Genomic DNA, 128,524 nt, shown 5'->3' on the forward strand with positions numbered 1-128,524 from the left:
GGTATTCTTGAAAAACCTTTAGGGAACGTTCCCAGAAGATTATTCTTGTAAAACCTTGAAGGTTCTGACAAGGTTATTCTTGAAAACCCTTTACAGAACCTTTCGAAAAAGTTCCCAGACAGTTAGTCCTGAAAACCCTTTACAGAACCTTTCGAAAAAGTTCCCAGACAGAGTTTGTTTATTGGATTAAATCAAACTGGAGGAGATGAAAATTATTGTTAGTTGTTGCCTTAATGAATGCATGTAAGCCTACCAAATGTTAGAATAATGATCCAGTCCTCTCCGAATTATAATTGCACCTTTATGTTAGACATTATAACAAATACACAAAAATAAATGGAACATTTGTACCTGGAGACCTGAGTATTTTGTCCTCAAAAATGATACAATGTAAAACTTGTTAAGTGAAGTTAAGGTGAACCCAACGTGATAAAGATCAAACATTCCTGACCGGTGAATCATACCGTCATGGACAATAAAAACAAAGGTAGCCTTTGTGAGTAATTGAACACTCTGATGTTTTTAATCTGATAAATGTATGTTTTCCGTCCAGGAGCACTGCTACTATCACGGTCACATTAAAGGCGTGGAGGACTCATCGGTCAGTGTTGGGATTTGTTCAGGCATTAGGTAAGAAACAACGGATATTTATACAACTTCAAACTTCTTCTTTGTAATTTGCTTCTTACATTATCTCCAGTAAGCCTTTCTCAGGTATTTGTGAAATGTGTTGCTTCATATATTTAGTAATCAGTTAGTTTTTGAAGTTTTTGTATGTGAATGCAGCTTTAATACGATTGAATTTGAGGCATGTTCTCATATTCCTGCACTGTTCCTGCACAATAACTGTATTTCTAGTGTTTAATTTTCCTTTTTATTGAGTCTTTAAATGTAGTTCTGATGCTTTTATTTGAGAACTGAGCAATTTCCGAGGTCGGATCTTATTTATTCCATTTTAATTCAGGACTTCAACAAATGATCCGTTCTTCCTCTTCTTGTTTTCTGTGTTTGCAGTGGCTTTGTGAGAAGCCGACAGCAGCTTTACTTGATCGAGCCTCTGGGACAGACGGAGGACGGTGATCATGCAGTTTACAGACAGGAGGACATGAAGCCCGGCGGCAGGCCCGGCTGTGGAACCTCGTCTGACGACACCCCGCTGTACGACCAGGACCAGGACCAGGACCAGGATCCTCGGCTCGCTGGGCTCTTCAGGTCCAGATCGTGGGTATGTGACATGGGTACAGTTAACATTTTTTTCAGTTTATCCAGTTAGGAATATCAATGTGACGGTTGTATTTCTGTTTCCTTTGTTTCCTTCAGAAAACCGAACCCACTCCACAGAAGTTTGTCGAGCTGGTTGTGGTGGTGGACAATACTGAGGTAAATATTTGAATTCCTTTACAACTGTAATTTCCATCATTAAATTAATCCAGTCGGGCAGCAAGTAAAGGCAAGAACCTGGGAGTGGCGACTCATGATCATCACAGACTGGTTCTCCTCTCTGTCTGAGATGGAAACAATGATCAAGGTCACGTCCATAAATGGTACTTCAAGTTGATAACATAAAAATAATCGGGGTCATGTCCACATTACGTGCAAAAAGAAAACGTGTCAATGATCGAGGTCATGTCCACAGCGAAGCTGGTGCAAGAGGCGGAGGGATACCAACTCTACATAGTTGGACTCTCTACGCTCTGGAAACAAAATCCTGGAGAGAGGACTTGATTCTTGTCTTAGTTGCCCAGGCTGAGAGGCATCGGGTTGGTTCTCAGGAGCCCCCGGATGAGCACCGCTGAGTTTTCCACAGAGAACGAGATGATCGCCTCTATGAGACTACAAGATGCTGAGAGGAAGCTTCAGTCTGTTCTTTGTGCCAGTGCACCAAACAGTAGTTTGTACTACTGTTTGGTATCCGGCCTTCGTGGTGTATCCGGCCTTCGTGGTGTCTCTGGTTGGTGATAAAAATAATCGGGGTCATGTCCACATTACGTGCAAAAAGAAAACGTGTCAATGATCGAGGTCATGTCCACAGCACCTATAGGGGATCTATAAAGGTTCCGACAAGGTTATTCTTGAAAACCCTTTACAGAACCTATAGGGAACGTTCCTTGAAGGTTCTGATAAGGTTATTTTGAAAAACCTTTACAGAACCTATAGGGAACGTTCCTTGAAGGTTCTGATAAGGTTATTTTGAAAAACCTTTACAGAACCTATAGGGAACGTAACTTTAAGTTCCGAGAAGGTTATTTTGAATACCACGTACAGAACCTTTAGGGAAAAGTTCCCAGGCAATTATTCTTAAAAAAAAACCTGTACAGGACCTTCCTAAACATATTTGGAAACTAAAATGTGCAGTATAGTTTAAATTAAAAGTGGCAAATTTACAAATTGTATTTCACGGTATAGTACAGTAGGCCTGGCCCTACATAGTACATCAGCCTATACTAAATGTTTTATACACAGTAGAGCAGCATCAGTAAAACACTGAAATATTAACCCCAAAACATGGTAACATTACTGATTTATCATTTTGAATATTTATCATTATATTTAAAAAAAAAAAAAAAAAAAAAAAAAAAAAGGTTGATTCATGAACAGTTATTTGAGTTTGTGTGACTGACAGTGAAGAGTACTGCTTCTGGTCTGTAGAAAAGCTTTTATTTTGAAATGTTATATTTACCGGCGGTCTGTCTAACCACAGCTCACTTGACCGCAAGGGGGAGGAGCTTCCATGGAAGAGCCGCTGCCGATGAGTCACGGTGGTGGGTAACGGGAAGATGAGCGGCGGTGTCCGGGCAGAGCGCACCACCATGGGAGCGCACATGGTCTCACTGTGGCTGATCTGGGGTAAGTGTGCAATTAAATAATATAGACTTTTATTATGAAATTGGCATTGGAAAAGGTTGTATGAGAATATGTTATTGTGTTTATTATAATGTTATTACCTATGTTGTTTGGGGAAACTGCATACATATTTGTACACATAGATTATGAGTTCTGAGTAAATAAATTGTATTTGTTGTTGTTACCTCAATGTTTTTTTTTTATTTTTTTTATCATAAACAACAATGGAATTTAAAAAGTGGACAGCTACAAATTCATGGGAGTGACAATGTCCTCCAGCTTGAGATGGGCGGAAATCAACTTTCCTATTCTCAAGAAAGCTATTTAAAGAAATATGCATTAGTAGTTTGGTGCATTTTCACAAGCAATTATAATAATGGTTTGTCATAATGTCAGCCGAGGACAGACTACAGCTGGATAAAGTTGTGCACTACTGCATTATATACATATTATTGGAGTTTTAAAGTACCCCTCTCGCCTTTTTTTTAACTTCCTTCCTTTTCTAAAACCTTTTCTAAATCCATGTTTTAGAAAAGCTCATATCCTGCAGGCCATACATAGCCTACATTTACATAGTAGGTTGTGTGATGTTGTTGTTAATTTCTCTACAGGTGTTAGTGTTTTTATTTATTTATATGGTGTTCTTATGATTTTATTTCACCCATTTGTCTTATGCTTTTTTGATTCTTTGGATACTTTTTGTTTTATGTGTCACGTCCTCTATGACTGAGTGTCTTTACTAATTTCCTCTTCCTCTGTCTTTGTTAAAGTGAGCACACTAAGACAAGTGTACTTAATAATGAGAGTTATTTAAAGTAATACTTTTTATATATTATTGGTGTTATTCAACTTTTCAATGACATTCATATAAAGTGAACCCTTTCCAGTTTTTCCAACGTTTACCACTACTTCACTTTCTTACACATTTAAGCATTTAGGTGTGGTGTCGGCTTTTCAGCATTCACACTGCATATTTCTTCAGGAAATTGCTTTTCAAGTTGTGTTTGTATCAGCACAGACATTCAGTTTGCAATACTGAAATAAATAAATACATTGGATATACTTAAGTAAAGTAAAACTACCTCAAAATTGTGCTTTAATACAGTACTTTAGTAAAGGTACTTTCTCACACGCTGTGAAGAGGAACTATAACTAGGACGTGTTGATGGATTCATTGAAGTCTGTCAAACAGATTCAAACACAGTTTAAAGTTACTTCAGATATTCAGTTTAAATGTTAAATAACGGTGTTGTTTGTTGGGTGTAGTTTTTCTGGTGCAGACCTCGGGGATGTTGTCTCACGTGGAGAAGTATGAGGTGGTCAGACCTCAGAGACTTCAGGGGAGACAGAAGAGGAGCCTGGAGGACCAACAGGTGACTAAACCTCACCTGAGATACCAGACAGTCCTCTCTGCGATATATGATCATCTTATGGAATATGATCAGTATTTAAATGTTACTTTAGTGCAGGTACAGAAGTGTTGACAGCAAAATGTCCTTAAAGATTATTCCTGTCAATGAATTATTATTATTATCATTATTATTATTATTACTGATTAACTACCGTGCATACAGGATTTCACTGCTATTGCTAGAAGTAGTTAGTTAATTTAAGTTCTTAATATTCTGTTGGGTCGTTGATTCTAAAGGGGTGTTTCATATTTTATAACCTGATCATTCTTTTTTATATATATATATGTATAAAAATATATATTCAAAGTTGGTACAATATTTCCCTCTGAAATGTGATGCACAAAAAGTAGTATTAAAGTTAAAAGATTAATATACTATATCAGTGCATTAATCTATATAACATTAAAATATTACTTTCACACATATGCAGTAGCAATAGTAACAATAATTAAATAATATAATATAAAAGAAGTCAACATTCTGAAATGTGAAAATGTAATTTAAGCACATTTTGCTGATAATTATTCTTTGTACTTTTACTAACACTTAAATGCAGAACTTTACCCTCAGCCAAGTATTTATATTATATAAGTATTGCTATTTTTTCTTTTACCCAAATAGAGGATGTGAGTATTTTTTCCAGAACTGCAAAATGGTCTAATTTCTAAAGTTATCAATAGTTGTTGTGTGACTGAACAACTTTTTTCAACAGCTTTACCCTGATGCGGTTCAGTACGAGTTGACCATTGAAGGGAGGAACCACACAGTTCATCTGGAAAAAAACAGGTTAACATTTGTTTTTTAATTGAATTTCTTTATAAAAAAAAAAAAACAATAAATGATTTTGTGACAATATATTGTCCCAGAAATATATAAATATTTAAATGTTAAAAATGAAAGCTTCTTTTATAATGTTTCCACTTTTATTTCATAGGAATCTTATCGGGAGAGGCTACACTGAGACACGTTATTCAGAAGATGGAAAACGGTTGACGACAACTCCAACTGAGGTGAGACTTTGATTTAATTTACCTCTGAAGCATTAATTTAAGACAAATTAGCACAAAGTTGTTGCTGTAGAAAAATGACATTTTAATAGAGTTGTTGAAAGTGAAAATATAGTGTTTTTTCTTTATATTTTGACATTTAATGTACATCAAATGTTTGGATTCATTATAAAAATAATTAGGAGATTAAAGGTGCAGTGTGTTAGATCTGGCCACATGCTCAAAACTATTAACTAGCAGCAAACAAAAATATTGAGTTTGTTTATTGGATTAAATCAAACTGGAGGAGATGAAAATTATTGTTAGTTGTTGCCTTAATGAATGCATGTAAGCCTACCAAATGTTAGAATAATGATCCAGTCCTCTCCGAATTATAATTGCACCTTTATGTTAGACATTATAACAAATACACAAAAATAAATGGAACATTTGTACCTGGAGACCTGAGTATTTTGTCCTCAAAAATGATACAATGTAAAACTTGTTAAGTGAAGTTAAGGTGAACCCAACGTGATAAAGATCAAACATTCCTGACCGGTGAATCATACCGTCATGGACAATAAAAACAAAGGTAGCCTTTGTGAGTAATTGAACACTCTGATGTTTTTAATCTGATAAATGTATGTTTTCCGTCCAGGAGCACTGCTACTATCACGGTCACATTAAAGGCGTGGAGGACTCATCGGTCAGTGTTGGGATTTGTTCAGGCATTAGGTAAGAAACAACGGATATTTATACAACTTCAAACTTCTTCTTTGTAATTTGCTTCTTACATTATCTCCAGTAAGCCTTTCTCAGGTATTTGTGAAATGTGTTGCTTCATATATTTAGTAATCAGTTAGTTTTTGAAGTTTTTGTATGTGAATGCAGCTTTAATACGATTGAATTTGAGGCATGTTCTCATATTCCTGCACTGTTCCTGCACAATAACTGTATTTCTAGTGTTTAATTTTCCTTTTTATTGAGTCTTTAAATGTAGTTCTGATGCTTTTATTTGAGAACTGAGCAATTTCCGAGGTCGGATCTTATTTATTCCATTTTAATTCAGGACTTCAACAAATGATCCGTTCTTCCTCTTCTTGTTTTCTGTGTTTGCAGTGGCTTTGTGAGAAGCCGACAGCAGCTTTACTTGATCGAGCCTCTGGGACAGACGGAGGACGGTGATCATGCAGTTTACAGACAGGAGGACATGAAGCCCGGCGGCAGGCCCGGCTGTGGAACCTCGTCTGACGACACCCCGCTGTACGACCAGGACCAGGACCAGGACCAGGATCCTCGGCTCGCTGGGCTCTTCAGGTCCAGATCGTGGGTATGTGACATGGGTACAGTTAACATTTTTTTCAGTTTATCCAGTTAGGAATATCAATGTGACGGTTGTATTTCTGTTTCCTTTGTTTCCTTCAGAAAACCGAACCCACTCCACAGAAGTTTGTCGAGCTGGTTGTGGTGGTGGACAATACTGAGGTAAATATTTGAATTCCTTTACAACTATAATTTCCATCATTAAATTAATCCAGTCAGGCAGCAAGTAAAGGCAAGAACCTGGGAGTGGCGACTCATGATCATCACAGACTGGTTCTCCTCTCTGTCTGAGATGGAAACAATGATCAAGGTCACGTCCATAAATGGTACTTCAAGTTGATAACATAAAAATAATCGGGGTCATGTCCACATTACGTGCAAAAAGAAAACGTGTCAATGATCGAGGTCATGTCCACAGCGAAGCTGGTGCAAGAGGCGGAGGGATACCAACTCTACATAGTTGGACTCTCTACGCTCTGGAAACAAAATCCTGGAGAGAGGACTTGATTCTTGTCTTAGTTGCCCAGGCTGAGAGGCATCGGGTTGGTTCTCAGGAGCCCCCGGATGAGCACCGCTGAGTTTTCCACAGAGAACGAGATGATCGCCTCTATGAGACTACAAGATGCTGAGAGGAAGCTTCAGTCTGTTCTTTGTGCCAGTGCACCAAACAGTAGTTCAGAGTATCCGGCCTTCGTGGTGTCTCTGGTTGGTGATACCACTGCAGGACTTTTCAGAAGTTCTGCTGGAGGACTTCAATGCTTGTATCTCGCATTGTCAATGATTTAGAAACCTAGAGGGCAGTGATTGAAAGATTGGTAAAGAACTTATCATGGATACAAGCTGCCAAAAAGAGTTTCCTTCGTAGGGGGGATGGTCTAAAAGCTGCTGCTCTTTCGCTTCAAGAGAACCTAGTTATGGTGGTTCTGGGAATCAGATCAGAATTCCTCCTGGACGTCTCCCTTTAGAGGTTTTCAGTGCACTTCCAACTGTTAAGAGGTCCTAGGGTTGATCCAAAACATGCTGGAGAGATTAAATATCTGGCCTCAAGGGTCCCCAGGAGGAACTGGATAACACTGCCGAGGAGATGGATGACTGGAATACCTTACTTAAGCAGAAAACGGATAAATGAATCTGATCATGTTGTGTCTTCTCTTCCTCTAGTATAAGCAGTATGGAAGCCAGACTAAATCCCGTGTTCTTGGAGCTATAAATCACATTGACAAGGTAATCTTTGTTTTGGAAGCTGTTTGTCTGGCGTTGTGCCGACAACTCTCAGTGCTTTCACTCATGAATAACGCCTCCTCATCCGCCTGCAGCTATATCGACCTCTGAACATACGCGTCATGCTGGTGGGTTTGGAGATCTGGACGTACAGAGACTTCATCAACGTTGACCTTAACTCAGAGACGGCCCTTGATAACTTCCTCCTGTGGCGGCAGGCCGATCTCCTGCAGAGGACGAAGCACGACAACGCCCAGTTTGTGACGTGAGGACCTAATGTCTTAGATGTCTGTGCAGATGTTGAAGAAAGTGATGCTGCCAGTTTGATCTGATGTTTGACTTTTCCCCCCCTCAACAGTGGCAAAGATTTTGACGGAGACACAGTGGGACTGGCGAATAAGTTTGCCATGTGTACCAAAAACTCAGGTGGAGTCAATCAGGTATGAAGAACAACATAACCTTCATGAATCCTTCAACAACTTGAGATGAAGGGAGTTTATGGTAGTTTTTTAAGAAACATCCTGCTAAATTTTAAAGCATCTCTCTTCCAGGATCACCATGACAACCCGATAGGCCTCGCCTCCACCATCGCTCATGAGATGGGTCATAATTTCGGATTGTCCCACGACGCTGCTGGTTGTCTATGCGGTCCATATCAGAGCAGTGGGAACTGTGTGATGGCAGAGAAGCTCAGGTGAGGATATCACTGCAAAAGCCGACCTTTAGATCTGTCTGTCTGCAGCTTATATTTGTTTTTGGTACAAAATGTTGTTTATATATTTTAGCCAGAACATCATGAACCTTCAGCTTGCACTTACAAAATATGTTGCAAAAGTCCAGTATGTACACAACCCCCTGTCCTTGGTTTGAGCAATTTCTTCTCAAATTTAGGGAAATCACCAGGCAATAGAGACAATAGAGTTCCTCCAGCAGTTTGTGTTTTCATTTTCCCGTTTCAACATTAAAATCCACGGTCCAAAAAGCCAGCTTCACATAGAAATAGTTTCCAAGTTTGGTGTAGAAGAACTTGATTGGTCCTGACCTTAACCATCCAACACCTTCAGGATGAACTGGACTGTGAGCCGGACCTGATCACCAACACCAGTGTTGGACTTTAAAAAAGCTTTGGTTTTACTTTCTGCAAGAACAGATGACCGAACGTGAGCTGACGTAGAATCGTGACAAGGAAACGTTTGGATCTTTTATACTCCGAGCTGGTTTTTCCTTGAAGCCAACTGACAATCTCAAAGCTCCTCCATGTTCTCCATTTTCTCTGTCCTTCCACGTAGTTGGAAAATGTTGAATATAGACATACAAAGACAACGTGAAGGGCCCTGAATCATGGTGTGACGTCACTTTGGCCACACAAACATGAATCACGCTTAATGCTCTTCTGTCTGGCTGGTAGCAAATCCCTGTTTCAGGTTGCACATCTGGTGGAAAGACTGAAACCAGGAGAGTTGAGGCTGTTACAGCTGCAAATGAATGCCCATAGTTGTGGCCAATTATGGTTAAAATGCTTTTGGCCTTGAAGTGTATATACTAGTTTTAGCTCTATCTTAAATAGAATCACAATATGAACAAATGCTCTTTGAATCTTTTGCAAAGCTGAAGTTTCTTTGTTCTTCTTCAGGACAGGGAATCAAGCGTTCCCAGAGTTTTTCAGCGACTGCAGTGTGGAGCAGCTCGCTGAGTTCATGGAGCGAGCTAAGCCCACCTGCTTGTTCAAACCCGGCTCCGTCAGAATTATCGCTGCCGGCCCGAGCTGTGGCAACGCCCTGCTGGACCCCGGGGAGGAGTGTGACTGTGGCACTGTGGAGGTAAAACTTTCAGTAGAGGCTAATGCTGCTGATTCATCTTTTTTTTTGGGACCTTGGAAAGTTTAACTATATCCTTTGGTGAGGAAAGATACCATTTGGGTTCTCTGTTCTAGCGGACTGGTGTGGTTTCCTGTGAGCTAATAAAAGGGAAGGCAGTTATGATTCAGAGCAACCCGAGCTGGAGTTTGGCCTTAAACAGTAAAATAGTTTTCCTGTGTGCTCACAGCAGAGATACAACATTCTTGGCAGAGATACTGCCTGTGTGGGAGATTTAAATCTAATCAGTGCCTGACTAAACTTTCATTACTGCAATTCCTGTTACTGGATACACAAAGAACTGAAAATATGTATTTTTTCTCTCTAGGAATGCAAGAACCGTTGTTGTGACGCCTCAACATGTCGTCTGACTGAAGGATCCCAGTGTGCTCATGGACAATGCTGTGACAACTGCCAGGTACTTTAGCAACCATTAATCTAGCTTTAAAGTGGATTCCTTTTATCAACAATCTTTTTCACCCGAGGTCCCAAACCTGTTATTTTACAAGACTAATGATGCAACAGCTCTGTGATGCTGCACAGCTGGGGTTTTGAGCTAAATACAAACATAAGCATGCTAACATTCTCATGTGTTGGCACGCTTATATTTGATAAATACACAGCAGAGGCTGATGGGACGTCATTGATTTTGCAGGTATTTGGTCATAAACCAAAGTGTTAGTCGAATAAAACCTTTGAAAAGGTCTGGGGATTAGTTATAAGTTATGACAATTCATCAAGAAGAGGGACATGAATATTTTACGTCGATCCATCCAATATTGGTTCACTCAGAAACACAAATGTGAACCTCATGGTGAAAGCTCTAGACTTAGTAAAGACGTCCTGATCAGCTATACTGTCAGTGGACAGACATGTCTTCAGAAAGTACAATCATAGAGAAACGTCCTCGTTTGGTTATTAGACATTTTTGTTTTGTTGTGTAGTATGTGTATTTATTGTCTGTGTAGTTGTATAGTATGTGTATTTATTGTCTGTGTCTGTGTAGTTGAGCTGCTGCAACACTCGAATTTCCCCCATGGGGATCAATAAAGGAATATAATCAAACGACCATGAAACTGCAGCAGTTCAATAATAACAGGAAACAGAGTGTGATATCCTTCTGCTTCCATGTATGCACCTCACCACATCCTTCCTCAAATGATAGTTTCAAAGATGTCATGCAACATGACATGAGAACAAAACAAATTATAAACACTGTTTTATCCACTAAATCACCTGAAATGGGCTTTTATTTCAACCCACAGTTCAAACCGGCCGGGAGTGTCTGCAGGGAGTCAGCCGGTGAGTGCGACCTGTCTGAATATTGCACCGGAGCGTCGGGGGATTGTCCCGAGGACAGCTTCGAGATGAACGGAAAGCCCTGCTACAACCAGGCGCAGGGCTACTGCTACAACGGACAATGCCCCACACATCAGCAGCACTGCTGGAGGTTGTTTGGAACAGGTACCCTCCACACAAACACAGGGGATTCACTGTTTCTCCCTTTGCTGTTCAAAAACACAAGCCGAGCCTCCTGGAGTCTGTTTCTAGTAGTCTCATTAAATTTCAACCGTCACATGGTTGAAATGTCTCTTTCTAAGAAAGACTGCGTCAATAGTGTGTATTTGTATTATATAAAAGGACTACAGAGAGTTTAATGAATAGCACTCTCACAGAGAATATGTCTCTGCATCTACAGAAGAACAACTTTAATCCATCTCTTCTACTTGAACCCCCAAAATCTTCTTGTTCCACACTGTCTGTCGGTATCATATATGGAGATGTCCTCCAGTTTTGGTATCCGGACACATTTTCTTGGTTCGGTTAAAATATTGCTGATAAAAGTCTGATCATTTCTTCATTGAACTCTACTCTATTTTGTCACCCCCGCCTGCTAGAGTTGCAGCGCTGCTCTGCTGTATCAAAATCATCTCTACACAGAGCGCTGTTCGCATGTTTATTAATATTGAAGGTGTTGCATGTCCCAACTGCACCAAATTCAACAAAGCACTCCCCAGAGTTCAAAGTTAAACACCCGCCAAGTGTGAAGTGGATTGGACGAACGGTTCTCGAGATATGCGAAGAACACACAGATTCTTTGCTTTATAGTTCGATTCTGTATCCGCTCAGCAAAACTTAAAGAAACGGCTTGTGCATCATTTTATTCACATTTCCCCTAAAAATTCACTGACTAAAAGTATCATTTGTCGATGTTGACTTTGTATATTTCGTCTGGATTTTCACAAACCTCCACTGACCAATCATCAGATTACAAAGTCATGCTGTGCACCCAAAAAATGTCCGTCCTTTCCATTCTTGTAAAGGTTATGTCTCAGGAACGTCCGGAGGAAAGGATGATTTGATTCGAATTTGGTGGTCAAAGGTCACTGTGACCTCACGAAACGCTTTTTGGCCATAACTCAAGAATTCAACTGCTAATTATGACAATTTCACACAAATGTCTAAAAGGATAATATTATGAAGTGATGACATTTTGAACAGACATGGATGTAAACTGTAACTTTACTGGTTGGTGGAGGAAAACAACTTTATCTTCTCTAACTTTTCATCTATTTTCCTCTCCTGGCATGAATACGCTTCCATAATTCAAGAGGTTAACTATGAATATCTTTTCTCCTCAGGGGCCAGAATTGGATCAGAAGTGTGTTTCAACCTGAACAAACGGGGTGAAGAAGGTGCTAACTGTGGGAAGAAAGGATCCCGCTACCTCCCCTGTGCTGCACAGTACGTATCATCATGAGCTGGCTCGCTTTATATCTAAAAGTTAATCACAAAAATGCCTCTGAGGGGGAAATCTGGCACACAGAATGAGCATGAAATGTTGTATGTTTGAAGCTAGTTTGTGCAACGTCTTTAATGTGGCAACAAGTTCTTGATCAATTTCTCCTTCTTTTTTGTAGGAATCTCATGTGTGGATCTATATTTTGTGGTGGAGGGGGCGAGTCCATCACCGGTAAAAGGGCAGGGTACACCGTTTACAACATCGAATGTAAACTGCCCGTGGATGACGATAAGACAAGAAACATGGAGATGGTGCCAAAAGGAACCAGATGTGGACCGAATAAGGTAAAAGTGTGGAGACGCGTTACGTGTTCGTTATGTTTCTCATGTTGGTCGTTTTTTGCTCAGAATCCAAAAAATTGTTTTCCAGGTTTGCCTTGACAACCAATGTGTGGATTTGTCGGTTTACGGGAAAAAGGAGGATTGTGCAAAGAAATGCAATAACAACGGGGTGAGTGGTTTTTTTCAGGCTTTGAAAATAACTTTCAGCTGTTTTGAATTAAAAGTCTGCTGGACTCGATGTTTAAATGATTGTTACTGCGCTTGATCCCTCAGGTGTGTAATCACAAGCAAGAGTGCCACTGTAAACCCGGCTGGGCTCCTCCGCACTGCGACATCCAGTACGCAGATTTACCTCAAGGTACAGGACGCCTCGCTTTATGACAGTACATGTATCTGTGTGGTCGCTAAATACAAAAAACATTCTATCGGTTTAAAACAGTGAGCAGCACACACACAAAAACAGGTCACACCTGCTTCATGAATCACTCTTCCAGTAAGAAACATGAATGATTCATTATGAGTGGTCTCCTATTTCTGCCAGCAACGACTTAATCAAGTTTTCCTGATACTGTAGATCTAAAAACTGACCTCTGTTAAACGCCTTGAGGAGTTTTTTTTATCCAAATTCCCAGATTTCAACTTATAAAACGATAGAATAGAAGTAGCTTTCTTTCCCATGTGGTATTTTTTGCAGCTGATTGCTACAATAGAAGGTTTGTTCACAGTAAACGGCTTAAAAAAACACAAATAAAAGAAGGAAGAAGAGACGTTTTGAAATACTTTGGTTCAGGGTGAACAACACTTTCATCACCAGATCAAATAGAAAAACTCCTTTAACATGTAATTTCAGTAAACTGCTCAATTGTGTTTTTCCCCAAATTATGAAGTCATATGATGAACAAAATTATAATATGACGGCGACTATTTGGAAATTACACAACTCTTTTTTTAAGCAGAAGCTTTCTTCTTCTTGTTTTTTTGCTAAAGCATTGTGTAATTTTGTCCTTCTCATTGTTTGTCAAATTTCTGCCACCATGACGTTTACATTATTACAAAATAATTTTTCAGGTTATTACTATACACCAAATTATTCTGTTTTAATGAAAAACATTTCTATCAGTATATCTTCTTCAATAACTAAAAATCAGGTATTCGCTCAAATGCACTAAATATGACAAATTTAATTATTTTCACGAGATGATGACGCTTAATGCAAAGTCAGGATGTTATTACAATTCATCCTCTGAGGAACATGAATGTCTGAGCTACATTTCTAGACAATCAATCCGATAGCTTTACGAGCTAAATACTGTATGATGTTAATAAAAGGATGAAAAGAGGTCGTGTGTATTACAATGAGCCGCTCTAACGGTGTGATTTCACCGCCTGTAGGTCAGATTGGGATAATAGGTGGTGTGTGTGCGGCCATCCTCATCCTCCTGATGATCGCTGCAGTGGCTGCAGGGCTGATCTGCTGCAAGTCGGACAACAGGGACAACTACACCTCCAAAAGGTAGCTTAAATCAGTCCCTCAAACTCGTCTCTGTGTCTTTGTGTTCGTCTTCAAACTCCCGATCTGAATACGTTTCCTCTTCACAGGAAAGTGCATTCAGCTCCAGACAGGTTGAACCCGATGTTTCAGGAGCAAAGCATGAAAGACAGACCTCAGATCAGTCTGCCCACGTTCATGGAGTCGACAGCAACACAAGCCTGCTCTCCTCTGATTGTCACCGTGAGTCCCAGCAGAGCTGCTCCACAGGTACAGACAGCACCGACACACAACTTATTGATCAGTTAATCGATTAGTGAAGTAAAAATGCAACATATTGTGATTCTCATTAACTGTTTTTTTCTTCCAGCCACCAAAGAAACTCTCCTCAGCGCCGCCTACCTCACAAACTGAGCCGGTAAGCTTTAGAAGACAAAAAACAACTTTGCAATGTGATCTAATCTCTGCATTATGCAAACTAAGGATCACATTCAGAGTCTGCAACTTAAGTCGGCTGCTAAAGTTCAAAGAACTTGATAAAACTTGCAGATAGCTCTCTGTATTCAGGCGTGCAGTGAGAAACTGCTAAGAAAGGAAATGTCAACAAATCCCGTGAAACGACCAAAACCAACAATGTGTCTGTTTAAACCTTTATTCTTTTATCATAACATATCACACTGTAGTTTTTACCAAACAAACAGGAGGAAATAGTGCATTTGTTGGGGACTATTTTCAGCGGCGGATGAATCCACATTTGGTGCTTTTAGTGAGTATTTCTGGCAGCAGCACGGTGTGTGTGTTACTGAGCCAGAATAAACTACAGTGTGTGTGTTCATGGTGATGAAGGAACAACACTGATGTGTTTTAAATGGACATCAATGGAGCTCACTGTACGGACAAAAAACAACCAGATACAGAAAACAGTTTCTTCCCTCAGGCCGTAACTCTGATATCAATAACCCTCCGACACCAGTTTAGCCACCACCACCATTAAAGATTATAATGTTACAGCTTTTAGTTCGCAATTTGTTTTCATTGTTATTCAGTTTTTGGAAATGTCTGGAGGGAATTTATTCAAATTTGGCACAAAAGCTCCACCTTGAGTCTTAAAGGATGAACTGATTGGAATTTGGTGGTCAACCCAATAATTCATATGCTAATTATGACAATTTCACACAAATGTCTAAAAGGATAAAATGATGAAATGAAGAGATTTTGGACAAACATGGATGTAAACTGTTACTTGAGTGGTTGGTGGAGGGATACATTATTATAGTTTAATATGTACATATCACCTATCAATGTCATTATAAATCCCACACACTTTATTTACAGTACAGAGGCATATTTACATGGACAAACTGTACATACATTTAGTATTTATATGCACTATTTATTTTGTTTAAAACTTAAAAATGTGATTTATTTTATTGTTGGTAGTTGGAGCTTTATATATATATTTATATATATTTACACCCATTTTTTTGACTTCTTGTGTTCATAACTGTCCTGTCTATTATTTAACTTTATCTGTGTGGCTTTGTCATCATTGTTCTTAAACATCTTTAACATTAAGAGCGATGGAGTGAAATTCCTTGTATGTGCACATATACTCAACCAATACATATGATTCTGAGGCTCAGAGGAAGAAGAGATATCAGGGTTTGATACACACACACAGTGCATCTATACATTCTTTGTGGTTTTGGTCTTTTCATGGAATTTGTAACCAATAAGTAATTCATAGAATATCATCAGACTTATGCTTTAACTCTGAATACGACTCTGAACATGTTTAAAGTAAAAAAAACAAATACAAATATCTTCTTCTTCTTCTTCCACAGACAAAACCTCTACCTCCATCTAAACCTTTACCTCCTCTGAGTAAACCACAGGTGAGTCACTTTCTACAGCTGCTCTCAGCAGTCAAGCTGAACAACCAACAGTTTTTTATAATCGATTAATAATCTAAATCAAAGTTATGAAGCAAAAAATGCCAAACATTTGTTGCTTCTATCGTCTTTTTCAGTTTAGACAGTTTCTTGTGGTGCTACATGTTTTCTGTTATTACTTAGACGGCTTCCAAATGAATTCACAAGAAGCAACGTCATATTTATAAATGTGTCCTAAATGCATCTTGTTTTGTTTTTTCAGAGTAAGGCAGCCAAACCTCCCCCCTCCCGTCCCTCCAGTCAAACCCAGCCCTCCTCTGCTCAAAGCGAAGCCACAACTTCACAGACTCACATGAACATCTCACTGAAATAATCAGGTTTCACATCCAGCATGTAGTTATAAACATAGAAAGAGAGGGATCAAACGTATGAGAGACCAAAGAGTTCTGGAAAAGATGACTCTTTGTTTTAAAGATGGCCGACTTTCCAACAGCTTCAAAGCAGCTGTGGAAAAACTCTCCATTTTATGTTCCAGCTGTTTGTGACTCCTTTAACTTAATTTAACGTTTCAGTCGTCTCATGACAGCGTGAGCAGAACGGTGCTCACATGGAAATGTACTTTTTTAAATATTTATTTAATGTCTGTGCAAAGGACCCTATGAAAATGATTATCTGTTTGCTCAAGGAATGTCTGAAGTATTTTCTAATCTCAGATAAATAATTTACGTCAGCCTTCTCTCTAAAGCCCAGTTTATTTAGTCATGAAAGTGGTGGAAACAGAGAGGCAGGAATGTTTGGGGTGCACTATTTTATGTTTGCGATAATTATTAATGTGGCGTTTGGTTTGTTGCTCTGTTTTTGGTCTCCACCACCAAAAAGTTTTTTTAGCTGCTAAATGCTCCACTATGTTCGCCAGCTTGTCTCTAACTGAGTCTGTCTGCTGTTTGCTGCTGAGCAGGTAGAGATCAGTGGGGTTTTACAGCTTTTATGATGAAAACGAGGCTATGACAGCACTAAAGTTATGGCCGGACGGATAAACAATGAGCTGAAAATCACTATAAAGCTCCATAAAGATAAGTTCATCACTTCCAGAAACACCTTTTTAAATGTCTTTTCATACATTGATAATATAAAAATACTGATGAAAGCTAGGCCCGGGTATCTGTACTCTGGAATAACCCAGTACCAAGTAGTATAAACATTTCTCCAGTCAAACTATACCCACAATTTAGTGCCAATATCTAAAAAATAAAAAGACTATTTGTATGATTTAGCTTGAAGCCATCACCGCAAGTGAACTTTAATTTAATGCGACATGTAGTCGGCTACATTACTGCAGCAGCTACAACACATACAGCCTGGATTGACTGCCTGCACACGGCTCTGAACAAAGACATGTCTGAGATGGCGGATAGAAGCTAACAGTGCTAATAGCGCAAACAATGGCAACAGTGCAGCGACCGCTATGTGAGCGCTGTGACACGCACAACTTCTATTCACACCATGAGTATCAAATGAAGTACTCTAGTAGTATCAGTATCACTTTAAAGGGACTGACATTTAAGTTTTTATTAAATGAGTTTTACCATTTTAACACTATTATATTATTTTGAAATATTATAGGGGAGGGTTTTGCAGAGCCTCAGTTTTCCTCCTCACCTTAATCATTTTCATACAGTCCTTAAACTGTGTCCAAAGCCAGTCTGTGCCTTCTACAGGGTTCATTTTGTACCACTTTTTGTATCACTGTACTTGAAAACCTACGAATGGTACTCACAGTATTCGGATGTGTGAGTCACTGTGGTTCAGCTGTAAACATTTACATGCTCCTTTGTTTCCTGTCCCGAGGGGAGGTGTGTGACGGAGCCTCGAGGAACAAGTAGTAGTTGTTGTTTTTTTACTGCACTTTTATGTTTCTAAGGCAGCAGACACTGGGTTCATACCTTGTTGGTTAAATTAGTAGTATACATCTGTCTTAAAGTTTAAGTTTGGAGCAAAAACAATCTTCCTTTTTAATCCGTCGCGATATATTGAATGTAAAAACTGAATTAGTTCTCATTAGAGGCCTTTGTGTGCACCAAATAAAGTGCACTTTATTTTACAAAAGTATGTCGCATCAGCAGATTTTACATTTTATCTGCTGTGGTTTTGTGGACGTATATTTATGTGAATTACAAAATGATTAAAAGTTTCATTTTTCTCAATGAGGTCTTGTTTGTTTACTTCTCAGAGCTGTTTTTGGTGTAACATATTTATTATCCTACTGAGAAATCTTTTGTTCTTCCCAGAAAACACATAATTTAACAGCTCATCTATAATAACTGGTCTCTTGCCTGCAAATTTCCCCGCTGCGGGACTAATAAAGGATTATCTTATCTTATCTTATCTCTGCTGGGACGCTAAAGGAAGCGGGTCAGACTGAGTCAGACGTTGACCTCGTCATCTAGGTTTCCTGCTCCGGCTTCAGTCGGACACAAAGAATGAGGAGTTTTTGGTTGTTTCCGCTTTTACTCAGACTCAAGAGTTCTTGTGGGAAACAAACCAAGACATTTCTAAAGAAAACTATTAATAAGAGCTTTAAATCTTGTACCAACATTCATGTTCCCCAGAGGATAAATCCATCTGACTTTGGTGATCCTCTGATTTTTCCTAATTTTTCCACCACGAGGTTCACATTTTGTAGTTTTCTTGGTAAAATGTCTACACAACGATTCGATGAATTGCCATGAAATGTTGGTTCAGACATCCATGTTCCTCTCCGGATGAACTGTAATAACGTTTCTGACTTTCATCTAGCGCCATCAGCAGGTCAAATCTTTCCAATCAAATACCTCCAGAACTAATGAGATTCCCATCAGCATCAGCTAGTCAAAGCTATCTGCACAGACAGTGACTGCACTCTGAATTATGTTCACACTAAGAGCAACAAAAGCATCAAAACAGCCAAGCGTAGCTACATTTTCACTGAGTCCCGGTTGAAGTGTTGCTCAATTCCTCGTTGACGTAGCCATGTCATTAAAAAACATTTTATTAGACTGAACGGAACAGAGTGAAAAAAACAAATGATTGGCTGGATGCCTGTTTTATTGGAGCGTTTTAAAAAGTTGATACCAGCTCAACTCTAAAGGCAGGGTTGGTTCTTCAAAAATATATATTTTTGTTGAAATTCTCTTTACATTCTGACAGCAATAAATCAATCAATCAATGAAATGCTCTGACAAAAAAATATTTTAAAAAATCTGGTAGATTTAGCAACTTTTTTAGCTATTTTTATTGGAAAAGAGTTGGCAACATGAACTGGATTTATCGGTCCGATCATTATTAGAATCTTGCGTACTCTTGCTGGTTTTTCTCAAGATTATCAACCCTGCCTTTTTTTGTGAAGATGTCTCTTATTTGTGAGAACTTCTAAAAAAATAAAAAAAACCTGCTCGTAAATCCTTCCTCACACTAATTCAGATGTCTACATCTAACTGTAAATGTTGAAGGGGGGGGGGAGGAGGGAGTTGAGGAATGCATGGCCGGTTTCTCACTGATTCACTCCATGATTCACTCTGATTTACAGCTCATAAAACAACAGTGTTTACAAAGAGTGTGGCTCGTCTCTGCTTGTTGCTCACTCAGATCAGCGGATTAACTGGACTCCTTCCGGAGGTGATATTAGAGTATTAGTCAAACAAGCAGCCGTCTGTGTTTGCTCGGGTTTAAACTCAAGTTTTCAGAGTAATCAACAAGACGACGTTCCAACTACACGGTAAAAAACCACGACAGATCTTTGTGTGGTTTTTATGTTTAACTAATGTTCTACTCCGGAAGATTTACGATCAATGTTTCAAAGAATTTGGCTGCACATTTGGTGATTAATAACCTTTAAATGTCAGAACAACACATAAATCACTGATGAGCTTATTCATATTTCTGCACCAAAGTCATCAAACACAGCTGGTAAATCATTCCCACATGTTGTAGAACAGACAAGGCTGAAAGTGAGTCCTCAGCTGAACCAGAAAACACTTAAAAAGAGACGGAAGGAAGGAAGGAAGGAAGGAAGTTAATCTGTGTGACTCACAGTTAGTCATCAGCTTGAAGAAGAAGGTGACAAAGCGGAGTCAGTTTATCTCAGATTGTATCAAACTTCTCCTTTTTCATACTGGTACAAACTCAAACTGTACTTTTACAAAAAAAAATCACAACTTGAGAAGTCAGTTAAACAGATGTGACAGCAGGTGTGAAATCACATCATCCGCTTTAAACTCATTTGTCTTTTTTGGAAGAAAAATGAAGGAAATCATTAAAATAATTCAACCCCATAAAGCTGCTGCTCTCATTGTATTTCGCAGTATTCAGTGATTTTACTCAATTAAAAGTAACAATAACACAGTGTAGAAGTACTCTGTTACAAGAAAGAAAAGCCAAACATTTTGTATTTGACTCGTCTTCACATACTTACATACAGAGGTTCTTTTAGCTCAATGCTAACATGCTTCTGTTTTACAGGTGTGATGTTCAGCCTCTTAGGTTAGCGTGTTAGCATGCTAACATTTTCTAATTGGCACTAAACAGAGATCAAATGTTCAGAAGAAAACTTAAAGGATCACCAAAAGTATTCATTCTGAGGCGAACATCAATGATATTACTATTGTTATTAAATGGTCTGGTAGAATAAAGAGTGAATGCAGAGTCATGCCAAAGTCATTTTATTTTATTACCAGGCAAACATTTGATCTTTATACAATGACATTTCTAAAAATTAAACATTCAGACACAAATTTAAACCATCAGATGGAAACAAATACTTAAATGGAAAGAAAAGAAAAACGAACAAATTGAGTTACTTAAATACAAAACAAAACAAAAACAACAACTTTTTCCATTGCACTTCAACTTCATAAATACAAACTCCGAGGGTCCAAAGTTCCGACCTGAACCTGCAGTACATTCAACCGTTTACGACGCTGGTTTCCAATCACTCTCATTGATTTCACTGTGGATCAACTGAAGACGCAGACTGTGCTCTGATGACACGTTCATGTCAAAGATCAATAAATTATTTTTTTTAAAAAGAAGGGGGAAAAAAGTTTTTACGACCAGAGCTGAAATGATCAGTTGATTAATCGATTGATTGAATATACAGCGACTGTTTTAACTGTTGATTGTTTCTGAGATTTTTCAACCCAAAAAAAAAAAAAGAGCTCAAATGTGACTTCCTCCCTGTTTTATATGATTTTAATTTGTTCATCTTTGGGTTTCAGACTGTTGTTTCGATTAGTAAAGTTATATAAATATATGGGAACTATTAAACAAGCAGTTTCACTATATATCTCCTAATATTCACGTCACAGCAGTGGATGAAAACTCTCCATCCTTTGCAGTTTCAACACTTTTATGACATGAACGCAGCATGAAGCATCCAGTGAAATAATGTGTGAATATAAATGAGACAACAGAACCCCTTTGTATCCGATAGACAATAAAAAAAAAAAAAAAATGAGATGTACACTGTAGACATTATATAAACATGATGGCCAGCCACGACTGTCACTATGACAAAAGACTTCTGCCTATGATACAGAACACTTTAATAAAAAAACTAAACATTTACATAGAATCTAAACCCCCAGACTGTGTAAAGTGAAATATATCAAACTGATTATGACTGATAATAACATATCAACTGCATTTGTAAATCTGGATATTCTGCAACCGTTTTTTTTTTTTGCAGCCTGGAAAATGTCTCCCGTCTTCACAGAGAGGACACATGGGAGTATCAAAGTGCTGTTTGCTTGATTGTAATTTCCTCCTCGACCCCTCCCCTCACCCCCCACCACTTCCTGTGTTTTCCTCATATGTCTCACGGTTGAACTCGTTCACATGTTTCTGTCCCTCTTCCTCAGATCTGATGCTACAGTTTGCCCTTTTCTTTTTTTGCAATTACAGTAATAATAATGATAATCATCAGATGTTTTGAATTATTATGGTGTATATTGTGCAGCAACAGGAAGAAAAAAATGTAAGTAGAGTGACACAGCTTCATTGTTTTCCTCATGTAAAAACAAGAAGATCCATCAAAGACGACAGGAGTGGACGGATGGACGAAGCTGAGCGAAACGCCGTGAACTCCGTCTGGAGAGTCGTTTTTTTTTTTAAGAGAATATCCAGAGTCCGTGTTTGACTGTACAGAGTTTTTAACGCCGCTCTGCTCGTGTTGGCGGCTCACAGTCTTTAGTGTTACTCGGAGCGAGGCGGGGAAGGAAGGACACGACCGAAACGCTTACGCTTACGCATTCCTCTTTTTTAACTTTGTTGTTAAGGTCTCGTATTTGATCCAGCTCCAGTCCTGGTCCTTGAGAGAGGAAAACCACCAGGTGTTAAGAGTTGAAATGAACAAAAACAAAAACAGAATAAAACTAAAATATCTTTAAATTGTTTTGATTATAAACAAAAACAAATCCTTTCACAAAGGAAGCAAAGTCTGTGAAAATAATATTTATATTCCTCAAAGCTATGCTACTTTTAAGAATGTTGTGTGCACAAATTGCTGCTTTTCTCTTTTTAGTAGGATTTAAAAATATATATATACTGTGCACATTTTTATATACAGTTTGTTTGTAGATATATATATATATTTTTTTAATTTAAGGGATTATTTTCATCACGCAATCCTTTTTTTTTTTTTTTTTAGTTATTTGGTGCACCGTCTCATCCCTACACCATCCTTTAATAACCGTTCCAAAAATATCTTTCTGCTTCCTTCTCTGGTGATCTTAACTGTATAATTGATACTAATTTAAAATAAGTGCAGAGAATTGAATTGTAACGTGTGAACTCACCACTATGCTCTTGGCCTGCTCATCAGTAGCTTCCTGCATCAGGCTGGTCAGCTGACTGAGGTATTTCTCGTTCTCCTGTAGCAGACGTGGCGCTGCGTCACTGACACACACACACACACACACACACACACACACACACACACACACACACACACACACACACACACACACACACACACACACACACACACACACACACACACACACACACACACACACACACACACACACACACACAAGCCTGTTAGCCACCACTTCACATCACATGAGACCTCCATCAGACGTACAATGGCTTCAGTATTTCACCGCTACAGCAGAGCGCCGCCGGAGGAGAAGATGCTCTGACCTACAAAAACCCTCTGCAGCAGGACGGAGCTGTAGCATCGACACCTCGGAACCAGTGACACGGTTCTACTTTGTTATGGTCGTAAAAAAAAAATGTCAAAAGGTCATAATATTCATGATTCATGGAGTATTTTGACCACCTGTTGTTTACATGTTTTATGAACTACAAAACAAAACAAAAAGAAACTGAATGGATGTGATCGTTGATCAGCAGAATATAAGACTAAAGAAAAAAATCTGTGTATATTAATTAAAATACAAATCAAGAAACAACAGGAGGAGGGGAGGTCATGTGACTAGAGACACCTGGTCAAGTTGCTCAACATCAACCCATATATGTTTAAATAATACAATCTATCATCCTGATTGTCTACATTTCTGTACACACAACATCTAGTGCCCGTCATGGGCGTTTCTTTTTTCAGGGAGTTGTTTCTCAATCAAGAATCTTCCTTCCCTTTAAGGATTGTAAAGCCCCTTGAGGCCAATTTATGATTTGATCTTGAGCTAAAATAAATAAACATGACTTGAAAATATAACTGAAACACATTTACAGACCCAGTAAGAAAGAAAAACACCCTTTCCCAGTTTTAATCCAGTGTCGCTGTGTTAATTGTTTATCAAACATGTTGTGCCAAATATTTGTCAAACAATCAATATCAGAGTGTTTTAACATCTTTTCTCTTCTCTGTCGTTTGAGTTCTCTCTACTTATAGCCATGATTGTTCTGTTTCCATAGAGGTGCAGGACTTTTACATTGCAGTGAAAATCAAAACCACAGAGAGAAAAATGTGATAGAAGCAAAAAACGCCTTAAAACTATTTGGGGTTTAGAGTGTGAAGGCGATAAAATGTCAGTGTTGCGAGTTTGCAGCGGATTTCTGCCGACCCTGTGTGGCCAAAGGTCGTTATTACTGCATGAAGGTGCATCCACTAAATATTGACGTGAAGGGGGTCAACATTTATGCAATCAACTATTTTGTGTTCTCCGTTTATACTGCGATCAGATCAATTTGTTTTCACACAGTTAATCATGAAAAACCATAAGTCACGTGATGAATCAGAATGGATCAATGAATGGATCAGGTACCTGTCATTGGGCCCGGGTAGGGAGGTGAGGGGATGTGGGGAGCTGACTGGTTGGGCCGACTGGGACCACTGAGAAACCTGCAGCAGGTTGGACGACTCAGGACTCGTTGCTATCGAGTTTCGTGTCAGGTTTTGAGCCTGTAAGAGGAGACAGAGTGAGAGAGTGAGAGAGAGAGAGAGCGAGAAAGAGAGTACTGTTACATGAAGGAACAACAAACATTATGTCCGTCTCCTTCTAGAAGGAATGCAGGCAGCTCTTCCTCCCGCTGTTTATGTTTGTTCTCATTCAGAGCAACAAAACAAAAGAAGTGAAGACGTCATTTTAGGCTTTGAGAAATCTGGATTGACATTTAGTTTATTATATCATGATATTTTGTAGACCAAACATTTATCAGTTAATAGTGAGAATAATCCGCAGAGAAGCTGATAATGAAAATAATCACTTATTTGCAGCCTGAAGACAAAGAGATGTGGTTTAATATAATTATAGCAGATTATGAATATTAGAGCCCTCAATGACAGACACACAGACCCTAAAAAGTGTGATTCTATCTATACAACTGAACTCTAAACTAAAAACTGATAAAACAAATAATGCAGAGTCACTTACGCAGGCGATCTTCAGTAAATGCCAGAACTCTCTTTGTCTCTTGATCTGCATCTGCATCACGGTGTTGTCGGCGTCTTTGATGCTCTCCAGGGTTTTCTCGATCCGCGGAAACAAGTCGATGATCTTCTGTTTGCTGATCAGGATCTTACTGTTAGGAGGAGTCGAGAGAGGGCAGACGTTAACTTACAGAATTCACGTTGTGGCTCTATTCATGTTGGAGAAGACAGTAGTTATGTTTACTAATGAGACAAAACATTAAAAGTGAATTCAGAGCCGTTATTCTCAGAGTAAACCCACAGGTGTGAAGGTCTGATTGTCTCTTACCTGAGGTGGGTGTACAGGTCTTTGAGGACCTTGTCCTGGTTCTGGACGGTCTGAATGATGGCCTTCACCATCTCAGAGCTGTCGCTGCTCACATCTGGCTCGGGTACTAAGAGATAACAGTCAGATTAACTACTGAACACACCTTTAAACTCATTTGATTAACTAAATCATTAAATTATTTCATAACATTTTGAATGACAATAAATTAGATTAAGACGTTTCTTACTTTTGCATTTCATCTTCATTTGCTTGTAGAGCTCGATCGCCTTTTCTTCTCTGCGATAAAACAAATGAGATAAAACAGATTAGTTCTGGTTGCTTTACTAAATGAACATCATGCTGTATTGAAGAAGACTTGAAACTAGAGATTGAGACCATAAACTCATGTTTACAATGTTTACTGAGGGAATAAATCAAGAGAGAAGTAGAGTCATTTTCTCATAGACTTCTATACAACCAGAGGAGTCGCCCCCTGATGGACAGTAGAGAGAATGCAGCTTTGAGACATGAAGCTTTGGCTTCACTTTTCAGAACCGGAGGTTGCCGCCCGTTTTTTGAGAAAAAAGGTTGTTTGGAGACGTCATCGGGGATTCCTCCCTGTGAAGGATCTTATAGAGGTGTGTGACCACCTGTTGCCTCAGCCACGACGACTTCAAGACTTTGATTACAAGACAGCAAGTCGTGTAGTGTGAACTGTACGGCCATCTGACGACTTTAAAAGTTGTGTACTGTGAATTCGACATCAGAGCCATCGGTGGTTTATTTTGTGTTTTTTTAAAAACAGCAGATAATTTAATGTTTATCACATGTTTAAAATGCCGTTGGACATCCCATATCTCTTGTCTGTTTGCACCATGAAACTGACACCAGTCACACATCCACACAAAGGAGGGTTTCATCCATTCAGTAAATTCCCAGAAATAAAAAAAAAGTGACACATAATGACTTGAGAGAACTTTCCATGAAGGCCTTGGGGGATGTGCATTACATAATTTAACATGACTAACTAAACTTCCATAAAGATAAAATGTGGTTCTTTGCTCCATTTCATGCCAATCTGCATATTAGATTTTATATCTGGTCACTTATCGCAAAGTTCTTACACACTTTAAAGTCTTACTGGTAGATCAAAAAACCTGTGACCAAAAGAAGGTGTTCCTCTGGACTAATCGCATGTTTACAAACCAACACAACAAGAGAGAGAGAGACTATTGATAACTATTCAGATGACATATTAGTAGTGTGGCGTCTCCTCGGGTCGGACCACATAAACACTCACAGCTGCTCCATCTTGTCTCCTTGGCGTCGAGCGTACGGGCTCCTCTGAAGTTCAACTATCTCCGAGTGCAGAGCCATGATCTCATCATCCAGATGGCTCACCTCTGCCACCTGCAGGACAAACCAGGAATCACACCACCAAAATAAAGACATATACTGAGAAACATTACAGGCCTTTAGAAAAAGATTTTTAAATATGCATTACCTGTGCAAAAGCAGCAGCTCGTTCCTCGTTCTCCTGCCAGGCTTTCAGCATCTTTTCAGAGGCTTTAAACAAACACACACAAAGCTCATCAAACAAACATCTGGCTCAGTGCTGTTAAAATATCCCCAAATGTAAATGTTCTCCATCAGAGGGTCAACTATCAAATCGAAACAACCAGCTGCCAGTAAACACTCACATATGCCGTAGTGCATCTGGTCGCTGTATTTCTCCAGGTCGTACTGGATGCTGCTCTTGAAGAAGTCCAGTTTGGCCTTCAGCTGCTGAGAGAAGCCAAACATGCTGTTCTTACAACGGGTCAGGTTGGTGTTGTAGCGCAGGAGACTCAACCTGGAGGGGGAGGAGGGAGACAGTTAAGGGTGAGAGAAGTTTGAAAGGAAGAGAAAGCTCCAACACAGCAGAGGCTCGGGTTCAATCCTTCCGGTGTGGCCTGTTGCCCCATCCAGCTGAAGTACTAGAAGTTATGTTGGGAACACCTGAAGCAGCTGGCGACACTGTGCCCAAGATAACAGGAGAAGACACTGACAAGGACCACAGTGTGAGGGGACATGGACATTTAAAAAACCCTCAAAGCATCCACAGAACAAGATAGTCCATGCTTTCTCCTTTGTGATTACATTTGCAGATAAAGTAGGGATGCAAATAGCTTCTTTTTTTTATTTTTATTACATTTTCGATTAATCAGATAATTGTTTTGTGTATAAAATGTCAAAAAATGGTGAAAACTATCGATGATGTCCTCAAATGGTTTGTCAACAACTCAAAAATATTCAGTTAACTGTCACAGAGGAGAAAAACCCCAGAAAATATGAACATTCAAGAAGCTAGAATCAAGTAAAAACAATTACTCAAACCAAATTAATTGCCTATAAAAATAGTTTGGGATTAATTTAATAGTTGACAACTAATCAATGAATCATTGCAGCTCTAAAATAAAAAACCTTATCTGGATTAGATGAGCATTATGAAAAAAAAAAAAAAGGTTCTACTGTAATTAATAAACAACTTATCTATTTAAATCTGCTCTCAACCTGTGCTTCTAGTTATGCAAATGCTAGTGTATTTTGTGGTTTGATGCTCGTTGTGTTTCTGATGTTAAAACAATAACCGGTTTCAGACTCACATAGCAGCCCTCTGTCCTTGGAAAAGCCGGCTGTAGTCGTCCTTCAGCCCACAGATGTAGCTCACCGCTTCACCCCAAACCTTCTTCAGCGCCACCAGGGGCAGCTGCGTCTTCGCCTCTTGCACTGAAAAGTTAAAACAAGACTCATGAGAGAGAATATATGGTGTGTTAAAGTGGAGAACTCAATCCTGTCACTAGGGATGGTGTTAATCACAGCTAGAAATATAAATAATGATGTTATAGCTTTTATTCCTGACAAAATAAGAGAGAAAGAGAGAGAGACAGGAAGAACAGTGATGGATAACCTGTGATGTGTGAAATGTATTCAAATGAATCGGCACCAGACAGACCTTAAAATAGACCCACCTATAGTGTTGACTTTATCAGGCAGTTGTCTGGCACTGAGTGGCCCGGAGTACTTGGTGATGCTCTTGTCAAACAGGTAGACGATGTAGCTGTCCCAGCCTCTCTACACAGGGGAGAAGAGGAGCACCACTTACACAGCCTGCACATACCTGTTCCTGTCCTTTAAAACAGCATTAATGATTGATTCTAAGTCCCTGAACGCACATACAGCGAGTGTGAACCGTGATAACCGCTGACGCAGCTCTTTCCTGCAGCATTTTTTGTTTTAACTTGCATTTTGTAAAGGTTCCAATGGGAGAAACTAACATAACAAAGTTTGTTTTTGTTGCTTTATTAGCAGTAGGAAACAGTAAAGAAATGACAGGACATGAAGAGAGAGAGAAAATACAAGAAAGACACCATGCAAGACTCCATTTGTGGACGTTGCCAGCACATGTTTGTTGTCTTTAAACCCTAAAACCTACAGTAGACTCTGGGGAGAAGGTTTAAATTGCAACAGGAATGTTTTTAACAACAAGAAAATTTAAGGTTAGAATATTTGCACTAGTAAAATATAACCCAATTTAAGATTTCCTTCTATGTGCAACTTGACCAGCAGTCCAAAATATTCACCATAAAAGGATATTTTAAGAGGTGAAAAGAAAAATGAAGATAGATTGATTTCAGCTGCATTTAGAGTCTTCTTACCACTCCATCCAGGACACACTGTGCAGCGGGCTTCCTGGGGTCCAGAGACACTCCCGTCTCCTGCAGCAGCTCCTGGTTCACCACCTCGATCTTGGTCTCGGCCTCGATGCGCTTCTGCAGACTGTGGAGGCTTTCCTCCGGAGTCAGCTGGAAGGAGTGGACCTGAGCTGTGGTCATGTTCAGGATGTGGACGATCTGAAGAGACACGAAAGAAAAGGCCCCGGTCATTGTTTACAGAAATGTTTGTTATACTGAAGAACACAACCGCTTAAAAGAGAACTCATGATGGACGGTTTAAAAGGATCAGAATCGATACAGCAGAAGGAGAAATGTCATCATTTTTTATAAAGATGTACCAAAAAGTTTGAAGCTTCCATTGTTTTCTTTTTTGTAGTATCCATTCTGTTTACAGCCAGTATTTATGCACAGTGTCATATAAAGTTCAGGCTTCACTAATATCTTTAATATCATATTATTGGTAGAATTAGATTCCAGTTTTTTGTGATCTAAAAATGTACAATAATTCCAGAGCTTTGTCCGGTCCAAAAGTCAACAATTATTGAAAAAAGATTTATGCAATAATTTCCAAAATTCACATCATGTTTTTTTCTAGCAAAATATGCTGCTTCAATCCATATTTGTTGCCTTTTAAAAACAACATTTTCACTGGAGTCAAAAAACAGTTTTCTCTCCCGCTTGCAGCACACAAAGTGAGGACGCAGCTGTATTAACGTGGTGATCTAGCAGCAATCTAACAGCACCATAAACTACATCTTTACAACCACAAAACAAACAGACACAGACATACAAAGCAAAATTCTAAAAACTAAATTGAAGCTCAGAATGAGCTACTTTTTTATGCAACACATTCCTCTCATAAAATCACCTCCAATTATTGTAGAAAACATGTTGTGTATGTATGTTAATTGCACCACATATAAAAAAAAATGTACTAAAAGCATTTAACGATTGGTCAGATTACTGATCTTGTTCACTCGTTTTCTGATCAGATAGTGAATTAATTAAAAAAAAGGTAAATTTCACACTATTTTAATCAAGACTAGTGCAGTCCCTGTTTAAAATGTGCCGACTGATTGGCCTCTGATATTGCTGTCTTTTCTCTTTCTGGAGAACCGCTCATCCAAGCATCTTCTCACTATTCACTGCTTTTACTTGGCTCCTGAGCAATACACCTGCCATGATATATTTGCATTCCATAGCAATACTAATGTGTACACCTACTTTGGATACAAATCCTCTCAATACACTACACAGTGTGCACACAACGCACTACTAATTAGTTAGATCTCAAGAGCTGCACCTCCCTGGGTCCTCAGCAATACACCCGCCAAGTGTGAAGTCAATCAGATGAACGGTTGTTAAAAAGTTGAAGAACAGACAGAGATTTGAGATGAGAAAACATCATAACAGAAACTCAAGTATCGTATCATCACTGGTGTAAATGAAATTCATACGAAACCCTGATGACAACATAACCATCGTCATTTTCAGAATGAAGGTTACAAAAGAAATAAGTGAATGCAGGTTGACCCGGATAACTTTACTCTACGCTGCTGTAAGCCTGCAAATTTCCCCGCTGCGGGACTAATAAAGGATTATCTTATCTTATCTTATCTCTCTTATAACACACAGATCAAAGACTGAATCTGAAGATAAGAGTCTGCCACTAACTCACCTTCATACTCAGTATATCCTCCAGTTTATCAAAGCACATGGGTTTCCTGGTGTCGCTGTCGACTATGCCTCCTCTTTGGACAGGATCCCACTTTAACATCAGCTGAAGAAGACCTTCCATTGGCTCCAACATTGTCCTAAATAACAGCAATTAAAACAAGTGTTTAAGGAGAGAAATCGGCAGTGAACAATGTCCAAACACCTGGAACACACAGCGACTCGAGTCTATTATCCATTTCATTAGAGTGCCTAATGAACAAACCCCGTATGATTAGTGATTGATGTGATATATTTCTAGAGGTCAGAGGGTTCTAACCTGCTGAGACTGTTGGGGTAGGGGAGTTTTGTGGAGAACTTCACATCTCCGTTCTGTTCCTCGACAGCCATGATGTCTCTTTGACCTTTATTCCTCACTTTGCTGGCCCTGTGGATGAGAAGACAAAGACAAGGATGATTCCTGTTTGATTTCTATTCAAAGCACAAAAGCATTCCAGTAGATTTATGGAAAATAAAACATAGGAAATGTGGAAACACTTTTAAACAGGCTTGTTAGTAAGGGAAGATTTTGTTTTCAGTGAACACTTGAACCTTGTGAATGAGCAACTGCCTATTTTTATATAAACTGTATTTTTTCATGAGGGAATAATCATTGTCTAACACGCCGGGTGTAGAGGTGGCTGCCTCACTTGTGATTTTTTTGGACAGGTAAAAGGAAGCCAGGTTGTGGCTGTGTTAAGTTGACAGAAAGTTTATTTCATTTTCATTTTTGGGACTTGACTCCACCTGCTGGTCTTCAGTACTTTGCTGCTTGTCTTAGTTTTTCTTAATTCAGTTGTGTTTGTATCTGTTAAACCTGAATCCTGTTATTTAAAAATAAATCCTACATGTGTAGAAGTGACTATACTTTTATTGCTTTTCACCGCTGTATAAAATATCATAAATGACACGTACAAAACACAAAATGGAGACTGCAGTGCTCCTATAATCAAAATAATTGATAGTGAAACATGAACAGAAATGATTTATGGATTATTATTAATTGTCTTACTAATATTTTTTAATAGTTTCCATAATTTGGGAGGAATTAAAACAGGAAATACATGTTGCCATGGAGTCAGTTAAACTGTTTAGCTTTGGCTACAACCTGAGCGATAATTTATGGACAATAATTATATTCCTCAGGAAGTGTAACACACTGAATAAAATAAATGACACATATTATAATGTCTTTTTGTTCCGATTTTATCTAGTTATGACAAATTCTGGAATTGGGCACTTAGTGTTTTAAAGTAATCAAATGTGTTGCACCCTGCTGAGTGTGTTGGTGAGCGGTCAAATCAGCAAACTACAATAACAAGCATCTCGTCTTCACAACACCAGCATGCATCTCTCTCAGTATCTTTGCCTCAGGACTTCCCTTTCATTTAACCTCTGCAGTAGACTGACGAGGTGAATCGAGGCTACTTTTCTTTTGATTTATGAGCCAACTTCCGTCTCCAATCTGCTTTTATCAATCCGGTAAAATAAAACACCTCCTGATGCAAAATGTACACGTCATAATGTTTCGCTTATCATGTAAACTCACCACTGAACCGGCTGAAGATTGTGCAGGAACGGACGGAAACCACAAATGCATTCAAATATCATCGTGCCAAAGCTCCAGTAGTCCACAGTAACAGTGTAGGGCTCATTCTCAAATAGCTCAGGTGCCTGTAGAGAAAAAAGTGATGCAATTTTACATAGAAACATTTGATTAACATCGACAAGCATGTTATCTAGCAGTTTTCTATTTGTGAAACAAGGAAGAAGCGTCATAGATAACATAAAGCGAGGTGCATCTGAGGTTAAAGACATAATCATTTGTTTGCTTACCAGGTACTGAAGCGTACCAACGAAAGAGGTACACAGACTGCCCTGGTCCAGGTCTTTAGCGTAGCCCAAATCAATGATTTTGTGAACCAGCTGCAGGAGTAGAAAAAGTAAATGTTAGACAGTTTCTTCAAGATGTAAAGTCAAACAGAACAAAAACCTTGAAGTGTCCGTTTACCTTCCCGTTGATATCTTGCAGCACTATGTTTTCAGGTTTAAGGTCTCTGTGTATGATCTTGTTTTCGTGGAGATACTGGATACCAGATCCTGGAGCAGAAAACAAGCAGTTTAAACTGAAAGATGAGACTCTTAAAAAAAAAAAAAAACACGAGGCTCCTGAATGAACAAACTGTGCATAAAAAAAACATTAGACGTACCGACATCATTGAGTAATGAAAGAACTTCACTCTCTTTCAATCCGCAGCAGTTATCAGGTTTGCTGAGCATCTGTTAAGCACACAAACGTTATTCTAATCACATCTGTAGTAAATCTACATTACATAAACAAATAGAAAAGCAGCCTCATACCGCGAACTCTAATTTACATAATTGTCTGTTGTTGTTGTCAGACAACTAACAGAGCATTAAATTTGATTAGTGTATAAAATCTACCTGTTAATCAGGTAAACAACACTGCTTCCTCCGAAAAGTCGAATCACTGCACTTTTTTAGCTGAGTCATTGTGCACAGAGCAATAAAGGAGAAACAGCATGGCAGACTGTAAACTTTACAACAGAGCCTTGTCTTTAAATGACCGAACCACAAAGCTTAATGGAAGTAGAGAGGGGTGATGCAGACGGGGGGGAGAAGCCCGGCGGCCGGACAGCATGACTCATGCCGATGTTGTTATGTTGAACCAGACGCCGGTACAACCTCCTCTACTGCCCGACAGGAGTGACATTTAAGATAAGATAAGATAAGATAAGATAAGATAAGATAAGATAAGATAAGATAAGATAAGATAATCCTTTATTAGTCCCGCAGCGGGGAAATTTGCAGGCTTACAGCAGCATAGAGTAAAGTATTTCATGGTGCACTAGGATTTTATAACCAAACTATTACCAGGAAGGATGTAAGCTTTTACTTTCTCTTACTGGACAGCAGTAAAATTTGAGTCTTACGAGTAAAATGTGTGGGCAAGGAAGTGAATAATGTATTCCTCATATTTGTAGGTAAGGTGATCTGAAGAAAATATATCAGTAAAGTGTTTCCCCATCTACACTAAGATGTGAGACGGGTGGTTTTAGATTTATCCTCTTAGAGACCGCTTTTAGGTTAAAATGCTACATTTTTAGGTGTTAAAATAAGTCTCTCTGTGTGAAACCAAAAACAGGGAAAAATATGCTTTTTTAATGACTAATCAGTTGTTTTATTTTTAGTAGACTTAAAGTTCTTTAGTCGATCAGTCGTTCTTTATGTTTTTTTCATGCTGAATGACTTATTCCTCTGGTAAACACAAGCTTTAAATTGGTGCTTTTGCAGAGAAACTCGGTTTCACAGATCTGCTGATTAAATCCACTATTTCGATTTGTCAACAAAATCGTATGAGTGTTAGTCAACTAAGAATATCTTTACTCGAGGACAGCCCTATAAGATGGTTCAATGTGGACATATTCTAAGCCTCCTGTCCAGGTGTCGCTCACCTTCCTCAGGTCTCCCCTGGAGCAGTACTCCATGGACAACAGCGGCAGATCATTTAAGGCGATGTGCCTCATTTCCTCCGGGACGTCTCGGGCTGACACGACATTGATGTGATTCAACCTGAGTGGGAGAGAAGGAGGAGTCAATACTGCTATTACTATTTAATGATAACCATGCAGTTTCCTTTAGATAATTATAACAATTGTGAATAAGTATCATCATTATGATACCAGGTATAACGCCTTTAAATCAATGTGCTCTTGAACAAAGAGAAAAGTATATAAAAAGAAGTCAAACTTTTTCATGATCTGGATTTCTCTGCTCCATCTGTCCTTATTCCTTGGTGTGAGCTCCAGACGGCACATTTTCACAGCTAGCTTTTCGTTTGTTTCCTACAAAACAGACAAAAAGAAATCCTGTTGTTATGTCGCTGCATGAAAGAATACCCAGAAATAACAGTTTGTGTGTAGCCATTCCCCATATATCCTTTTAAAATGTCACAATGTATGATGTAGAGTAGGTAAGCCCCCTTCCTCACTGACGAGACAGCGCAGGTGCTCATCCAGACTCTTGTCATCTCCCGCCTGGACTACTGCAACTCACTACTTGCCGGAGCCCCGGCGTCGGCCATCAGACCTCTGGAGCTTGTCCAGAAAGCTGCAGCTCGTCTGGTGTTCAATCGCCCCAAGTTCTCCCACACAACTTCCCTTCTCCGTTCTCTACACTGGCTCCCTGTAAGAGCTCGCATCCAGTTTAAGACTCTGGTGCTAGCCTACAGGGCAGTGAAAGGACCAGCTCCTTCCTATCTCCAGGCCATGGTCAAGCCCTAAACCCCCGCCCGACCACTTAGCTCTGAGTCGCTGCCCATCTTTCGGCGCAGGCTGAAAACTCACCTCTTCAAGAAGTACTACCCTGAGCCTTCCACTTAGCACTTATTGTATTCATATTAGTTTGTGGCACTTATTGTATTCGTATTAGTCTGTTGCACTTATTGTATTCGTATTCGTTTGTTTCTGCACTTATTGTATTTGTATTAGTTTGTTGCACTTATTGTATTCGTATTAGTCTGTTGCACTTATTGTATTTGTATTCGTTTGTTTCTGCACTTATTGTATTCGTATTAGTTTGTTTCTGCACTTGTTGTATTCGTATTAGTTTGTTGCACTTATTGTATTAGTTTGTTGCACTTATTGTATTCGTTTGTTTCTGCACTTATCGTATTCGTATTAGTTTGTTTCTGCACTTATTGTATTCGTATTAGTTTGTTTCTATACTTTTGCTCTGGTTTATGCTCTTAGATGCTTGTTTAAGTAATGAGATGCACTTATGACTTCTGGTGATAGTAGTTCTCTATGTTGAGTACACTTATTGTAAGTCGCTTTGGATAAAAGCGTCTGCTAAATGACTGTCATGTAAAATGTAATGTGAGTGGTACATGTGATGGTTGTTTTGAGGGGTTGGTCAGGGGGTCACGTGGCTGTGAACTCACGTGATGCTGGTACAGGTAAACATAGCCAAATCCGCCCATTCCCAGTCTCTCCTTCAGCTCCCAGTCTCCGCAGCTCTGGTTCTGGTTCTGCCTGAACGGTGGTTTATCCATTATTATATCCAGGCTGAGCTGAAACACAGAAGCAAAAAACATGATACATCCCATAATACTTCATTTAAAACCCATTCACAAACTGAATTTTAAAAAATGGGACATGGCTACATCCTGGAATCTAATGACAGCTAAATAAACAATATTATTATTTAATTTTGTCTCAACTACCATGTATAAAGAAAACACATCTTATGTAGCAAAGGTAGCTAACATGTAGCTAACAGGTAGCTAAGTGCTAGCTAGCTACATCAACCAATGGCAGCCCCCATAGGCATTCCAGGAAGTAGACGGCGCCGGCTAGGTTAGCATGTTAGCATCCCAGAACTGAAGCCTTCGACGTCGGTCACGTGACGCTTGAACGGGCTGCCTCCGCTCCTCGAGACTTACTCTGTGTGTCTATGTGGGTGTCATGAGCCGGTGTGACTGCGTGCCGTCCCCCCCGGGTTGTTGTTGTTGTTGTTGTTTGTGTATGTGTGTGTGTGTGTGTGTGTGTGTGTTTTCTCTCTCTTCGGGGTCAACGCGAACGACAAACCGTGAGAATGTGTGGACTTTCCGTAGTGACGTCACCAGAGTACCCGGCTGTGACCGCTTGAAGAAAACGAAACGGTGGGGGGCGGGGCGGGGAGGGAGGGGGAGGGGCGCGTTCAAGGACGCAAACGGACGATGCGTTCGGCTTCAACTGTTAATGCGCATCAAATCAGAGGATTTATACACAATACATGTTTATATCATGTTACACTGTGTATCTATGTACAATTACTCACTTTACAGTACTTTTTATACTGTGTATTTTAATTAATTCATAGGTTATCTATTATTTTTAACCAATGACTCCTTATAAAACAGAGAATATACCTGAAACCTGAAAATGTATACAGTACCAGTCAAAAGTTTGGACACACCTTCTCATTCATTGGCTTTTCTTTATTTTTTATTTTTTTCTACATTATAGATTAATATTGAAGACATCCAAACTATGAAGGAACACATGTGGTAAACAAACAAATGCTCAACAAACCAGAATATGTTTTATATTTTAGATTCTTCAAAGTAGTTGAATGAGAAGGTGTGTCCAAACTTTTGACTGGTACTGTATCATGTTACACTGTGTATCTATGTACAATTACTCAAGTTAAAGTAGAATCACTACTTTTAGAATATTATGTTATTGGATTTACAGTTTACAGTACTTTTTATACTGCTGTGTATCTTAATTAATTCATAGGTTATCTATTATTTTCAACCAATGACTCCTTAAAAAACAGAGAATATACCTGAAACCCCTCATGTATACAGTACCAGTCAAAAGTTTGGACACACCTTCTCATTCAATGGTTTTTCTTTATTTTTTATTTTTTTCTACATTATAGATTAATATTGAAGACATCCAAACTATGAAGGAACACATATGGAATTATGTGGTAAACAAACAAATGCTCAACAAACCAGAATATGTTTTATATTTTAGATTCTTCAAAGTAGTTGAATGAGAAGGTGTGAACAAACTTTTGACTGGTACTGTATCTCTTGTCATAATTTGACCTTTCATTTTACACTTTTATAGTCTTCTTTGTGAAAGAACAACGCAGGACAACAAGTCTACAGTAGAATTAAAAGGTAGCATAAAAGGGAAATACTCAAGTAAAGTACTTCATAGAGGACATAGCTATTGTTTGGTTCCCCCTCTTGAGTATTTGGATTCATAACATACAGTATTAGTCATATCCCACTAGTGGTGGAGGAGGGATTTGGATCATCTACTCAAATCTATGGGGGCCTGAAGACATAAAATATTGACTTTTATTTTATCTTGTGGGCACAAAAAAGGCTGTATTTCCAACCAGGCCAAATGAGCAACCAACCTGGGGCCCAAAAAAATCCACGGGTTCAACAGAGAATCACTTCTTGGCTTTTGAGCATCTTATCAAGTTTGTCGGAGGACTCGCTCCACTAAAGTACAGTTTTAACAAAAATGGCTCCTGAATATAAGAGGCTAATTTATTGTCCCTTTTTTGTGGATGCGTTCAATTTGGGGCCCAACAGCAATTTCTTACCTTTAACAGTTTAATCTGGGCAAAGTATGCAAGATAATACCTTGTAACCAGAAGATATTGATCCATATAGTCTGCGTACATGATATAAATCTTGTGCACAGATAATATGTGAAAAAATATACATAATATAAAAATAATCTTTGAGGATTTAAAGGGTAAGTAAGTAAAAGTAGCAACACCACAATAAATAAATACTTCATATAAGTAAACGTCTCTGTTACGTACAGTGTCTTGTATGTATACATGTTGTAGGCCTACATGTATTGTGTTCTGTTTTGTGTTGTTGGTTTGTGTTGTTGTTCTGTCTCCTCCCACTGTTTTCAGTCTCCTCCTTCTCAGATTATGTTCTTTTCTTTGGTGCCACTGACAGTCCTCTTTGATCCCTGTGTTGCTTTTCTGTAAATAAATACTTTCTTGAATTCATATTGGCTCCTGGTTTTGTGTGACTACACCCTCACTTGCTCAACCTGGTGCATTATGTTACGTCCTTCTACTCCGAGCCACCAAGGGGGCGTAACAGTCTCACATTCAACATTGGCATCAAAATATACTTATGGTATTTATAATAAAAATGTAATAAGGCAGCAGAATGGCTTGTTAGTGATGTATTATTGTATATCACATTATTGCATCATATTATGTAAAGAGCATTTTAATGTAGATGGTCGAGGTGGAACCAAATTATAACAAAACACTATTTAAATGCTTGTTTTTTAAAAAATATGTCTTTGAAATGTAGTATAGTAGACGTTGTTAAATACTCAGCTAATGTATAAGTACCCTCTGCTATATACATTCCACACAATGATGTCGGGACACAGTTAACCTTTCAAAACACTTTTTATTTCACCTTCTACGCCTCCCAAACAGAGAAGCTCACAGACAACATTTCCTTGGTGAGTTTTTTTTTAACGAGGCAGTGACACATGTCGCTCACTGTATGTGAAGCGTTAAATGAACGTTGCCTCACCTGCACCGGTCTAAAAAACACTGAGATGAATCAGATCAGACCTCTTACATGTAAAAAGATTTGTATGAGCTGGCTCGAATCTCTAAAACACAACAGCATACAACAGCGTTAAATATAGCCATTTCCTTCATTCACATTGAGAGAAATAAAAAAATAAAAAATGACCATGAGCTCAAGGACACGAAAAGAAAAAAAAAACATGTTGACCTACCTTAAATATTAACCCTTCATTTAATACTCTAACCATAATATAAATGAAAACAGGCCATAATATCTCATGCTTTATTTACATGTCACATTCAGAAATGAGGTGTTCATGGGCAGAAATATAAATAAGATAAAATGGTGTTTTTTAAAGGACAGCTGCGGTCATGCACTGCCGCTTTAACGGAGGCAACTACAACAGGGTGACTTTCACTTGAGCATCACAAGAGCCGTCACCACGGGAACCAGCCATCTCCACACTCACCAGCGCCATGGAGATGCTGCAGCTGCTCTTTGATGCGAGAGAGCAGTGACAGCGGGAGGAGGTGAGGGAGGACCTTGGAGAGTTTGTCAAGGTGGAGGCTTTTCTTTCATACTGCATCCATCTGTCTCTGTAAGGAGAGCAGACAGCCTGTGGTGTTTCTTTTTTCATGTTAGTTATATAGTAAAACAGTGTTTCTTTCTGCCTTAAAAACTTGTATTTTTCACGTGGAATTATGGAATCAAACCCCAACCTTGACTGTAAAATCAGCAGTGCTAACATCCTTTTACTGTTATTGAAAAAGTTCTATCGTATTCATTAAGGAGAAGTCCTGGCAAGCACAGCACAACTTTTTTTTTTACCGTAAAAACAAGTTTTTTTTTGTTTTTTTCATACAGTAATTTGTTATTGGAAGTTACTTACTACTTGAAGTACTACTACTTATTACTAGGATAGGTTGAACATCATTTTCCAGTATACTATAAGCCTTTGAAATGTTCAGTTCATATTCTGTTCAGTTTTAGTTGAATGATCCAATATCAATTCTTACATTAATCTGCCGAATATCTTTCTCTTCTTTACTTTTTCTTTGTCTGTGAAAATGTTTAAAAATAGTAAAAATAAAAATGAAAAATCCAAATAAATTTAATTTACCGTCGTATTTGTCAAAGAAATTTTAAGATTCAAGAAGCAGGAATCAAATTTTTTTTTGACACTTCTGCTTGAAAAAATGACTCCAGAGATCAATTGATTATTGAAACAGTTGTAGATGATTTGATTGACTTAATTGTTTGAGCTCTTGTGCCCACGGTTGAGATTGAAAGTGTATTCTTGACCTTGGAAACAACAAAACAAATTTAAAAAAAAGGGTGTTTGACATCTGAATTTCATTATAACGGGATGAACTGTGTGCTAAAGGAAGATCGTGTGATACGATCGATTGTTTTGTGAACATTTGTATGACATTTTTTGAGTTGGCACGTAGAGATGCTCCATGTGAAAATCAAATGATTCTAATCTACACAAAGGTTGTTTTCAGTCAGAAATAAACATAAATGAAGGAGATGAAAGAAATTAATTGATGGTTCCAGGATAAAATTTGAGAAGTGCCTTCAAGTTGATGAAACATTTTTCATTTATCTGATGTAACCTGATGAATCAAAACTCATCATCCGCTGCTCTTTGACAGTTTTGCCACATCACAAACAGCCGAGTCAAACACTATTAATAAACACAGAGCTGTAATGTCAAAGTTATATAACTGATGTCAGCTATGGCAACAATATCCACATAAACCTTTTTTTTTTTTTTAAACCACCGGAATGAAAAAAAGTCAGAGCGATGACTCAGGTGAAGGTAAGACGAGGATGAGAGGAGATAGAGATGAAATAAATAAACAAATGATTATTTTCATTATTGAAGAGGTGAAAAACGACAATCATAAATGTCTTTGAATTGCTTCTTTTGTACAAAACTCAAAGACACTCCGGTTTACTGTAACATGAGACAAACAGAAGAAGGAAATATTCATAATAATTAAGAAACTGGGGAACTTTTTTTTTGCTTTCTGTTAATCGACTTAATCGTCTCTCAAACTGCAGGCAGAACGTGATTTAAAAGGCAAACACTTTTAGCCTGAATATTAAATCATGTGTTCCAAAAAAAACAAAACATATTCACATTTATAGTAAACCACATGGAGGATGACGACGAGACAGACGGACGCACTCACACAGACCGGACGACCACAGGTAATACAAAACGGGGTGTTGTGTCACTTAGCCCTGCAATACCCCCCCCCTTCCCCACACCCATCAGGTGAGTGTGTGATGTCATGCATAATCACTGCAGGTGCAGCAGGTGTGGATTATGGCTGAAAGTGAATGTTGACAGCTCTCCCTGCTGGTTTTGGACGCTCATGGTGTCGTTTTTAAAGCCTGAGTAGGAAAATGTCTTTAACGCTGTGAGGCTCTTTCATGGCGACCAAACAAACAGGCTGCCCCATCCCTTTTTTTTAAATATATATTTATACATTCTCCACCTTTTTTCATGCATCTCCTATACAACAACCCTGATCCCTTTAAATATCATGCTGTGGGTCGCAGCCAACCATGCGCCGTCTTTGGATCGCTGCCCGCGGCAGCTGAAAAGCCCCACACGAATTAGCTCCTTTCAGCGTGTAATCCCGTCACAAACAGCCTTTAATCACGTACTAATCTTTGATAGGTACACAGGCGTCACTATAATACTCATATTGTGCTGAATTATTACCACGTGTCAGAGAAAAAAACTAAAACAAACAACAACACATGATTATCGTGTAGCGAGACTTTGCGTGCACCTAACGCGGCTTCACAATCGTGTGTTTGAATATATTGTAAATATATATTACCGTCATATATCCTACAATATAAGCTGATGATGCTATATATATGTATAAATATATACACAACACATCCGGGATGTTTACAAAGAGGATGGGTAGCATACTTTCCTTTTAAATTTCCAATATACACTTGACATACACAGGAGGAATAGGTTCAACATCAACAAACGACTGTAAAATACTGTAAAAATATTGAAAAAACAAGAACATTCAGGGTCTGCCTGGTGAGTGTTAAAATAGGTTTTTTTTTTATAAATGAGAGGCTATAAGTACAGACGGAGGTTACACATGTTGGGTGAGAGAACATAGAGAGACATAAATGACCCCAGAGAACGAGTTTTGCAGCTCTCAGTTTTGCCCTTGAAAGTAGTAAAAGGCCTAAAAGAAGCAGAGCTGGATGCAGGCATGCGGATCACCGGAGAAAACAAACATTCGGCCAAGAAATAGAACAGAAGCACATCACGGGGACAGAAGCCAAAGCAACTGGGAAAACGGATCTCTTGTTCAAGTAGAGCAAAAAAAGAAGAAGAAGAAGAGGAGTGAGCTGCTGTGAAGTTCTGCTGACGCCTCTAATCGGGCCGTCAGCACCGAGGAGAAACCGTCTCATCACGTCGAGCTCCGCGGCCACATCTTCATAAGTGTGTTCTCTACGGTCCGCAGATCATAACTCGATGCCAACTTCAGTAAAATAGGAGCTAGAAGCTGGAATGTGATCGCACCGCGGTGACGTGGAGAATAAACAAGAAGCTGGGAACGTAAATGGTGTTGATGAGTTACAGCGCTTCAAAAGTCAGAGTGGCGATTCAAACTGAAGTCAAGGCGTCATCAGTCGTCGTAGAATGAGATGCTTTAAAACGTTTGGTCCCGAAAAAGGTCAAGAACAAAAAGGGCGGGAGAAGGAGGCGAGAAAAAGGAAGCCGGATGTTTTCGTCCCTCATCGTTCACTTCTCCTCACCTCGCCGTTCAGTCTGCTGTCTCATCCCAGACGCCTCGTCTCTGCACATCTGTGACCTCCTGCACCAACGTCCTCGCTGGTGTTCCTCAGCCACGCTGCCAGTGTGCACGTCCTCTGTTCCACGAGGAGGTCGGGGTGCCGGGGGAGGGCGTCGTGGTTTAGTAAGGGGGGCCGGCGTGGGGCAGATCCCAGATCCTCCCCCCTCGCTCCTGCTTCCCCCTTCAAGCAGAGCTCCAAACCCTCCTGGATCTCAAATAAAAACTTCATGCAGGGAGACAGCCTGCTGCTGGCGGTGCAAAGCCGTGCCGCTCCCGGCGCCCCCGTCCCGTCTCACTTCTTGACGGCCTGCCGGTAGCTGTGTCTCTGGCCGTCGGGGCGGGGTTTGCTGCCGCCGCCGCCGCCACCACCACCGCCACCACCGCCACCACCGCCGCCACCGCCACCACCGCCGCCACCGCCGCCACCGCCACCACCGCTGCAGCCACTGGCCTTGCTGCTGGCGCCCCCGTCCCTGGCGCTGCTGGCCTGGCTGATCTGGCTGGCCTGGCTGCTGTCCTGCAGCGTGGGGCTGGACAGAGCCCTCTGCAGCCCGTTGTCGTCCAGCAGCTGGGCCTCGAACAGGGACAGGTCCTCCTCGCCGCTCCGGATCTTCGCTCGCAGCAGCATGACGTAGGTCGCGTACCGCGTTTTCTATAAAGACGCAGAGAGAGACAGAGTGAGCTGTGATAATGATTTATTATTACGTCATTTCTTTCTTTCTCTCTCGAGTCCAGCTCACCTCAAAATCCAGATACTCGTCTCGCTGCCGGTACTCTTCCAGCTCGCGCCCTTTGACCTTGCGGTCGGGGGGGTAGGAGCGCAGCTCGGACAGCTCAGTGGACAGCGCTCTGAATCGAGACTCGTGGGATCTGACCTGCTCCTCCTGTGGGCACAAGATCAACGCCGACATCAGGAGGGAGACGATAAATAATAACAAACAAACTCATTCTTTGATTGACAGTTTTTAAATGCTCAGTTTTATTTTATTATTTTACTTAACCTTTATGCCACTGCAGTTCTGACTCTGACAAAGCAGTATATTAGGATTTGATATTGAGTTAATTTGACTCTCTCTCTACTTAGGAAACATATCTAAGACAAATATCTACTAAATATTCTAATGGAAAAAAATTGACGTGAGGAATGAAATGCCTGCTCTCATAGACCTCAAGTGACGTCTAGTAATATATCACATCGGTGTTAAGTGGCTTGTTTATTCATGAAAAATGTATTCTAATTACTCTGCCATGAGGTGCAAATGGCTGCACAGAACAGATCATTACTCTAATGTTCAACGTTTCTTTCGGCGTGTTCTGATGAATTTCACAAGATCCTGGACTCGACTCAGACCCGAGGCTCTGCACTAACAAGCGAGTTCAACATACACAGAGTATCTTCTGGTTATCTGGTTTACCTAAAAAAAACACTATTGTAGCTAAGCCGTCCTACGAAGCTGGTTATCAACTCTGTAAATCCACTGAGGGTTTCTCTGTCTGTCTGTGATCGTTCACATGAAAGGGGGGGTCGGTTGCGGCCGGTGTTGCAGCTCAAAGAATCCGGCTAAAATATTGTCATACACGGCATAAAAATAGATCTGCAACACATGAACTTAACAGAATACACATCATGCTGTATTGAAGAAGACTTGAAACTAGAGATTGAGACCATAAACTCATGTTTACAATGTTTACTGAGGGAATAAATCAAGAGAGAAGTAGAGTCATTTTCTCATAGACTTCTATACAACCAGAGGAGTCGCCCCCTGGTGGACATTAGAGAGAATGCAGCTTTAAGACACTTATGCATTGGCTTCACTCGGCAGAACTGGACACAACCTGCTCCGTTGTTTAGCATAAGTTACCATGGCGATCTACTACGGTGAGTGGTGAACCTCTGTTGTAGGACTGAGAATCCAGAGTTAACCCTGAAGTTAAATCACTAATCACTGCTTCCTAGTACAGAGCCCAGCTCCAGCCCCCCCGTAGGACTAGAAACATCCCTTCATACCTCCGTCTGTTTCGACACCGTCCCCGGCAGTAGCGGCCGGCTGAACTTCTTCTGCGAGCCGATGGCTGCTGGGAAAGGAGGAGCCGAGAACATGGCGGCCACCGCGTTGATCCGCGTGATCCAAGACTGCATCTGCTCCGCGTTCCTGTAGACGGATAACGCTCATTAAAAAAACAACGCCACAAACAGATCTGAAACACACTTATCAGCTCCTCTCCATGCTCACATCAGAACGCGGCTACACACATCAACATCAAAGGGATAATTATCGGAGAAAACGCAGCCTCGCTGTTGACAAAGAAATGATTCTGGAGCCAATTAATGCATGAGAGGAAAAAAGGGGCCTGTTTTACACTAACAGACCCATTAGGGGCCCACGAGAAATATCAGATTGAATCAGACGGCCTTGCTTAAATCCCCGGGGACGTACAGACGGAGAGAGAGAGAGATGGAGAGACAAAGAGGAGAGAGAGAGAGAGAGACGGGTACAGTATCTGGGACAAATGCAAGCTGCAACTGGAGCACAGGGCCCGTCCTCCTGGGGGGCTCAGACATGTGGCCACTCATGTGCCACTTCCTGGATCCTGATAACACACACATGCTCACCTCCACCTTTCCTCCTACACACACACACACACACCTATATATACATCCTGTGTATGTTTCATTGATCCGTGTGCTCTTTGCATGTGTTCCACGCAGCATATGCACATCTGGCGCTGCATGTTTGCTCGCTGAGGCTGAGTGCTCAGCTGTGATTAGGCAGCTACAGTACACGGTCAAAAGTTTGTGGACAGCTTGGTGTTACACGCATATCTGATGGTTGAACTTGGCATTAGGAAACTGTGAGTATAAATCTTCTGCTTAAGGGGGCAACAAATCAGAACAGATCAGAACTTTTGTTTTAAACGTTCAAAAAAAGGGGTCTGTTTACTGGATACATTTAAAAAGTGGCAGAAAGGAGAAAATGTATTTTCCTGCCATCATAAGATTACTTCACTGCTAGCTGTAGCATCTTGCACTCCCTGGGTTTTGCACACATCACAGTGTGCGGTGCCCCAAAGTTGGTCCATTTCTCACCAACTCACAGTAAACACACAGATGGAACGTAAACTATAAACCCACGCCACACGTGAAGATTGACCCGATCCCAATGTCCCCCCTAAAGCCTTAAACCCTGAACCCTCAGGGATCTAATTCACAAAAAGTCAGATAGAAAGAAGAATTAAAGATTAAAGCTTTGTTCTTTGACATCAGATATGGTTGGAGATTCAAGTTTCTTATAACGGTTCTCTCATCGTTACTTCGGCTCAGTGAGGAACATGAAACAGGACTCACGGTGCCTGGAAGAGATAGACCCTCCAGTCGGCGGTGCGCAGGTAGAAGACGTTGGGCCTCTTGCTGTAGTCCGAGGCCTTCATGGCCAGAGAGTGGTGGATGGACACGGCGTTCTTCAGGTCCTCCTCGGTCAGCTGTTTATCCGGCCGGTACTCCCCCTGGAGAGGCAGTTATGAAGAAGAAATCAACGCTCGGATTAACACAGAGGGGTCTGAACACTTATTAAAGTTGGAGCGCTGACGAAGAGCATGTTTTTATTGGAGGAGAGGCGTCAGAGTAAAAACACTGCATTGAGTCTCTGATCTAGACTCTGGATGGACAACATCATGACTGAGTATTAATCTGTACCAATACCAAAACAATACATTTTGTGATCCATGTTTTGACACCACACTATATGTAAACATAGAAAAAGATTGCTTTCACGATAGAAATATAGAACTTTTCTCTGACTTTTGTTGAACAAACTAAGATTTTACATTTAAAGCACAGTTGTACTGCTCGTTACATAATCATGACAACAAATAAAGTATTCAAAAAGTCTTGGTGAAGGGTTAAGTTGCTATAAAATGATTTACATTGGGTGTTTCTTGCATTCTTTCCATACTAGTGCTTGCACAATTTCTTACATTTTAGAAACAAAAACAAAACATCATCACTTCGAGGAATTAACGTGTTTTTCCTACATAAACTCTTTTTATCAAAAGAAGCCACATCCTGCTTCTAAAATTGGCAGCATTATGTTTTAATTCAGGATAAATCTAATCCAAGATCAAGTGAACAAGACATTTAAGTCTGAAAGGAAATTTTCAGTATATGATAAGTTTGTTACTAAAGTATTGAGCCAAAGAAAACTACGTTGTTACGACGGGCTCATTCCTCAAGCTGATGTTGTCTTTTAGTCCTCATTCAGGCTGAAACCAAGGATGTTATGTCACAGCACTTTTTAGACGTGTAAACAGGAAATGGGTTCAGTAAAGTGACTTCCTTTGAAAGTAAAACATTTTACGGATAAAATGTCAGCAGTTGACCTGATTAAAAAAAAAAGAACATTTTGAATCTCCATCGCGAGGAGAAGAAGTTTGTTGTTGTCATGAAAAGTAAAAACAGAATGTTTACGGAGATGCATCACCTGTTATTTTAAAAGGTTGAATAATAAATATCAAGTAGCTGTTACAAAATGCTTCTCACACAGCCTTTTAAAGTATTTATACATAAAACATACTCTGTATTGACGTGAGTGACTTACTTTCTGCAGATAGAGAATGAGTCCTTTGAGGATGGCATAGAAAGTCTTCCACCCTCTTTTCCCTCTCGGAGCTGAGAGGAAAAGAAAACGTGTTATTATTAAACCTGTAGTTTTGGACATGAGCCCCTTTTGAGGAACTTTACCCCCCCAGGACCAGGAACTTAGGATGGACCTTAACACCCCACAAAAAGGCCCTGGTCAGCTTAAGCTTCTAAATTCACTAGAGGGGTATTTACCGACATACTTTATATCGATGAGGAGACAGGAAGTGTATAAAATGCTGACTCGCATCTGGGTTTTAGGATTGTTTTGCTGTTTCCTAGAACAAGAGTGAATTTTGCAAATATCAAAAGTAAGGTCTGAGTCTTCGTACTTCTCTTGCCGTCCGAGTCGGCGTGGACTTTGCGGACGAGGAACCCGTTCTTGTACAGATGCGATCCGGACGTCTGCGTCTCGTCCGTCAGCGTCTTCCCACCGCTGCCCTCCCCCTTCACCGAGCGGGAGGCGGTGGATTCACACAGGCTGTCCCCCAGCTCCGAAAACGACTTCCGCAGCTCTTCCTCGTCGCTATGGAGACAACAACAAAAATAAATAAGTAAATAAATAATACGAAAAACAAACAGATCCCATGGTGATCAACACTTATGTGTCATGTCTCGTTAGCAAACACATCATCATTCATCCTGTCGGCTTGTCACAGCTCGGGACGAGAGGACCACAGATTTCACAAACACTTACTGGGAAACTTTTTCTATTTTTCATACAGAACACATGAGTAATATCTAACGGACACGGCTGGCGTCTTTGGCAGAGCTCTTTGTTGCACCGAGCATCATGAAACTGCCTTCAAAGCTTTAGTTGTGTGTGTGTGTGTGTGTGTGTGTGTGTGTGTGTGTGTGTGTGTGTGTGTGTGTGTGTGTGTGTGTGTGTGTGTGTGTGTGTGTGTGTGTGTGTGTGTGTGTTTCCTGAGGCGCAGTCTCCGCTCTCTTCGATCAAAACGAACCGAAGCTAAAGAGTGACACCTTCTCTCTTGTTCCAGCTTTGAGGTGAAAAACAGTGATGCTTCTTTGACTCAGAGGAAGCATCACTGATACTCTTCCTCCTCCTGAAGCCTCACAGAGGGGAGGACGAGGTTTCTGATGCTCCACACACTCTGGAGAAATCTTTTAAAACTTGCAAGTTGTCACTAAAACTGTCTTTTAAAGCTAACTATGTCCAGCAGTATTTGATATTCAAACAAATATGAACACAGTCACATTTGTTATAGGTAATACAACAGATAATCTATAGGCCAATATGGAAGGGAAGTCCTTAAAATGTGAATGAAAAATGTATCAACATGATCCAATCAATGTTGTGATACAAACAAAAGCTTGCAGTTTTTTCTCATTTTCATTCTCATTTTCAGTTATCAAATCCAGACTTTTTCTGTGTACTTTTGAATTATGGTTTTATTGTTTAATGTTCTTTGAAACTTTATTATTTTTCATTATAATTCAGAAAATAGAAATATATTAAATAGGAGGTTTGACCCATTTTGCTGGACTTGAATAATATTATTTTCTTTTTTTCATGGGATTTGGTTTGAGATTTTGTCCTTTAAATCCTGATTTCTAAACATCTTTTTGTGTTTATTTTCATTCTGTTTTAATTTAGTTATTCCCCTCCTATTCTGATTCTGTAGTTCTCTTGAAGTAGAACAGGTAACAGTTATGTCCTGAACGTTATCTGCCGTACATTACTTTGTATTTGGGTTTTATTTACACATTTATTTCACTGAGAATCTATTCTTCCTATTTGTTAAGGTGCTGATTTATTGGTTTTCTTACATCTGGTAACATCGCTGAAAAAGTAGTCCGGAGAAAGAAACAGACGATCAGATTGTAAACAAACCTGCAAGTTATTATTTGGAGCAGAAATTAACTTTGACCTTCCGCACTTATGAACAAAGTTTACCTGTGAATATATCAGCTACAATACATTGTTATAAACTGACATATACTTTAATTATATTTTTTGATATTACGGTCTGAAAATGGAGCACTGTCCTGTCTCAGAATATAATTTAATTAATCAGACTCCGTTCTTTATTGAAGTCAGTTTTCAGAGTTGCTGCTGGTGGAAAAGTTTTTGAGCCCATCGCTCGTTAGAAACCGACTCTGTAAATGAGCTCTGGTTCACTCTGTGTGTGTGTGTGTGTGTGTGTGTGTGTGTGTGTGTGTGTGTGTGTGTGTGTGTGTGTGTGTGTGTGTGTGTGTGTGTGTGTGTGTGTGTGTCCTTTATGTTTGTCTCTTCTAACTTTCTCCAAAAAGTTAAAAGTGAATTTATATTATTGTTTTGATGATGAAAGCTTTTTGTTGTAGTCTGTGTTTTTTTTAACCAATTATTTTACGTCTATCTATCTACTAGGTCCTCTTATTTATTTTTATTCTGTTGCTGTTTCTAAACCAATTTTCATATATTTTATCGTCCATTTTATTTTATCTAATCGTTGACTAGACCTTCTTATATTCCTTGTGTGTTTAATTCATTTTATTACTGATTTATTAGCGTTTTTTAACATTTTATGATCCATTTTTGTTTATATTTCAATTTATATTCTATTCTTATAGTTTTTTTTTATTAGTTACATGTTTAATTAATTATTTTACTGTTTTATTAGCATTTTTTCTTTGTATTGTATGGTTATCATACAGTATTTCTATTCACTTGCCTGTTGAAATCCTGATAAACTTCTGTTTTTTTGTACAATTAAAGATTATTAAATGAATCTATATATCACAGTATTGTCTATATTACATCTGACAGACAGACAATACTTTCTATACACATTACAACAGCAGTGTTAATCCCATTCTCCTCCATATAACTCCTCACAATGTGATTTTAGAGGGATTTGTGACTTTAGAGGTTGATGGATGCTTTAGGCAACATCACCGTGTGTCTCTGCTCCGCCTGCTGAGGCAACACGGCAATTCCACTTGTTACCTCACCAGGCGGCACCCATGCAAAAGTTCAGCCCGAAAATAGAAAAATGGCCGGATGCCGAGCCCCCCCCCGAGACCACGCTATGAGTAACCAACAGAACGTAACAGCAGTTAACCCCGAACAGGAGCCAGAGAGGGAGAGAGGGGGGGAGAGAAAAGGGAGGCAGAGACAGAGCCAATGAGCATCTAGCCTGTTGCCTGGTAACTGCTGGGCTGCCTGAATCCCATTCTACACAGAGACAAAGTGGAGAGGAGATGGAGAGAGAGAGAGGGAGAGAAAGAGTTAGTGAGAGAGAGAGAGAGAGAAAGAGTGAGTGAGTGAGTGAGAGAGAGAGAGAGCGAGAGGGGAGACAGAGACAAAGCTGATCCTTCGCTGATGGCAGAACATTATCCACAATCATGTGAGCAAGCAGAGGAGAACAAAGGAAAGGAAACAAGAGGAAATTAGAGAAGAGGTTGAGAAAAGAAAAGATAGGGAGGAAGGGAAAGGAGGAGAAGGAAGAAAGAGAGAGGAAAGGAAAGGAGGAGAAGATAGAACGAGAGAGGAAAGGAAGGGAGGATAAGAATGAGGAAGGAAAGGAAAGGGAAAGAGAAGAAGGAATAACGAGAGAGGAAAGGAAAGGAAAGTAGGAGAAGATAGAACGAGAGAGGAAAGGAAGGGAGGATAAGAACGAGGAAGGAAAGGAAAGGAGGAGAAGGAATAACGAGAGAGGAAAGGAAAGGAAAGGAAAGGAAGAGATAAAAGTATGAGAGAGGAACAGGAAAAAACCAGTGAGGAAAACTGAAGAAAGGAAAGGTTAATAAAGAAAGAGAGCAAAAAGGAATGAAAATGAAAAAGGGAACAGGGAACAAAGGACAACTAAATAAAGGAAACGAAATAAAATTGAAAAAGAAGAAAGAAAAGAAGGGAGTAAAGGAAAGGAAGCAGAACGAAATAGAAAGGAAATTAGAAAAATGTAATTAAAAAAGGGGAGTGGGGGAGAAGAGGAGAGAGGAAAAGAAAGACAAATACATGAATGAAAAGGAAATAAACAATAGAAAACAAAAGGTGAGGGGGAAAAAACAGGCAAGAAAAAGATCAAAGAAGAAATGTTGAAAAGAAAGAAGAGAGGAAGTAGGAAAGGAAAGGTGCGTTGATGCAATATGAAGAAAAGACTGAACAGGTCGACCAGTTGAAAGAAATGCATGCTGGGTTTTTTATGCTGATGTTGCTGCTTCAGTGAGGAAATAAGAGAAAGAGGACATTAATTCATCTTCATACTCTCTAGAGTTTAATGAGGCTGGATATCGTTTCTAGAGATAAATGTTGAAACCACAACTGATTTTAGCTGAAGATACTTTCATTTGAGAAAAAGAAACTTGTTTTTCACTTTACAAAAGAACGTGAAATGTTTGAGAAGTTAAATTGGCAACATTTCGATTGAAATCTGGGACTATTTGATTGAATTTTTAGTGAACAACATCAGGAATTTTAGCATTATTTAAATGCCAGCTTTCAGTGCTTGACAGGTTCCAGTACTCAGGTTACAGTACATTTACACAAGTACTGTACTAAACGGGAGTTGAGGTACTTTTACTAGTAATAGCAGTAATTCCATTTCATGCTACTTCATACTTCTGTCTTCTATTGTTCTTGATACAACTACCCTGCAGTATATAAATTATTAATATAATCTCCACATTTACCAGCTGAAACATTAAAGTGATGAACACATAAATGCATAAATTATGCATAATGATTACTTTTATTTTTTGGTATATAAGTTTATGCTAGTACTTTTTGAATACAGGACAAAGTACTGATGTACTATTGTTTAATATGATGTGATGTAAGTAAACGGCTCACTGATAATCAGCTCCATTTAAATGAATAAACAAGCAGAATGAGAGAGATGATGGAGCAGATGGGGTCCCGTCTGTTTGTTTCCCCGTCCCTCGTTCATACTTTGTTCTACATCTACACCCGTTTTATGTCCACAGATCTCCCTGCAACTCCGACTTGTTGCGTCTCTCTTTCAGCACACGTTGCCCTCCAACACCAACACCACCACCTCTCTCCCTGCACTCTCCACCCCCGCTGCTGAATGAGGAAGCATGTGTGTGTGTGTGTGCTGTGTGTCTGTGTTTGTGTTCGAGTGGAGAACATGTGGGTGCATCCAACTGCACCGCCGAGAGCGTGGCCGAGTCTTTTTTCTCTGTGGGGGTGTGAAATAACATCCATCGCTGTTTTTTGCGCTGTGTTTAAGTACTGCATGCCCACACACACACACACACACACACACACACACACACACACACACACACACACACACACACACACACACACACACACACACACACACACACACACACGTTATGAGATGCACATGCCAGATTTCACACATATATATATAATCTGTATTCATGTGAAGGCAGCACATGGTTTGTTTTAGTGTCTGTAATCACACCTCTATCACAGGAGAGTTTGACTGGACTGGAGAGCCTAAATCTGGCTGTAAATGAGTCAATCAATGCCGGTTCGCTCTCTATAAATAGAATAGAATTTTTATGAAACTGTATTTCTTCTTTGTAAACATAATCCAGTTTTCCTTTTTCTTTCTTCCTTTTGTATTAATTTGTTGACCACTTAAATATTTCATATTCTAATTCAAATATTACGCTATTATGCTACGTTGTTACGTTCCGTTGTTACGTTGTTACGTTGTTACGTTACGTTGTTACGTTCCGTTGTTACGTTGTTACGTTGTTACGTTACATTGTTACATTATGTTGTAAGTTATATTGATAGTTACGTTGTTAACTATTTTTTGTTAGCTATGTTGTTAGTTACGATGTTAGTAGTGTTGTTACTTTGTTACGTTACTTTGTTACGTTTCTTTGTTACGTTTCTTTGTTACGTTTCTTTGTTAGCCATGTTGTTAGTTACGATGTTAGTAATGTTGTTACTTTGTCACGTTACTTTGTCACGTTACTTTGTCACGTTACTTTGTCACGTTACTTTGTCACGTTACTTTGTCACGTTACTTTGTTACGTTTCTTTGTTGGCCACGTTGTTAGTTACGTTGTTACATTATGTTGTTACTTAACGTTGTTATGTCGTTCATTGTTACGTTATGTTGTTATGTTATTATTTCAACACAAACCATGATCTTTTTTCTAACCTTAACCAAAAGGTTTTGTTGCCTAACCCTAACAAACCTTTCACAACGTTAACCACATGACGATTACAGCGTGATACAAAGCTGATATTTAAGGTAACTTAATTTAGTTCATTTATTTTTGCTTTAGAAATGTTGACATTCAACAAATCCACATGTTTGAACAAATGTAAAATGCCAGCATTTTTCCTGGTGACTGGGTTTGTGTAGCATGAAGGGGACTACAACAGCATTTAATTCTTTTTCTTTGTGCACCGGAACACAAAGACAAATTGTGTGTGAAAATCGAATTGGCAATGAACCTGTTTCTATTTCTGAATATAATAGAAGAGAACACACACTTTGTTTTTCCTGTGATTACAATCTGCAAAATGCAAACGCACAAACCAGCCACGCAAACATTTTCCCAGGCGAGACGTGCACAAGGACAAAACATAAAGCAGCGTTTGCTTCCTCTGAATCAATACGCAGCTGAAGTGTAGCCGTCACAAGGTGTCGGTCCTTGATCTTCATCTCAGTGAAGAGAGAGTTAGCAAGTGAAAAAAATGTCCTCTGTGTGATGAAATATGCATCAGCGGTGTGAACATGGTGGCAAAAGTGACACTGTGCTTCGGCTTCACCGTTGGGTTTTCAAAGCAGAGACAGAATTCACTCAATGATTTGACCGGATGAAGTATTAAAAAAATGAACTCCCTGATCTTTAATCCATTTTTGTTTGGATTCTCTCTTTGCTCTGTGGTGTTTACTCTTCTTAAATAACGGCATCTTATCCGTCCCCGTGCGGACTGTTATGCGGCTGCAGTGTTTAAATAGCTGTCTATATGTCAGCGGAGATGTTTGAACTGGATTGTCTGCCTCTCTGTGGATCTCCTCCTCGATCCTCTCCTCTGACCACTTTTGCTCGGCTCGCTTCGGGAACGCTGCTGCAGCTATTTTTGGAGAGGTAGTGGGAAGCTGTGGTCACACCTTTTTACAGGATGCAGGTAGAGAGCCATTTAAATTTAGTGTCTCTCTTAAACAATGTATTTTTGTGTTTTTTTTCTCCTCACATGTACAGAAGCCAACAAACATGCAAATACATTTCCAGTGTATATGTGCATACAGTATCCATCCATCTGTTACTGTGTGTGTGTGTGTGTGTGTGTGTGTGTGTGTGTGTGTGTGTGTGTGTGTGTGTGTGTGTGTGTGTGTGTGTGTGTGTGTGTGTGTGTGTGTGTGTTTGCTGCTGAGAGAACACAGGGAAGAAAGAGCAATGCGGTAGCTATGGAGTCGTATCCATGGTGCCGTAACTATGGCAACAAAGCTTGGAAAGCGAGTGACTTAATTGGCATCTCCGAGGCGCTCTGGAACTGTGATCCAGAATAGCAACCCTTGACACACTAATGTTTTCTTCCACATGCCAGACAACACTCACGTCATTAATGAGGTTGCTAACAAGTTAATCAATATCCCTTATTGTTTCCTGCCCTTCAGGACAATGTGTTTGTGTGTGTGTGTTTGCGTTGGTTTCAGTTAATTGTTGACGGGGGAAAGGACAGAAACAAAGTCACAGAGGAGGAGAAAATGAAATGAATGACGTATAAGGACAGACACTACAGGCAAAAATATGATGTTTTTTCATGCACTGGACAATTTGAAGTGTCTTTCTTCAGACTAGTAGAAAGAAAACATCCAAAAATACACATTTAGGTGTTTATTTTACTGCTTTGTCTATTTGCGTCTGTAGATTTCTCCTAAATTCACCAAAAGCTACCATTAGATAATGCCTCATTTGCATATTTAAACATATCATTTCAAAAAACTTGTAACACAACAAATGATTGTCTTAATGTCAGTAATGAACTGGTGAAGTTTCATGATGATATCTATTAGTTAATGTTTTTACCCTATTCACCTGTAGTGTCTCCCCTTAAAGGTGTTTCAGTTAATCGTTTATAAGGAAAAGGACAGAAACAGAGGAGGATAAAATAAAATAAATGTAGTTTAAGGTGAATAATATAAACATAAAATGACTTACAGAGTCCATTGCAGCTTCTGGTTCTTGATTGAGTTGTAGAGAGCCTGCAGGGGAAAACGAGAAAATCACATTTTCAGACAAATATGTAGCAGCAACGGTCAACTGATCTAATCTTTCAGGATCGGTGGGCAGGTGTGTGTTGTGTTGATTTTCTGTGAAAGCTGCACAGTAAGCAAGACGGCTTCATTCAATAAACTGTACTCAGAGAAATGTCATCCCTTTTCACGCTGCTCGAACTGCCCTTTTGCCGGAGCTTAACTCGTTTTCTTTTTGCCAAACAATCCATCAATCATCCAATCAGAGAAACCACCACAACATCAGTTACAAAGCCATTATCTGCCGAGCAGCCGGCCTGTCGATGGATGGACCGGCAAATCAATCGGCCCGATAAATTATTTAGACTTTGACGCTAACGCATCGACCGGCGTGAAGCAAAATTAAGTTACAGCTCAGGAACATGAAGACGAAAAAAAACAAACCCATAAAACCTCAAACCATACAAAGACAATAGTGAAAACAGACTTCTGAGTGGGGTCATACACTCGTCTACTCTAAAAGAGCTGATCAATTAGTTGATTAATTAACTTGTCAAGAAGAAATAAAATGTCTATCAGCTCAACATTTGCAATTTTTCTCAGTTTTATATTTTAAAATAACAAACAAGTTGATCAACTTTTGGTGTTTAGAGCCGGTTAATGTAAAGCTACTTTTTATATATTTGTATATTTATGACATGAATATAAAGTAATGACAACGGATTACTGATTGTTTCAAACACCTTTCTAATGACTGTACACATTAAATGACTGTACTGTGCATAGTTCAAATACACTATATTACAGTAGAGTACTTTAAATATAAACTATAGTCAATCATCGCCTAATAAATTTAATTTAAGTTGTGTATGAAAAAACTCAAAATGAACACTGTAATCCAACTACTTTATTACTAAGAATATTATTTAAACAGCAGTTGTAAAGGGAAGATTCTGTCATTCAGAAGTATAAAGTTACATAATAGAAATACTAAACATATTTCCTGTAAAATCAATTGAGAAACAGTTTATGGATAACATCACCAGACAGGAGTGTCAGTTTTTGGCAAATCCATCAAATGAAATACCTGATAAATCAAAGTAAAACTCATAAAAATCCATATTGCCATAAAACAGTTCTGCTCAATGATTTGCAGCATCCGTCAGATTCAACCAGACATACTCTATTACAGTAGAGGAACCGCCTCCTCAGTATAAACGGCATGTATGTTTATTTTCTACAAACTTTATCTAGGTTATCTTGTTGTTTCTTTGTATTCATTCCAACTTGTTTGTGATTTCACGTCTTTTGCACCAGATTTATTTTTTTATCGTTATTTTTCAGGGTCATTGTTTCCACTCTCTGGAGAAAAAGCCCTCTTTTACTTTCATTATCATCAAAATGTATCAACCATAAAAAATAAAAAAAGTGGCAGCAGGGAGAATAAAAGCGTTTAATGAGGAAGCTGGAAGGCTTTAGAAACGCACCACAATCGGCTTTGACTTCCTCAAACTCAGTAACGACAATAAAGACGTGTGGACCAGACAGCATGAGGCCGTCACACTTTAAGACCCAGATGGAGGCCGCTGACAGGCAGCAGTGACAGCAGAGGTGATGAAGAGGACACTTAAAGGCTCTTCATCACCACATTGTTCACCTTTGAATTCCCTGCGGACCGGCGCCATTCGTTCTCTCCAACCACGACCATAATTGACCCGATCGAGGGGGAAAGAAGAAACCTCGCTCTCAGCTAAAATCGATCATTTCCCATTACGTTCCTTTGATCGAAGAGCTGCCCGCTAATGGTCTTCACTGGGATTCTTGCTGTTTAAGACTTCCAACTTATTATGAATATGATTTTGTTGCATTGTGACTTTTAGTCGAATGGAATTGGATTTATAATGGGGTTTGATTCGGCGTGTCTAATCAGGTTCATTCCCAGAGTTTTTCTAATCAGAAATACTTCCATGAATATTAACGATCATCCAGCCTGGACCGTTACAGACTTAGTTCTGGTTTCCAAACGTCCCACTGTAAATATCTTAGCATTCAGACTAAATGTGCTCATACATTTTAATAATCAGAACAGAAATACAGCTGAGCTTCTCAGAGTCGGCCTTGTTTCAAAGTGGAAGACAAACTGCTTCTGTAGCACAAATCTGGTCAACATCAAATATTAACGGAGTATTTGTAAGCTGTACAAAGTTTACTGATGCGCCTTTACAGCAACAAATATCCTGTATACAGAAGTCCATCATGTATGAGGGAGGAAAATTGATTTATTTTCAAAAGATGTGGGAATAAAACTAAAATGAATGTGTACTTGATTTATCCTGCAGCCAAACATTATTTATGTATGAAATATCAATTAACATGTAAACAGTGAGTAATAGAGCTGTGGCTAATTATTGATTCACCTGCAGAATATTTTCTCAACAATAAAAACTTTGGCTTGAGTACAATGTAAACCCATCTGCGTCATTAATAGACTGTCAGAGCAACTGAGTATAAAGAGGAAGAGAGTCCACGTGGGAGGAGATCGGGAGGAACAAACACAGGACTTTCAACCAGGAGACCACTGTTGGTCTCCTGGTTGAAACGAATCAACGTTGACTTATTTTACCCTAGTTCTGTTACATAACTTACAGAATTAGGTACCCTAACACGACTTAACCAGGGACTTTGTTGCCTAAACCTAAACAAAAACTTTTGTTGCCAAAACCTAACCAAGTATTCGTTTTGTCAAAATCAACCCAAGTACTTTTGTTACCTACACCTAGCCAATTACTTTTGTTGCCTAAACCTTACCAAGTATTTTTGTTGCCTAAACCTAAAAAAGTACTTTTGTTGCCTAAACCTAAACAAGTATGTTGGTTGACTAGGCCTACTTTGGTACTTTTGTTGTGTAAGTTAACCTAAAAACTTAACTTTTACTTTAGAAGTTTATTTTGAAAAGAGTGTGTGAATATAATAAGCAGAAACTGTACGTTTCTTGTGAGCACAGAAGTTTATTTTGAAGAGATGCTATGCTAGTGTCAAGCAGAAAGTGACACGGCAACCATGCAACATCCCAAACTGTTACTAAGGGCTACGTAGAGCGCTGTAGTTAGAAATGTAAGGCCCCTGAACAAAGGGTTGGTCATTTGATGGGTTGGGAGTAATAAATAACGTGTCGCACATATGACAAAAAAAAGCAGCTTTCTTAATGACGTTTTTTAATGGTGCCGCACGATACCATCTTCTGTCGTGAGACGTATTCCTTGTGATTAATGTATAATTATGTATATATTTCTCTATTTTACCCAAGCCAACATGGGGCAGATTTAGTGTAAGTGAAAATGTGTTACAGCTGAGTTTATTCCTGAAGAGCATTTTTCAAAAAAAGAAAACACTCCTTACTGTAAATCCTAAGGGACCACAACAGAATCCACAGCAGAGGGACTCTGTGGATTTAAAGATAGAAGTCTAAAGAGGAAGGTTTTTAAAAAAAAAAAAGGAAAAGAAAAGATGGAGGTGGAGTACAAAGTCAGAGACATTCAGTCTGGAGGCTCTTTGAGACAAGGATGGATGTTCGTCACCTTCACCTACTTGCTTCATCAACGTCACCGAGTGGCAGAAAATGAGAGCCATTAGCCTTGAGTGGTGGCTTTACATGACACGCTGTACTGAGCTGGCAGTCAAACGCTCTACACTCCATATGTGGACGGTAAATCAATGATAAATATAATCCTAGTTTCAGATTTTGAAATGGTATAATGGTTTGTTGTGTGAGGATTATGAGTTAAATAGCTGTGGCTGCAATGAGGAATCCACAATGAAACCCCTACAAGACCAACTATTAATCAATATCATTTGGGGTAAGATATCATTTGTTATGACACGTATCTTTCAATGTTCAAATGAGAAATCAAAACTCACCTCATCAAAACTGCTTTTAATGTCTGACTAATGCTGTGTGTTTTAAGATTTTAGTGTGGTTCGATACCCGGCTTCGGCAGTCGATGTGTCCTTGGGCAAGACACTTAACCCCAAGTTGCTCCCGAAGGCTTGCCATCGGTGTGGACTGGATGATGAATGTTAGTTAGAGTCTGATGGTGGCACCTTGCATGGTCCTGTCATCAGTGTGTGAATGGGTGAATGATATGTAATATACTACTGATTGTAAGTCGCTTTGGATAAAAGCGTCTGCTAAATGACTGTAATGTAATGTAATGTAATGTAGTGTGTAGCTTTTAAATGTCTGTAAAGCGTCTTTGAGTACTCTGAAAAGCGCTCTATAAATAGAATGTATTATTATTATTATGATGAAATAAAGAAAGAATTATGAATCTCTGAGGATTTCTTTGGAAGATTTGGACCAGCAGCACTTGTATGATGATAAACAATGTGTCTGAATGACTTTTGAGAAGTAAAAGTCAAATGAAATAAACCCAAATGGTTTCAGATACCTTCCTCCTCTTTCTGGCCTGCGGGTGATTCTGTCCGTCCTGAGCCTTCCCCAGCAGGTCGGGGAACACGAGAGGTTTGAGGGAACGGGAGCGCGGTGTCCTGGGATAACGGAAGGGGTCCATCATGCGGAAGTCTCTCCCGTAGCGCACGGTGCAAAGAGACCGGGAGCGAAGGCGCCCCGCTGAGTGCAGGCTGTTCACTCCGATCATGCTCCGGAGAGGCTGAATATTCAGAAAAAAGCTCCCCCAAAATGATTCAGTCTTTCATTTGTTTACAAGTCCTGCATGAAAATTAAAGTTGATTGCAAAAAAAGAAAAGTGTGACGGTCTGATCTGGAGTCTGATGTGCCAACAGCCGGTGATCAGCGGTGACAATCAGCAGGAATCAAACCCTTCAGTGTCTTGATCAACGCCCACCAGGCAACACCGGGGTGCCCACATGACGCTGAATTATTGATAAGGCAGCCATGTATTATACATGTACAGACACCAATCCTTCACAGCTTCTCCTCCAAAGGTGACCGCTTAATGTCGCTCCATGGAGCGGGTTTGACGCGCGTAATTTCTCCGGATGACTTGAGTGTGGAGCTGAACGGAGGTCTCCAAGCCTTCTGCCAAGTTAACCCCAAAACCCAAAAAGGTGACACCTGTCCAGCTGCCACCTTTTTTAGCGACGACACAATCTGTAAACCTGCACACACACACACACACACACACACACACACACACACACACACACACACACACACACACACACACACACACACACACACACACACACTCTCAGATGGTATGAAACACTGGCAGAGGTGTGAGCGGACAGCCAGCGTGAAACAGATGGGCGACAAAAAAGAATCAAGAAGTATATATAATAAAATAAATAAAAAAAGAAAGAAAGAAACACAACAGAATGAATGCAAATACACAGTTAGGTTAAAAGAAACACACAGACATGCGCGCAGTAGAGGGAGGAGAGGAGGAGAGGACGGCCGCCTGTCGGACTTCAGAGAAGAGAATCCAAAGAGAGAGATGGATTTCGTCACAAGCACCCCCCAGCAAAAAATACGATGTAAATGAAAGAGAATACTGTGGATTGAAGAAGGATCAGAGATTGGACACTGAACGTCCCTGTTGCTCCCAGAGTAAAATGGATCCCATCAGTGTGACTGTCAGATCATCTCACTCCCTCTTCCTCCCGATCTCTCTGTCCATGTGTGGAGGTCCGCTGTCATGGTTATTACTCCCCCACCCCCCACCCCATCTCCCCTCCTCCCACCCTCCCAAAAACCCCTTTTCCTCCTCACTTCTCTCAGTCTGTATTTTCTCTCAGACTCTCGTTAGGTTTCAGTGTCTCTCCATCTCCTCATCCATCTCCATCTCCGTCTCCATCTCCATGCCTTCCCCTCGTCTTTGCGTTTGGGTGTCTGGGTTTATCTATCTGTTGCAAACGTACAATCCAGCGTTCGTCCTGCTTCCCTTCTCCCTGCTGCTGCTGCTGCTGCTGCTGCTGATGATGATGATTTTGCTTCTGCGGAGGAGGAGGTGATGGAGGAGGAGGAGGAGGAGGAGGAGGAGGAGGAGGAGGAGGAAAAGAGAGCTGGCTGCCTGAATCGCAGAGCGCAAAACGAGGCTGATAGGGACGGTGCTCTCCCTCTCTCTGCCTCCCTCTGCCTTCGCTTCGTTGATGCGTACCTCCCTCCATCCCTCCCTCCCTCCCTCCCTCCTCTCAGTCATCGCCAGCAAATCACAGTCTGCCTCTTCCACACACACACACACACACACACACACACACACACACACACACACACACACATGCACAGAGAGAGGCAGGCGAGGTTACACACACACACATGCACACATTTTTTTTTTTTTTTAAATATACTCGCAATGGCAAATTAGTATTCAGTGGTGGTCTTGCAGGAGAGACTGGTAAGGTGAGAGGAGGACGAAAACATGCAATAGATAATAGGCAGCGTGAAACGTGTGTGTGTGTGTGTGTGTGTGTGTGTGTGTGTGTGTGTGTGTGTGTGTGAGAGAGAGAGAGAGAGAGAACCACACACACACACACACCACCGCAAGGTAAAGGAATAGTTCAACGTTGGGACGAATGCAAATGAGTGAGAAAGGAACATTAATGTCAGTTTCATGTCAGGGTGCATGTGGTGAGCTTAGCTTAGCATAATGGCTGGGAGCAGGGGGAAACAGCTAGCCTGGCTCTGAACAGAATTAATCAACATGTTGTTGTTTGTTTTCACTGTCACACTAAAAGCAATGTTACAATGTTGGCCTTTTACGTCCTGCAAACCAGGGATACGTTAAATGATGACGTTTCTGCAACTAAAAATGGTTTCCTAAATATGTTTCCTATCAGCCTTACAGAAAAGCACAATGCATTGTGGTTAACAATGTGAAACGATTGGTTAGGTTTAGGCATTTAACTAATTTGTTAAGGTTCGAAAAAAGATCATTGTTCGTATTAAAATAATAACGTAAGATTAAAAGGTATCGAGTACTGATACCCAGCCTTAGTTACAACTTATCAACTGTAACAACATAACAGGCGTTCATAAACAACAACCAGACTCAGGTTACGTAACAACGTAATGTTACATAAAAAGCATAAAGTCAAAGTTGGTTTTGCATGTGACATGGACAGCAGTCTCCTGGGTGAAAGTCCTGTGTCTGTTTGACTCACCTACCCACCCTACCCTTAGTGGACTTTCTCGCTTCTTATACTCGTCATCATACCACGTAAACGTTCAATACCGGCCGATATACAACGTCACTTACTCCTTGCGTTGCTCGTTGTACTACGTCACTTGCTCTGACTGTATTATAAGAACTATTCCTATTGGAGTCCCGCTGAGTCTAAGTTTAACCTTCATTCTGCTTTTAGCTCCACTTTTGGTCTCAACCATCTCCTAACAAATATATCTCTTGTCTTTTTAGCTGTTAAATGCTCCATTATGTTCACCAGCTAGTTTATTGCTGTTGTTTACTAGAGCCAGGTTTTAAAAATTCCTCTTAATGATTCAAACTACCAGAAAAATAAACAACAATGATTAAAATGCGAGCAGGAAAGAAAATTTAGGGGACGGAAAAAACTGAGCGTGTGACACAAACGTTTGCTTACCAGACAAATTTATGGGGCGTTTCCCCGAGAGAAATCAGTCAAAGAGAAATATTGACTAAGTGAGTAACAGGGATAATGTGAGCTATGTGATTTAATGACCGTGCCAATCATTCACCACAGAGTATTGATCGGATTGATCTTTACGTCTATAGTAAAAAGAAAAAAAAAAGATCCAGAGCTCACTTTAACGACGTTATCCTAAATGTCAAGTCCGCTGTTTTAAAACGTAAGATGAAGTGATTGTTAGACTTTCTTCATCAAGTGAACAGTGTTGTGTTAAAAACAAAAGATTTTAAAATATTTAGTGTTGTGCTGCTCTGCAGTTGACTTTATAAATATTGAGTGCATAATGTTTTTCTGTATCGCAAGATAAGCAAGTCTAAATATTAATAGATTTTTCTGATTGGGAAAAAAATCAAAGAGAGATCATAAGACTCAATGAATAGTAACAAATGAAGTAAAGAAAGTTTAGGATAATAGATGAAAAACATGTGGAGGTAAACTCAGTGTACCTAATGGAAGTACACTGCGGTAAATCTGCTCCGCTGACCAATAACAAGCCACCTCGACAGAGCTGACCTTCAAATGAACGGAGAAGCTATCATAGCTTATTAGCTGTGTTGCACAATTTCTACTGCACCTCCACTGTCGGAGCACAAACTGTTACACAAAAGAAGAATGGTTTGCAGACACTTATGAGAAAGGAGTTGATGGTACAAGGTCGTCTTTTGATAAAAAAACATACCAAAGTAACAGTATTTCAGTATTATCAGCCAAACACACTTAGTGTTCTTAAAGTAAAAGTACTGATTGATCAGTAAAGTGTTTTACTATTATATCTGATTTTTCTGGTTTAATATTACCACTGCATTAATGTTTATGTTGCGTTGTAGCTCCTTTATATCCTGTCGTCTAGTTTATACTACATTAATCCATCAATTCTATAAGATCATCATGTGTTTGTGGTCCTGTGAGAACCACGTATCTCTAAAAACAGCAAACAATCTGTTTTAAGCTCTGTGACGATGCATTTTCCAGCTGACCCAAGAGGCTTTTTAAAGAGTTTATTTATCTGAAGAAGTAGGAGGATTTTCTCAACACATAAAGGAAACACGTCATCCTTCAGTTTATCACAAACATTCAACAGCAACACATCTGGAGATACGAGGTTTCACCTGGACAGGACTCATTTCAACCCTTTGAAGTGTAATTCTACTCTGTTTTCTATTTCTTACTTGTTGTTTTTAATATTTAATGTTCCTAAACCTTTGCATAATGAACATGTGTTTGTTTGAGACCAACTGACAGACCCCTCCTAGCCTTCCTGCTCTTTCTCTGCGTCTTTTTCTAAATTTAAAAACATAATAATAAAACTTTTATGGGTGCAGCGACTGAAAAACCTGTTCCTCCCTCATGACCAGCGTCTGTCTGTTCGAGGTGGACACGATGGAGAGCTGTGACATCATCAGGAGGGAAGAGAAAGGAACGTCAGCGAGTCGGGGGAGGGGGGTAAGTGGAGCTGACCTTTAACCTGCAAATCCCCAAAACAACCTGCATCAAGACGACAGCCCGTTACAGGAGCAGGTAAAAAGCTTCAGAGTTAGTTTCTGTCACTGTCTGTCTTTTCTGTCTTGTTGCTTGAAGCTTGAGTCCTAAGAAAACTGCCAAGGTGCCTCGGAGCAAAGCACTTAACCCTGACTTACTCCGACGAAGCTGCAGCCGACTGAACGACCTGCTCGCCAAAACAACGGTGAAAATCAAAGTATCTGTGGTGTTTTTTTTTCGTTATCTCGTGCCCTCTATCAGTTTTCCCATCTGCTGTCAGTCTCTCCTCCCACTCAATATTTCACATCCTGTCTAAATATCTCCCCTCTCTGTCCCTCGTGAGAGTCCAGACAGCTCGGGGGAGAGAGAGCGAGAGAGAGAGAGAGGGGGGGGGGGGGGTATCCTCAGCCTCTCCTCTCCGCTGACCTCAGCAGCTGTCTCTTCTTCACACTCTGTCTTTCCTTTTCACTACGTCTCGCTCTGCCCCTTCCGCTTCAGTAGCACTATTTCTTTTTTTTTTTTAACTTTTTATCTTTAGAGTTAAAAAAATATGTGTGAGATTTTGTAGCTCCGTCGGCGTGTGTTTTGCTGCAGCCTTGAGGTGTTTGGTTTGTGTTTCAATGCAGAAATCAATCATTTTAAAGGATAAATACTGATTGAAAATTTGAGGTTTCTGCTTGCCACAGGCTGTATGATTGACACACAAAATAAATGAAAACATAAATGGTCTCAAACTAGACACCGCAAGATCATTTCCTGATGCTCCTACCACATTTGGAATTTTTTTTTAAAACAGCTGCGCACTGTAGTTTTTACCAAACAACAGGAGGAAATAGTGCATTTGTAGGGGACTATTTTACAGCGGCGGATGAATCCACATTTGGTGCTATAGTGAGTTTTTGTGGCAGCAGGACTGTGTGTGTGTGATTAAGTCAGAATAAACTAGAGTGTGTGTGTTCATGGTGATGGAGGAACAACAGTGAGGATCATTGATGTGTGTTTATGGAGGTCTGTGGCTCAGAGGAAGAAGAGATATCACACACAATACTTGTTAGGAGATACAGTCGCTGTTGGTTTTGGTTTCTAAATCTAAAATAAATGGTTTATCTGGAGCACAGAGAGTTTTAAAAGAAGACAATTCATCATTATTTCATAGAGTTTAATGTGACGCATGAATAAAGAAACATTACTCCACTACACATGAAGGGCAGAATGCTCCATGAGGAAGAGGAGAGGGCAAACAGAAGTCGTTCAGCTCCGAGGTGAAAATAGCCCAAATGTTTTGTTAAAAATGGATTTTTCTGCTGAGTGTTGGAGCAGCTCTCCTCAGAAAGGACAACCAGATCCTTCACTTCAGTAAAGTACTAATACCACACTGTGAAAGTACTCTGTTACAAGTAAAAGACCCTCATTGAAAATGTTACTTGTAGTTAAAGTATTAGAAGAAAAGTATCATCTATTATTATAATACTATTATTTATTATATCATTAGATTATTTTCACTCATACGTAATTATAAAAGCAGGGTTTATGTGCAAATAATTATATTTTTTTATTATGGATTAATCTGCTGATAAATTTCTCCAGAAATGGATTGATTGTTTGGTTTGTAAAAATTGTGAAAGATAGTGAGAAATGTTAATCACACTTACTCAGAATCCGATGTGACACCTTCACAATGTTTTTTAGGCCAAACCTCAACTTAATTAAAAAAATATTAAACATTAAAAGGAAAAAATATTAATTTGTAAAGTAACTCAAGCTGTCAGATATGTGTAGTGCAGTAAAAAAGTACCATTTTCCCCTCTGAGTAGTAGTGGAGTAGAAGTAGAAAGTGGCTTTAGAAGAAAATATTTTAGTAAAGTACAAATACCATCCATCCATCCATTTCCTTCCGCTTATCCGGGGCCAGGTCGCGGGGGCAGCAAGCTAAGGAGGGTCCTCCAGACGTCCTTCTCCCCAGCAACACTTTCCAGCTCCTCCTGGGGAACCCCGAGGCGTTCCCAGGCCAGACGAGATATATAATCTCTCCAGCGTGTTCTGGGTCTACCCCGGGGCCTCTTACCAGTTGGACGTGCCTGGAAAACCTCTAAAGGGAGGCGTCCAGGAGGCATCCTGATCAGATGCCCGAGCCACCTCAGCTGGCCCCTTTCGACGCGAAGTCGCGAAGACCCAACAAATACCTCAAATTTGAATTTAAAGTACAGTACTTAAGCCCTGAAGAGATTTGAGTTTGTGAACCTTCACAACAAGAACGTAGCTGCTTCCAGACCGACAGCACCGACTCATTCGAGACAGATTTCTTCTCCCTTCACTTACAGAAACACATATAAGTCATCCGTCTCTTCCCTCATCCGCGATCAATAACATCAGCTCACCTAATTACTGTTTGAAGAGCGGCGGGTTCGGGGCGTCGTGATTGAGCCGTACAACATTTTCATAATTTTCAGCAGAATTTGTTCTCCTGCTCTAATGCGGGCTGGTAACCTACTTCAGTGCATCATTAGCTCCCACTTCAAGCTGTAAGCCTCGAGCGGTGCTGAGGAGAGAGAGAGAGGGAGAGGGAGTGAGGAGAGTGCAAACCTTTGCATCTCTGAGCCTCACAATAAAAGGAGGAAAGTTTCCTCTAAAGCACCAGCTTGGGCCGCCGGCCAGAGCCCCACATTCTGCAGGGAGCTGCGGTAGCTGAGTTTCCCATGCAGGCTGCTTCAGAGGAGCACGGAGCGGTTATGAAGGCTTAAAAGATTATTGTGGCATTGGGACCACAGGGTCTTAATCATTTCTTTTTTGTGGTAATTTGCCCAAACAGTCAACCACTCATCAGTTATGGACGCATGAGCGCACACTGCAGTGCCTAGAAAAAAAAAAACGCTGACAAAGTCTGACTGAATAGTGAATAAATAAACGACAAGAATATAGAAGTGGAAAAATTACGCAGTGTGTCTTCTGGCTCATATTACACATATTTTACCTGTTTTCACTGGTGATGCAGTTCGACATCCCGTATATATCCTTCAAATACATATTCTTGACCCTTTTGTCTGCTTCTCTCTGGGATAATATTGATTCAGTTAGTGCAGTTAGTGACAGTGTGGGCTCCATAATGCGTTCTTTCATACTGACACTTGCTATTTTGAGTCCATACGTGCGTTGAAGTAAATGAGTACAGTGCCCTTTGAGTTCCTAGATGATGAACTCATAACAGATAGCAGACGGGGAACGACCACAAAACTCAGCTGTAGTGGTTGCGGTTGCTCCGGTGATGCAGCTCTATACAAATAGCAGCAAACAGGTGGAACGCACAAGCAAGAAAAAGTAAAAACCTGTTCATTTTGAGTCCTTTTTAATATGATTGTAGCTCCAAGTAGTTGCAATTTGCCATTAGAAAGAAGAAGAAGAAGAAGAAGAAGAAGAAGAAGAAGAAGAAGAAGAAGAAGAAGAAGAAGAAGAAGAAGAAGAAGAAGAAGTGCACAACAGAGTGTTCAATTTGAGACAACCCCACCCTGTTAAAAATTCACACACTACACAGGTAAGTACATAGTCTCTACACAGTGTACTACATGGAAGTATTCTTAAGTACTTGAGACACAGTAGTTGTTTCTCCCTGTTTCATGAATTTGTGCTAAGCTAAGCTAACGGTCTCTCTGTTGTAGCTCCATATTTAACCGGCAGATATGAGACTGGTCTTGATCTTCTTATTTAACTTTCAGCCATAAATATAATTTCCTCAAATGCCAAGCTATTTATTTTAATATATATATATCCTTTAAGACTTTTGGTAATGCTGTCCATCATCTGTATTGATAATGATAACGTGGCACTCACTAAAGTAACTGATTAGATCTGTGGAAGTGGCAACAAAACATCAACAAAGTCCAAGAAACACGGGCAGTTACGAGCACATCGTCAGTTTAACCTGAATTTGGAAGATTTGGGTAATAATGTTACAGTTCCTCTTTGTTTTCTCTTAGAAATATGTTTGGTTAACCTGGATATCTGACCAGTCTTTTCTTTTCTTTCCTTTGTCTCACTTGTTTATACAGATGTCACCGTGTTTCCAGATTAGTTCATATCATTTTATTAGAAGATAAGACCCGGGTTGTAATAAACCAGAATCATCCTGCACCTCATAATAATGTCAGAGACAGGACTATATACTTTGCATAAAACAGGTTTGTGATCTAGAATGAATGGTTTACTGGGTTGTTGACTGGCTTCTGTGCTCGGATTACAAACAGCGTGTCACGTCTCTGCTGACTGACAGTCTGCTGTTGGAAAACTGTGGGAGGAAATATCCTCTGGAGTGCATTAAAATAGTTTATTGCCTCATTATGAATCATGGAACGAGAACACGCTGATTGAGACAAACAACCATGAGCTCTCGACCTGACGTGTGCGCTGTGCTGTAAGTACAGTACACTCTTTCCGACCTCCATCCATCCTGTTACTGGTGGGAGGTTATCATAATGTCATCTTCATATTTTAAGAATATTTAATTCAATTTGAATTAATGTAAAACTCAATCACTGCAATCAACTTTTAATTACGTTACATGAACGAAATTGGAAACCATACATGTTTAGGGCATCAACAAAACAGAACTTCTCAGTGACCGAATGGAGACCATTCATGTAAATACCAACAACATGACATCAATCATGCCTGAAATAACCACTATAGCTGCTTTGAACATGATGTGAAGGTCACAGATACGTTGGAAAACCAAATGCCGTCGTTTCTTGGTTCATAACATCATCCGGAGGTGCTAGAGGAACTTCCACGAGCAGAGGTCACTGTATCTACTAAGCCACACGTTTGCTAGTTTAGCACAGCAGTTCGAACCCAAAATAAACAGATTTAGCTGCGATTAAATTGCAATAAACAGCGGTGGTAATCAAGATATTTTTAGTTATAATGGATCAAATGTGCAACATCAGAGTCAGCCACAGAAAATTATCAAACTGACTCTACAGCTCCCCTCTGACTGACGGAGCATTTAACCTCTTTCAGCTCATTTTTTTCGGGGATTTTCCATCCAGCAACTCTCATAGCCTTTGTGGCCACAGCTATTTTCAGCTAAAACAACCTCTAAAACCCTAAAGCCACTGTACACTCCCAGCCAAGCAATGAAAAATGTTGATGTAAGACGATATTTCCGTTATCACGTTGTGTAATGGAAAGTGTGTAAGAGAGGGTTTTGAAGCCAAAGAGTCAAACGTTTAGTGGAGATTTCCTCCATTCTGCTCCTCTATTGAGGAAACATATCACATGGTTCAATCAAAAGAAGCTTAGAGACGGAATAATTGAGAAAGTGAGAGAGAGAGTGAAAGAATCAACGAAAATGGAGAGAGTTTTTTAAGGAAAAAAAGAGCTAGAAAACAAGGAAAGAAAACACAGAAGGAAAGGGAACTAATTGATGATGAAAGCGTGGAGCACCTGAGGGACGGAGGTGGCAGCGGGTGTCATGGGGATACAAAGCCCCTCTCATTATTTTCCAGTTCAGCAGGCAGCTGATTTCTGTCTCAGCTACGGGGCTCAGCACTGTTTCCTGTCCCTCAGAGGACAGCTTCAACACATGGCACAGACTCAAATAATGACAGCGTCCTATGTGTCACGTTAACTCAGAGCTCCGACTTTAATCCGACTGTGAATAAATGCAGAGTTTCTCTACGGTTTGTGCGTGAATGTCAAACCTCTGTGACTCTATGAAATGTCTGCTCTGTGCAGTCATCCTTTAAAAAGATGGATAAAAAATAGGAAATAGATTTAAAGTCAAAAGTTAAAAGTCATTTGGGTTCATCCTCTGGGCAACATGATAATCTAAACTACATTTAATGGAAATCCATCCAGTGGTTGTTGATGTATTTCACTTAAAAGCACAAAAGCCAAACAGCTCGTGATACTAGAGGAAAAATCAGATGTTCGTCAAAGTCATTTGGGGTTCATCCTCTGGGGACAATTAATGTCTGAACTAGCTTTCATAGCAACCCATTGGCATCCATTTCGCTAGCATTGCTAAAAAAAAGAAATGTACAACGCTGCTGTGCCATCTAGCAATAAATACATTTTATCAAGGTATTCTTCAAGAGGTGATTACTCTTTTTTCCAACCTTGTAAATCCTAAAACCAAAAAAAAGCATTTTTGTAATCACCTTGGAGGTTTCTTTATGAATGATGTGTTGCGTCATTGTTTTGTAATGTTTATTTAACTGCTGTTGAGCTGGGACAATTATTTCTAATGTACAGTTAAACTCTAAAGATACATATGTAGGGTCAGATTTGAAAATAAACATCTAGACGGAAAATGAGAAAGATAACAAATAACTGTTACATTTCCGGTAAGTAAGAGGGGGAAGTCCACAGAGTCAGAGGAAAATTATGATTTGCTGCACTTTAAACTGAGAGATGAGGAATGGAAAGAGGAACAGAAGGATGACAAAGATGTGATGGCACAACGGTTGAAAAAATTGGTGACAGAGGAATCAAGTGCTGGGACATTGTGTGAGATATACAGTACAATAGTGTGTTGTTGTGATGCAGAATGAGACAGAGTGAGGGATTTTCTCAGGCTCCCTGCTAACGTATTTACAGCCCAAAGAAAACACAGATACCAGACACGAAAGAGGAAATGGGAAAAAAATAGAATGATTGGAAGAAATGAAGATGGAGGAGGAATGGCAGTTATTTTGTAGCAGGAAATGATGGAGCAATAAGAGAGAAAAAGGGAGGAGAGGCATGACCAAGAAAGGTCAGGAAAGGTTACTAAAGGAGATTCATGTTTTAATCTAAATAAATTGCACCACACAAACTACTTATTCTGAGATTGGTTGTTAAAGGAAGTTGTCGTTAAATATTTACATTCACCGCTGTTTGTGTCCCGTGTGAAACCAAAAGCCATTCTCTCTAGTGACCATCAGGGGGCGACTCCTCTGGTTGTATAGAAGTCTATGAGAAAATGACTCTACTTCTCTCTTGATTTATTCCCTCAGTAAACATTGTAAACATGAGTTTATGGTCTCAATCTCTAGTTTCAAGTCTTCTTCAATACAGCATGATGTTCATTTAGTAAATTATGCATTTTCAGACTACTAGACATCACACAGCCACTAAAGGCTTCAATACTACATGTTTTTTCACATGCCCAGTAGATCTCCCTTGTTCTGTAAGATGAATATCACTTAGCCACCTGAAATAGTTTAGAAGTTATGTAACAGCTTCTGATGCTGTGAGTGACTTCCTGTTTACACAGATGCTTTCTAGCAAATAATCCCCACTAGTTCACTAGTTCACAATTTTAGTACGAAATTCCCTCTTTGTGTTTAATGGGAAAAGTGTTTCCAGTAACACAAAGAGGGAATTGTTTCCCAAATGGAGTAAATCTGGAAATGACTCACTTGATTTTTCCTACTCCTTATATTAATGAAGCTCTAGCAGAAGTACTTTTGCATGCTTAAGCCTGTAGTTTATTTTTTCATACATCTGCCATTTACTCGTCTCACGCAAGTTCATTCATTATTTCCTCGCCGTCATTGTTTGGGGCTGTCAATCGTGATATTAGCTGTTCTAATTAGCTGGTCTCTTCTATCCAATAGCACAACAACACAATTACATTGTTGGCCCATCATCTTGCTGCCGTTCATGTTGCTGTTACGAGCCCCTCTATCCCCCAATCTCTGCCTGAAATAACTCTTTAAATGAACATAGAGTTGGTATGTTAGTTCTGTGTTCAGACAGACTATCCTTTAGGTTTTAAGCTACCAAGTGAGACCATAGAAAAGACACAAGGAGAGGACAGGTCAGGAGTGGTGGAGGTAGAACCGAGTAGAGGTGAAGGAGTGCAGATAAAGGTGGCAGCGAGACACACAGTCCGCAGATGGAGATTAAGGTGCACGGCAGCTTAACACAAGATAAGGAGCGAGTGAGAGCGGGCTGAACATTTAGAGAGTCGGAGAAAAGAGAGTGCAGCTCGAGGGTGAGGGGGGGGGGAATAAAAGAGCTTGTTGAAAGTGGAAGGCGTTATTAAAGAGACCTGCATTAATAAAAATAAGAAACGAGAATGCACGTCTGTTTCTTTTCTCTCTCTCTCTGTCTCGATTAGCTCGCGGTCACATGGCTGCAGCGTGGATCTGAACCTCCATAACAGCTTTTCATTTCAGAATTCATTTCAGCAGACGGACTCAGCCTCTCTCTCCCTCTCTCTTTCTCTCTCTCTCTCTCTCTCATGCATTATAAATACACCATTACAACTTGTTGACGTGAACTCTGGGGCCCTGCGGCACGATGACGGACCACTCTGCAGACAAAACTAATCAGCGGCATCGTCCCTGTGCTGATTGGGTTATCAGGCCGAGTCATGTGGCCCCGGGGCCTCCGTCTGAACCCCCGGTCTGAAGGCTCGTGATCCATCGCGACCCAACCCAACTGGGTTAAGCTAATGGTCTAATCTAATGCTGCAGACGTCGCGTACAGATCGACCCCGGGAGAGAGGTTTGGATCCGTCTCCCAGCCACATAACAATTTTAAGTCTTCCAGCCCGAGCGTCGTAGCTGAAGTGTACCAGGAAGTGGAACGCCACGGCAGGCTTCTGATTGGAGGCCTCTGGAGATGAAGGGGAACGCCAGCTGGCAGTGAGCGCCGACCAGACAGCCGGGCTCAGTCGCACAGATCTGAGGGACAATACAGCGCTGGCACACTCGGTCTGCTCGCTCTCGTTTGAGATGTGTGTCTGTGCATGACAGCATGTGTGTTTGTGTGTGTGTGTGTGTGTGTGTGTGTGTGCTATTTTAGACTGGGGCTTACTTTAAGCAGATCCTTGTGAAAATCTTGGCCGTCGTTCAGTCCTTCAAGGTTGCCGATGAACTGTGGGCACGACATCCTCTTACCGATGTTCTGCAAAAACAGAGAAATAAAAATGTGCAGGTCCTTCTCCATCGATGCCTCCCTCCCTCTTTCAAACCTGCACTCAATACTCACCTATTTTAGTTTTTAACACGTGATGCATATTTATGTAATTTTAGTTTTTTTCCTGTTATGATGACATTTATTTGCTCTGTATTTATTCTGATTGCTTTTGATGTTTCTGTTTTAACCATGTTAAGTGCCTTTTAGTGCATAAAAAAAGCGCAATACAAAATAAACGTTATATTTTTATTATCATTATTTTTACAGTAATACTCACACACAGTGGTGGAAGAAGTAGTTAGATATATGTACCTTATAAGTAAAAGTAGCAATTGTGAAAATACCACATTATAAATCTTACTTGAGTAAAATTACAAAAGTATTAGCATCAAGACATACTTACAGTAGTAAAAGTACTAATTTTATTCAGAATGGGCCATTTCAGAATCCATATATATTACATAACTGGATTATATTGATTGGTGCATTACTGTGTTCATCATTTTAATGTCGCAGCTGCTGAATGTGGAGCTTTTTTTAATTACTTTATATTCCCCCAGGTAGTTCAATCAATAATAACAATACATGATCATTTATTAGTTGACTCATATTTTATACAACTTATTGAAAAATGAAATGTAACTACAGTACTAACAAAAGCATTAAAAATGTAGTAGAGTGACAGTATTCCAACAAATTGAAGTTTAAGGTAACATAAAATGGGAATACTTAAATAATAAAAGTAAATGTACTTAAGTATTCTGATAATCAAGTAATCATTTAGGACATTTGTAAACAAACATACTTAACATTTGCATTTGCAACATATGCTTCTCAAATATGAGGACTTTTTGGCATATTGGGCTCAGGAATGATGGCCGTTGTAGAAATGATTACCGGATTAATCAAAACATTGATGATGATGATGATGATGATGATGATGATGATGATGATGATCACATTCCCAACAAAGATCAAACTATCAGTGTATCTGCTAACATCTGTAGAAACTTTCCTAGAGGAGCTGATATCCCGTCCTCTCACCTCTACACCCACTTTAATTATTCACTCATCCACAGCAGAGCAGCACTATCACTGAGAAGACTGGCCCAGATTTACAAAAGAGAGGCTCTGACTAAGAAAGTAGCACATTAAGAAGGTGAAAGGAGCTCAGCAGCAGACCTGCAGATCAGCTGATGATCAGGATTCCATTCCCAAAACTCCAGAGTGAATCAAAAGGGCATTTAAGGAGAATGAGGCTATTAAAACTTCATGTTTTATTTGTTCATACTTTGTATGTAGATATGGGAATCAATATTATCAGGCTACTGCTGAGAATTGAGATAACATGTATGTGCAATTTATTTACTTTTTGAACTGCAAATTATGCAGTTTGTCAAAATCTGTTTTCACTCGGTTCATCTCACTTAAATCATAATATTGCAGCATATTTCGTTTGTCATTCAAGCAGACGGTCTGACCAACACTCCATCTTTGTTTTGAACAACTTTGAGCTGCCGATCCAGCTGACTTTACCCAGAAGAAAACTTCTGGGTAACTGTAACTGTAAAAGATCGATCCCTGGCGTTCGATTATCAATGCATGTATGTACACATGTACGTACACATGTATGTACACATGTTTGCCACCAGATGTTACTCACCTGGCCATGTAGGTCGGTGTTCAGCAGCATCAGAGCGCAGGTGAGAGTGTGAACTGCATCTACGGGATGAACACAGTGAGTTAGCTCCATCTGCTAAATGAGACATCCAGACTTTTTCTGTCAGCATACAGATACAATATGTCAACACATGTTTTCCTCCACTGTTATTATGGCATTTCTCTGAATTAAATGAGGAAAACATTTCATTTAAAATGCTGTTTTCATACATGCTGTTAGCTTTTACTAGCCTAGCACCGCTTTCACAGCAACAAACAGATGAAACTATTGTCTAATGTCTTGTTTAGATGTTGAGTAAATTAAAGCTAATCAGATTCCGTGGATACATTAAGTCTGCAATTTAATTATTACAAAATGATAAATAGATCTGGCTGATTGGTAAAAATAATTTCAAACTCTTTCATGATGCCAGTAGGTGTAATGAAAAGAGGTGACACGATTATTTTTGGTCGTTATTTTTTAACTAAGTAGAGGTTTTCAGTTTTGATTGGGATACTTTTTTCTTTCTTGTCATAACATAATAACACAGGATTGCATAATTAAAACCATTTGTAGCCCCTCCACACTTCACGCACAAAAAGGGAAATAATTATTTTTACAAGGAACATATTGTACAGTTAATTATTTATTGTTTATTTTTGCAGGGACAGTGCACAAAAGTAATTGCACCACAGATAGCCAGTATGTATTTGCATCTGTTTACCCCAGTAACAACATTATGTACACAAAGAAAGTAATAAATATCAGTGCAGGTTATAGTGCTGTATGTGGGAGTGAAGCTGACAGTTAAACATTGAACCAATACTTACTGTGAAGCTCCGCAAAGTCAAGTGGAGCTGCAGATTCATCACTATTATTGTACTTTCACATTGCCATTTGATATATTGTTATTATAAAATGATGATTATTGCCACTAACGGTGGCTGGGTGTATTAAATATTCAGGAACAGACTCTTTGTTCATTGCTGGTATTAGAAACACTCCTCTGCAGTACTCACCCTCTGACGGCATGACTTTTGGGTTGCAGTCCAAGTAACGCTTAGAAAAGTGTGCCAGCACCCTCTCCCTCTCCTGAGTCTCCCCCATCAGGGCAAACTGCCTGAGGAAAGTCCTGCAGCCACAAACACAAAGGCAGTCAGAAGATCTGATCCAGTAAAGATAACCTGAAGGTCATGTCAGTCCACTGGAAGATAGCTAATGAAATGACCAAAGAAGATTAATATATTTATATTCAAACTATAAACAGTGTTACTGTGTCATAATATTTGTTCTCCTATTAAGACATTTTTTTGTATGTAATGAAATAACTCTTTAATTACAAATTATAATTTGTAGTGTAATTAGTTGTCATAGATAAAAAAATATCTCAGTACATTTATTCAAGTTCTGTACTTGAGTATTTCTATTTCATGCTTCTACATACTTCTACTTCGGTAAATGGAAGGGAGTACTTTACTTTCTACTACATTACATTTACCTGAAAGCTGTACTTTCAACTAAGGAATAATACTGCACAAACCTCTGTTAAAGAATACACTGACTGCACATGATTACTTACAGTAGACAGTGTACAAACTGTCTTTTCATTATGAATGCAGCATCAAAGCTGCCCTCTAGAGAGCAGTGTTAAACAGTGGAGAGTTTTTACTACAAACTAACAAAGATTAAGTCAAAACATCTGCTAGTCCTAATTTTAAAAAAATAGCAAAAATTATTTTAATTATAAGAATGTCTTTTGGAAAAATAAAAAAACAAAGAAATATTGGTTATTTGCCTGAAATCCTTTTAAAATTTAGCAATTATTTCATGTGATAAACAACCTGGCGTCTTGCCTCCACTTCACATTAGAAATACATTAAATATTTTTTTATTACATGAATTTGAAATGTCATTTGTAATGTATGTTCTCACCGCAATGCCTGGTCAATAGAGAGGCCTGTGAAGTTGAAGAAACTCAGATACTCTTCTGCTACCATACGACTGAAGTCATTACTGTGGACATACAAACGAGATAGAAAATAACACATAAGAAAAGAATATAGCTATCGAAAAACAACAAAAAGCTAAAAAATATGTCAATCAAATGCCAGCTTTCTCCACTCAGTTTGAGCTGGAGATGCAGACCGGAGGCCAGAAAAAAACAAAAAAAACAAAGGAGGAGTAGAATCCCGGGGTGAATGTGTCAGAAAGTGAAGAAACCCTTTCATCCCAATTTTTCCCCCCCATCAGCACGATGACAAGAGTGTCGGATGGAGCATCGCAGCGCTGCAAGAACGCAGATGTAGTAAAACACAGCACTTTGTAGGCAGAATGTGAGGTGGCGTACAGTAAATGTACAAGAAACTGAATGTGCAGTAGTAGATACAGTATTCATTAAATAAACATAAGATGCAGTAGATAGGGGAACATGTTAAGGCATCTTTGTTATGCAGACTTGCTTTTATGCGGTGTGGTCTTTTTACTGCTTTAATTAAATTTAATTATTTGTTTGTTTTTGTTGTATCAATTTGTTTAGTTGTTACATCTATTGTACTCTTGTTTGTTTTTAGCTTTTCTTGCTTTTGTTGGGCCTCACTGTTGAAGCTGCTTTTATATTGCCTTGATTTTTACTTGCTTTGTCTGTCAAAGCATTTGGTAAACCCAAACTGACGAATTAAACTGAAATCATAAAAATAATAATAATAATAAATACAAATGACACAGAAGAGGTTGGAAATGTTATGTTTATGTATAGCCACACATATCACCATCTGGATAGCTCACTTTTTGCTGAGGTGCCGTGCCACGTCGGACTTCCGGAAGCCATCCAAGTTGAAGAGCCGTTTGGCTAAACGTCTGGCCGCCGCCACGTCGGCTCGGTGGCTGCCGTTGGTGAGGGTGTCGCTGCTGTCGAGACCCAGCCGGTCGCTGAGGTCCTGGTCCAGCTCCGAGTCCGTCGCCAGGCGGGCCTTGTCCCTGCTGAGAGGGTTGGGAAGGGGGTCAGAGGGGTTAAGACAGGGCAGAAATAGTGATTAGACACAAATATAAATAGACAGAAAAAGGATATAGAAAGAAAGGGAATGATGGGAAATGAAGAACACTTTGTGGTTCAAGGAGTTGAAAGCGGGACAAATGACATAGATTTGTAAATAATTGAAAAGGAAAGGGAGAAAAGGGAGAAAAGGAGGAACAAAGAATGATGGTGATGTAATAATAAAACTAATAACTCTGCTATATCAATAATTTAAAACTAATATCTGATCCGTGCAGCACTGATCTTAAATCTGAGTTTCCAGCTGCACAAGAGGTTTTAAGACAAAGGAGAGATGAAAAGAGTGAGGCTGATCAAGAGAAAGTAGCTTAAAAGAAAGATAAATATCTGTTAAATGTAACTGAATTAATGTATATATATATATGCTTGATGATATAAGAGGATTTAGAGGCATTGAGGGGGAGATGGATGGCAAAGAGAGAATAATATGCATTAGTAAACAAAGCCTATATTTTACAATAATTCATTAAAAAGTGTAACAGAATGTATGAAAATCATGTTAAAATCAAAACACAACATTTGGCGTGATTATACACGTCACAAATCTCTTCTTTTGCCAGCTTCCTTTTTATCTCTTCCTAATTAAGCCCTTTCAAAGCTTAAACCAGTTCAGAAATGCAGAACTTATTACATCTGAATTACCCTGTGATAATATTTTAAGCATGTTATGTCACGCCGAGCTGAAAGAGAACTTCTTTTCCGGCTTCTAGATTACAGAAACGAAGGTCTCTGAGTTCAGTTGCTTATAATTCGACATGACGCTGACCTTCATTGATGCTGTCGAGAGCTGTGTGACAATTCTGGTCACGCCAGCCGGGCCGATACAAAAACAATGACAGAAAGCAAGAAACACTTCCTGGACAAGCGGAGCTCTCATTTGGATTTCTCAGCATGAGAAACAAGCCAAGAAAGCCCACATTCCCAGGGCTTAAGCTTCCCACACTTACACATCCGTGCACTGTAACTGAGTCAGGCCAAATCACACCAGAGCAAACAGTGATTAATAACAAAAGCAGATTGGGTATGAAAGCTACGAGGGTGCAAAGGTCACCTTTGGTTTCACAAAGTACACAGAAGAATGAGAAATAAGTCTACAGTCAGTCACTGTGAGGCTGTACTTACGCACAGCAGAAGTCTGAGCTGGATGCTAACAATAGTTTAGCGTGTTAGCATGCTGCTAATTAGGACAACACATAAAGTACAGCTAGGGCTGTCGGGAATGTTATTAGTTTTATAATATATCGGACATATTACAACATTTGACCTGGTGGTGGCGCTACATAAAAAGTAAGAGGATCACCAAAGTAATATACAGTTCGTCCTGCGAAGGGTATGAATGTGTGTGCCAATTGAAAAGTCAAGAGGTCACCTAAGTTATTAGGATACATCATCCAGGGACCATGAATATCTCAACCAAATTTCATGGCAATACATAAAAAACACAAATGTGATAATCATGGTGAAGCTAGAGGATAAGTCAAGAGGATCACCCAAGTCATTAGGATTGACCATCTGGGAAACATACATTCTTTGACGTGCTTCACTGGATTCTTGTGAACTTTGACCTGCTGATGGCGCTAAAGAAAAAGTCAAGAGGTCAAAAAAGTTATGAGGATACGTCACAAGGGGGACAGGAACATCTCTACCACATTTCATGACAATCTGCTGGTGGCCCTTGAGGAAAAGTCAGGTGTTTGCTACAGTGTATCAAAAAGATCTTCTCTGGGGACCATGAATATCTCTACCAAATTTCAAAACTATGTTTCCCATTGGTGTTGACACATATCACAAAAATACAGAAATGGCAACATCATGGAAGCGCTAGAGATAATGTCAGAGGATCACAAAGGTCATTATGCTCCTCTGGGGACCATGAATGTGTGCAAAAAATGTATTGCAATCCATGTGGTAGTTGTTGAAGTATTTCAGCCTGTACCAAACAACATTGCCAATCCTTACAGCCATGCTGCTAACATGTTTTAAAGGAAAATGAAGATGTGTGCAGAGCAAACATCTCAGTATTGCAGCTTTAACACAGAAACCTTTGGGAGATGATCAATCAACACTGTTTTAAAGCTGACGTGAACAGGCCTGCAAATATAATTAGCCCCTCTGACTTAAAGACCTGTTTTTTTAATCCTCTTGATACGCACACACAGACAGGTGAGACAGGTATCTATAGGTAGTGAATCCTACCTGTGGCAAGACCTCCTGATCGTCAAATACCTCTCCTCGCCGCTGCCTGCAGCTGAACCGTGACAGCAGAAGACAGATGGCGTACTCATCGCCGTCCCCCGGCCGCCACCTCGCCTCAGACTACTCCCCCGTCGGACCCCCCTCTCCCCCCGGCCTGGCTACCTGAACGCATCACCGCCGTCATCGAGGAACACCTGTAGTCCTTCCTGGGAGGCCCGCAGACTCTGACATTCCTCTGCTTTGGGTTTTGGAGTCAAACTGAGACTTCATGGGTCCACTTTTTCTTTTTTCTTTTACTTTCTCCCTCTCCCTCTGTGTTTGCTGTCATTTGATCCTCACAGCTAGCTTCCTCCTCCCCCCACCACACACCCCCAAAAAAAGGTAAAAGAGCTGTTTGTCCTGGAACACCGATCCTTCTCTATCTTATTTTCCTTCTGAGTCTGTTTTATGTTGTTTCTGTTCCCTCTTTTCACTCCTCCCTCCCTCATTCTCTCTCTCTCCCTCTCTCTCTCTTTCTCCCTCCCTGTTCCACTGTGTAAACTCAATGTCCCCCGCTGACCTTGGATTCAAAGCCTTGCATGAAACTTGGCTTGTCTGTTGCTTAAAAAAAATCCCCCCCTCCTGTCCATTTTCTAGCTTCCATTCATTCCTCACTCTCTCTCAATGCATCTCCAATTACACACACTCATATCCATCCTTTTGGGTTGTGTACAAATTTGAGTCTAACTTGTTTTTGGTGTGAGCACAACAAAGCCAGGTGTCAATGTCAGAACATCAGAATCAGCTGTTTTGGCCATGTATGCATGCACATACAAGGAATTTTCCGTTGCTCTCAATGTACATACACAGAAAAAGACAAATAAACGAAGAAAACACGAACAATAAAGTAGAACAAAGGTCAGCATAAACATTTAACAACTATGTGCAAATATAAATATATATATACAAAAGTATATATATGAACATTAAAACACAACAACAATGACAATGAAATGGAGATAATAGTGCAATGATGCTTGAATAAATATGGAAAGATTGTCACTGGATACTTTTTGTACATGAGGTAGGTCGAATATGTAATTATATATATATAATTAAGATTATAAAGTAGCAGGTTTTGTTCTGGTGTCTGGTTGTTTGAACTGGTTATATATCCACTGGGTGTGTTCCTTTTAACCTGTTTCCTCTAAACAACCATATCTCCCCTGCGTAGGGACTAGGTGGCCTTTTGTCAACGTCTGAATCCATTGTGGAGTCTGTTTACAGCACACGCTTCACCGGGGCCTGCAGGAGTCGTTCACAATCGCAAGATTAAACACGGCACATTGGTTAAAGGCTCCGCCACCTGTTTCGCATTGTCTTGTCCAGAGCCTGAGAGGTCCTGAGAGGATTTCCAGTGTCAGTCTCTCGCTTTTACGGCATCCCCCGTTATAATGGAACGTCCTCTCAGTCCACTGCACAATGAGCCACTGTCTAATAGAGCAGACTATCTGAAAAAAGGGTGATGTGAGGGAAAAGGAGGAGGAGGAGAAAGAGGAGGGGAGTGAAATTCCAACTTTTATCAGAGTACGGACTTGGGGAAATATTTGTCTCGTCGTCTCATTCCTAGATTCCACAGTCTCCACGGTTGCCGGGCGGGTAGGTTACAAAAACACGATAACATCGGTGCTGAGCAAACATTTACCTGAACTAGCCCAGTGGGATTTTGGCTCTCAAATAAAGACTTTTTATCAGGAAGTTGAGAGAATGAAATGTCAGTTTATGTTTAGAAACAAACAAAGAATAACAAGTGGACCTGCTTTGCTCTTTTCTAACCTTTCACAGACTAAACTTGAGACTTTAGAAATAACTCTGTTCCTGCAGCTCAAAGTAACCCACCTGCATCAGATTAAGTCTAAAAAAAAAAAAAAAAAAGCACCTGACAGCTTAATTGCTATCCTCTTCTGCCATCTAGTGGTCAAAGCAACAAGGTGACCCGGTGCAGTCACTCTACCTCTGCAGTGCTGTCACACTTAGTTAGGGTGACATTCACAAAGACGTTACTCTTCATCGTCACACATAAGATCGGTAGCATATCAATCCCAACAATAACCGACTGATTATCCCCCATATCTTACAGAAAGGAGGGAGTAAGATGCATTAATAAAAGCTTTAAAAGGAATATTCTGCATGAAGCATGAAGACAAAGGGCTCTGGATATGAAATACAGTCATTTGAATTGCAGATGGGGGGGTCTGTGGAGGGTTAAAACAAAAGTCTTTGGGACTTAACAGTCAAGGTGAGTTCCTCACTGCTGCAGCAGCCATCTGCCTCTGTCACACACACACTCACGCACTGTCACACACACACACACACACACGCACTGACACACACACACACACACACACACACACACACACACACACACACACACACACACACACACACACACACACACACACACACACACACACACACACACACACACACACACACACACACACACACACACACAAGCACGTACAAAGCATGCACTTCAAGTATACAACCATCTTAAAGCACCTACAGATGCGCGTGCATGCACACACTCAAACACAAACAGAAACTGGAATATGCACAGATGGATTCACATGTTACACACACACACACACACACACACACACACACACACACACACACACACACACACACACACACACACACACACACACACACACACACACACACACACACACACACACACACACACACACACACACACACACACACACACACACACATGCAGCAGACAGCAGAGGGATCACAGGCAGCCTTCTAGCGACCTTCACACTAACGCTGCTCTGCTCCAGAATAGCACTGCAGCACTGCTCTGCACACGGAGAACGACACCGACAAAAGACGCTGGTCGACAGCCGTAACATTAACGGAGCACTGACTTCATATAAAGACGGTCAAAGCTGCATAAATACTGTATTAACATCAAAATGTCTTGATCGGGTTCATTTTGTGTCTGTCTATATGGCTGAATGCAAAGAGATGTGTGTGTGATTTACAGTATAAGGAAGACTGTATCCTCATATACTTCAACATGGATCTGCTGCTTTTGCCCTATTTCAGTGTGAAGTGGAGATACATATAATTCAGAACGATATGCAACAACAAACATGACCCAGATTCACCATCAATGAGATTCTTGGTGGATCACTGAAGATCAAGTCGACTGCATTTCAGAACATTTTATGATGTAGGCCAAAATAAAAAGTATATGGACACCTAAATATGTGTGATTGTTGAACATCTCTTTCTAAAAAACATAGTTCATAAATCTGCTGCTTTAACAGCCTCAACTTTTTCTGGTTTCTGTCTCTCCACCAGATTTTTGAATGCACACATTTCCACTGTTATTCAGAATATGACAATATTCTGAATTTCATATGTCTCATATAAACACATATTATGTTCGGTTATTCTGAATGGAGCATCTACCAATTAAGACATGTGTGATATGTTGATATTATTCTGGTTTAAGGAGCATTCTTTGGAAATGTACAGTGTATAGGGACTTCAGAATATGAGTCTCAGCCATTGACTGGACGTAGTCATCATGACGTCATTCATTGTTTTTTTGAGTTTGGCGAATTCCCGTCGCCATCTTGGTTTACGCCCGTCCCCATGTGGCTTTTATTGCAACCAATGAACAGAAGTGATCATATTTGGACTGTGGAGGAGTGACCTAGAGACGCAGTATACGTCTCTGGTGTCGACCTGTCAATCCCTGTGTAGCCCCGCCCTAAAGCATACTCTGCTTTATGGTCTATTTGACTCTAAATGGACCATAATTTACTAAATGAACATCATGCTGTATTGAAGAAGACTTGAAACTAGAGATTGAGACCATAAACTCATGTTTACAATGTTTACTGAGGGAATAAATCAAGAGAGAAGTAGAGTCATTTTCTCATAGACTTCTATACAACCAGAGGAGTCGCCCCCTGATGGTCAGTAGAGAGAATGCAAGTTTAAGACATTAAGCTTCGGCTTCACTAGGCAGAACCAGAGGTTGCCTCCTTGTGATAATATGTCCGCTGCCCCCAAGTGGCCAAAAGATCCTGAGTGAAATGCCACAGTAAGATTCATTGTAACTACTTAACGTGCTGGTAACTCACCTGGGTAATGAGAAGGTCGGGTTGCTGTACCAGCTGCTCCCCAGCTGTGAACACCCTCGTCCTTTGGGCGGCGTGTCCTCCGACCCGCTGCTCAGCCTCTCACTGGAGGGGGCTCGGGTGGCGTCTGAGTCCCCCGTCATGGTGAAGATAGAGTCGGAGATGCTGGGCCGCTCGTCGTGGGCCAGCGGGGCGAAGCTGAGCTGCACGATCTGCCTGGCGCTTTGGCAGACCGGCCCGTGGATGGCCGGGGTGAGCGTGGGCAGGTCAAAGGTCAGGACGGTTTGGGTGCTGGAGGTCAGCAGCTCCTCACTGTCGAGGCTGTTGTACGACGTGCCTTTGGCACGGTGGGACTCCATGATGCTCTCAAAGTGGCGGCTGAAGGTGTCTTCCACGGCGCAGCGAGGACCGGAGACCAGGATGGGGGATTTCAGGGCCGGGTGGTGGTTGTCAAAAAATGTTTCCATCGGTCTGGAGAGAGAGGGGGGGGGTTTAAAAACACTGATGTGATGGTAAAGAAAAGTTTAAATGTGCAAAGGAGCGTCTAGACCAGTGGTTCCCAACCTGGGGTACCTGTACTTTGACATTTTATTTATATTGTATGTGAACTAGTAATGTTATGTCATAATATTCAATGACTCTCTGTAGAACCAAAGGTTGCAGCCTGGTTTGGAACCACTGGACTAGAATAAAGGACTCTAACTTTTTTTTCCTATAAAGACAGGATGTGCTGAACTGTTAGCAATCCACCTAACCTGTTTTTAGCTACGCGTGAAATAGGTCAGTAGTGAGAACTAAACTCAGATCAAAATATAGGTCAGAGGGAGATCCTGCTTCACATTGTGAGCTTGTGTGTGTGTTTTCACGTGTCACCTCTTCAGCAGGTGTCCAAACACCTCCGGCTCCTCCTGAGCTGCAAACTGCTGCTTCCTGTTGTCCCCTTGCATCCTCACACTGGCCCAGCTCACCATTTCTTCCTCCTCTTCCTCCTCCTCCTCCTCCTCCTCTCTTCCTCCTCCTCTCCTTCCTCCTCCCTTCCCCTTCTTCTCTCCTCCCCATCGGCCCTCCCGTAAGCCGGGCCCTCCAGTGGACTGCTGCCCGTCCCAGAGGTTCCCCCCTGCACGCTGCGGTTGCTCCCGAAGGCGGAGTCTGCATCGTCCTGCTCGGCCAGCAGAACCTCGTCTATGTCGGTCTCCCGGTAGCAGCGCAGCGGGATGGCGTCCAGGTCGGTCTCAGAGTACTTCAGGGTGCGGCGGATGATGCCGGTTTTGGGGGAGGTGCCGATGATGGTCGGAGGAGGGGTCACCAGCTCCACCTCCACATGCTGCACCTCGTGGTTGGCAGAGGGCAGAGGGAGGGAGGACGGGGGAGTCGGGGTAGGAGACTCGCTGGAGTTGCCGCTGGGAGGAGCGGTGGAGGTTTCCAGAGCATCTGCAGATGGAGACATGAATGATTTATTTAAAACAAACATGTGACTGGCTATATTTGCTAATTCCCTGATGCGACTGCACAGAAAACATATTTAGATCATCTGTTTTATCTTATTGGTCCGGAACCAGAATTCAAGTTTGAAACCTCAATACTATTTTGGTTTGGACCGAAATGTCCCCGAAACGTTGAGTTTTCAAGACTAATGAAAGATGGTCCATTAAATGTCAGATGAGTTCCTATAATGTTTTTTAAGAAAGTTTTTCTGCGTTTTAGCCAATCATATCTTTCCTAATAAGAGTTTTTGGTGGATTATTTGCATTGTTTAAGGCTTTTAAGGCGCAACAATCTCTTAAAGGAGTTTAAATGATTAAATTCAAGACAGGCTTTTCACAACAAGAGGCACCTCTTGTTGTGAAAAGCCTTAATGAAACAGTCCTTAGAGGGTTGACAGAACAGAAACAAAAAACACAGAAGGGATTTGATAGTGAAGTATTTTAAAGTGTAAAACCACCGGGAGACTACACCTTAATTTAGTATTTTAAAGGACCTAAATATTCCAACTGGATAGTGTATTCGTATTAGTTTGTTGTATTCATATTAGTTTGTTTCTGCACTGTACTTTTGCTCTGGTTTATGCTCTTAGATTCATGTTTAAGAAAGGACTAGTTGTTCTCTTGAATACCTATGTTGAATACACTTATTGTAAGTCGCTTTGGATAAAAGCGTCTGCTAAATGACTGTAATGTAATGTAATAGTGGATAATCCATTAGCTTTAGATTCTTTTGTCTTTTATTTTGAATGTAAATTCCCAAATAAGATGTTTAAAAATGGGTCATGAGTACTTTCTTTTTAAAGAAAGGCTCAGTAATTTCCTAAAACAGTCTTACATCTGACTCAACTGGCTTCCACTGAAGTATATATAATATCCCAGACATCCTAACTAGATGAAATTGAGGAGGACATGCTCTCACTTTTCTCCCCCCTGCTAGCAGCCTCCTCAGCCGGGGTCCCGAATAAAAACTCCCACTTGGCACGAGCGATCCTCTGACAATGGAGCGAGGGAACGGGCGCCGCACAGCCGCTGTCCGTCTGAAAGACACACAGAGACACGCTAAGAGGCTAAGTCTGCACTGAAACATTTAAAGGAAGGGTACGAAATGTTGGGACATATGCTTTTTCACTTATCTCGGAGAGAGTCAGATTGATACCACTGTGATGTGAATATGACGCTAGAGTCAGTTAGTTAGCTTTTGTTTATTGCTACTTTTAGTCATTCAAAAAAGTTCTCACGAGAGACAAGGTCTGCTTTGTATTGAACTAACAACGAGAATAGTTTACTTATTGATACCATTCTCCTGTCTGTGAATATGAAGCTAGAGTTAGTTAGCTTAGCATTAAAGTAGGGGGAAACAGCTAGCGTGGCCCTTTCCAAAGTTAAAAAATACATCTACCAACACCTTAAAAGCTTCACACTGGTTTTTGCATGCCAGGCTAGCTGTTTTCCCCTGCTTCCAGTCTTTATGCTAAACTAGGCTAACAGCTGTCTTTCTCCAGCTTCATATCTAGCTGTTGGAATAAAGGGAACATTTCCCAAAATGCCAGACTACTCCTTAAACTTAAAGTCTCTAAATCATATAAAAATGCAGTTATGAAAACAACACGTGTGATTTGTGGTTCACCCAGTGCCGACCTGTATTCCTGAGGTGGCGGCGCCGGTCTCGTTGCTCTGGTGACTGGACTGACTGGACTCGGGGGACACACAGTCCCTCTCCCCCAAGCTGCCCGTCACCCCACTGGAGCTCCGCGAGGACGACCCTCCCATTGCCCCGTTCTGCTCCGCCTCTGCCGCCGGCTCCTCCTCTCCCCGCTGCTCCGCCTCATACCCCTCCATCTCGTCGCCCCGACCTTCCTCCTCGCAGCCCTCGTCCTCCTCAGGAGAGTCCAGCACCACCGGCCCCAGAAGCAGGATCTCCCTCCTCCTCTGCTCCGCTCGTTTCTGCTGGGCGGTCGGACTGAGCGGCCTGCGACGGGGATTCGGTTGACGATCGGGTGTTTGGTCGTTGCTGGACCCAAATCCAGCCTCTGGGTTCGGCCTCGAGCTGTTCTCCAGCTGATTCCCCCACTGTTGCCTGGATGTCCAGCTGACCGGAGCCTCCTCTACACCCTGATTGATGAAGAGCCTTCGGGCGAGTTCAGTGCAGTCACCTCGCTCGAAACAGCTCAGGTCTCCTCTCTTGTCCAGCCCCGGGGACCAGGAGTCCCTGGCGTACGGTGGGAGCTGGCGGCGATGCAGCGTTGGGGTCTCCGGTGCTCGGAGTTCAGCTTGAAATAGCCTGGGGTCCCTCATGGGAGAGCTGAGCTCAGTGGGAGGATGAGAGGGACGGAAAACACGTGAAGGGATGGCGGGGGAACCCACAATCGAGCTCTGGCGCTGGGGCTTCTGAACGCTGTCCTCCTGGTGCGTTTGATAATTAGTGCGGGAGTTCGTCAAGGTGGAGTTTTCATGCTGGTGGGAGTCGGTGTTGTCTGTTGCTGGCGTGTGTTGCTCGTTTAAAGGGATGTTCATCTTGAGCGTTTGCTTATTAGACTGTTGTGCGTTTGGAGCTGAGTTGTGGAATTCTCCGGTGGGATCACCTAAAGCATTGTGCAACGAGGACCTTCTCGTCTCCGTGAAAATGGAGGACACTTTGGTGGCCTCCTCCGCTAACCTCCGGGCGACTTCAGGGCTTTGAGCCGGGGAGGAGGATTTACTGTCACTCAACTGGTTCAAGCCCTCAACTACATTATTGCCAAGGTGGAGGAGTGCTGCCTTCGGTGGAGTGCTGGATCCGTGAACTTGTCTTTTAGCGGCTGGACTTCCAGTCACAGCTCGCCCCTCTGCCGACCAGTGAAGAGGGCTCTGGGACTCGACCCGGGACTGGGATGATAGCTGGTCTGACGCCGGGCTCCGAGGCATCCCGCAACCGGCCTGGCTCCTCTCCGTGAAGTGATCTTTGAGGTTTACGCTGATATTCTGACGCTGAACTGGCGACCCGGCCCAGGACTGACAGCGCGGCTGCTGGTTGTAGCGCAAGGATGAGGATTGCTCAAGAGCGTGGGCCAGTTTGATCCGCAGCAGAGGCGAGCCAAACTCCTCCACGGCCCTCTGGGTAGCCGCCCTTCCGATGGGGTCCAAGGCTGGTTGGCGAACACAAGAGGTCTGCCGTCCACTCCCTGGCGATCGGAAAGTCAGCTTGGGACTGGAGCTGCACGATGAATCGGGACTCCCGAACCAAACCGGGTCGCTGAACCTCTTACGGAAGCGAGACGGCGTGGATCTTTCCTCTCTGGTCCCACGCTCGCACAGAGAGCTTCGCGGACTGTCCAACGTCTTCACATTGGACTTCTCGATGTAACTGAAGGTGACCACGGACCGCGTGCCATCCACGACCCCATCCTCGTTTAGCCTCCGGCAGTTCGGTGGAGTGTGAGGGACGCTGACCTTTCCAGAAGACGGCATTATGGGCGAAGAGTGGACGGAAGACGCTCCATCACATGGTGCGATCCGGTGCTTGGTGACTGTAGGTGAGCTGCTTCTGGAATGAGACCGGTAGTCCTGAACCAGACGGCGAGCCGAGGAGGTCTTGGCGTCCACCGTCTGGCTCGATAGCTGAGACAGGAGCTCAGCCGGGCTGTCCTGAACCGAATGCCCTTGAGCAATCCCTTCCTTCCCTCCGCTCTGATCCGGGGCAGACCTCACTTCCACGTACAAATGGAGGACTTTTCCAGACTGGGACATGACACCTCCTCTCTGGTGGTAATGAGGACACAGAAAATAGAGCACAGAGAGAGAGTGAGAGACGAAAAAAAAAAAAAGCTCTTCTTTGTCCTCTTCCTCTTTTATTTGTTTTTTTTCTGCTGGTGGTGCTTGTCAGTTTATTTTTAGTCGGTCTTTCTTCTCCCTCCCAGAGCGTCTGTGTGCAGAGCAGAGACACACCGGATGAGCGGCCAGAGGACAAACATGCCCGAGGGACGCCTCCAACTGCTCCCTATTCTTCATACCTGTGAATTAAAAAAAAAAGAGAAGAAGGAGGATCTGTTATCTTTTCTGTCCGCAAGTGACGCTAGACACACACAGGATATTCCACTATTTGTGATGCACGCTTTAACTTCTTAATGGTGCTATCATCTGATCCGTCGACAGCACGTCAAGGTTATCAAGTAATTAACTATATTTAAATTCTTTCCAAACAGTAAACCAGCTGTCTTTTTAACTGATCATGAGATCAAATGTAACCAGTGGTGGAAGAAGTACTCAGATCTTTTACTTAAATAAAAGTAGTAATACAAAATGTGTGGAAATTAATCTATTTTAAATAAAAGTCCTGCAGTAAAAACTTTAACTAAAAGTATAAAAGTATTAGCATACAAATATACTTAAAGTTCTAGAAGTCAAAGTACTCATTATACAGAATTTCCCATTCCAGAATAATGTAGTTTATATCATATTTCTGGATCATAATTAGTGATATGGAGCTAATATTAGCGCTAGTAGGAGTATAAAGTAGCATAACATGAAAAATCTCCAGTAAAGTACCTAATAAAGTTTGAACACTTTATTACAGTTAATATGGTATAAAAACATGTTTTAACACTTTTATTTAATCTATTATATAATCTCAATAATATATTTTGTCTTCTGTCCTTCTGTATTGTGCTGGAAGTGAGGACGAAAAATGAGCTTGTAACCTAATTTTTCACAGATATTTCTTTACCATTCTTTATACTGTAAACAGTTTTCTTTAACTATGTTCTTGTATTTATTTATCCACACCTTGTGTTTCCTTGTAAACAGCATTCAGAGTAAAAGACAAACTTGTTTTTTTTTACTGTGTATACTCACAATAAACACTTTGACTTGATTACTTGTATTTTTTACAGTGTAGTATTAGTATTTTTAAGTAAATGATCTGAATACTTCCTCCTGCACTGCTGATGATTCAAACATCAGATCCAGGATGACCAAACTCTTATTCTTATTACAGAAAACATCTTAGTATTCTGTGTGAGCTGGAGCCTCTTTTTTCTCTTTATTCATCTCTTACTCAACTAAACTAAACTGAATTATCTGTTTAGCGTTCATGCAGAACAACTTTCAGCGCCAACAAAGCCTCAGGCAACAAATAAAACTCTCGAGGAGGACGGTGAACTCCGTTCTGCTGCCAGCAGCGACAGATTGGAGCCTCCGTATGGTGTCGGTGGGAGAGAACGAGTGTGTTGAAAATGGAAGTAGACAGAACAAAGACAACTTGTGAGAGAGTTGGCGACTTTCCCTCCTTGACCCCCCCAACTGCTGTTCCCGCCCTCTTCTTCAAAGAGACCAAGAGTTCAACAATCTTTTCAGCCTCACATATTCTTCATTCATTTACCCGGCTGTCTAAGGCTCTGTCTACACTACTTCATTTTCATTTTAAAACGTATATCTTTGGCTACGTTTACACTGAGCGTCCACACTATGCCGGAGTTTTATGGCAGCGAACACAAAGAAGTTTGAAAGCGATGACGAAGGCACCCGAAATTTGTCTGTTTGAGTTTTTAGAGGAAGTTCTTGAGTATCAAACACGACCGTTGTTAAATGAGAACGAAGTAGTGTAGACAGAGCCTAACTAACCTTTTTTTTCTTCTATTAACTGCAGAAAAATAAAGTTAAACTGTTCCTCTAACACTTTTCCCGCCTCTGCATTTCTCACTCTCTTATCTTTCTTTGGTTTTCACACCTCAGAGCTACCGTTCCCACAGATACACCATTCACAAAATAAAGGCCTTTTGTCCAGTTGCTGGTGGCTCCGCGGGAGGGGGGGGCATTGTCTGTGAAGGTGTGAGGAAGACGAGGAGGCTCCTCGGCTGCATCATAAACGTGATGGAGGAAGCCAACGGGATGATTAGTAGGCATGAATTGTCCTCTTTGTTACCACCAAGAAAGAGTACTTTTATCTCTGTGAGCTCAGCGTTTAAAAAACTGCAACACTGTCGTTGTATTTAGTGCAGACGAGCCCAAAAAAGCTCAACATTATCAACAATGATGCAAGATGACAGTAAGATGGTTTTAAATTAAAAACGTGGCTGCTTTGGTGTGTTGAAGATCAGTTTAAGTAACAGATAAGTGGCTGTGAATAGATTTTCAGATTAGTGGTCGTCATCATTAACAAGTTTAACGTTTTCTGGCCGATTTATGACAAAAAGGACATTTCAAACAAGTGAACTTTTATTTATCTACACTTTCAGAAACTCAAATGTTTTTTTTCTTTGTGTGAAGTTTGTATGTCAAACGTACAAATTTCACACAAGTCGTGTTAATCGAATCAAAGTGTTCACACAATTGATTTTAATAAACCACTAATCGTGTGAAAATTGTGTTAAAGCTGCTAGAATAAATATGTGAAGGTTGTAACAGGATATTTTATGTACAGTACCAGTCAAAAGTTTGGACACACCTTCTCATTCAACTACTTTGAAGAATCTAAAATATAAAACATATCCTGGTTTGTTGAGCATTTGTTTGTTTACCACATAATTCCATATGTGTTCCTTCATAGTTTGGATGTCTTCAATATTAATCTACAATGTAGAAAAAAATAAAAATAAAGAAAAACCATTGAATGAGAAGGTGTGTCCAAACTTTTGACTGGTACTGTACATGAGGAAGGTGGGATGTGTATATATATATATATAATTTAGAATGAAATATTTGAATTTAAAGTTAGCGGGTTATTGCACATGGATTTATATACTGTACATTTTTATTCCTGTTCTATCTTTATTTTGTTGTATAGTATGTGTATTTATTGTCTGTGTAGTTGTATAGTATGTGTATTTATTGTCTGTGTCTGTGTAGTTGTATAGTATGTGTATTTATTGTCTGTCTGTGTAGTTGAGCTGCTGCAACACTTGAATTTCCCCCATGGGGATCAATAAAGGAATATAATAATTTGTTCCTGACATAGGAAGAAAATGGCCGAGTGTGAACCCGGGTGAAAAGCGTTTTCAGGTTCATATGGTTACACAGTTGGCGACGTCATAAATTTGACGGAGCTGATGGAGAACGATGGATCCACTGTGATTATCATTAGATATGAATTGTCACCTCTGTCTCCAAGGATAGAGGAAGTCTGTGGGACTATATGTTATCAATTCTGGTAAAGAGCTCATGGGCCTGAACTTCATTTGATCCATTAACTGATCGTCTGAGACGGATGTTGATGGGAGCAGGAGAGAGATAAATACGGGTGAGAGAAAGAGAACTTGAGACGATGCAGAGCAGGAAACATAAAGAGAGAGAGAGAGAGAGTAAAAAGGGAAAGCAGGATGACGGCGTCACGTATGGGAAGGAGAGAGAGCGATGTTGGCCGACAGCCAGAGTGATGTGAGAGTAGAGTTACAGGAAGGTCCATGTTAGAAACACACGACTGCACATGAAAGACAACCCGCTTCCTCTGCAGCCAGAGAGAGACTGTTTAAAGGACCAGTTCACCCAAAACACAAAGGAAACATATTTATCTACTTAGACATAGTGGTATCGAACCATTAAGACAGTTTAAATTCTAGTGGAGATGCCAACGTTTTCAAAAACACCACGATGTCACCATGACAACATCAGAATACGAAAACCTATAATGATCAGAGGCTCGCTTCTTTAAATATATACGCTTTATTGAATGAAGACTTTAAAGGTTTATTGCAATATTCAGATTAAGGTGACTGTAGACTTGAGGTCAAACAACCTGTGATGGTAGTTATGTATGTTTTAGTTTTGTTTATTACTGTAATAATGTCATCTATCTGCCTTGTTTATATTTGTATCTTTGAAGGAAACTAAACCTGATTTAGGATTAGTGCACAAACAACACTTTTAGTGGTTTATATACTGTAGCTTCACTTCCATTATTGTTAATCCTAATTTGTTTTCTGCTAGATTGTTTATATATACTGGAATAAAGAGACTCTTCCCACCTTAAAGCTACTGTAAATATAACGTTCACACTGGGTCTTAAACTGTAATACAGTAGCTGTTTGTCTAAATCCAGACTCTAATCTTAACTCCTGGGTGCTGCAGTGTTTTCTGACAGACGTCCAGTTTGGCACCAGTTCTGGTTGGACCATCCCTGCTCTGCCAGCAATTACAACAGAAACACACTCACCACCTGTCATGTTCTTCTCGATTTACAGGACGACACCTCAATCACATGAATTAGCTGAACTTGTAAACTGATCAACAAGGAGAATTCCAATAAAACGAAATTACATCGTCCAAATAAGTTTCCGAGCGAAACATTTTCTCCTGAATTTCGTTCACAAATACATTTCTTAGCATAGTCTGCGTAAGTCAGTAAGTGAGTGGATAGATTGTTCAAACAAACACAGGACTTTCTGTTGCTGAGAGTTTGTTTTCTTTGTTAGCTTAGCTTAGCATTAAAAAAAAACATACACAGACCCGATGGGGGAAATGTAACTGAAGCAGAAAATGTCAGATTTAAAGTTACTACAAGAGACTTTTATTTTGTGTGGATTCTGGCGGTCCCTGTGGACAAAAGTGGTAGTGTTTCCGAGCACCAGACTCCCTTAAAAAATACTCAAATTTTAAGGCAGCAGGGTCTGTCCACGGTGGACTGGTCTCTGCTGGATCTGGGTCTGTCCCGACCCGGTGGCACCGATGACGAGCTCTGATGGTCTCCTTTACTGATGGAGGTCATATAGAGGATCAGGACTAAACTTAGACTGGTTCACAAATAGTTAAAAGCTTCTTCCCTAAACAAAAAAAAAGGCAACAGCTGCTCCATACTGATGACTCATCCTCTTGTTGTCCTTCTAGGTCACAATGACACAAACACACACACACAAACAGACAGATAAACTCCATTTTACGAGTCAAATCACACAGGTAATTAAACCCCAGGCAGCATGTGCAGCGCTAATATTAGCTCCCTGGATACGACGGGGCTGCGGCTGGTGATGGTGGTGATGGGTGGGGGGGGCTCATGCTAATATTAGCTCTCAGCTTGCATGTTGCTGGCATTGTGCAATTTTAACACATTAAAGAGTGTTCTGAGTTTTTTTTTAAGTTAACGGGTGAGGAAGGATGTTCACGGTGAAACACCCGACTCCGAATCATCCGCTCACGACTATTGAGTCCATGTGATATTAGGTTACATCACACTGTATTTGGCAAAGCTGCCTACTCGTGCAAATTCCTATTAAATGGCAGAGGGCTCGCTGTCACAAACTGCTTCCACTCGCACTCTGAATCTCAATCAGAGGATGAAATGAAAGAGAGGCGAGCGTCTTTAGTGGTGACGACTTTTGTTTTGCGTTTGATGCGAGGCCGTCTCTCCCTCCGAGGACACAAAAGAGACTAGTCCTCTGACTCATGCAGAGGCACAGAAAGTGTGTGAGAAGAAAGAGGCAGAGCAGTTTATTGCTGGAGAAAAAAAAAAGACGAGAGAGAGAGAGAGAGAGAGAAACCACAGTGGACGTGACCTTGCTGCTTATACAACTCCTCCGTTCACTACCTGGAATACAAGCATCAAAAACAAGAGTAAATTCTGCTTTGATGCACCTGGGGATGTACAGACAACATGCAGCATCACTCTCACTACTGAGCGCCGTGTCACTCTGTTTCCATTGAGCCTATTTTTAGCTGGTTGTGGGATATTTTAAGTGATAAAAATATGCAAAAAAGTCGCTCCGCTGTTATTCATCTCATGCCGGTTGGACTCCTCTCTGAGCTGCCATGTGCTTTTTAAAAAAGATTCCTCAAAGGCTCAATGAGATGTGACCTAGCTTAACAAAATGTTTCCTCTATTTTCACACAAAATACCACATGTGAAACCATAATGTCCTTTTTTATATCGGACAGAACAACAAAGAATAAAAATACTATTTTATTGTCTGAAATATGTTCAAAGACATCACTTTAAAAACTACTTTAAAGGTTTTGTTTCAGCTTTGGGTGAGTGATGTGTCTCTGAAATATAAAGAGAAGTCAGCAGATAAAGATAAAATATGACCAAAATGTACCCACATACATTTATTTCGTATTTTTATTAAATAAGACAAATATGTTTACAGTCACTCTTATCGTCTCTTAGCTGCCAAGTGCATTTTTAAAAGAGTCCTCAAAGAGCCACTGAGATGTGACCGACACTGGGCCCTTCAGGAAACCACTAAATAAAATGTTTTTTTAAGAATATATATTTCCAGTTAGTGTTTGCCAACCTGCAACATCTTCAACATCTAACTGAAAGTGACTCACGTTTCAAGAGAGGACAGCAGTCGTCTTTCCGTTTAATTGTCAAGTGAATTTTAAGCAAAGTTTTTTAAATGTGTTAGGCGCGTTTCCATCAACTGGTTTAAGTTGGCGCTATAGGCTTTGCTTTCCGATTAGTAAACAAAGTAGAGGTTGCATACCGGGTTAGGGTTAGAAGTGGCCGTAGCGGATCCATGAAAGAAAATGACTGTATGACTACAATTCACCCAGAGAACCTGATATGGAGCCAAAAACCAAGATGGCACCAGCCAAAATGCCAAATGTTGCAGTCTTTTAGCAGTTTTCTGGAAAAGTTTGCCCTTAATTACAATGAAAACCTGTCAACTGATTTTAAACTTTCGCTGCAAAATAAAGACAGTACAATGACATCAATAAATATGTATACATATCGCAAATGAATGTAAAATCACACATAAAATCATCAAACGCTTCAATGCAATAAAATTAGATCCACTGTTATGTGTTACAAACTCTTCAAACTTCAAACCCTGACTGATATAGGCTTTAGTTTTGTGTGACAGTTTGACCACAGATCAGATCATATCTTCACTTCATATCTTTATATTTGGAAACCAAAGCAGCACATTGTTGATCCCAAGCTCTTCACCTCAAACCCTGGTGGCACTGCGTGTAACACGCTCACATGGCTTCATTATACAAATATACACACAGTCCCTCATTTCACACATGTCGTCTCATTCAAGCCTTCACACTCACCCACACAAACACAAACACACACACACACACACACACACACACACACACACACACACACACACACACACACACACACACACACACACAAACACACTGAGGAGACCCACTTTCTTTTCCTGCCCATTAGACTCCAGGTTCACCAGTCTTACAGCAGTCACATCTGGAGCATCTGTATGGTGGTGCAGAAGCTGTCAGCATCCTCTTTGGTCGTTTATCCTGATCGACCCACGAGCTGGCAGCAGTTAAACCAGACACACTGACAGCTACATTTGTACGATAGACACACACAAACACACACACACACACACACACACACACACACACACACACACACACACACACACACACACACACACACACACACACACACACACACACACACACACACACACAATCTTCTGAATCTCACACTCACCTCTCCTCCTCTCACAGCAGCTTGCATACAGGATTTACACCTCCCACATGGTTTGTCTTGGCTCATCCTTTCTGCTAGTCCTCCTTCCCTTCCTTCACTTCCTTCCCTTCCTTCTCTCCAGCAGAGCGGTGCAGACCTGTCCAACCGGCACAGTCAGCCTCCCCTCACCGGCCCGGCAGAGCTCACACTGAGCCGGTTAGCAGCCTCACATCAACTAGCCCCTCCCCCCTTTTCCCTCCCCTCCTGCCTCTTTCACATACATGCTGAGTCAGTGTGGAGTTGTTGTGTGGGGAGGTGCTGCAAGGAAGGGGAACGTGCATGAAGACATTTGGGGGGAATGTTTAAAGGTACAAACTGGAACCGTTTCCATGTGGGACGCAGGTCAAAATAACAAATGGCAGATGTGTCTTCTTTTTTTTATCACTTTTTCGTATCACTCGTTTTTTGTTTTTTTTAGATGAGAGGCGTTGTTAAGCCCTCTGAGGAAAATTTGTGATATTGGGATACACCAGGCAGAAACCTCCTGGTCTGAAAAGTGGAGCCGATGCTAAAGTGTCTTAAAGCTGCATTCTGTCTAATGTCCATCAGGGGGCGACTTCTCTGGTTGTATAGAAGTCTATGAGAAAATGACTCTACTTCTCTCTTGATTTATTCCCTAAGTAAACATTGTAAACATGAGTTTATGGTCTCAATCTCTAGTTTCAAGTCTTCTTCAATACAGCATGATGTTCATTTAGTAAATTATGGTCCATTTAGAGTCAAATAGATCATAAAGCTTTTTTTTATTTTCTCAAAAGTTGACTTTTGTCACGTTTGAGTCCTCACCATAACTGGCAATAACTTCATAACTGCTTATATCATGCAAAACATTTTTTTCAGTTCATCTGTATTTAAAGCTCATTGTGTTTGTAAATACCATGTTTATATTGTCTTTCGTAAATGGTTCGTCAGTTTCTGGACAATAAACAAATAAATTTACTAAAAAATGAAGTTCACAACTAAAGAAAGATTTGCGGTCTCTACAAAATCTGACAGAACTACACAACGTGGAAAAAATTGTAACAGTACTTTATGTTCTTTTGGTCTGTTTCTCCTTGTTTAACAACATTCAGATGTTATGTAACAACTAAATTTGGTTCATATAGCAACGTCACTGCTTTAGCCTCATGTTATTTTGTGGCACTTTTAAATAATTCAATAGAGTATATAGCAACATCATGATATATACTCTTAATGCTGCAGGAGTGAATGCATTTCTTATTAGTCTTTATGACAGATATTCAGTAAAAAATGTTTTTTAAGGAGATAGAAAAGACAAAAATATATATGTAAGCTTATAGGATCTTAAATCATCAAAGGGAACGGAGCAGCTCCCTCTCACTCCACTGAAATATTAAAGAGAAGCATAAAATAAAAAAACAACTCTCTTTTTACTCTCATTTTCTCTTCATGTGAACGTACATGTTGTCTCAACATGTACACAGTAGTTTTAGGACTTGTTTCAGAAATATAAAAACTAAAATCCCTGATTTACTGAAGGTTTTTACACACAATGTTGTAAGCATCTTTTGTGAGATTCTGCAGACAGTAAAATGCTAAACATTTCCTTGTATAGCAGAAACTGAGACTCTGACGTGGCTGAAGTCTTTTTTCGTTACCACCTCCACTCCTAACAGATACCAGGAAAAAATACATTTCCATCTGAGGACACATTATGTTACCTTTTCATATCTGCCTGGTGAAGTCAATGATTTATCCATAAAATGTGTTTCTGTCACTTTAGATCATTCGCATGTTGGATGGAAGATTGATTGTGATGCCAAAAAAAAACTTGTTTGCATGGATTTCTCCAGTAATTTATCATTAAATTAAATCAGTGAATGGCATAATCTAATACAGCAAAGAATATTTATTTTCTTCAACGTGTCCTTGATTTCAGACAGAATTAAACAAAAGCAGCTTCTCATTTCTAGCCGATGAACATCAATCATTACTCGTAAATTAAGCTCACGTTACCTCTATTATTGGTTTAAAACAAATTTTTAAGCCTTTTTATGTTCCCAGCTGACTTGTTTTAGAACAAGAACCCATTAAAAAGGAACCTAAACATGCACTTGATGGATTAATACATGATATTGTCCTAAAAGACTGAAGTTAACGCTGTATAGCCTTCTGTATGTTGCAGGTAAAAAGTTGTATCCTCAACAGTTCCAGAAAAAAACAACAGTCTTGCTTTGCGATAATATTATTATTGGCCAAAGTATGATAAAGAAAACTTTTATTTGTATTTTCAAAAAGGTTGTTTTCAGTAACATGAGAAAAGAAGGGTTTTAGTCTGAGGCTGACTGCTAAATTAAGCAATCGTGACTATCTTGTGTAACGTTAGCTTAAACTTCCCTAAATCAAATAAACCCCACACACTAATGTAGTTTTAGTTAATTAAAGTGCTTCTTAGCTAAACAGTAACACTGCGTTTCTACTGTAGCTAGTTAGCTGGGTATGCTAACGGTTGCTGCTTACGTTAGCAGACAAACACACTTTGGCTCTTTTGTTTATTGAAAGGCTAAAAAAACACAACCATCCAAATTAGTTAAATGATGAGCATGTCTAGAGATAAATACCATAACCAAACTTTTTTTTTAATGTTACACGTCTTTTGTTGTCAGCTTCAGTTGCTCATGTAAAAGAATGCAAACAACTCTCATATGGCCACCTTCTTTAAATAGAGGCTGACTGCCTAAATCAATTAAAGATATATATAACTACTATACTGCAAAGGTAAAAGAGAAGGAGACAGGAGGGAGCCAAAGAAATAAACTGTCGGCATGCAGACACATCATCAGGTGAAAGGTCAAATGCTACCAGACATAAACAGATAGAGCTTAGATAGCGACATAGATACATAAACATACTGACATAGCCACAGAATGTCCACATTAAGGACAATAAACACACATTAAAGGATACAAATGGTGGCATTCTTATTGTGAACAAATCCAAAGCGTGATATTGCTAAAAAGTGTCTAAATGAGACAACTAAAGGTCATCACTAGAACACATTTCTGTCTTAAATCTTAGTGGTGGTGACGTTTAGTTCCTTTATAGCCTAACGTTAGTTTTTTACTTCTGGAGATTGTATACAGATTATCTCTCCAAACAGAACTTTTAAGTATCAAAAACTTGTTTTTAAACGCAGTGATTATTCTCTGCAATAATCACTGCGTTTTGGTCCAGGAAACCAAGGAAATCCTAACTTCTGTTGGCCTTCAAAATATGACATCTCTGCAGCACTCTAAACAAAGCGGCAACCTGCAGTTCTGCCGAGTGAAGCCGGTGCTTTAGTGTCTTTAAACTTGCATTCTCTCTACTGTCCATCAGGGGGCGCCTCCTCTGGTTGTATAGAAGTCTATGAGAAAATGACTCTACTTCTCTCTTGATTTATTCCCTCAGTAAACATTGTAAACATGAGTTTATGGTCTCAATCTCTAGTTTCAAGTCTTCTTCAGTACAGCATGATGTTCATTTAGTAAATGATGGTCCATTTAGAGTCAAACAGACCATAAAGCAGGGTATACTTTAGGGTGCCGCAAAATATCAGATAGATGGCAGTTAGGCACTTTTAATCCTTTGACCTCTACTTAGTCCTTGAAACAGGCAGCTTGTTCATCTAAATAAAGCCACAGTGGAAACGTCAGCATAGTCTGGCACTCAACATACAGCTTCCTCCAGTGTTGAGGATGACGTCTGACTCCGAGTAACAATATCTACTAGTTAGCCCCTCTAAGAAGACAGAAAACAGGATCAGGAAGCTAAAGCAGCTTATATCTATTAATACCTCGAGTTTGGAGAAGTTTGACTATGACCTCATCGCCCAAATTCTGGGCTCTTAAAGTCTGGTTCAACAAAGCGCTAAAGTCAACAGTTTCCCTCTGTGTGAGTGGAGGAGGTGAAAAGGTGAAGGTGACAGGTGGCGATCAGCACCATCCAATCTCTGAAGACTGCACCAAGCAGCACTGAGCCAGCTCTTAACCAACAGCAGTGTCAGCACGACGGAGGCAGATGTATGAAACGACAAACAACATCATGACCTGCTGTTCTATTTCAGACAAACAACGTTAAGGACAATCAAATTAAAAGATTTATGTCGATCGCCTCCATCGGTCAATGGCGATCTTTGTGGGTGAACTTGAGAGTCCTGCAGAGACGAACAATGGAACTCATTGATTGAAGGTTTTTTAAACATAAACTACTTTGTGGAACAAGAGAAGGATCTCCTTTTTCTTTCAATGCGTACTTCACACACAAATGTCATTCTCCTCTTATTTCAAGTCAAGAATACACAGAAACCTACATTTTGAAAAACGCTAAAAGGATTAGTTTAGCGACAGAAAATCAACAAGTAACAATTTGGATAAACAGGATTTGTATTATTGTCGATTCAATATCTTTAGCTATTTTTCATCCTTGGTGTTATTTTAATAATTGTGGCCATTTGGGGCCCATTGGCAATTTTAATTGATTTAATTTAATTTAATTTTTTTGTTTTTTGTAAATGTTCTCTTGATGGGTTTATCTGTACTGTGTTATAAAATGTTTAAAACTTGAATAGAATAAAATCATTAAAAAATAAATATCAATTAATAAAAGATTATGGGGGCTGGTAGTCCAATTTTGGATTTACAAAAAATCCAAAATCTTTCCAATAAAGGTTTGATTTCATAAATCCTTTCAAACGCTCAATTCTCTCTCTTTTGTTTAGTTTCAATGAACGACACAGTAAATCCCCTGGATTAGCTGAAATGCTACATCTGCTTCTGGGCAACATTTCGCACGGCGTTTTTGAAGAGCAACTTCCGTGCATCTACATTGACAACAATGGATTTGAGGGCGCAAAAAACATGACATGTGAACGGCCCCTTTTTATAGTCTTTATTCCTGTGTGTATCAGTGTTTTGTATAATCTGCTGGATCAAGAGTCCTTTTATAGTACAATAGGTCTTAATGACAAAGTTTACTATCACAAAAGTTGACACCTGCCAAACCTCATACACAATATGTCAAATTCAAGCCATAAAGACACATGTTAAAGTTGATTATCGTGTGTCTCTGTGTCAACTGTTTATTTATCTCTTGGCATATGTTAAATATGTGTCCTTTTTTCTATATTAAAATAAAAAATCCCTCTTTCTCTTCCTGTAAAATGCAAACATAACATGAATATTTTCAACCAAAGTTATTCCACTATCTAACAAGCAGTTCTGCCCTAAGAAAATGCTGGATTCTTCCTATTACAGCAGGAATTTTTTAACAGTCAAAACATTTAGAGGTGCATTACAGAGCTTGTGATTTATGTAACTACTCCTCTGCCGTGATATCACTTGCTGCTGGACACTTAGCAGGACATTGTGGGCTATCAAGCATCAGAAAAAAATCAATTACTGGCATCCAAATGTTTCCAAACAGCCAAGACTGAAGCCTGTGCATCCTCGTACTCATATTACACTGTCTCTTGGGTGATCGGCGTGATAAAACTGAGAAGGCGTTTTTTTTCGGCATCTAACAAGGGGTAAAAAAGCGCCTCTACAACAGATTTGCGTTTCATTAATCACACAGGATCCAGGCCACTGCAAAGCGCTCCATCTGCACCGCAGCCAACATACAGATAAAAAAAAAAACCTCACAGATTGGAAGCATCTAGCAGCAGACGACCACTCATTACACGGACACGCAGCAGGATTGTGAAATGCTAATGCTCGCCATCATCACACATTTCCAAATGCTAAAAAGAGGCCCCCTATATGATTGCCAGCGCTCTCACCTCCTAAATACTCCCACTACCACACCTCGAATCCTTGGCTTTCAGCGCTGGATATTATGAGCAGAAAAATAAAACCCCTATAGCTCCTCGTTTACTGATTTACTCGCAAATAAATCTTGCTAGTTCTTTGAAACAAAACGGCAACTAAAAGCAAAATGATTAGAAAAAGACAGAAGCAGTGAAGATGGGCTGGTGTGAGAGGGAGCAGAGAGTGTAGGAATAAATAAAAAAACAGACGTGGGAAGGAGACAAAAACAGCAATTCAAGACCGCTCTGGTCACTAATGCTGTTTTCTCAGAACCATTAACAACACGAGGGTAAGAAAGAGGGCTGATCGTCTAGAACCGATGGGAACTCAAACGCTGTTAGCGCTAACCACTTTGTTTTCACAGCTCTCACACAGACATCTGTGTGTGTGTGTGTGTGTGTGTGTGTGTGTGTGTGTGTGTGTGTGTGTGTGTGTGTGTGTGTGTGTGTGTGTGTGTGTGTGTGCAACCTCCTACTACACAACCTTTTATCCTCTGACTGAAGGAAAAGGCCTGCTGGTGTTTCTGTAATTTTTCAAGACATTTCATAAGAAAGACAAAAGCAACAGTGAATGTAAGTTCTGACAAGTATTGTGTGTGTATCAAAGCCTGATAGGCCTTTTTCGTCTGTGAAGAAAAAACTTTTTTTGATGTTCAGTAAGGTACAAAACTCAATGCGTCATGTCTTAAAGCTGCATTCTCTTTAATGTCCATCAGAGGGCGACTCCTCTGGTTGTATAGAAGTCTATGAGAAAATGACTCTACTTCTCTCTTGATTTATTCCCTCAGTAAACATTGTAAACATGAGTTTATGGTCTCAATCTCTAGTTTCAAGTCTTCTTCAATACAGCATGATGTTCATTTAGTAAATTATGGTCCATTTAGAGTCAAATAGACCATAAAGCAGGGTATGCTATAGGGCGGGACTACACAGTGATTGACAGGTCGACACCAGAGACGTATACAGCGTCTCTACGTCACTCCTCAACATTCCAAAGAGGCTGCAACAAAAACAACAACATCATGTCGGCCCGAATTCCAAGATGGTGACGGCCAAATCGCCGAACTCAAGGCCTCATAACATCAGTCCACAAACCAATGGGTGACGTCACGATGACTACGTCCACTTCTTCTCTACAGTCTATGGATAATACACATCCTGCTGCTCTTAATACTCACTAGATTTGCAGATGAAAATAGTACACAACAAACTCACTGCTTTCTCCCGTGTGAGTAGCTTGTGATGAAAACTACTTTTTTAAATATAAAAATGATACATTTGTGACCTTTTGTTAGAAAAAAGATTTACATCTTCAGGAGGAACCAGGCAGCGCAGGAAAAGTCTGAATGTACCGAGGGACAGAGGAACTTGTTGTTGGGTTCGTTCTTTGACCTTGTGCTTCAGCTTCTCCTGATACTCTGAACTCATTTAGCAATTTGTGATCAACTACCCAAGATGCTGATATTGATCAAGATAAAGAAAACACAAACAGCTGGAAATGATGCTGATTCCATAGAGAGATGCTCTGACAATGCTGCTCTGTGTGTGTGTTTTACTTCTCTCCTGGAAAAGGTAAAAAGAATAGAGTCGTCGTGTGTGTGTGTGTGTGTGTGTGTGTGTGTCCCCCCCCCCCCAACATCCCTTCACTTTAAACCCAGAGGACGAGTCTAGACGGAGCCCCAGATGGGGGATTCATAAACTGCAACGAATGAAGACAAAATGCTTCTAGCTGCCCTTGTTGGTCGGCTGAGAATTAATCTGCTCCTTCTACCCATATATATATATATATATATATATATGTATATATATATATATATATATATAGGAGGGGGGGCATTTGACAGGGTCTCCACTCGGTCCTGCAGCTCATGTCCTCTGTGAGCTGCAGAGAAGAGACACTGTTCCTGCAGTGTCATTTATCATCATGAGCAGCATGCAGACATCCAGATATGATCCTGTCAAATATCCAACTGTATATCCAGAGGAAACTAATGTGTTAGCAGGTTTAATTGTTTGGTCTTTAAAAAGACAACAAATTGTGAAAATGTTCCTCTCTGTCAAAGGAATAAAATGTGTTTTATTTGCATTAAAAACACATGTGTTATTAGGTTTTCTCCATTAACTGTTTGTTCTCTATATATCGACGACAAATTGTGAAAATGTTGAATTAATAAAAATGTGTTTTATTTGATCAACTTTACTATCAAAGATAACCAAAATGAACAAATATTGGAGAAACTGGAAACTGCTCAAACAATTATCAAAATATCTGTAAAAAATATATGTTTTACATTTCATTTATGCAAAAATGAAAACTGTATGAATGGATGGAAGAGTTAAAATCATGACATAAATAAAACAGCTGCAGTAAGACATCACTACATTCTGCATTCATTCACACATTAAAACTCATTATTCTCATCAAAAACAGCCATAGATTTATGCTTTTGAGGAAATATAGATCCCCAAAATCCCCTCATTTAGAAGATACTGTTAAAAATACAGCAGCTTTGCATTCACCTGTGTGCCTCTTGTCCTCAGGTGCAGACAAACTTATCTCAAAACCCTCTCACGTACACACACACACTCACATTAGAGACACAGAAGGAAAAAAAAATCACTCAACGGTGCCAACTTTTTCCATCTCAAGGGCGAAACTTAACCGAGGCTCTGCGGCCAAAGACGCACGGTCTATGAGGTGTGTGACCTTTAATTCTCTGCATCCTACAGGTCCTGGTGGATGTGTCACTGATGCAGTGCTCTCTCTCTCTCTCTCTCTCTCTCTCTCTCTCTCTCTCTCTCTCTCTCTCTCTACGGTACGTGGTTCAAGTTGTGCACTTAACACCGCATGCATCCGAGGCTGCAACACCGCGCTGCAAACGAGCTGCAGCCGATGCAAAAAAAAACAGAAAAAGCAAATCGTCATTTCCTAGGCGGTGTGGATTCATGCATGTGTCTCTACTCACCAGTAAACGTGATGTTATCTCTGCGGCTGCAGCAGCTTCTGTCTCCCGCTGATGATGAGATGCTGCGAACGAGACACTGCGGTCCACATTTATCCGTGTGTGTGTGTGTGTGTGTGTGTGTGTGTGTGTGTGTGTGTGGGAATGATGAAAGGAGGAAGGTTCTGGTTCAGTCGGGATGCTGTGTTTTTTTTTATCATCCGCCTCGATCAGCAGCTCTCAGACATCCAAACTCCTCCACTCTTCCTCCCTCCTCTTCTTCTCCCATCCAGCCTCCCCTACCTCCTCTCTCTCCTCTCTCCCCTCCTCTCCTCTCTCCTCTCTCTGGGCATGCCCAGTGCCTCCCTCCTTCTTTATTACCAGCTGGTAAAACAAGTCAGCATCAAATTATATATAAAGTACTGCCACCCTCCTTGAGAAACAATTTTGAGGTACTTGTACTTTTGTATTTCCGTTATATTCTACTTTATACTTCAACTTCTCATCTAAGAGAATTTAAATATTGTACTTTTTACCTCACATTTACGTAGGAGCGTTTCAAATACCGATTTTACATACAAAACATGATTTACAAAATATAACAACCACAATACTACTACTACTTATACTTTCACTACTACAACTTATAGTATGAAATATGATCAATGGTCATTTAGTATGTTGTACGACAACATTAAAGTGTGTTAATGTTAATACATTCATAATAATGATCCAATAATATAATAATACTAGCAAATTTGCACCATGAGTACTTTTTTACTTTGTGATACTTTAAGTATGTTTTGTTGCTTCTGTACTTTTATATTAAAGGACCAGTGTGCAGCATTTGCAGGATCTATTCACAGAAATGTAATATAATATGAAAAAGTGTGTTTTCTTTTGTGTTTAATAACCTGAAAATATGAATTATTGTGTTTTTCGTTACTTTAAAAGGAGACGTCTGTATCTACAAACGGAGCTGGTCCTCTTCACAGAGTCCACCATGTTTCTACAGAAGCCCAGAACGGACAAACCAAACACTGACTCTAGAAAGGGACATTTGGTTTTCATGTTTCCGCATCGGCCACCGTAGTTCTCAGACACATTTGCACACTGGAAAAGTTTCAGTTGGTTGCAATCTGCGACTTCACCACTAGATGACTCCAAATTCGACACACTATCCCTTTAAGTAGAGCATGCAGAACTAGTAGTTAAATAGTTAAGGTATTAAAAACGACTGTTCTTCTATTGTATGTTCTATCATTAGTTTGTTATTACTAATGCATGAATGTAAAATTAAACAGGTATGGATTTAAATTATATGGATTATTCTGCTGTTTATTTTCTCAATGTATCTATTATTGATTGTTTGGTTTATGAAAAATGTTATCACAGTTACCCAGAGCACAAAGTGACACCTTCACTATATTTGCCTAGTCCAAACTTCAACATCACTTTATCGTTTGCATGAAAAATGACAAACAGACTATCAGAATACTTGCCAATTTTCTGTCAAGCACAGTAAATGTGGTTACATTCCTCAACTGGTTATCAAGGCAAAAACATTACACAACATGTAATAAGAATAACTGCAAAAGAACAAACACACATTTGCATCCTGTCATATTAAGTTTTATTTTTGTGACAAAATGTTGTTACATTTACTTCCATATTCAAAGTACAACAAATATTTAGTTTGAAGTTGGTCTGAAATGATTCTGCATGCACACCACCAACCAAATCTGTTTGGGCGTTTTGTTTTAATAATGACTCTGATGATTTCCACAGGGAAATAAAAACCCTACTTGTGTGATTAAAGTAATGCTGAGACACCGTTAGACGTCCATGAGTTCCCTCACATCGTCCTCAGGAGCGTTCTGCTGTTGCTTATGTGGGATAATGAACTCATCTTCATAACACTGACCTGAATGTTAATAAAGACAGGAAACACTGTGTGGGAATGAGCTGCACTGCAAAAAATGAAATTAAGTAAAATATACAGTATTTAGGTCAAATTGAAATAAGATATAATATTTTTGACATCTGTTTTAGTATGTAAATATTATTATGACATAAAATGGCGTACTTTTTTAGCAAGAACTAAAAAACAGGTCAGCCAAACCAAGCTAGTTTAGCATAGCTGGTGAGTTATCCATAGCCAAAGCTAATTTACCCACTTTCTTTTTGTGTTATTCTGTATTCTAAAAATCAATATTGATGCTCGAACTATTTAGAAATGAAGTTTTTTCATTCTAAATAATTAAGAAATTGGCTCAAACTTATCATAATGGATAAAAAGATGAAGAAAGACATCAGACAAACCGGTCCTGCTAAAAGCTAACTAGCCTATTTTAGCAGAGTAGCATTTCATTCATTTGGATCCATAAACTACCTTTAAATAACAAATAAATGAATTTAAGTAAAGATAAAAATTGTTTAATTAACTTATAAATTAAGGACAAAAGCTGAAGAAGAAAGTAAAACATTTTCTGTTTATAAACACTGTGTAGAATTCAGTATCTGGTTTTTATTCATTGGTTGAAAGTAAAGTTGAGAGTACATTTACTGTACTTAAGTATTTTATGCTACTTTATACTTCAACTCCACAACATTTTGGAGGGATTTATTGCACTTTTGTTTAGTAACTAGTTGATCTACAGATTCAGATAAATGCATAACTAATTACAATCCAGTAATATTATATAGCCTTCATGATCGTGAATAGAGTCATTCTGCATAATGATTACTTTTACTTTTGTTTCTTTAAGTATTTGATACCAATATTGTGTACTTTTAGTTGTAACAGAGTATTTCTACTCTTTCGTATTGCTACTTTTACTTAAGTAAGTTTACTTATTCCACCATTGGTTTTATATTAAGTGACTTTATGGTAAATAAGAACAGTGTTTGGTTCAGAAGCGTTCAAACTTCAAACTGCTTTTCTCAACTTGTTCCTGTACTTAAAGTTCTCTGCTGTTGTAAATCAGTTCAGATGACAAACGTTACATAATAATAGTTTGTTTTGTCGTTACACCGCCGCTGATGGCCGTGACTGTTTGCTCATGTTCATGCTCGTCTAATCTGTCAGCCTCATTTCCTGCCTGAGGCATCGGTGCCAATTCACTGGGGTGAAATGTGTTTGGATCACAGTTATAATTCCTTCTATAATCCCTGAGGATGAGTCCTACTGAAGCCAAATGATAATTTAGAGATACAGTTCAGTAGGTTTATATAGTGGACATATTCCATAACTGTCAGGAGTCTGATTCATTTAAGAGATTAATTTGTCTGTTTTCACCAAACAGCTGTGTTCAGCTTTGTTGTCTTTTTAGATGTATTCATGGGTTGACTACTGAACGGGCCTACATACTGTCAGTTTACACCCCAGTGTTCACCTGCAATATGTCACTCGAAGAGAAACAACCAGGAAAAGACTCAAAGTGACCACAAAGAAACATAAAGTGTCTACAAAAAGAAACAAAACCATTACAAAGAAGCACAGAGCAACAACAAAGTGAAACAAAATGACTTCAAGGAGACACAAAGAAACTACAAAGAGACAAACAATGACTAGAAACTCACACAAAACAACTACAAAAAGGGGCAAAACAGTAACAGACAATAAAGAACTCCAAAAAGATCAAAAATAATCAGAAAGAGACAGAACAAACTACAAAGAGATACAAAAAACTACAAAGATATCAAAACAATGAGACACGAAACAGCTGTATAGAAACACAAAACGACCACAAAGTGACGCAAAACAACATCAAAAAAGGGCAAAACAACCACAGACAATAAGGGTCAAAGATCTTAACGAGAAAGAGACACAATACAACTACAAAGAGATAGATAACTACAAAGAGATAGATAACTACTAAAAAGGAAACTCAAACAACTACAAAGACACACAAAAAACTTCAGAGAGACACAAAACAACTACAGAAAAAAACAAAAAAAACATTTAAAAAAAACAAAGAAATTCAAAAGTACTATAAAGAGAAACAATAAAATACAAAGAGACACACAAAACTACCAAGAAACTAAAAACAACTACATATAAACGCAAAACAACTACAAAGAAATGCTAAGCGAGTGCAAATCTGGCCAAATAACCACAAACACTAAATATTAAACAATTACAAAGTGACTCAAAATGACCACAAAGAGACACAAAACCACAGAGAGATGTTTAACAACTACAAAGAGACACAAAGGTCTGTGTGTTTCCGATGTAGGAAAGGTCATGGTAATAATAATAATTTTATTTGTATAGCACTTTTCAAGCTTGGAGCACAACGTGCTTTCCATAGGCAGCAGGTCAATACAAATAAAAAATATCAAGAAATAAAAACTGAAAAATAAAAGCACACAATTAAAAGACCGTATAAAATACATTTACAGATTAATCATTCAAAAGCATATAAGGTGGCACAGGTGAAACTATTTAATAAACTTAAAATTTAACAAATAAATAATTAAATAAAATAAGAATGTGTCTTAAGACAGGATTTAAAAGCAGTGTCAGCAGTGATGATCCCTGTTTTAGACATTGGACCTGAAGCAGCATCATCCTGCTCTCTGCTGACACCTGCAGACACAAAGAGATGATGGCGTCCTCGTTGGAGGAAGTGGATCAAAGTGCATCAACAGGTCAGTGAGGTCAAGTCCAGACGGCTGCAGACAGGACGTCTGTGTTTCAGATGATTTCACTCACAATAACTCTTCTGCTCTTCACCAGATTCTCCTCTTCCTTAAGTCATGTTGTTAATCAATCTGAAGGAGGTTTAGTTAGAAATAAATGACTTGTTTTGAAACAGTGACACTCCTGCTTGTTGTCATAGCAGCAGTAGAACAAGAGACATCACCTTCATGATTCGTCCAGCAGGTGGCTCTAAATCTTCATTCTTTCCTTATTAACCTTATAATTCAATCAACAGTGGTGGACAGAAACTATGTACTTTTTACTTACTTTTTTGGATGATATTTAGCCCTGCAGGATTTATCTGTGGGTTGATCTTGTTAATCCACTGTGTTTATATTCCTTGTTATAGAATAATTATTGCTTTTGTTTTGTACATTTTGATCCTTCTGTGCTTCCCATCCTGTTTCATTATGAGTCTATTTATTTTGCACGACACTTCTGTTAAATTGAAAGTATTCCATCTAGATGTTGACACCTTGAGATCATGTGACAAAGCAGCAGCTGCCTTGACTGGAATATTTAGTTTTAGTCGTGCAGATGTCCAAAAGCCACCTCAGTTCATGACGTTGCCACACACCAGTTGTGCAAACACACACTGATCTCCACCTTGGACTTGACTCGTCGACCTTTGACCTGCTGATAAACCGTCTGCTTCGTCACAAGCTCCGTCACAAGCTCCGTGCTGACAGATGTGTGTGCAGCTGTGTCTTATGTAACTGCTCACCGGCTGCAGATGTGTCCCCTTTGGCACAGATCTATAAGCAAATTCAGTTTAAGCAATAACAGATAGCACCATTGTTCATGTTAGCAGGTAAAGATAAGGGGCTTTTATACTCAATGTGTGTTTCAGGGCAGAACTGTATGTGCATTTTATACATGCAGGCTTAATCCAAGATTTAACTGCAACTAATTCACATTTTTTATTATCAACTATTCTGCAGTTTATATTCTGAATTAATTGATTAATCCTTTGGTGTAATAAAAAATGTTCTCTACAGTTTCCCAAAGTCCATGGTGACATCTTCAAATGTTGGTTTTGTCCGATCAAAAGTCCAAAACTCAAAGATATTCAGTAAATAATTATAGAAGATAAGAAAAAAGCAGCAGATATTCACATTTGGAACCAGAATAAAGGTTTAGGTGGCAGGTGAATTAAAAAAACAAAACTTTTTAACTAGCTAACAATGATATAACTACTCTATTCATCAGAATAGAAATACTCTGATTAAAGTAAAATATACTCACTTAAAGTAAGATTACTCACAATGTAGAATTTCAGAAGAATATATATAATATTTTTGCATTATAATTATTGATGCATTGATGTGTTCATCACTTAACTGTTGCAGCTGGTAAAGATGGATCTTGTTTTAATTATTTTAAATGCTGCTTGGTAGCTTAATTATAATACATGTATCATACTTTATTAGTTGATTATATTTATAATCTAAAGCTGTAGTAAAGTAGAAGTATGAAGTAACATGAAGTAACATGAAATGGAAGAAAACAACATGAAAAACACAAAAAACCACACAAACAGACCAGTTATTAATATGTTATCATAATTCATAATTCATAATTCTTATTTCTTATTATTAACAATATACAACGTAGATATGCAAGATTAAATAAAGATTAATTGAAATGTTTTTGTTTTTTTATGAAAGTTAAATAAAATTTATGATTATAAAACTAACTCATAAAAGTCAGAGTCCATAGTGTCTGGGGTGATATTGGCGACCAGACTGAACTCACTGGTGATACTACGTCACAGCCAAGCCCCGCCCCCTCCGCCTCCATCACTGCACGCCAGAAGAACAGAGAACGTGCTAACCACGTCAAGCTTAACAGTGAGAGCGCAAAGAACCGGAAACAAATGCATTTACCTTCACAATAAAGGTAAGGACTGCAACTAATTATTTCCAATTATTAGTTCATCTAGGCTGCACGGTGGTGTAGTGGTTAGCACTGTCGCCTCACAGCAAGAGGGGCCCAGGTTCAATTCCCAGGCTGGACATGTGGAGTTTGCATGTTCTCCCTGTGTCAGCGTGGGTTCTCTCCGGGTTCTCCGGCTTCCTCCCACAGTCCAAAGACATGCAGCTTAGGTTAATTGATGACTCTAAATTGCCCATAGGTGTGAATGTGAGCGTGAGTGGTTGTCTGTCTCTATATGTCTGCCCTGTGATAGGCTGGCGACCTGTCCAGGGTGTACCCTGCCTTCGCCCATTGACAGCTGGGATCGGCTCCAGCACCCCCGCGACCCTTAACTGGATAAGCGGTTACGGAAGATGGATGGATGGATAGTTCATCTATTGTAATTAATTTGTCCTTTAATTCATGTGAATGTGAATTTGACATAGCTCAAAATGAGGCCTTTAAATAGCCTTCAAATAGCATTTCTATTTATTACTCATTACTAATTGTTTAACATCATAGTTACAGTTTTTTGGGTAAATCTGTATTTTATGCACGAACACATGATCACAAGTGACCATAAACATGTTTTATGTTATACTGCCTGTATATATACAAATAAAATAAAAAAATATATATAAATATATATATATATATATATATATATATATATATATAAGTACCAGTCAAAGGTTTGGACACACCTTCTCATTCAACTACTTTGAAGAATGTAAAATATAAAACATATTCTGGTTTGTTGAGCATTTGTTTGTTTACCACATAATTCCATATGTGTTCCTTCATAGTTTGGATGTCTTCAATATTAATCTACAATGTAAAAAAAAAAAAAAAAAAGAAAGAAAGAAAAACCATTGAATGAGAAGGTGTGTCCAAACTTTTGACTGGTACTGTATATATATATATATAAAAATATATATATATATATATATATATATATATAAATTAATAAAAAAAATATAAATAAATATATATATATATATATATATATATATATATATTATACAGTACCAGTCTCATTCAACTACTTTGAAGAATGTAAAATATAAAACATATTCTGGTTTGTTGAGCATTTGTTTGTTTACCACATAATTCCATATGTGTTCCTTCATAGTTTGGATGTCTTCAATATTAATCTACAATGTAAAAAAAAAAAAAAAAAATAAAGAAAGAAAAACCATTGAATGAGAAGGTGTGTCCAAACTTTTGACTGGTACTGTATATATATATAAAAAAAAATATATATATATATATATATATAAATAAAAAAAAAAAATGTAAAATATATATATATACAGTACCAGTCAAAAGTTTGGACACACCTTCTCATTCAACTACTTTGAAGAATGTAAAATATAAAACATATTCTGGTTTGTTGAGCATTTGTTTGTTTACCACATAATTCCATATGTGTTCCTTCATAGTTTGGATGTCTTCAATATTAATCTGCAATGTATAAAAAAAATAAAAAAAATAAAGAAAAACCATTGAATGAGAAGGTGTTTCCAAACTTTTGACTGGTACTGTAAATTAAGATTAAATATAACTTTATGTTTAAGGAAAATTGCTGTAGTGCTAAGTAGGAAAATGCAAAAATAAGATAAAATTAAAAAAAATAGAATGAATCTAATTGTCCCTTATCTGAGCCAATGTAATTACCTTAACACTAAAATATATTGTTAAGCGTTTGCTGCGTCATATCTTTTTATTTTGAAAGTCCCAGCCGGATTGTCTTCGCTACATTGTAGCTGGCCGGACGGCTGCGTGAGAGGCGGTAGAGGAAGCGCGTCCGGTGGTACCGCATCCTCCCGTCGCCCCGCACTCCAACCGGTGACAACCCAGCTAATATCAGCTGGAGGAGATAAAGCGGCTGCACTCAGGCTGAAGCCCATCAGAAGGCCGGTTCGGCGCGGTCACATTCATCCAACAAAACCAGCCTCCCTGCGGCCAAATCCTGCAGAAAGTCTGCACGTCTGAGCGGAAGGAAAGGAGGAAAATGAAAATGAACGCGTCTGAGCTCAACTCCCCGCCGGCGGAGTACGACTTCGAGCGGCTGTTCGACGAGACACGAGCCCTGGAATGGATGCAGGAGAACTGGTGTGTATGCATGAGAAAATCAGCTTTAAAAAAATGATTAAATTAACATTTGCACGCTTTTAATTCAAACGCCCTTGAGGATGGGAGACAATACTGCATGCTACGTCCCATTGGTCAGACTGTGGATTGCATTAAATGTGAATTTTTTTATTTTTTTTAATGATTAAATGCTATTTTAATACATGCAAAAAAAAAAAAAAAGACTGTGCATGCAATCTAAAATATGTTGTCATTTTGAATGCTAAAATGTTGCATCACTGCTTGCATAAACAGCCTCATTGTGCTGTAAAATGTACAGAGGGAGTGCTCCATCACCCAGCAACAGGGACACCTAGTAAGACTGCATTTTTGTGTGCAAGACTGAAACCAAAATACAGCTGTGTTTCTGTGACAGAGGAGAGTAAGCTGTCATGCAGCTCACATCCTTCCTCTTCCTGCTCTTGCTGCTCTTCCTCACTGGCCTGGAGCTCCATATTGTGCACAAAACGTAAAAAAAAAAGATGCAGGAAAAGCTTTGTGTGAATGACTTTGACCTGCTTCAGCATTTTCTTTCTGCTGAGTCCTCGTGCAGCTTTGCTCTGAAGGCGAACACTTGTACCTCCAGACAGCAGCCTCATGGATCAATTCAGCGTCTGAGGGGTTGCAGTACTTCACTGTTAATAGTATCTACTCCTCCTCTTCCTCCTCACTTCCTCCTTTTATACCTAAGAGTATAGCTTTAACATTTTTCACACAATTGCAGAAACTATGTCCTACTTTGAGGAGGAAAAACATGTTATTCTTTGTTGATTATCGATAATCTGTTGATCATTTTCTATCAATCAAATAGTCTATAAACGGTAGTGGCAACTGGAGTCAGATCAGTATATCGGCCGATGTTATCTCATTGCAGGTGTATCATTTTGTCGTATTAATCAGCCAATAAATGACGGATGATAAATGGAAGAACAGACATGCCAAATATATATTTTTTTTGCCATTTACATTCACTTTTATAAGTCCATGCCAGTGCATTTCTCGCTCTGGTCAAATTGAAGGAAAACTTGTCAAAAATGTATAGTTATGGGCTCTGTTTAAAAAGTTAAACTGTCCCGATATGTTATTAACGATATCTACATCTGCCTCAATAATCCTAATGATCGGCAGATTCATGATGTTTATCGTTGCTCCGGTTATACAAGTACAATCGTGTGAAAAGAAAGAAAATAAACAGAGATAATAAAAAAACACACGCATAAAATATAATCCAATAAATCTAATAACAAAACATTAGTAGTAATAAAATATCCATCTAAGAAACAAAAAGTATAAAGAGGTTTTTATATTGCACAGGGGTTGGAATGCAGAATATAAATCCGCAATTATTTTAATAACGGATACACTTTTTAAAGAAAAATGTAAAATGATTGATGGCTTCAGCACAGGCGGCAGGGGTCAAGGTTAAAGTTGTTTCCATCTATGACACAACGTATCCTTGTTCGGATTTATTTACTTTAAATATAGATTATACTTTGCACAAGAGGATTTCTGACCAGCTTAGACAAGTGACACAACATTACCGTTAACCCTGACCTGTACAAATTGTTTTATCTGTTAGCGGTTATCAAATAACCAGGAATACCATTTTTAATCTTTATTTAAGTAATTGAATGTTGTGTCTCGCCCATATCCTCTAACCCCACCCAACTAAACTCCTGTTTCCTGAGACCATGCCAGTAAATTGCTAGATGTATTAGCCCGATGAGGCATTTTATCTGCCCCGGGGCAAGATTGCAAAACTTATTGTCGAGCCCTGAGCGATTATTAAGATTACACCTCAGGGTGAAAAACTGTTAATGATGGAGATGACTCTTTAGACTGAATTAGTGTCTGATCTCAACCGACTGCTGTTGCTTTTATCCAGTAAAAAAAAAAAAAAAAAAGAAACAACCTGTTTGTCCATCTGAAGACAAACAAAACAGGTATTAGGAAAACATATTTCCTAATACCTGGATCATGTCACCTCTCAACTTTGCACACAAACCCTGTCTCTCTCTGTCTCTCTCTCTCTCTCTCTCTCTCACTGTTGAGTAACCACGAAGATATGACATTCAGTTGAACCCAGGCGACTGTCAACTGGGGATATTTTGCATTAAATATTACTATATTTATATTTTTTTTATTCAAATGTATCTTGTTTAATGAAGAATATAAATGAACAAAGTAAAATTTCAGAGGATGCTTTGAGGAGCTTAGCCCTTTCTAGTGGGAGATCAAGTGCCCCTTTCTGCAGTGGTCTTGTATATAAAATTATATTTAATCTTTAAACATGCACATCAGAAGTTCAGCCAAATACGACGTCTTCAAACAGCTTATTTCTTGTTGGACCGACAGTAAAAAATCCAAAAGTGTTCAGCAGGATTTGATGCTTTTTCAATTTTGTAATTTTAATAATGGAAAATTTGAACAGGGGTCTTTGCCTGTTGGTCAGACATACAGTGTAAAGATGTCACCTTATATAGTTTTTATACTTAACAATATCAGTCGATATAAGCATTATTCGGATCAGGAACAACAATGGTCGTCGGGCGAGACAGTCCATAGGGTACTTCAGGGGATATTTGAGATTTAAAAAAAAAAAAATACCAGTCATGCATTCTTCTAAAATCCGTCTATAAACAACATTAGACTGTAAAATTGTGATTTTTTTTTTTTTTTTTTTTTTTTTTTTTTTTTTTTTTTTTTAAAGACTAAATAATTTATTTGAAAGCAAAAACAACAGATCAATCAAGAATATATAGATTTTTAGCTGCAGCCCTTTTTTAAATATCAGTTTGTATCCTTGACAACATTGATTTCATGCAGGTTTTTTTTTCTGCATTCATCATCAGAAGCCCCCCCCCGTAGCATTAACTGGGTCAAGCAGCATTTACTGGGCCTCATATGTATTGTGCCAATCTGGATTAGTCATCTGGTTTATATCCAAACAACCGCAGACACACACACACACAGCCTCACAGATATAATACATATTTTAAAAAAAATATATATATATTTTTCGGTGCACTGTGTGTGCATCTATTTCTCCACCGCTTAGCATTCTGAGCGGAGGAGTTGACCTTTGCTGCTGCCGCCTGTTAATTAAAATAATATCGGTTGTTGGTTTGATGATAAGCCAGGCGAGGCAGTGGCTCCCGTTGAAATTGCCTCATCACTCAGAGCCAGCGGTCTAAATGGTCAGTGTGTCAACAACTAATCTCTGGAAATCCTTTGCTTTGATTATAAATGAGGATATACAGGATGGGCTTATAAGAACAGACATGTTTTAAAACTAAAACATTATGTACATGTTTTTTTTTTTTTTTAACCAGACTCATGTCTGAAGTAAACCAGACAGTCACATCACGTCATGTTTGCTTTTAAATGCAGTAGTCTGGTGCGTTCACCCTCATTGTGTCATCTCCTTATGTAACATCTCTACAGCTGTATAATCATCCAGAGGTTCAGTCTGAGGTGATTTAAGGGTTTAACAGGGAAGTCGTCTGCTTCCTCTTTTTGGAACCAGATAGAGGTCAAAGTGCATTTAGAGGAGGTTATTTCTGATAAAACAATTCGATACTAAAAAAATGGTTTTATGGCTACTTTTTATGTTAAATAATATTTGAGGACTTGTTTCTTTTTTTATAAGGTTTAAGGCAGCCTGATACTGATTTAAGAAAGTTTAATACGGGTTTAAGAAAGTGTAATACTGGTTTAACACAGTCTAATACTGGTTTAAGACATACTTATACTGGTTCAAGGCAGTCTAACACTGATTTAAGGTAGTGTAATACTGGTTTAAGACACTAATACTGTTTAAAGGCAGTCTAATACTGGTTTAACACAGTCTAATACTGGTTTTAGACACTCTTATACTAGTTTAAGACAGTCTATTAGTGATTTAACAGTCTCATACTGGTTAAAGGCAGTCTCATACTGGTTAAAGGCAGGTTAATACAGGTTAAAGTCAGTCTTATACTGGTTTTAGACAGTCTATTTTATGTTTGTTTATCTTGTTTTTGTTGCTTTTTATTTTATTTTGCAATGGTGACAGTATTATTATTTTTTTTACTTAAGAATTGTTATTCTTTTGTTCACATATGTTTGTATTTGTATTCTTTTGCTATTATTCTTCTGTTGTAATCTTTAATTAAACTCTGGCACAAGAATTTCCTTTGGGATTAATAAAGTGCTATATTATCTTATCTTGTCTTATCCAGTAGTGCTGATTAGTGTGTTTTATGGTGTGTCTTGTCGTCCACAGGAGCAAGGCCTTCATGTTCTGTGGCCTGTATGCTGCGTTCGTCTTCGGTGGTCAGCACTTCATGAGGGAACGACCGAAGCTGAACCTGAGACGCCCGTTGGTGCTGTGGTCACTCAGCCTCGCCATCTTCAGGTGGGTCACAGTCTAGACTCAAATGACATGTAATGTGTGATTAATAATTGAGTAATTTATTAAGAAAAAATACCATATGTCTTCCAGTGCGATCCTCTTAAATGTGAGGATTTGAGGCTTTTTTTTCTTCTTTTTAAATCATTTAACTTGGATTGCTGAAATGCTCTCGAAAAATGGTCAGTTAATCAGACATTTTTGTAGAATAAATAATCAATTGGGATCAATAACAGACAGATTGTGTTGAATTGTATCTTTAATATTTCCCCTCCAGTGGATCTAAAGGGTCGAGAACAATCCAACAAAAACAGCCCTTTGTATTCAAAAAGCATGTGGACAGATGTGTTATTCAAGTTCTATGTGATGGACAAAAGATTAAGCTTTCACAGTCAGTTACTATCAGTTTTACAGTGTGAAAATCTCCACAGTCATTTTTGGTTTACTACTTTGTTTTCCCACATGAATCGCTCCTCTACTCCTCCTTTCAGTCCCTCTATCAGTTGTTTTTGGGGGTTTTGTTGTCATATATTCACAATACAAAGAATTTGACTATACAGTTATGAAAGTGGTTAAATAGTACCTAATCAATACATCAAATGAAATAAAGGTGTTTGGAGCTTCTTGTGACTTCTCTCGATAGTTAAAACCTCATAAATCATAAAATGCAAATAAAACCAAACAAAAACAGATCTTGCCTCTGAATCACTGTTAACAAAAGATGAGTGATTTGAGTGTGAATCACGAGGCTTTCTGGGTAAACAGGATGATTAGATAACCATCGCTTTTACCTGAAGGAGGCCACCATCTACTAGATAATGTAGAAACCAGTTAGATGACACAACTGTCACCAAAACATTCCTCTCTGGGTTTTAGAGCTGTGAGCTTTGTACTCAAAAGGAAAGGGTTAAATACTTTCACACAAGGAAACTGATCTTCACGCTTCACTTGACTACCGTCTCTCCAAACATTTAGAGATATTTCCTTGATCGTGAGCAGATGTGCTGCTTCCTTTACAGTTGATATGAAGCATTTTGAATTCACAGATTTGTATTTTGTAGTTTTCTGTTGTGTAGCATTTAAATTAGTCACGTAGGCCCATTTGAATGAGATGGCCTCGTTGTATTTACATGCCATTAGATGAGAGAACCTAGATTATAGTAATGCTCTGGATATCAATCTCATTTATGTTTATCTTGAAATCCATTTACTTTCATTTTTAAAGCATCTGCTTCTACGTTAAACTGAAAGTGTAACGATGACAAAACCAAACACGGGGATTGTGACCCACTTGTAGGGCTGCACAATTATACCAAATTTAACAATATTGAAATATGGCCGAGTGCCATTTTCAAATCACAGGATGCAAAATGTTTGTTAAAGGTGAAATATTGCTGTGTTTGAAAAATGCATACTAACATACACATCATACTATTTGTAAAACAGTGTTATACATACCTGAAAACGCACATAACATGACCAGCACTGATGACGACGCTGGACACAGGAATTGTCACAGCGCTCGAATAATCGCTTAGTTATCCATGTTGAAATAACCACTGAATGAAGGCTGATGCTCTCTCTACTGTCCAGCAGGGGGCGACTCCTCTGGTTGTATAGAAGTCTATGAGAAAATGACTCTACTTCTCTCTTGATTTATTCCCTCAGTAAACATTGTAAACATGAGTTTATGGTCTCAATCTCTAGTTTCAAGTCTTCTTCAGTACAGCATGATGTTCATTTAGTAAATTATGGTCCATTTAGAGTCAAATAGAACATTTAGGACGGGGCTACACACTGATTGACAGGTCGCTACCAGAGACGTATACGGCGTCTCTACTCCTCCTCAGTCCATATATGGTCACTTCCTGTTTGCTGGTTGCAAAAAACAAAGATGGCGACGGCCATAAACCAAGATCGCAATGGTATAAATGGCGAACTCTAGGCTTCAGAACTGTTGTCCTCAAACCAATGGGTGACGTCATGGCAACTACGTCCACTTCTTATATACGGGCCGTGATCAAAGCCTTATTCCTCTGAGCCATTTTGTACTTTTTGAAGTCAATTGGGAAACTAATTATCTGTTTGTGCTTGAAAGATCTGAGAAAAGTAGTGTCAGTGGACAGTTAATCTCTGTTCTGTCTTAATATTGTTGGGCGGATGAATTCCTTCATGAATCTTTGGATCAGTCTATTATTTCAGGACTGTTGGAGGGTTTCTATTGACATTAAAGGGATGAGTAACGTCTTTATGGCAGCAGTAGCAGAGCTCTCTGGTTCAGAGGTGTTTTCATGAGAAACCATAACAAGGGTTGTAAAAATGGGGCTTTTGAGTTTGTGATTCATGAGGCTTCTCAACATTTTAAATAGAGTGTTTTGTATTCAGAACTGACTGAATCAATGTTTACTCTTTCAAACATGGCCTCCAGACGGAGACCATCCAATCTGTGGAAGGCCGATAAAAGAACTGTATTGAAAAGCATAAACTGTTATGGAATGCTTTAAAAAACTATCATGTTGTGTACTTCAATTAAGGCGGAATAATGTGAGTCATATCCTACAATGTAACCTGAAAATGGCTGCTAAATAGGAGGAGCGAAAAAATGTAATGTTTCTTAACAGGATGTTGTTACTGCAGACGGTTTATTTGGATGTGAAAAAACTTGAAATATCACAATTTTAAGCTTGGATTTGGTTCTTTTCCTAACGGTAGTGTTTGACACAAATGATGTGTTCAGGGATCATGGGAGAGATGTCAATCTGATGATTATGTCTGCCTTTTAAAGATCTGGCTATGACAGATTGTGTAATTTTGGCGATAAGAAGCTTTTCAACCCAGGCGGCGGGTTTAGAGGGTTAAGATCTCGGAGTGTAAAGATATTCAAGGACACAGACACGAAGATTGATCTCGCATTTTTAAGGGTCAATATCGGGTCGTTCAACTGGTAATCCTAGAGTTTTTTATCTACGTACTGATGTGTTTGCATGTTGTTGGTTCGCCCTGCAGCATCATCGGAGCGCTGAGGACTGGATCCTACATGCTGCACGTCCTCACAGCCAGCGGCTTCAGGCAGTCGGTGTGTGACAACAGTTTCTACAGCGCCCCCGTCAGCAAATTCTGGGCCTACGCCTTCGTTCTCAGCAAGGCCCCCGAGCTCGGTAAGTCTTCCTCCAAACAGGTTTAATGTATTTAACCTGAATGACAGAAGGGATTTGTGCTGTAGGTCAAAAGACGTGTAGATGTTTTGGTTAAAATCGAGCAAAATCTGGTTGAAAATTCATGTTTCTTTTTATATATATACAGTACCAGTCAAAAGTTTGGACACACCTTCTCATTCAATGGTTTTTATTTTTTTATTTTTCTACATTGTAGATTAATATTGAAGACATCCAAACTATGAAGGAACACATATGGAATTATGTGGTAAACAAACAAATGCTCAACAAACCAGAATATGTTTTATATTTTAGATTCTTCAAAGCAGTTGAATGAGAAGGTGTGTCCAAACTTTTGACTGGTACTGTATCTTGGTTGTTTTAACAGATATTAAATTACTATATTTTCATGTTAAACAGGTTTAATTATATGTCGACATGTAGGCATTTAAATGCATTTAAAAACATAGGTATATGTAACCAAGAGGTCTAAAACAACGTATTGTTTTTAACAATAATTAACCAGATATGTTTAGAACGCTCTTGACCTTCAAATCATTTTTTATTGGGAGTTTAAAGGGATATTTTTTAACATATCTGGAGGTAATGGGTAAACACAAATTATCCAAAATGATTTTGCTGACACAAATATTAGATTTTCTGACACATGGAGAGCAGCAGGGATGTTACAGACTTCTTACGGCGATGCTATCACTCCGTCAGTAACGCTAATCCTGTCTCTCTGTCCGACACACTGACCTGAGCGCTCTTGGAAATGGAGGCAAATGCTGAGATGGCAAGAAAATCAAATTAGAGGATGATTGATAGAGACGGCATTTCCTCAGCTGCAGACGGGAAGAGTGTCCTCATCCTCCTGTTGGTCGAAATATATACTCTGTACAGTTTAAGACCTGGACACAGAGTCTCAGATCCTCAAACAGGTTGTAAACAAAAGGACTTTTATTTGGAGGTAAAACGTAAAGAACTGTTGGCCCTTATTGCAAAATAATTTATGTATGTTCATTGTGACAGTTTAAAATCAGAGATGTCAAAGGTTAATACAGACAATACTTTTGACTGGTTACGCATGTCGTTCAAAGGTTTATTTTAACCAGCCGTGTCGCTCAAATCAAAGAGCATGCAACAAAGCAGACAAATGAATATTTAAATGTGTAAATTCAGAGTTGATGCGTCATCTGATCGGCTCTTATAGAAACCACCGGTTCAAACTATTTAGAACGAACATCACCAGTAAACAAACGGTGGCCGATCAACCGGAGCCCCCTTAACGATGACCTGATTAAGTTTTTTATATAAAAGCCATTTAAAAAACAAAACGACAACATTTCATCACCTTTAAATGTGTTTAGCGCTTTGAAATCCAGCGGTTAAATCTATTCCGGTAAATGAAGCGCCAGAATAAAACGAAAGCTCCTCCTAAATTTCATGTCGTTTTTTTATTCATTTTTTTGTCTTAAAAATGAACCCATTACCGGTTAAATGGCTATCAAAAGCAAAATAAAACCAAAGCTACTACCAACTCATTTTGGCTGATCTTAAAGGAATGCGGTTCATTATATCGGTGCTGGTTTTGTGACAGGTGACACGGTGTTCATCATCCTCCGGAAGCAGCGCCTCATCTTCCTGCACTGGTACCACCACATCACCGTGCTGCTCTACTCCTGGTACTCCTACAAGGACCAGGTGGCGGGCGGCGGCTGGTTCATGACCATGAACTACGTGGTCCATTCCCTCATGTACACGTACTACGCCGCCCGGGCCGCCGGCATGCGGGTTCCCCGTCCCTGCGCCATGATCATCACGGCCACGCAGATCCTGCAGATGGTGATGGGCCTGACGGTGCTGGGTCTGGTGTACCGCTGGATGCACGAGGTGCACTGCCCGTCCAACATGGACAACATCGCGTGGGGAACCCTCATGTACCTCAGCTACCTGGTCCTGTTCGCCGTGTTCTTCTACAGATCCTACCTCCAAGGCTCCTCTGGGGACAAAGGCTCCAAGGCAGAGTAGCAAGTCTTGTTTTATTGAAGTGTGCCATATGTAGAAAATGACCAAACGGCGAAGGGGGAGGGGCCATGAATGTGTGAGCCACAACTGGCTAACTGGTTGATGGTCTCATCATTTTGACTTTTTATAGGCATCTGTAGCTCGACACAGTGATACGTTTATGGATTTAGAGTGGGAGGAAAGAGGAGACCAGTTCAGACCGAGCACAGTTTATTACTGTAGTACTGTTTGGTTTGTTTCATTTAAAGGCACAGTGTGTACGGGGGTCTGTTAGCAGAATATATTATACATAAATATGTTTTCATTAGTGTATATTAACCTGAAACTAGGAGTTGTTGTGTTATACAAAGGGATTAGGAGGCGGAGTCCGCCATGTTGAACCACTATGTTTTCTACGGTAGCCCAGAAAAGACAAACCTAACACTGTCTCTAGAGAGACTTTCAATTTTTGAGTTAAGGAGTGAGCCAAGGGATTTTTAGCTGGTTGCAATCTGCAACTAAACCACTAGATGCCACCAAATCCTACACACTGTGCCTTTAAGCAGGGGAATTGAGGAATAACATGTTTGTGTTTGACTAACGTAGTCCTCACTGCATTTATATAATCGCCTCTGTGACTTTGACTCTTGACCAGTGAAAATATATATAAATATATATGAGGGCCAAATGTTTGTTTGTTGTCATGAAAAAGTGATCATCCTTAAAAGCTCTGAAGTAGAAAAAAGAATGGATTTAATGGACTTATGGATCTAAAATTGTTAAAGGAATAGTTCAACATGTTGGGAAAAGAAAGATCAGTGCTTTAAGTATTGATCTTGAGCCAGGCTGGTTTAGCTTAGCATAAAGACTTGAAGCAGGGGGAAACATCCCGCATGATTTATTCTAAAGTGAAAAAAAACTTCTCTAACAGAACTTCAATATTTCTACAATCAAAGTTGTCTTTTGAATATTTCTGTTCATGTGTGACTGAAAAAAAACTACATAAAACATGTTAATTAATGAGCGGCGCTAGCTGTTTCCCCCCACTTCCAGTCTTTATGCTAAGCTAACAATAAGTGTAATTACCCAAAGTGTTTTTTTTAGCCCTAGCACAAGTGTGACCTTCAGGACAGTGAGTTTAGGAATAACAGAAGGGAACAAAGACTTCACAATGCACTGAATGAAAGAAGGTTGTTTCTAATATTTAGTTCTCACATATTATACGCAGCATTTTAAATATGTACGCCTGAAACCTCATAAACTACAAAGCATCCTTTTTCTTTCCTTTGAGTATGGTGACAGTTAACTGACACACTCTTTAAATAGAGGAACACTGACGATCAATTAATCTCCATGTTTGCTTTCACCACTGGAGCACAGACGATAAAATCTGAACACATTCCTCAGCCGACAGCCGTCCATGAGAAAACCACTTCCAGGAAGTTGGTTGTGTAACACGTTGTTTTAAAGCTAACGTCATCATGCCCCTTGTCCTTTCTGGGGTTTTTTGTTATAAGAGACAAAAAAAAGTATGTTTACACTCCGTCACTGTGCACATTTTGCCTTCTGCTTCTCATCTGATAACTTACACTGAACGGCACCCCGTCTGCTTCTACCCCCCCTTCATGATGAGGAGGGATTTAGTTTCAGTTGTTTAAAACCAGCAGCAGACGTAGAAAACTCTGCTTGTACAAAGACACGATGCGTCAGAGGGTTTGTGTCGGATTTGTTTAGGCGTGGATCTGTTTTATGAATCTTAGCTGTTGTAAAACTGACTTCCACTCCCACTGACAAACCACAAATCACCTGTCTGCTCCTGCTGAAGTACTAGTCCTTCTGTTTGCTGTAGAAAAGAGGCTTAGTTTCTATGATTCTTCTCCAACCTTTTTTCACAGGACTGATAAATAATAATCACATGTATCTGTAGTAATGTTCCTGTCATTATCAAACACTAGAAACTAGTAGGAAGTAGTTAATTATTTAGTTTGAATACTTTAAAAGGAATACTTCACCCACAAAATGACCGTTTTATAACAGTTGCTGACCTTAAATTCTTGAAGAACACTTTGTTTTTCTCTCACGCCTCAACGGTGAACAGAGAATCAAAATACAGAGAAAAGTCTTAATGCATTCACCGTGGAGGCAGGAGAGAAAAACAACGAATTCAAGGTAAAACGGGGTGAGTAACTGACGTACAAATGGTCAATTAAAACAGACTTTAAGATGAAGGATAATACATTAAAAAAAAACCACAAACACAGTTGAATAAATATTATGCTTCCAATCTCAAGAATTGAACATTGAATTAAAGAGTAACTTTAAACAAAATTGAGTTAATCGATTACATGTATGATAACTTATTTTTACCCCTAAAGGAATTGATTCTTGTCCAAAAATCTGACAAGACAAATCTGTGAAAATGGGACAATGACTTGGTCTCCACACTGCCGAATTACAAGGCAAAGACAGTTTAAATCATGTCATCTGGAAGTCAGTGGTTGTTTTGAAACTGTAAGCAGTTCAACCAAAAAGATGTGCATTTGAAAGATATAAAAGGATTTAAAGCCCCCGAAGAGAATCCAGTATTTCACCTGGAATAAACGCTAAAAGTAGAGAAAATGACATGATTTTATGTAACAGGAAATATTACCTTCTTAGCCCTTTATTTCTCCTTTAAACCCTCTTATTTATCTTAATTCTGGAAACCGCTGATTTTAGTATGAACTCACATTCTTCTTTTTCAAATATAAGTATCTGATATCATATATAATATACACACACACATTGTCACAACTTCTGTTTTGTCGCCCTTTTTACTTTTATGTAATCAAACTCCTTCTCTACTCGTACGCAGCTTTTCTCCCGTCTTTCCTTGTGCGCTGTAATCCAGACTATTTGAAAACACCCAACCAAACATACTGTAGATCCCCATGCTGTGCAGCACATGATTTGGTAAATACTGAACTATAATTAGATTTAAATTGTACTTATTAGATAAAAATGTGGGCTTTAAAAAACTTTAGATTAAACAGAATAAAACAGGGCTGCTGTGATCATTTGCGTTCCATCAATGAGTTGCTAAGAAGGACGATACAAGATGACGTGTCCGTTTGTAAATAATGAGAATCTATTTATTTTCGATATTTTTCTCCATCAGATCTGAAGTTCACCTGGTAGACGTTAGAGTACTTTTATTAGGATTTACTTCCTCTTCTTTTCCCCTCTTATCATCCGTTTGTACATTTTTCTCACATCTGCTGAAGAAACTCATCACGACACCGTTTCTGCCTCTTAAATGTTTAGAGATGAAGGATTAGACATTAACACGTGGAAAGGAGCGTTTTTAATTAGAGTTATGTGTAATTTCATGCCGTCCTTTTTTTTTTCCTCTGTGTTTTATTTCCTCTTAGTTGTCGTCGTAGCTGATTAAAATATGGAGGGGGGATTTTGGCTTGAGCATATGAAGTAAAGACGATTGTTCTGCCGTTAAATTTAACCACTATTACCGTCCGTTTGATGTGGAGGAGCTGACGTTCACATGCTGCCAGGGTGGCTTTAAAAAAGGGACTTTTTGTTTTCAGTTTTCCTGCTCGAACTTCAAGTTGTGACCTCAGCACTTCTTACTTTACTCTGTGATTCGCTCATGTAGCGTCAGGTTTTTTTTCTGTAAATCAGCAGCACGTTGGGATCTTCAAATGTATTTTCATGATTTCATGATGTCCTTTGTTTGCCTGGAGAAAGTAAATGTTTGCCGTAGTTTAAATCTGCGCAGATTTAACGTGCAAATATTTAATTTCTCCGGTCAGAAAGTGGAATTTATGAAATCACAAAAACACCTTTTTGAAGATGCGACCTGCAATCATGGAGTCCTGTATGAAGTGCTGACTCCACAAATGGGGCTCTGAATTATTTTTACCACCAACATGAAGTTTCAGTACTTCTCACTACTATTAAACATGTAGTTTTACTGTTAAACAGCTGTTGGACCAAGTAGAGGAGGAACCATGTGAAGTGTTTTGTAACGTCAGCAATGATTCCT

General features: G+C 39.6%; 4 protein-coding genes across 6 annotated transcripts in view; 2 read left to right on the top strand and 2 right to left on the bottom strand.

Moving 5' to 3' along the window:
* The first annotated feature begins 2,740 nt into the window (after nucleotides 1–2,740).
* On the top strand, nucleotides 2,741–18,314 carry adam8b (ADAM metallopeptidase domain 8b). Its single transcript, XM_054599154.1, has 23 exons — nucleotides 2,741–2,847; nucleotides 4,111–4,217; nucleotides 4,969–5,042; nucleotides 5,191–5,266; nucleotides 5,901–5,977; nucleotides 6,362–6,572; nucleotides 6,668–6,727; nucleotides 7,727–7,789; nucleotides 7,882–8,051; nucleotides 8,145–8,226; nucleotides 8,338–8,480; nucleotides 9,420–9,606; nucleotides 9,971–10,060; nucleotides 10,908–11,106; nucleotides 12,285–12,387; nucleotides 12,564–12,729; nucleotides 12,815–12,895; nucleotides 13,000–13,084; nucleotides 14,119–14,239; nucleotides 14,326–14,485; nucleotides 14,586–14,633; nucleotides 16,060–16,110; nucleotides 16,370–18,314. Exons 1-23 carry the CDS (start codon nucleotides 2,778–2,780, stop codon nucleotides 16,478–16,480), a joined length of 2,535 nt encoding a protein of 844 aa, XP_054455129.1. The 5' UTR covers nucleotides 2,741–2,777; the 3' UTR covers nucleotides 16,481–18,314.
* A 2,481-nt stretch (nucleotides 18,315–20,795) lies between these two features.
* Nucleotides 20,796–36,365, bottom strand: LOC129091327 (inhibitor of nuclear factor kappa-B kinase subunit alpha-like). 3 transcript variants are annotated; one of them, XM_054598907.1, is made up of 22 exons: nucleotides 36,322–36,365; nucleotides 35,676–35,804; nucleotides 34,484–34,578; nucleotides 34,189–34,306; nucleotides 32,923–32,992; nucleotides 32,724–32,812; nucleotides 32,549–32,638; nucleotides 32,262–32,386; nucleotides 30,993–31,100; nucleotides 30,678–30,813; nucleotides 28,982–29,176; nucleotides 28,295–28,397; nucleotides 27,929–28,052; nucleotides 26,984–27,135; nucleotides 26,788–26,849; nucleotides 26,584–26,693; nucleotides 25,531–25,580; nucleotides 25,305–25,410; nucleotides 24,981–25,128; nucleotides 24,372–24,508; nucleotides 22,938–23,037; nucleotides 20,796–22,450 (listed from the first exon to the last, which is right to left on the bottom strand). In XM_054598907.1, the coding sequence occupies exons 2-22, from the start codon at nucleotides 35,784–35,786 to the stop codon at nucleotides 22,385–22,387; spliced, it is 2,295 nt and encodes a 764-aa protein (XP_054454882.1). In that variant the 5' UTR covers nucleotides 35,787–35,804; nucleotides 36,322–36,365; the 3' UTR covers nucleotides 20,796–22,384. The 3 variants fall into 3 exon arrangements, with proteins under 3 accessions (XP_054454882.1, XP_054454881.1, XP_054454880.1); XM_054598906.1 differs by having other exon boundaries at nucleotides 36,177–36,346; XM_054598905.1 differs by having other exon boundaries at nucleotides 35,958–36,346.
* Nucleotides 36,366–42,846: 6,481 nt separating this feature from the next.
* LOC129091120 (PH and SEC7 domain-containing protein 1-like) lies at nucleotides 42,847–85,498 on the bottom strand. The gene is made up of 15 exons (XM_054598602.1): nucleotides 85,401–85,498; nucleotides 84,531–84,998; nucleotides 77,922–78,116; nucleotides 77,070–77,150; nucleotides 76,157–76,269; nucleotides 75,141–75,199; nucleotides 73,376–73,465; nucleotides 55,416–55,459; nucleotides 47,627–47,820; nucleotides 47,254–47,324; nucleotides 46,005–46,162; nucleotides 44,667–44,811; nucleotides 43,399–43,542; nucleotides 43,097–43,310; nucleotides 42,847–43,009 (listed from the first exon to the last, which is right to left on the bottom strand). The coding sequence occupies exons 1-15, from the start codon at nucleotides 85,496–85,498 to the stop codon at nucleotides 42,951–42,953; spliced, it is 2,133 nt and encodes a 710-aa protein (XP_054454577.1). The 3' UTR covers nucleotides 42,847–42,950.
* Nucleotides 85,499–114,619: 29,121 nt separating this feature from the next.
* LOC129091062 (elongation of very long chain fatty acids protein 6-like) overlaps nucleotides 114,620–128,524 on the top strand; it is a 14,136-nt gene continuing 231 nt past the window's right edge. Inside the window, exons 1-4 of the mRNA XM_054598502.1 lie at nucleotides 114,620–114,915; nucleotides 119,198–119,329; nucleotides 122,330–122,481; nucleotides 124,079–128,524. The exon at nucleotides 124,079–128,524 is cut by the window's right edge and continues 231 nt beyond it. Coding sequence (XP_054454477.1) covers nucleotides 114,815–114,915; nucleotides 119,198–119,329; nucleotides 122,330–122,481; nucleotides 124,079–124,509 — 816 coding nt within the window. The 5' untranslated portion in view covers nucleotides 114,620–114,814 and the 3' untranslated portion in view covers nucleotides 124,510–128,524. The remainder of the gene's footprint in view (nucleotides 114,916–119,197; nucleotides 119,330–122,329; nucleotides 122,482–124,078) is intronic.

This window comes from Anoplopoma fimbria, chromosome 5 (assembly GCF_027596085.1).
Source record: "Anoplopoma fimbria isolate UVic2021 breed Golden Eagle Sablefish chromosome 5, Afim_UVic_2022, whole genome shotgun sequence".
Lineage (NCBI taxonomy): Eukaryota > Metazoa > Chordata > Actinopteri > Perciformes > Anoplopomatidae > Anoplopoma > Anoplopoma fimbria.

Bases quoted from the DNA above. Each gene is read 5' to 3' on its own strand.
- LOC129091120 (XM_054598602.1), bottom strand. From the start codon at position 85,498: ATGGTGAGCTGGGCCAGTGTGAGGATGCAAGGGGACAACAGGAAGCAG. The intron at 84,999-85,400 runs GTGACACGTGAA...CTCTCTCTCCAG, and splicing joins TTTGGACACCTGCTGAAGAG to ACCGATGGAAACATTTTTTG. The intron at 78,117-84,530 runs GTGAGTTACCAG...CAACCCTCTCAG, and splicing joins CCGACCTTCTCATTACCCAG to CAGGGACAAGGCCCGCCTGG.
- adam8b (XM_054599154.1), top strand. From the start codon at position 2,778: ATGAGCGGCGGTGTCCGGGCAGAGCGCACCACCATGGGAGCGCACATG. The intron at 5,043-5,190 runs GTTAACATTTGT...TTTATTTCATAG, and splicing joins GTTCATCTGGAAAAAAACAG to GAATCTTATCGGGAGAGGCT. The intron at 8,227-8,337 runs GTATGAAGAACA...TCTCTCTTCCAG, and splicing joins ACTCAGGTGGAGTCAATCAG to GATCACCATGACAACCCGAT.
- LOC129091327 (XM_054598905.1), bottom strand. The intron at 25,581-26,583 runs GTGAGTGTTTAT...GTTTTATCGCAG, and splicing joins GGAGACAAGATGGAGCAGCT to AGAAGAAAAGGCGATCGAGC. The intron at 25,129-25,304 runs GTAAGAGACAAT...TCCTCCTAACAG, and splicing joins GACCTGTACACCCACCTCAG to TAAGATCCTGATCAGCAAAC.